The following is a 144,179-nucleotide window of genomic DNA, read 5'->3' on the forward strand; positions in this document are numbered from 1 at the left end:
TCATCACAGACAATTTTAGCTAATTAGCAACTTTGCAACTACTTTTTAGATACTGTGCAACTATTTAACATGTTAGCTAAGCTTACCCCTAAGCCTTTAACCTAACGCCAAACCTTAACCCTAACGTTACCCTCTACCCCTAGCCTAGCTAACTTTAGCATTAGCCACCTAGTTAACGTTATCCACAACAAATTGGAATTCGTATCATATATATATAAACTCACATTCACACGCGCTCACACATACACAAATAGTACCACACATGCACACAAACACACACAATTGGCCTTGCTGTTTTAAGTTGATTGTTTTTCATGTGTTTTGTTGTTACATTGTTGTTTTGTTGTTTTTTCCTTTGTTCTTTTCTTTTTCTCAGTATTTTTTGTATTTTTTATTGGTTGTTGGCACATCAGGAGGGTAGTTGTTAGGTTGGGTTGGGCAGGGATGGTTCCTCAGAGGGGGTGAAGTTGGGGGGATGGAGGATGAGATTTTTGGGGGGGTCTTGGACAGTTGAGCAGCTTCACTGCAGGTGGATTGTATGTTTTTTAAATGACCCTAACCAGTCAGGCTTGAAGATAGGTCACTCAACCGAGGCTGCTCTCCTCTGTGTCACGGAGGCTGCTCTCCTCTGTGTCACGGAGGCTGCTCTCCTCTGTGTCACGGAGGCTGCTCTCCTCTGTGTCACGGAGGCTGCTCTCCTTTGAAAGCTGACTCTTTCTCCTCTGTTCTCATCCTAGATCTATCCGCTGCCTTTGACACTGTGAACCATCAGATCCTCCTCTCCACCTGACTCAGTCATCTCCCCCTCTGTCCTAACTTATACCTCAAGTCTGTAGCTTGCCAGCACTAGTACCTATTTCAGTCCTCCTTCAATAACTCTTTGGGTAAAATACAATTTCTTTGGATCACTATAAATAAAAAAGTTGGATCTATTACCGCCGTTGAAATTGTACATTTACATGTTAGTCATTTTGCAGACCGTCTTATCCAGAGCGACTTACAGTAAGTGCATTCTTCTTAAGATAGCTAGGTGGGACAACCACATATCACAGGCAGAGAAAGTACATTTTCCTCAATAACGTAGCCGTCAGTAGAGTCAGGGGTCAAGTGCTGGTTTATTTAGTTATAAACAAAAAAAAGTGAGGAGGAGGATTGTTTAAGATACTGTTTGAAGAGGTAGGGTTTCAGATGTTTTCAGAAGATGGACAGGGACTCTCCTGTCCTAGCTTCAGTGGGAAGCTGGTTCCACCATTGGGGTGCCAGGACAGAGAAAAGTTTGGAGTGGGCTGAGCGGGAGCTGCCCTCCCGTAGGGGTGGAAGTGCCAAGAGACCTGAGGTGGCAGAACGGAGTGCTCGGTTTGGGGTGTACGGTTTGAGAATAGCCTGAAGGTAGGGAGGGGCAGTTCCTCTTGCTGTTCCGTAGGTAAACACCATGGCCTTGTAGTGGATGCGAGCTGGGTGACATGAGAGAACTTGGGAAGGTTGAAAACCAGGTGGGCTGCAGTGTTCTGGATAAGTTGCAGGGGTTTGATGGCAAAAGCGAGGAGCCCAGCCAATAGCGAGTTGCAGTAGTCCAGACGGGAGAAGACAAGTGCCTGGATTAGGACCTGCGCCCCTTTCTGTGTGAGTTAGGGTTGTACTCTACGGATGTTGTAGAGCATGAGCCTGCAGGAGCAGGTCACAGATTTGATGTTTGCAGAGAACGATCAGGTGTTGTCCAGAGTCACGCCAAGGTTCTTTGGACTTTGGGAGGGCGACAGAGTGTAGTGCTCAACCGTGATGGAGGTCTTGAGCATGCAATCCTTCCCTGGGAGGAAGAGCAGTTCCGTCTTGCCGAGGTTGAGTTTGAGGTGGTGGGTCGACATCCAAGTGGAGATATCTTCCAGGCACACGTAGATGTTTGTCGCCTCCTGGAGAGACCATGTGAGGATATGTCCGGTTTTTCACATGATTCCGTTGGGAGAGCTTTCCAGTTCTCTAATACTGAAATCAATGCCGCTTACTTCATAAGCAAACAACTAATAGAACACATTTCATATGAAATATAAGCTAGGTTTATACATTTTGCAGACTCATTTTTATGAATAAAAATAACACCATAATCTACAAACTAACCATTTTTGTCATGTAATGTTGATTGATTTCAAGATTTGAACCTTAGTTGTCTTCTTTCCTCCACAGTGCTTTAGCTCACTGCACCACAATGTGTTGACTTCTGTATAATGTCCTGATCTCATTATCATACTTTTTTTACTGTATGATGTATTTCTGTTTTTCTGTTTTGTATATAATGTTTCGATGTCTAGATGTTCACCTATGTCTAGATGTTTTTGGGACTACAGATGGAAATGAGCTATTGGCTAAATCTGGTGCTCCGCATGTTTTCAGTGCTCTGAGACTTAGCTTATGTTTTGTTGTGCATTATCCGATGGATAAGGGGGTGCTCCCTCTGCTATTTCCTGAAGTCCACGATCATCTCCTTTGTTTTGTTGATGTTGAGTGTGAGGTTATTTTCCTGACATCACACTCCGAGTGCCCTCACCTCCTCCCTGTAGGCCGTCTCGTTGTTGTTGGTAATCAAGCCTACCACTGTAGTGTCGTCTGCAAACTTGATGATTGAGTCGGAGGCGTGCATGGCCACGCGGTCATGGGTGAACAGGGAGTACAGGAGACAGCTGAGAACGCAACCTTGTGGGGCCCCAGTGTTGAGGATCAGCGGGGTGGAGATGTTGTTTCCTACCCTCACCACCTGGGGGCGGCCCATCAGAAAGTCCAGGACGCAGTTGTGCAGGGCGGGGTTGAGACCCAGGTCTTGAGCTTAATGATGAGCTTGGAGGGTACTATGGTGTTAAATGCTGAGCTGTATTCGATGAACAGCATTCTTACATTCTTACAGGTATTCCTCTTGTCCAGATGGGTTAGGGCAATGTGATTGCGATTGCATCATCTGTGGACCTGTTGGGGCGGTAAGCAAATTGGAGTGGGTCTAGGGTGTCAGGTAGGGTGTAGGTGATATGATCCTTGACTAGTCTCTCAAAGCACTTCATGATGACGGAAGTGAGTGCTTCGGGGCGATAGTCATTTAGCTCAGTTACCTTAGCTTTCTTGGGAACAGGAACAATGGTGGCCCTCTTGAAGCATGTGGGGACAGCAGACTGGGATAAAGATTGATTGAATATGTCCGTAAACACACCAGCCAGCTGGTCTGCGCATGCTCTGAGGACGCGTCTAGGGATGCTGTCTGGACCGGCAGCTTTGCAAGGGTTAACAAGTTTAAATGTTTTACTCACGTTTGCTGCGGTGAAGGAGAGCCCACAGGTTTTGGTAGTGGGCCATGTTAGTGGCACTGTTTTGTCCTCAAAGCGAGCAAAGAAGTTGTTTAGTTTGTCTGGGAGCAAGTGTGACGACCCTCCCACTCTGTCTGCCGTATTCTCTCTTTTTGTTCTTGTTTCCTTGTTGGGATGCCGGTGGGCGGAGCTGGGAGGGTCGTCAGCTACATGGGAAACACCTGGGTCCGGGTGTGTCCCAGGATAAAGGCACCTCTTCCACATTCATTGAGGAGACTTTCTCCACGCAGACACTTTGTTGATTTTGGTTGTGTAGTTTTGTGGCTTTTTGGTTATTTGCTTTGGCACCTTTCAACACCCTGCATTATTACATTCAGGTATGCAAAACACTCACTTACATTACTGATTACACACACCATTGTTAATTACTTTTACTTTATTTAATAAATATATATTTTGATACTCCTTGTCTCCACGTTGTCTCCCTTTTGTTGCGAACTCTGAGCCGGTTCGTAACAAGTGGGGGCTCATCCGGGATCTTGAACGGATTGTGTTTGGGAGAAAACGTGGATGTATGTTAAATTCTGTATGTGCTTTGTTTGTATATTTTGTTAGTTTGAGTTTGGTGCTCAGTACTGGTTGCTTTTGTTTGTTTGGTTTGTGTGTTGTGTTGGAGGGAGTACATTGGTTAGTTTCCAGGCCCCTGCCCAGCCTGGAAACGCTTGTTCTACTTGCTGTTGGGACATTGGTCTGAGGAGGTGAGTGCAATCAGCTGTGTACCTCAGTGGGAGATTTGGATAGGGTAGTGAACCTTACCACCCGGAGCTATAGCCTTTTTCCCCTGATAGGTTTACTGACATGTTTCATTTTGGAATATGTTGGGCATTGTTAATGTTTGTTATTTTTGTGTGGTGTCTGTGGACGGAGCAGTTGTCTCGGGGGCACATCCGTGGCTTGGTGGAATCTACCAGCGTGCTGGGGGGTTACTTCCTTGCCAGCGGGCTACAGTGCATAATTACCCACTGCAAATCTGCATAAAGATTAGGGTTGAGTTATTGTAGGTTTTGGGGAAGCTCCATATCTCATCTCTTTTCTGTGGTGCCCGGTGTGATTGTATTTTCTCTTGTGGACTGGTGTGCTCAGCAGAGGGGTTGAGTGAAAAAAAACTTCCTCCTCCCCAGACCTCAGCAACCTTTACACAGGAAGCAACTTTTAAGAGGAAAGAAGAAAACGAGACCAGGAGGGAACAGACAGGAAAGACAGAACATGACAACACCAAACAACGGTCAGTCCGTAAATATTCAGGAACAGGGCGCACGAGAGAGCGCATCAGCAATCACGTTATCAGTTGAACTATTCGGTCATTGAAAAAGAAGCGCTAGCACTCATTTGGGCGCTACAACACTTTGAAGTGTATGTTGGGTCGGGAGTAGTACCTATTGTGGTCTACACCGACCATAACCCTCTCACCTTTTTCGGGTACATGATGTGTCCTAATCAGAGGATAATGAGATGGTGTTTATTTTCACAATCCTTCCATCTGCGGCACATCCGGGGAACTGATAACGTGATTGCTGATGCGCTCTCTCGTGCGCCCTGTTCCTGAATATTTAAAAGGACTTGAGTTCTTGTTTGTTGTTAGGATCACACCATGACTCGTTAATCATAAAGGCATACACCCCCGCCCTTCTTCTTACCAGAGCGATGCTTGAAGAAACCAGGTGGCTGTACCGTCTCTGATAAAGTATCCTGAGTGAGCCATGTTTCCGTGAAACAGAGAATGTTACAATCTCTTATGTCTCTCTGGAAGGCAACCCTTGCTCGAATTTCGTCTACCTTGTTGTCAAGAGACTGGACATTGGCGAGTAGTATGCTCGGGAGCGGTGGGCGATGTGCCCATCTACGGAGCCTGACCAGAAGACCGCTCTGTTCTACGGCGTCGTTGTTTTGGGTCGGCCTCTGGGATCCGATCCATTGTCCTGGGTGGTGGTCCAAACAGAGGATCCGCTTCGGGAAAGTTTTATTCCTGGTCATAATGTTGGTGAGTTGACGTTGCTCTTATATCCAATAGTTCCTCCTGGCTGTATGTTATAAGACTTAAGATTTCTTGGGGTAACAGTGTAAGAAATAATACATAAAAAAAAAATACTGCATAGTTTCCTAAGAACGCAAAGCGAGGCGACCATGTCTGTCGGCGCCATCACGTTTGTGTGCTTCACACCTTCTGTGTGAAGGTGTGAAGTTTAGGCTTGGTGTTTTTACTTTACAGTAATGTCGTTTTGTAAATTTTGTCAACTGTAATTCCGTGTCTTACAACAATATATCCCTTTATTGTATTCACCATAGAGCGGAGGATGCAGAGGGTTTGGATGATGCCGTTTGGGAGCCAGCCCTCCCCAGCTAGCACCCCCTGCCGGTCAAGGTCTTCATGCTATGTCAATCACCCCGTCTGATGGTTCTACATCCACCACTCGACAATGGCTCCACTCCTCTTCAACCACCCCCACTGCAAGCCCTGGCACCACTCCTCTTCAACCACCCCCACTGCAGGCCCTGCCACCACTCCTCTTCAACCACCCCCGCTGCAGGCCCTGGCACCACTCCCCTTCAACCACACCCGCTGCAGGCCCTGGCACCACTCCTCTTCAACCACACCCACTGCAGGCCCTGGCACCACTCCCCTCTCTGCAAGTTCATCTGGATGTGCGGGGGCAGGGATGAGATCTAGACCTCAACAGAGAAGAGGGAGAGGCAGTGGAAGCAGCACAATAGAGAGAGAAGCAGAGGGAGAGGCAGTGGAAGCAGCACAATAGAGGGAGAAGCAGAGGGAGAGGCAGTGGAAGCAGCACAATAGAGGGAGAAGCAGAGGGAGAGGCAGTGGAAGCAGCACAATGGAGGGAGAAGCAGAGGGAGAGGCAGTGGAAGCAGCACAACAGAGGGAGAGACAGTGGAAGCAGCACAACAGAGGGAGAGGCAGTGGAAGCAGCACAACAGAGGGAGAGGCAGTGGAAACAGCACAACAGAGGGCGAGGCAGAGGGAGAGGCAGTGGAAAAAGCACAACAGAGGGAGAGGCAGTGGAAGCAGCACAACAGAGGGAGAGGCAGTGGAAGCAGCACAACAGAGGGAGAGGCAGTGGAAGCAGCACAACAGAGGGAGAGGCAGTGGAAGCAGCACAACAGAGGGAGAGGCAGTGGAAGCAGCACAACAGAGGGTGAGGCAGCACAACAGAGGGAGAGGCAGTGGAAAAAGCACAACAGAGGGCGAGGCAGAGGGAGAGGCAGTGGAAGCAGCACAACAGAGGGAGAGGCAGTGGAAGCAGCACAACAGAGGGAGAGGCAGTGGAAGCAGCACAACAGAGGGAGAGGCAGTGGAAGCAGCACAACAGAGGGAGAGGCAGTGGAAGCAGCACAACAGAGGGAGAGGCAGTGGAAGCAGCACAACAGAGGGCGAGGCAGTGGAAGCAGCACAACAGAGGGCGAGGCAGCACAACAGAGGGAGAGGCAGTGGAAAAAGCACAACAGAGGGAGAGGCAGTGGAAAAAGCACAACAGAGGGCGAGGCAGAGGGAGAGGCAGTGGAAAAAGCACAACAGAGGGCGAGGCAGAGGGAGAGGCAGTGGAAGCAGCACAGCAGAGGGAGAGGCAGTGGAAGCAGCACAACAGAGGGAGATGAAACTGAGGATGTGCCATATGGTCCTTGAAGATGATGAGGAGACAGAACAATTTAAGTTTAAACCCAAACTACCTGAAGGCCCACAGTTGGTTAGTGATGAAACATACACCCCCTTACAGCTGTTTCAGCTCAACTTTACCACCTCTGTACTGGGAACACTATGCTCAACTACATTTCCTTGGTGGTTTACATGGGACTGGTAAAGGTATCAAGACTAGTTGACAACTGGAGAAAGTCCCCACTCTATCGGTTCGACTTCCCCACCTCCATCGTGAGTGAAAACCGATTCTTTGCCATCAACCATATTCTTTACATCAGTGACCCACAAAAGGATCTGGAGAATGACCAGAAGAAGGGGGCTGCAGGGTATGATCGTCTTGTAAGAGCCCCTTTATCATGACATGGTGGAGGCATGCAAAACCTACTTTCTGTTCAAAATCTATCTATAGTTGAAGCAATATATGAAAAATAAGCCAACCAAACGGGGCTACAAGCTCTTTGTGCTAGCTGATTCAGCCTCTGCCTACACATGGAACTTCTTCGTCTATGAAGGCAAGGCGATCACACCCACTGGGAAGGGCCTTGGTTATGACTGTCATGCAGCTGATGGACTTCCCCTTACATGGCAGTGGGCAATTTTTATACTTGTCCCATGCTTTTCAAAGACCTCTTGAAAACAAATAGGGGCTTGCGGCACCATTCGTCCTAACAGAATCAGTTTCCCTAAGACCAAGGTAAACGACTTGACAAAGACAGCAGAGAGGGGACCATATGTTGGATCAGGACTGACAAACTGCTTTTTGTGAAATGGAAGGACACTAGGGGAGTAACCATGCTCACCACACAGCATAAGGCATTCAATAACTACCAATGTCTCAAGGAGGGTGAAAAGTGCCAATGGGGCATGGGTGAGGAAGAATGTCCCTGTTTCTGTGATGGACTACTAATGCCAGCATGGAAGGTGTCGACCTATCTGATGCTCTGATAGGCTACTACCAGGTCCTCCACAAGACCAGGAAGTGGTATAAGACTTTTTTCTTACCACTTTGTGGACATTGCTACAGTAAATGCTTTCATTCTCCACAAGCAGATGGCCAAAGCAAAAGGTCAAACCCCTCTCTCCCAGTTGGCCTTCCGAGAGCAGCTGGTGTTGGAAATGGCTGAATTAGGGGCCCAAAGCAACCTCACAACCATCACAAGACCCCCCACTCAAGGTGAGCGCCACTATCCAACACATATGCCAAAAGACTTAAGGAAGAACTGAAAGCATTGCACAACACATAAGGGTGAAATCCCAGATCTTCTGTCCAAAATGCCAGTTTGCTTTTTGTTTCCTGGCAGAGAGGGACTGTTTCAAAGACTATCACAACATGCACAAGCTATGGTGAAAGTAATATCTAATAATCTACACCTGGGATGTAAAACCAACACGAATGCCATTTGTAAACAGTTCAGCTTTTTTTCAATTTTTGCACCTTTTATTGAAGGATACGTGTGTAACCAGGTTTGTGTTTGACAAGACATTTTTTATAATTTGTTTTATTTATATCTGTTGCTTTTATGTTGTTTTTGTAAACAGTTAATTTGTATGTGGGACCAATACATTGGATATGCCTAGGCTAAATGTTGAGGCACTTTGGAGACACCTCAATGTTTGAGAGAGATTGGTATTGTAGAAATTTAGGTTTTATAGTGAAAAAGAACTTTTAGGCACACCCAGTGTGCAAAAACAGTGGAATTACCATATTCGGACACATTGGAGAGGTTGAAAGGACACTTGAATGTACCCTGGATATCCCATAACTCCACTACAAAGTGTGAGTGAGGTTGATATGGTAGAAATTGTGTTTTTATACTGAACAAATAGCATTTAGGGATTGCAAATATGTAATAGCACTGGAATTATCTAACTTACAGACATATGCCAGTTTGGCGATGTTTAGGGACACTGGAAACGTCCCGTGACCACACCTGACACCACTTACTAAAACATCTGCCCATTTCTAGTTAGGTCTATCAATCCCATTTCTGAGAACTTGAAGCCCCACCTGAGGGACCACTGCTCAACTTCACTAATCCCTTCTTTAACTCTTCTAGCTGTATGGGTAATATGTCTCTCTCTCTTCCACAGAGCCCCATCATCCGCAAACAATGATCTCCAAATATCAGGTCTCACCTGGGAGAATACATCAATCATAATGGAGAACAAAAAAGGACTAATGACACTTCCCTGGGGGGTACCATTATCTACCTCATAGCTTTCTGACATAGAGCTCCCCACCCTCACTTGTATTGATTGCCCAAAAAGAAAATCCTTTATCCAGTTAAAAACCCTTCCTCCAACCCCCCATGATATCCAGCTTGATAAGTAGGCCTTCCTTCCACATCATATCATAAGCCTTATCTACATCAAAGAAAACTGCTACCACCACCTCCTTATTTGCCTGTGCCTTCCGTATGACTGACTCAAGGCACAGCATAGGATCCATCGTTCCCCTACCTTTCCTGAACCCACTTTGATCTGGTGTTATTAATCCTCTACTCTCCAGAAAGTAAGTCAGCCTTTCTGTCATCATCCTTTCCATAAGTTTACATACATGAGATGTCAACCCTATCGGCCTATAGCTTGAAGGACTAGTAGGGTCTTTCCCTGGTTTCTGTATCGGCACCACTACAGCCTGCTTCCAACTTCCAGGCAGTTTCTCTTCCTGCCTCACCTTAATGTAAAGGCCAAATACTTTCCCCATTGCAGTGTCACTGAGATGAGCCATAATGATGTAACATCTCATCCTTCCCAGGAGATGTTACCCCAGCTTTAGCTAATGCTCTCTTCATCTCAACCAATGTAAAAGGGGCATTCAATGTATCCCCCACCATCTCTCTTTAATCCAGGAGAGAGATGGTTCTCCTCAGACCCTCTCTCTCCCACGTTGCCCCTCTTCTGTCAGATTATTTGAGCTGTGCACCTTCACAAATGCCTGGGCTGACATCTCTGCCTTCTCCATATCTCTCACTGCAATCTCCCCACTTTTCAGCACAGGGAGATCCAAATCTCATCTGACCCCACTCATCCTCATAATCATCTCCCATACCTCTCCCACAGGAGTGGTTCTGCCTACGTTTCCACAGAACCGGCGCAAATACTTCCTCTTAGCTGTCCTAATGATCCTCCTTACTACTGCTTGTGCTTGTTTATACTGAATCAGGCGCTGGTAATTATGGAACCTTTTCAACATTCTGAAAGCCCTGTTCCTACAGTTCAATGCTTTTCTACACTCATCAGTCCACCAAGGAACTGAGTTACTCTTTCTCCCCCTTGTACCCATAGGAATCACCTGCCTTCATCTGAATTGAGATCAACCTGAGATGGCTCCTGTTCACTCAACTCCTGAAACTAACCCCACTCCGCTTCCCCAAATATCCATCTCCTCAATCCATTCCCTACTGAATCTTCCACCCTCATTCCTACAGTACACACAACGGGATAGTGACCACTACCCTCTGTAGATAACTCCAAAACCTCCCAACTACATCTGTCTGCCATCGAACTGGAGATCAAAGTAAGAGCCAGAGCAGATTAAAATTCAGTTACTGGGTCAGTCCTGGTTCCCCGGCCGTCATTAAGACTCACAAGCCCTTTCTCATCCAGTAGTTCCTCAAACACTTGTCCATTTACATCAGTCCGAAACCTTCCGCAGAGCGTACTGAGCATTAAAATCCCCACACCACATTACCTGTCTCCTATCTTGACCTTCTACATTTCCAATGGCCATCAACTCTAGTCTCTTACACAGGTTGTAAAAGTTCACTATTACCATATTCCCCCCCTCCCTATCACACCTCTACCGCTACACACTCCTGTTTCAACTCCCTCTCCCACACACTTATACGGGATCCCCCGCAGGTAGCCTAGTGGTTAGATCAAGTCACTGAGCTGACAAGGTAAAAATCTTTTGTTCTGCCCCTGAACAAGGCAGTTAACCCACTGTTCCCCGGTAGGCCATTGTTGTAAATAAGAATTTGTTCTTAACTGACTTGCCTAGTTAAATAAAGGTAAAATAAAAATAAAGGTAGCACACCACCCTATCTCTACGGACTGCAACATAACCTTGTAATACAACATCTAGAGTAGGTTTAAGCCATGTCTCCTGGAGACATATCACGTCATGTTTGGCTGGTAACTCCTCAATAAATGTTTTGAACTCTTGCCCATTAGCCATCAAACTTCTGGCATTCCATTGAAGGAGAAACACCATTGTGAAAATTAACCAATACATGATTCCTGGCAGGACTGATTCTCAATCTTATTGAGATCATCCTGTACATGATCCCAAAATACCTCACTGCCTGCTCCACTATGATCTGTATCTTCTTACTGTTCCATTGTCATTTTTCTGTGCAATTGATTGCTGCTGTCACAAATGTAACAGCCTTCCTCATGTCTACTAACATTGTTGTGTTCTCCCCCATTCTGCTCCCTACATCATGCCCAACCTGCATCCCAATCTGCCCTGGAATACCTGCTCTTCTAGGTGCCCAGATTGTTTCTCTGTGAACTACCTTCACTACTTCTGCATGCAAGATTTTTCACTCACTCCTCACCTTCTGCACTTCCGCCCGCTTTTCATCACTGAACAACCCCCATACCTACACTATGGGCTCCCCCACAGTTACAGCACTTTCACTGGACCCCATCTCCACATTCCCCATATGCATGTTCTCCCCCACACTTTGCACATATCCTTTTGCATTTACTCACCGCCGCAACTAGCCCAAACCTCGGCCAGTTATTGCAAAGCAATGGTTTTGGAACATATTATCGCACATAGTAACTCATATACCCAATCCTACTTTTTTCTGGCAGTACCAGATCCTCAAAGTTTAGAAGCACTGACAAGCTATCCACCTTCTTCCCATCTTGTGCTATCTGGATGCGCTTTGCTTCAATAAGAGAGCCTCCCTTCAAGTGGTCCTTTATTTCTTTCATGTTAACAATTTCTGGAACTCCTGTAATAACTCCCTTCACCCACTGCCGTCCAGTTTCATCCAGCATGCTACTATCAACCACACGTTTACATACCTGCTTGAGTTTGAGCGGCTTCTTATACTGTTTAGCATTGAAACACAACACCACCAAACTTCAATCACAAATAACTTTAGCATACACAACCTCTTCTACTTTACTGTCCAAATCCCTAGTCAACGCGATCTGACTCACCGCCATGACTCCACCTTGGTCCTTAAATTTCACCAACACCTTGAACTACACTTCTCTCAGTACAACACTGCGAACCGAAACTCCCTCATCAGCACTACTCTCCTCTGACAAGACCTGCGAAGGCTCCACAGGCTTCCTCTTCTTCTTAACCTTTACTCTTTCTACTCTACCTCCACCTTTTTCCACTCCACCATTACACTCCATCCTGTCCTCCTCAACTCCTAACCCCCTACATTTACATTCATTTCTGCTTCAGTCATAGCCCAGTGTTGCTCAAACTCCTCCACCGGATTTCTTCATGTTTAGTCAATACGAAAAGTAAACTCTGACTCAAAATGATATGTTAATAGAAAAACTGAAACTTGACTAAGCTTGTGTCAGCTGTTCGTAGCTACAAATGCACACCTTTGCCCATCCACGAGGATGATACCCAATAGGAAGCACTTTAAGTCAGCAGGTACAACACAGGAGCACTGGTCGCTGCCGGCTTACTATCAACTCGTAGTGCAGCCCAATCAGCCATACAAAACGGTCTTGAGTGGCAACAAATCTGCCCAATTAGCTGATTCGCTGTCCATACACTCACACCCACACCCACTCGCCCATACTCCGGTCGTCATATTGGGTTACAGCTACCCATGCTTTAATTGAATTTATTTTTATTTGAAATTCCATACATACAAAAATACAAATGTGTCACATTTTTTTAGAAGGATGTATAGTTTTTTGTATCACAAAACATCACAAACAGATAAACAGAAACACATACAGGGTTTTTACATTCAAAGAAATGTGAAAATCTTAACAGTATCAATTGATTTCAATACCTTCTTATTCTTACAGAGCATACTAAGTCTACCTTAAAAAATATTGAATAAGATGTTTTTGTTTTCTTAAAAATATCATTTTATGGATGTGATATTTAGCAAGAACTTTAATAAAATGTATCACAATACTTTTCATTTGTGGAGAATCTTGGACTATCAAAAACAAGAAGAACATCACAAGCTTGCAGATGGATGTCCCCACTAAATATTTTACCCCAGTCCAGTCGAGGATCCATCCAGAACATATTCACAAACACATTGGAAAAACAAATGCCCAAGTGATCTTTTCGTTGGATGGGTATTCTCTGTGAGTTATTTAAAGTGTTTCCCTCACTTTGTTTGTGAGCGCATATTTGTGTGATAAAATCCATACCTTTGGCCAATTTACAACATATTGCAAGTTCCACCAACATTTTTGCTATTGGAACATCACTGTCATAAAAAGCTTCTCTTTGAATGAATTATATATATTTTTGTTTATCATTAACTGGGACACTGTTAATTGCTATGGTTGACGGTGATGGATCTGTATTGAACACAGTTTGTTTCAAAAGTGTTAGAACACCACCTGGTATTGCTTAAGACACCATGTCATATTCCTTTGGTGAGACAGGGAGTTCATACATTCTTAAAAACTCACTGTATGTATATAGGTGTCCATCTGAGTTCAGCAGCTGGCCCACAAGTAAAATGTTCTTTCTAAACCAATGTTCTAAAAACAGCGACTTGTTTTTATATTTTATGATAAGATTATTCAATATAACATACTTATGAGGGGGGAAATTATGTTTGTATAGAAGGAACCAACAATGAAGCATTTGTTTGTGGAAATCAGCCAGTTTAACAGGACGTTGTTCACCTGCTGGACATTGCAAAAGGAAACTTAAGCCACCAAATTCATTGAAATTAAGATTTGGTACTGTAAACCAAAAGCTGTTTGGGTCCTTAAAGTATCACTTTATCCATGAAATCTTTAAGACTTAATTAAAACACATTAGGACTGCCCACACCTTTTTTAAGAACATTTTTTTTCTTCTTCACATTGTGAGGTTTATTTTTCCATATAAAGTTAAACAGTGTCTTATCTAATTGGGAATGAATAGATTTGGGACTGTCAAGACAAGAGAACACATAAGAGGTTCTAGACATCTCTTCAGCCTTAGTCAGCAAAACTCTTCCTTGAATGGACAAATCTCTGCCTAACCATGAGTTGAATTATATATATATATATTTTTTATAGCTCAGACAACTGAGGAAAGATTAAGGTTCTTCCCTCTCAGCTACCCATACTTGATTAATTTCCAAATAGGCTTTCTCCAACGACCCATGGCGGAGTTTAAGCACAGATAGAACAATTAGACAGATATTTGGTTGGCGTTTCCACTTACTACCAAATATGGTGGTGAGAGCACAGCGGCCGGCAGTGGGGCAAGATGGATTTTGGCCGACATTCTGCTAATTTTGTAATCGATGAATCATTTAATCTCAATACAGTTTTCTGTTTCCAAAACTAGAATATGTTACGAACAGAGTGGACTACGTTTTGTAGACTTTACCCTTTGCCATTTTCTTTTAAAGATTGCGTTGTTTGGAAGGACTGCAAGGGCAAATTGATTTATTGCACATGCGTACTTCACAGAATAGGCGTTCCCTAATGGAAATATGCAAATATATGCTGAACGCACCAATAGGCTCACGCTAGGTCGTGCTTGGCTCTGCCTACTCTGATAAATTTTCTCCCATTGGAAATGACAGGCTGTGGTCTATCTTGGGTTAGTTATAAAAATCTTTGGTTTAAGTGCCTGCAAAAATATGGCATTATTATTCCTCTCTCTAGATCGTCCACTTCCGGAAACACCAGGATGTTCTTCTGTCCAGGAAAAGCGTGAAAACATCTACAACCTGTGCGAACAACGCAACGTGTAACTATTTATGAATTTATAGGCGTTACAGTTAATCAGCGAGATGATTTGGAGTGTACGGTAGCTGTTTACATTTCCCTTATCCTCGCTCTTTGGTCACGTTTGTGTATGTTGCACTAACTCGCTGTATTATTGAGTAAGTATGAGAATCGGGAACAAAAGTTGATGTCTGCTACTGAGCTAGCTAAATTAGCTAGTTTGCTGGCTAAATTTCAGGCAGGCAGGTTTTTGCCAGGTTTTATTAGCTAGCGTGTCTGTGCATAGCTGGATAATATTGTAGAATGTCAAAGGGCAACACGAAGATAACCATTACATGAGCAGTATTTAACTTCAGTGAAATGCAAGTGCAAATTCTAGCGACCTGAGGGCTAGCTAGAAATTGCTAGTAGCATAGCATGCAAATTCAGAAAATAAATGTGCACCAGTACCACGCGTGACAAGATGCTGCTATTCATGTGCTGCTATTACAAGCTTATAAACAATGTTTTTATTTTTCCTGGCAAAAGCATTATGTTCAAAGTACAGAATAAAATAATAGCTCTTGCATGTTCCTAGTGATGCTACAGTCACCAATGTACACTATATTTACAAAAGTATGTGGACACCCCTTCAAATGAGTGGATTCGGCGATTTCAGCCACACCGGTTGCTGACAGGTGTATAAAATCGAGCATGCAGCCATGGAATCTCCATAGCCAAACATTGGCAATAGAATGGCCTTTCAACATGACACGTCATAGGATGCCACCTTTCCAACAAGTCAGTTTGTCAAATTTCTGCCCTGCTAAAGCTGCCTCGGTCAACTGTAAGTTCTCCTAGGTTGCAACACTCACTACCGAGTTCCAAACTGCCTCTGGAAGCAAAGTCAGCACAATAACTGTTAGTCGGGAGCTTCATGAAATGGGTTTCCATTGCCGAACAGCCGCACACAAGCACAATGCCAAGCATGCGCAATGCCAAGCATGCGCAATGCCAAGCATGCGCAATGCCAAGCATGCGCAATGCCAAGCATGCGCAATGCCAAGCATGCGCAATGCCAAGCATGCGCAATGCCAAGCATGCGCAATGCCAAGCATCTGCTGAAGTGGTGTAAAGCTTGCAGCCATTGGACTCTGTAGCAGTGGAAACGCGCTCTTTTGAGTGCTGAAGCACGCTTCGCCATTTGGCAGTCCGACAGACAAATCTGGGTTTGGCGGATACCAGGAGAACGCTACCTGTCCCAATGCATAATGCCAGTTTTGTGGAGGAGGAATAATGGTCTGTGGCTGTTTTTTATGGTTCGGGCTAGGCCCCTTAGTTCCATTGAAGGGAAATCTTAACGCTACAGCATACAATGACATTCTAGACGATTCTGTGCAACAGTTTGGAGAAGGCCCTTTCCTATTTCAGCAGGACAGTGTCCCCGTGCACAAAGCGAGGTCCATACAGAAATGGTTTGGCGAGAATGGTGTGGAAGAACTTGACTGGCCTGCACAGAGCCTGATCTCAACCCCATTGAACACCTTTGGGATGAATTGGAACACCGACTGCGAGCCAGGCCTAATCGCCCAACATCAGTGCCCGACCTCACCAATGCTCTTATGGCTGAAAGGAAGAAAGTCCCCACAGCGTTGTTCCAACATCTATTTGAAGGTCTTCCCAGAAGAGTGGAGGCTATTATAGCAGCAATGGGGGGGATCAACTCTATATTAATGCTAATGATTTTGGAATAAGATGTTCGGCTTGCAGGTGTCCACATACTTTTGATCATTTAGTGTATGTGGGATTGTGCGCTTGTAAACTGACAGGTATGAAAGTGAATGTATACTGTACATATCATGTGTGTCTGCTGCAGAGCTTGTTTGCTGCGTCACAATCGCTGCCTGGATTGGTGACAGGAGGCCCTGGAGAAGGAGTGGCCTGAGGTCAAGCCCTAAAGCCCCAGAGCCTGGTCATGATGGACCATAAGAGAGCACTAACCATTTCACTGGCCGTTGACAAGGTGGATAACTCTCAAGTATGTCTGGCCTGCCTGGCTATATTAGTCCATTGTGATTCCTAGTCTTTTTCTCAGCCACTATGCAATTACTATAATCAACAACAGTGAGAATTTTAACAGTACCACCTTCTGCTTTTAAGATGGGAAGTCCACTAAAAATTCCCAAGACCCTTCTTTCTTCAGAGTTGAGATGTGGGAATGAAGAGTCACAGGTAAATGTTATTCTCTACAGGTCACCTTTCTCTTTCTCCTCTTGAATGTGCAACCAGTAACTTTTCTTGCCCCCTGTGGCCTCCCTACGAAGTGTACAACACACGCATACACCCAAATATTAAAATGATAGAAAAGTAAAGAAATGACAGATTGCGCCTTTAACCTTGTTCCCTGAGGTTTGTTATTGTGATCTGGGTAGTGGGTCAGTAACTCTACCTCCATTTCTCCCAACAGATTCACTGGACCCAGATTGCTGGAAACAGAATCAAACTCCAAAAGTCTTGTCAGCAGAATGGATCCATCTCTATGGATCACGGCCAAGCGGCATTAGGCCAAGCGGCAATGGACTGGTGAGGAGCAGTATTTATGGAGCCACAGATGGAGTTATGTTAGGAAGCAAACCTAATTAGTCTGGTTAGGTTAGACTTGTTGACGGTTCATAGATGATTTTGCTCCATAACACGGTCAGTTATTAAAGCTGCAATATGTCACTTTTTGGGCGAACTGACCAAATTCACATAGAAATATGTTATAGATCTGTCATTCTCATTGAAATGAACTCTAAAAAGCAGTAGATTTGTTCTTTGTGCACCATTTCTATGCTTCCTGTTCTGAAGTTTGGTTTTGTACACCAGCTTCAAACAGCTGAAAATACAATATTTTTGGTTACGGAAAATATATTTCACATCGGTTTAGATGGTACAATGATTTTCTACACCATACTTGCTTGTTTTGTCACATAAACTGAAATTAGAATTAGAATTTTAGCAACCAGGAAATGGTGGAGCGATTTCTGCGTAGTGCATCTTTATCTGTGAACTTATTCGGTCCCATTGCAAGGTAAGGATGAATTAATCCACTGTCATTGAGTGCAGTTTTCCGAACATTCACCAGATGGAGCTCTTCCCCTAAGCACTTTTCTCAGAGGTACAGTGCATTCGGAAAATATTCAGACCCCTTGACTTTTTCCACATTTTGTTTTGTTACAGCCTTATTATAAAATTGAGTAAGTAGTCCCCCTCACCAATGTATACGCAATACCCCATAATGACAAAGCAAAAACAGGTTTTTAGAAACTTTTGCAAATTTATTACAAATAAAAAATGGAAATATCACATTTACATAAGTATTCAGACCCTTTACTCAGTACTTTGTTGAAGGACCTTTGGCAGCGATTACAGCCTCGAGTCTTCTTGGGTATGATGCTACAAGCTTGGCACACCTGTATTTGAGGAGTTTCTCCCATTCTTTGCAGATCCTCTCAATCTCTGTCTGATTGGATGGCGAGCGTCGCTGCACAGCTTTTTTCAGGTCACTCCAGAGATGTTCGATCGGGTTGAAGTCCGGGTTCTTCCTGAGCCACTCAAGGACATTTAGATACTTGTCCCAAAACCACTCCTGTGTTGTCTTGGCCGTGTGTTTAGGGTCGTTGTCCTGTTGGAAGGTGAACCTTCGCCCCCAGTCTGAGGTCCTGAGTGCTCTGGAGCAGGTTTTCATCAAGGATCTCTTTGTACTTTCCTCTGTTCATCTTTCCCTCGATCCTCACTAGTCTGCCAGTCCCTGCCGCTGAAAAACATCCCCACAGCATGATGCTGCCACCACCATGTTTCACCGTAGGGATGGTGCCAGGTTTCCTTTCTCCTAGGCTGAGAGGAGACTCAGCCTAGGAGAAATAGTTAAATATCAGTGCTTGTGTGAAATGTATTTTGTCTGAGTCCAGCTGTATCGAACCTTTGGGAAGAATTAAACTGGGTTAAGCTTCTCTAGTGTCCGTGAGTTATTTACTCTGAAAATTAGAACCTAACACAGGTGACTACCTAATGAAGCTGGTTGAGAGAATGCTAAGAGTGCAACGCTGTCATCAAAGCAAAGGGTGGCTTCTTTGAAGAATCTCAAATATAACATATATTTAGATTTGTGTAACACTTTTTTGGTTACTACATGATTCCATATGTGTTATATCATAGTGTTTATGTTTTCGCTATTATTCTACAATGTAAAAAATAAAGAACCCCTGGAATGAGTAGGTGTCAACTTTTGACTGGTACTGTATGTAAATAAGTTCTTTTAATTATTATAATTTGTTTAAACATTTGCAATCATTTCTAAAAACCTGTTTTCACTTTGTCGTTATGGGGTATTGTGTGTAGATTGATGATACATATTTTATTTAATCCATTTTAGAATAAGCCTGTAACATAACAAAATGTGGAAAAAGTCAAGGCGTCTGAATACTTTCCGAAGGCAGTGTAGCTGACATGCCCAGTGTACCCCCACTACTGATACTGTTGAGCTATAGCTGCAGCAGCAGTGCTTATCTTTATCACACACACACTGCCTGGTCCTATCAACCCCATTCCTCCCCCTGTAGTCTCACGAGCCGTTTCCCTATTGGTTAACTTTAAAAGAGATGACCCAGAATGGCCATCAAGATATTACATTTAAGTCATTTAACAGATGAGGTCATGATGACACATATGGGTTGTAGGGATCTAAAGGTTCTGACTGGTTCTGTTCCTTCAGCACGCAGCTCCAGTTGGTTCTCACGGACGTCCTGAAGACGGAGCAGGGGCAGGCCTACCTGGACAGGAAGATGCGTGGCAAGATGACAGGAATTGGAGAGAGGAAGAGAGAGTCACGGATGGGGAGCGGGCAAAGGAGGGTGTCTCAGAGCAGCAGAGAGGGGAGGGAGGATTGTAGAGATTTTACAGCACACAGAACGAGACCCCATGACCACCCCACTCCCACCTCGACCCCGATCCGCAAGGAGAGGAGGTAATGCTTGGTTAAATGTTGCTGAATTCCGCTGGGCTGTTGGAGAGTGGACGCTGTATGCAGATTAATTTATGTAGATGATTACTGTGGAGTCTTAAGTGTAGGGAACATGTTTTCCCTTTTAGGATGTCAGTGAGCGATTTTAAGAGTTAAAACACAGCACAAGGTAAGCATGCAGTGGAATAATTGTTACTCTGTGACTTTCTTTCTCTCTTGTTTAGGTCATACCACAGTTGGGGATCAGAGGAAGACGAGGAGGTGAAGGAACTTTTAATAGGAGAGGAAAACATCAAGGACCAGAGATGCAGTGAGTCCTCCATCACACACATACACTCCCCCTGCTACTGCGTTCCCTATCCCTGCCTCTCTGAAGGTTTTCCTTATTGGAAAGGATCTGCGGTATTCCTGGCCTCAATCCTGCTGTACATAAACAAACCCTTTTACTTTTATAGAGCTGTAAAACAAAGACCTGCTGAATGTGCTTTTCACCTCTTACTAACACATACACACATACACACACAGGCAAAGTTGATTTAATTCTATGTTATGGTAATTTGTTTTCCCCTATCTGCTGCACTACTTTCTGGAGAGTAGTAACACGTTTATTGTTTCACCGTCTCTCTCCTCTGCAGACAGTAGTGTGTCAGGGAGGCACAGTTCACGGGAACCCCTGGAGGAGGTGACCTTTACTGAGGGGGACATGCACCAGGAAAAGCCTTACCCACAATCCACCAGGACTAGGAAGGCAGAGTCAGGTTCACGCGAATCCACACATGTTGAGGTAGAGTCTTCGGGTAGAAGTTACTTAAATACTGACATTAAAGTTGACTGACTTTAAGGCTGAAGCCAAGAACCTGCAAGCTGCTAACCAAACCATTAGACAACCTGCCCTGGGGCTAAAGTAACACCCTATCTCTCCTTGTTTCTAGAGGGAGAGTCGGAGGAGGGAGTCTGGGCTCTACAGTAATGGACAGGTGAAGGCTGGAGGGATGAAGGATGGAGTGGCGGAGGGCTTGACCACAGACGCCTCCAGGAGCTCCAGAGGGAGCGTGCTGCGCCTCTCCAGAGATGCCAGAGGCGAGGGAGGACTGCCCCCCAAACAGCTGTGTCTGGAGGGGATGAGGGGCATAGACACTAATGTAGCATCCATAGAAGTAGAGGTGGACCCCTCAAACTTTGACGGGACCCTGATGGTAGTCACTGTGGGGGAAGACAGGGAAGTTGCCAGCCCCTCTAACACCAGCTGTGGAGGGGTTAAGGAGAGGAGAGGAACCCTGAGGCTGGGCATGTCCTCCAGCCAGGATAGGACGCCCAAACTCAGTCCTGTTGAACCCAGTGAGTATAGAGCTACGTATAGGCTATCATATTGTACACTGCATATCTGCACTCCGTGTGTGTGTGTGTGTGTGTGTGTGTGTGTGTGTGTGTGTGTGTGTGTGTGTGTGTGTGTGTGTGTGTGTGTGTGTGTGTGTGTGTGTGTGTGTGTGTGTGTTTCTCCTGACTCTCTCATTGAAACAAACATACACAAATAAACCAACACACAGATCCCCCAGCCTTCCCTCCTCCTGGAATGGCGTCATCATAATATAGTCTATTTCTCTGCCTCGGGCACCGACCCTAACATGCTGACCTTGCCGCTCGCGTTGCAAAATAAATGTACACATACATGTTATTCAATCATTTCACCCACACTGCTAGTGAGCTTCTACGTAGCTTGGCGCTAAAATATAAATTGATTCTATTTGTGACGCTTGACACGCTGCAAGTCCTGCCTCTCCCATCTCCTCATTGGTTTTTATGAGCATATACCCACCTGGGTGATTGAAAGATGAATTGAGGTCCACACTCCAGTCCAGTTGGTGGTGGTAACGCACCTTAAAGTTGGTTGCCAACCTCCATATAAAGTCCACAGAAGAAGAAGACTGAAGGAGGAGGGATTACTAGAAACTAACTAGGTTTACCGTTTTATCTGTGGATTCATTGTTGGAGTAGAGGACCTTGTGCATTTCAGGTAAAATAACAACTTAATGTTTATATTCCAGGACAAATTAACTAGCAACAGCAAGCTAGCTGGATAAATTGCCATAAATGTTTAATGCTTTTCGACCTGTCCCCAAATTAATATAGTTGGTTCAGAGTTACATGCTGACCAGATCACTCGCATGTTCATATTGTCCACCCACACCAGATGCCATCAGGACACGCAGGTTGAAACATCTGAAACAGCTATATTCATTTGGGGACAGGTCGAAAAGCATTAAACATTTATGGCAATTTATCCAGCTAGCTTGCTGTTGCTAGTTAATTTGTCCTGGAATATAAACATTAAGTTGTTATTTTACCTGAAATGCACAAGGTCCTCTACTCCAACAATGAATCCACAGATAAAACGGTAAACCTAGTTAGTTTCTAGTAATCCCTCCTCCTTCAGTCTTCTTCTGTGGACTTTATATGGAGGTTGGCAACCAACTTTAAGGTGCATTACCACCACCAACTGGACTGGAGTGTGGACCTCAATTCATCTTTCAATCACCCACGTGGGTATATGCTCATAAAAACCAATGAGGAGATGGGAGAGGCAGGACTTGCAGCGCGTCACAAATAGAAACAAGTTCTATTTTAGCGCCTGGCTACGCAGACGCTTGCGAGCAGTGTGGGTGCAGTGATTGAATAACATGTATGTGTACGCGACGCTAGCGGTGTGGTCAGCATGTCAGCCCCCTCACACACAAGCACACATACTGTCTGTCTGTAACACTGGCCGCTGGGTCTGTGCTTGTGACTGTCTGTGTCAGTATGCCCAGTGTGTTGAGTGCATTTCTGTGTGTGTATCTGACTCTGCCAGTATTGCCTATTTAACATTTTAATTTGTTTGTGTACAGTACATGTCTGAAATAGCACAAGCTGTGCCTTACAACACTGGCATTGCTATGGTTACTGCCCCCCCAACATAGCAGGATTACTGCTGTCCCCGTCTTTCCTTCACAGTGCATTACACTACGGTCATCGTGTGAGAGAGATTATAATTGGGCTGATATATACAGTATTTCACTGCAACGTGTTTAATGTGTGTATTCTAGTCGTTCTCTCCAGTGATGAGGAGGTAGTCACCCCGTCCCACAGTTCAGTCCTTTGGCCACAGACTAGTGAGTCGGAGTCCCAGAGAAACCATGCTCAGGAAGACAACGTGGTGGAAGAGACGGACTTTCAGGTGGGCAAAAACAACTTCTTACATATGACATCATAAAGGACAGAATAATCTCGCAATGGATGACACCACAAAGGACAGAATAGGGGTCTCACAGTAGATGCAGCAAAGAGATCAATCGAATTTTACCAAATCAATGGAAATTCCATGGCAATGCCACTCAGGTGTCCTCCCGTGGGGGAAAGATTAAGAATGTCCTCATTGCCCCCATCAAAATGAACCTAGGCTACATTTAGGCTATTGGTTATATGTGCATTTCACACTATTTTGGGGTAAAAATCTGTATAAAGCTTGTATGGAGGTCAACCCTAATACATGTTCTGTTATCGTCACCAATCAACTGCATTACACTTAAAAACATCTTAAAGTACCACCACCAATATCTATATGGCTAGCTATGCTACCAGCTTATATGAACAGGAGTTAGGATATAGCAGATATTTTTTTCTAACCCCGAAAAAAAACATTTTTCTAAATATTATGCAGCGAACATAGCGAACATAACATCATTTTAGTAATCACCTGTTAGAACACAGAAATCATGACATATTTGACGAATATCCACTTTGTGCACCAATGACGTTCTTTCCCCCACGCTCTGCGTTCCATTGACCTCGTTACTGCATGTATGGGTGACATCACAAAGGGCAGATCAGGGAGCGCTCACAATAGATGACGTCACAAAGGGTTGGGAACTGGGCAGATTCTGTGACATAAAGGGCTTAACCTGGCCTGGATGATTTCACAAAGAAAAGCACAGATGGATGGGATGTCACAAAGGGCTGACTAGGTTAAAATATGTCATAAAAGAAAGCAAATAGATACGGGTGATGTCACATAGGGCTGCTCACAGAGGAATCTGGGTAGAGGCAGGTGGTGGGAAAAGGGAGGGTGTTTCATGATTAGACTGGCCCTATGGGGCAGAACCACCACCTGATGCCTGTCAGGCTTTATAGGCCAGAGTGGGGATACTGTAGCTCCCACGTACTGCAGTCAGCCAAAACATAGGAGGACAAGCCAAATGCCTTCTGCTGCACTACATACAAGTGAACACACATCATTTAAACCTATCCGCTGATTAACTAAGTCTCTCACACGAACCCCTTCTATGTCTCATTGCTTATCCGGATTCTCTTGTGTCCTCGTTATCAGAAAGCATGTTTGTTGTGTGTTTGCATGCATACACACGTGTTTGTGTGTCATTCATCAATGTGTGTGTTGCTCATCAATGTGTGTGCTACTCATCTGTGTGTGTGTGTGTTCCAGGTGATGCCTGTGGTGGTGACAGGGTTTGGGGTGGCCAATTTCCCCAGCACTGAGGACTCTGAGGGTATGGCCCTAACCTTCTCTGCCCTGCACTGTGGGGGGGTCCGAGGGGAGGCCAGCGGAAACCTCATGGTAAGGTTCTGCACACTGTGCTCCAACTGAGGAGAATGGGTACAGTACATTCTAGAATAGGCATGCAATACACTGGTTATGTGACATGGGAGCCTTTCTTTCATCCTCTGCAGATCACAAACCACAGAATCATCATACCAATTAAAGGTAACCAGCACCCCTGGACTTTGCTTGTGTTCTCGCCACACTGTTGACCATACAGTCCTGGTCCTCTATTTAAACTTGAATCATTAATCATTTTCAATTATTACTTGGTCCAACCTGAACATGACCGTGTGTGGTCGCTAGCCCATCTGTGCCCTGTCTGTGACCCAGGGCTGGCGGTGGTGGTGTGGGGTGATTGTGTGGTGGCCTAGATTGTTAACCCCTCTCTCCCCTCTGTCTCCTGCCCCCTCAGGCCAGGTAGAGGTGATGGTGACTGTGGAGCGCTGTCAGTTGTGGAAGTACAGCGTCTGGGACAGGGAGGAGCTACAGGAGAGAGGGCTGGGGTGGGAGGTCAAGGGAGAGATGGGGCAGCCTCCCCCCGCCCTCCTCCTCCTCTACGTTTCAGACGCCCAGGCAGTCGCCGTCCAAGAAGACCTGAGGGAGCTGTCAATCAAACAGGCCTTAGAACCACCCACTGGTGAGAGCCTGCCTTTTGGAACCAAATTGTGTGTTAGTGTTGCACGGTATACCAAAACTTTTTTGATAGTAGAACGTGAAAAAAATGGTTCAGTACTAGAATCGTCACAATGTGTCTCACGTCGTCTATTGATTGAGAAAGGATCATGCGTGTCATCGTAGCCGATGTCCCCTCTCATACTGACTCTAGTCTGTCCTGAGGAACCACTGGGAGTCTGGACTGTATCATGTTATCTCCTCTCTCATACTGACTCTAGTCTGTCCTGAGGAACCACTGGGAGTCTGGACTGTATCATGTTATCTCCTCTCTCATACTGACTCTAGTCTGTCCTGAGGAACCACTGGGAGTCTGGACTGTATCATGTTATCTCCTCTCTCATACTGACTCTAGTCTGTCCTGAGGAACCACTGGGAGTCTGGACTGTATCATGTTATCTCCTCTCTCATACTGACTCTAGTCTGTCCTGAGGAACCACTGGGAGTCTGGACTGTATCATGTTATCTCCTCTCTCATACTGACTCTAGTCTGTCCTGAGGAACCACTGGGAGTCTGGACTGTATCATGTTATCTCCTCTCTCATACTGACTCTAGTCTGTCCTGAGGAACCACTGGGAGTCTGGACTGTATCATGTTATCTCCTCTCTCATACTGACTCTAGTCTGTCCTGAGGAACCACTGGGAGTCTGGACTGTATCATGTTATCTCCTCTCTCATACTGACTCTAGTCTGTCCTGAGGAACCACTGGGAGTCTGGACTGTATCATGTTATCTCCTCTCTCATACTGACTCTAGTCTGTCCTGAGGAACCACTGGGAGTCTGGACTGTATCATGTTATCTCCTCTCTCATACTGACTCTAGTCTGTCCTGAGGAACCACTGGGAGTCTGGACTGTATCATGTTATCTCCTCTCTCATACTGACTCTAGTCTGTCCTGAGGAACCACTGGGAGTCTGGACTGTATCATGTTATCTCCTCTCTCATACTGACTCTAGTCTGTCCTGAGGAACCACTGGGAGTCTGGACTGTATCATGTTATCTCCTCTCTCATACTGACTCTAGTCTGTCCTGAGGAACCACTGGGAGTCTGGACTGTATCATGTTATCTCCTCTCTCATACTGACTCTAGTCTGTCCTGAGGAACCACTGGGAGTCTGGACTGTATCATGTTATCTCCTCTCTCATACTGACTCTAGTCTGTCCTGAGGAACCACTGGGAGTCTGGACTGTATCATGTTATCTCCTCTCTCATACTGACTCTAGTCTGTCCTGAGGAACCACTGGGAGTCTGGACTGTATCATGTTATCTCCTCTCTCATACTGACTCTAGTCTGTCCTGAGGAACCACTGGGAGTCTGGACTGTATCATGTTATCTCCTCTCTCATACTGACTCTAGTCTGTCCTGAGGAACCACTGGGAGTCTGGACTGTATCATGTTATCTCCTCTCTCATACTGACTCTAGTCTGTCCTGAGGAACCACTGGGAGTCTGGACTGTATCATGTTATCTCCTCTCTCATACTGACTCTAGTCTGTCCTGAGGAACCACTGGGAGTCTGGACTGTATCATGTTAACTTCTGTGCAGCCTGAGAGGGGAGTTAACACACTTGAGTAATGCAACACAGCATGTAGAAATGTTGAAACTGTTCGCCAAACAATGTCCATTACAGGCTAGAACACTTTACAATGCAAGAAGATACTGCTAGCTTCCAACTTTGTAGGCTAGCTTTCCTTGCTGGGCTAACAGCTGAAGCTAACGTCAGTTCACTACCTTAGTACCATCACGCAAAATATGCTGATTGTCGCCAAAAACCATAGTCAATGTTGGAAACGTTGTTCATTCACATCTCTCCTGTCTCTCACTGTGTGTGTGTGTGTGAGTGATGTCATTAGGTCTTAAAGAGACGCGCTCTTTTATAAAAGACATTGCTTTGTCTATGCAAATGTTGTTGATCAGTAGAGTAAAATAAGTCCATTCAATGATGACCATTTATGTTATGTGCTTAGATTGATTGTATAGTTGATTCATTAATGCATACATGGCTGTCTATGAAAAATGGACGTCAACATTTCAAGTGTGGTATTGAAGTCTACAGATCGTCTGGAATAAGTGCCTTTCTAATACGCCAGCTTTTTGTTGTTGCAGTGTTATTGTTTTGGTGTGGTGATACTGAACCTGGTATCAAAGTCAAAGTTCTGGTCTTGTGACAACACTAGTATGTGGGTAGGTGGGTGTTTGCTCAAGCTGGTGTATGTCCATGTGCTATTCAAGTGTGTGTGTGTGTGTGTGTGTGCTGATAGGACCGGCCAGCCCCTTCCTCCTGCTGACTCTGCATGCCCCTCTAGAGGGGGTGGAGGGGGCTTTACTTCGCTCCATCCTCGACATCATCTGTCTCAACAACGCCCAGCGCGTCGACGCTGCGTGTCTCTGGGGGAACGCTCCCATCAACGGGGCGGTGGACCTCCACAGTCCTCTCCTGTCATTGGATGACAGTCTGGCGCTGATCGGTAGAACCGGACTGGACCACCAGCTGCTCTCCCTACTGGGACAGAACAATGCCGAGCCTGTCACAGAACCCGACCAGGACAGAGACACACCCGGGCCAAATCTGGACGCTGTGGAGAGAGAGTCACAGACACCACCAGAGACAGAGGTACAGGCAGAGGTACAGGCAGAGGTACAGGCAGAGGTACAGGCAGAGGTACAGGCAGAGGTACAGGCAGAGGTACAGGCAGAGGTACAGGCAGAGGAGGAGGAGCAGAGGGAAGCAGAGAGCGTACCCCTCGCTGAGGTTGGTAGTACTTTGTGTGTTTGGGTGTGGAGACTGATGTCATCAAGCTCAACCATAACAAACCCTAAGCTCTACATGAATGATCAAATGAACAACATGTAACCTATTACACTTCCTCTGTCGTTTGTCCCCCCTCCAGGAGAGTCCAGTCCAGCCCAGACCCGTGTACACAGTGTGTCACAGCAGAACCAGAGGCTCCTACTCTGTGTCCCTGGGCCCGAAGCCAGGCTCCAACTGGACCCGATACAAGCACCAGGGTCCCACACGCAGGCAAGCTACACAACTCCCATGATTTGTTGATTCTTTGAAACAGGTGTGTAAGTGCAGGGCTTGAACAAAAGCCTGCACACCATATTGGTCTACAGGACCAGAGATGGAGACCCTTGCTGTAGAGTAGTGCTTCCCAAACTGTGAGGTCGGCAGGGCAGGCGCATAAAATAATAATAAGGAACTTAGTCCGGCTTTAAACTTGAAAGTTGTAATGTAGAATGCACAAGGTGAAATTGGTAGTGCATCATCAGTTCCTCTTGTCATGTTAGTCATTGCATAGCTTAGAGAGCTATTTATAACTGGTCAGAATTGTCCAGATCAACTAGCCCATGTCAGCTAACGTTTTTTTATCACATGAATACACATTAGACATGGCAAAATGTGTAGTATTGCAGGAAATGAGCTTTAAACCTGCAACATTCTCTCCACCAACAAGAGGAGTGTGAACAGTTTGTGTCATGAACAGAGCTTCTGCCCATAGAAATAGATGCGGGGGGAGGATGTTCCCCAATGCTGGAGAGGGAGCCGGAGGGAAAACGTTTGGGAACCCCTGATGTAGACCATCGTTAGTGTAGATATGTGGTTTCACTCTCTCTGATCCTTCTCAGGTTGATCCAGTTTCCTCCACCGCCTTCCAAAGGAGGGATCACCGTGACAACAGAAGATCTGGAGTGCCTTGACAACGGCCAGTTTCTGAATGATGTCATCATCGACTTCTACCTCAAGTGAGTGACATCGTCAGTTTGGTGCATGGAGGACAGTTTCAACAACATGGAGGAGTTTCAACCTGTGCATGTCTCTGTCCCAACAGGTATCTGCTTCTGGAGAGGGTTCCGCAGGATGTGGCTGATCGCTCTCACTTCTTCAGCAGCTTCTTCTACAAGCAGCTCACTCGCCGAGACAATGCCAGTGAGGACAGTACCAGCGTCTCGTAAGTGTGTGTGTGTCTATTTTAGTTGATCAATTATGGATTTGTATCTTTGTGTTTTGTGTGTTTTTGTTTGTATGTGTGTGTCTCTTGACGTGTGTTTGTGTTGTCTGTCCCCAGAGCGCAGCGGAGGCGGCATCAGCGGGTGAAGACGTGGACACGACATGTGGACATCTTCAAGAAAGATTTCCTGTTTGTGCCTGTCAATCAAGAGTGAGTGACACAGACACACACACATCAATAAATAAACTGTGTGGCTCATAGTGCTTTCTTCCTTATATGACAGAGCCCACTGGTACCTGGTGGTGATCTGCTTCCCTGGCCTGGAGCAGCCCCAGTGTGAGGAGGGGAGCAGCCCAGCCTCGCTGAGGGGAACAGGGGGAGAGAAGCCAGACGAGGCCCAGGCTGAAGAGGAGGCCTCTGGGTACAAAAAGCTAAATGGCATCAGTGAAGTCACCCCTGAATCAACTAGCACTGACAACCAGGACAAACGGACAGTTACAGGTATGTGTGTCTTAAGTCCTCTCATGCTGTCTCTCAGGATGTTACATGTCTTTATGTAAAACTGACATAATAGTCAGACATTAGTGAACATGTGCGTAGGTTTAGGAGTATAACTGTAATATATGTTTTAGATAGATACGCAGGGTAGGATGGAGTCAGAACCGTGAGGGGAGAGCTGCTCAGAACTCCAGTCACAGACAGAAACACAGAATGAGGCTGGAACTCAAGAGGCTTTCATCTACATGGTTTTTTATGATGCATTCCATTCTTTATATCACTGTGTTGCAATAACATCCACAATGACAATAGCAACAACTACAATAGGAACAGGGCTGCTGTTAGGAAATACTAGTGCTGAAGTCCTGGGATTTAGCAGCAGGAGGAGGATAGTTGCTGATCCTGCTGCTGTTTTCTCTCTAGTTTCAGATGGTGTGGTACAGAGTGACTCAGTACTCCAGCCACCTCCTGGTCCTCTGGTAAGACATCACTCTCTTTAGGAATCTCTGTTACTTCTCTATTTCTCACATTCAGTTGGTTTCCTTCTCTCTCACTCTGTCGTCTTTCTTACATTCTGTCCTTCTCACTAGGACTGCACTGAGAAGACCTGTCACAGAGAGACCATCTGTAAACGGTGAGTGGATGACCACACACACACAAAGAAGGTGTGTTCTAGAGGTCTTAACTATATGTTTATATGCACATCTCTTCTCTCCTTAGACCCTGTATTCTCCTCATGGACTCCGTCAAGTTCTCCCTCCATGAGCGCGTCTTCAAACTCTTACGGGAGTGAGTCTACTATTAAATGGAATGTTGTGTGTGTTGTACACTTAATGTACCAGCTATCTCTGTGTGCCAGGTACCTGCAGTCGGAGTGGGAGCTGCGTCGGGGCTCTGTGCGCGAGTTTAGTTCTGAGCAGATGCAAGGCTCTCACTGTAAGGTCCCCCTACAGGACAACAGCAGCGACTGCGGCCTCTACCTGCTGCAGTACGTCGAGAGCTTCCTGCAGGTAACCGTACACATGGAATAAGAACATGCATGCATAGGAATTCACACGCTCCCACCTGTAACCAGCCTGGTATTGAACTCTTGTCGTATCTGATCAACTCATGACTCCGTTATCCAACGGAGCTTAAGCTTGTGTCTTCAGGTCTCAGACAAGGTTGAGTGTTTCTCTTATGAGACCATACTCACCAAACACATACGCTGACGTACACCTACATAAGACTTTTCTCTCTCTCTCTCCTACCCTTTCTCCCTTTAGGACCCTGTGGTGCACTTTGAACTCCCCCTGTGCCTAGAACGCTGGTTCCCACGGCAACAGGTGAGGAGGAAACGAGACGAGATCAGGGACCTGGTGCTACACCTGTACAGACACCAGAGGGGCACGGTGGGGAGTATAGGAAATATGGGAAATTTAGTCAGTTAGGGCATGGTGGGTAGTATTATGACTGTGACGATACCAGTATCCCAATATTTTTTCCATGGCAAAAATGAAAACACGAAGCAGACCAAACACTTTGGACCTTTAAAAACCTGCTGTATGTAAAATATTGTGTTCTATATCTTGGAAAATGAATAAATGTGACTCTGGGTGACAACATAATGATGTTTGTTTCCAACATTGGGGCTGTTTTCCTAAAGAAGTTAAATCTGCTTCGTGTTTTGTTTCTTTGACACGATACTAACGAGTGTCACGATACTGGTATTATCCTGGCCCTAGGTAGTATAGGAAACATGGGAAATGTAGTCGGGCACGGTAAGCACCTTGGCTGCATTCCAAACACTTAACAGACACACCCTCTCCCCTCAGCCCTCAAATTAAGTGGACACTTCTGATGGCGTGTCATGACGTCTGGCGAGTTTACACTTGCAGGCAAGGGTCGAGGGAGGGAGGAAGGAATGAATTTTAAGTGGACTGCCCTTGCCCGAAAATTCGTCACTCGTTTGTCCCACAACAATTGTGTTTTCAGCCACCGGTGGCTTGTGGGTGCTTTTATATGAGCTACAGTCAATTATGATTTTATGTCTACTTATATTAACTATATAATTATTAATATACGCCTACTGTATGATAGCTAGCAAACTAATTAGCAAACTAAGGTTAGCCTGTCTTGCTGGGACTTCTGAAGAAAGAAAATGTTCTATTTCTACAATTTCCAAAAGATAACCAAACAAAAACAGATGTACTTTTACTAGACGTGTTTGTGCCATCATGTGCATTAGTAGCACCATTTCTAACTTATTTACATTCGTTTTTACTTACACTTGTATGTTGACTTCTCCATATTGACGTTGAGGTTTTAAGTTTTGGCTGACTTTTCTTAGCGGATGTGCAATCATCGCAAATTTAATTATGGGGCGTTACAGGCCCGAAGTGAACATAATTGTACACTTGCAAACTCAATTAAAAACGAGGGCTTACGTTTTGAACTTCCCTTGCTTGGCTAATCGTTTGGGCCGAAGGCCAAGAAGGTGACGGGGATTCCCCCGAGGGCATAAGGCAAGGGTAAGTGGAGGAGGGTGTTTCTTTTATGAGTTTGAAACGCAGCACTTGAGATTCTGCTCATGCTGAGCAACCAGTAAATTTACATTTCAGCCTGATACATTAAAATATTATTTAAGCTTTTATAGTTGTATCACTGGCCAGCTGGGCCATTCAAATTACATGCAGATGTCTCATGTCAACCTGTAATTTGTCACTAACGTCAAAGGCTGTTGCATTAATGATTTAAATCTCTCCTGGGATGAATATGAAGGACTTTCTGCAGTAGCTGTAGAGTGTCTGCTAAATATGAAGGACTTTCTGCAGTAGCTGTAGAGTGTCTGCTAAATATGAAGGACTTTCTGCAGTAGCTGTAGAGTGTCTGCTAAATATGAAGGACTTTCTGCAGTAGCTGTAGAGTGTCTGCTAAATATGAAGGACTTTCTGCAGTAGCTGTAGAGTGTCTGCTAAATATGAAGGACTTTCTGCAGTAGCTGTAGAGTGTCTGCTAAATATGAAGGACTTTCTGCAGTAGCTGTAGAGTGTCTGCTAAATATGAAGGACTTTCTGCAGTAGCTGTAGAGTGTCTGCTAAATATGAAGGACTTTCTGCAGTAGCTGTAGAGTGTCTGCTAAATATGAAGGACTTTCTGCAGTAGCTGTAGAGTGTCTGCTAAATATGAAGGACTTTCTGCAGTAGCTGTAGAGTGTCTGCTAAATATGAAGGACTTTCTGCAGTAGCTGTAGAGTGTCTGCTAAATATGAAGGACTTTCTGCAGTAGCTGTAGAGTGTCTGCTAAATATGAAGGACTTTCTGCAGTAGCTGTAGAGTGTCTGCTAAATATGAAGGACTTTCTGCAGTAGCTGTAGAGTGTCTGCTAAATATGAAGGACTTTCTGCAGTAGCTGTAGTGTCTGCTAAATATGAAGGACTTTCTGCAGTAGCTGTAGAGTGTCTGCTAAATATGAAGGACTTTCTGCAGTAGCTGTAGAGTGTCTGCTAAATATGAAGGACTTTCTGCAGTAGCTGTAGAGTGTCTGCTAAATATGAAGGACTTTCTGCAGTAGCTGTAGAGTGTCTGCTAAATATGAAGGACTTTCTGCAGTAGCTGTAGAGTGTCTGCTAAATATGAAGGACTTTCTGCAGTAGCTGTAGTGTCTGCTAAATATGAAGGACTTTCTGCAGTAGCTGTAGAGTGTCTGCTAAATATGAAGGACTTTCTGCAGTAGCTGTAGAGTGTCTGCTAAATATGAAGGACTTTCTGCAGTAGCTGTAGAGTGTCTGCTAAATATGAAGGACTTTCTGCAGTAGCTGTAGAGTGTCTGCTAAATATGAAGGACTTTCTGCAGTAGCTGTAGAGTGTCTGCTAAATATGAAGGACTTTCTGCAGTAGCTGTAGAGTGTCTGCTTCGGTGCTTCTTTTAAGCAGAGGCATTAAAGGGGCCTTCCACTGAAATTCAACAGTTTAACAGGTTCTTCTTTACTGTTTCAGTGGAACGTCTCTTTAAAAAGTCTGTCCCCTCTGCACCTTATAGATAGGCCCTACATCCCACCACTATAGCCTCGTTTAACATGAGATCAGACTGAGTCTCGCATTTATTATTTTACCCGTGTTTTACTATTTATTTGTCCCCTAGGTGATTTTATTGTAACTTATGTCAGTTAGATTTTTACGTGTGGATTTTGTTTCTAAAATGTACGTTTTGATAACTGTGTTTTGAATATAAAATGTAATAAATACATTTGTAGACTGAATTACAGCAATTCATTTTCTGTTCATTTACCACCGATTCTCTGCAATACTCTGACATGTTGAGTCGCCACTGTTCCTCCACACCCAGCAGAGGGTCTACTGCGCTTGGCTGAAGTACCCTCAGGGTAGAACCTCCACATACACACATGCACATACACACATGGATGCCAAGAGACCTAAGATTTCAGTGTAATGCTGGGGGTAGGGATTTTGTAGGATTTAGGAAAGAGACTGGCTTGTCCAGAAAGAACCCTTAGCCATAAGCAATTGTTGGTCTGATTTATGTGGTGTGTGTGTGCAGGTGTATGGGGTATGATACTTCAACATTTTGCAGGATCCCCTGCTGTCTTGTAAGATGGTTACACAACCTCCTGGTTAGTGTGAGATCGCGCTCACATTTAAACAACACTACAGCCCGAACTGGACGGACTGAGGGCGGGCGGATATAAATATCCAGGAATAGTATTGTTGCTTGCCGGGAGTTGAATGGCGATTCCAGGTCAAAGGTTAGCAATCTTAGTTTGTTTAGTGCTACTGTAAGTGTTTGTGTCAGTAAGGGAACGTAAGAGGAAAACCTGATTGGAAAGATGATTAGACATTGAGTTCTACATGGGTTCCAACTGTCCCAATCACCCCCATTCACTGGGAGGTCCCTCTAGTCCTTATGCAGATAGACTTCCTCAAGATTCTTAGGAATTATGACATCACTGTCTACTTTGTTGGTAACATCCCAGATTGTTGTTGACATGAGGCTGTCCAGACACCAGTCAAGGTCTCATTGTCTCTCTGAGAAGGTGAAAGGCTCTATTTGGTTAAATCTCTGTTAGAGTTTAGACCAGTGCTCCTGTTGATGGTCCCAGGCAGCTCTAGAGTGGGTGAACCAGATAAGAACCACAATGTTCCAAACCTCTGTTAGAAAGATAAAGAACAACAAACATTAAACAGTCAGAAAGAGTTAACATTCAACACTAATTTGATTCAGTGACGCGTTTGTTATTCCTTTTCTAGTTTTAGTCAGTTTAGCGACTGTGGCTACGTCATTGTATGGGGTAACCGGTCTCATACACCACAGATCTGTAGCACTTAACTCAGTGATCCATGGCAGTCATTTTGTGCCAAAACACTGTCCACATGCCAGCTATCAATGCAGGATGCTGTGCTTCTCAATTGCTGCCCAGCTAGATCTCAGGTTACAGGGTAAGGAGCTCAGGGCATTACAGAGTGAGTCACCATGTTGCAGCAGAATGGTCCTGGCTCTCCAGCTATTTGTTTGGCCCACAGCCTGGGACACAATTGGAGACTATTTAGCCACTTGGCACTAAAGAGTTCAAAGACGCGGAACCTGAGGTGACCTGATAAGATCAGAGTCAGCAATATAAAATAGCTCCACTTTGCTCTCTGATTGGCTAGATGGAATTCCTGCCAAGTTGGCAATGGAGGTTCCAAAACAATTGCATTGCAACTAACGAGCTTATCTATGGTGAAACAAATCCTCCCCAAAACCAAAGATTTCTATATACGTCACACACAGGTGATGGCCTAGTAGGTTACTGTTGTACAGCAGAGTGGTTGCGTGCAACAGTAAGTGCTACAGTAAGTTGATTAGCTGAAGTTCATTTGTCTGTCCACCCACTGGGCAGCAAGTAGCCTAGCGGTTAAGAGTATTGGGCCAGTAACCGAAAGGTCGCTAGTTTGAATCACCAAGGTGGAAAAATGAGCAAGGCAGTTAAGCCCCAACCACAACTGCTCCCTGGGTGCTGATGATGTTGATTATTTTCAGGTCTCTCCAGAGATGTTCGATCAGGTTCAAGTCCGGGGTCTGGCTGGGCCACTCAAGGACATTGACTTGTCCCGAAGCCACTCCTGCATTGTCTTGGTTGTGTGCTTAGGGTCGCTGTCCTGTTGGAAGGTGAACATTCACCCCAGTCTGAGGTCCTGAGTGCTCTGGAACAGTTTTTCATTAAGGATCTCTCTGTACTTTGCACCATTAATCTTTCCCTCGATCGTGACTGTCTCCCAGTCCCTGACACTGAAAAACATCCCTAGGGTGGTGCCAGGTTTCCTCCAGAAGTGACGCTTGGCATTCAGGCCAAAGAGTTCAATCTTGGTTTCATCAGACCAGAGAATCTTGTTTCTCATGGTCTTAGAGTCTTTAGGGGCCTTTTGGCAAACTCCAAGCGGGCTGTCAAGTGCCTTTTACTGAGGAGTGGCTTCTGTCTGGCCACTCTACCATAAAGGCCTGATTTAGTGTAGTGCTGCAGAGATGGTTGTCCTTCTGGAAGGTTCTCCCATCGCCACAGAGGAACTCTGGAGCTCTGTCAGAGCGACCATCGGGTTCTTGGTCACCTCCCTGACCAAGGCGCTTCTCCCCCGATTGCTCAGTTTGGCAGGGTGGCCAGCTCTAGGAAGAGTCTTGGTGGTTCCATACTTCTTCCATTTAAGAATAATGGAGGCCACTGTGTTCTTGGGGACCTTCAATGCCTCGTCACAATCCTGTTTCGGAGCTCTACGGATAATTCCTTCGACCTCATGGCCTGGTTTTTTTTCTCTGACATGCACTGTCAACTGTGGGACCTTATATAGACAGGTGTGTGCCTTTCCAAGTCATGTCCAATCAATTGAATTTACCACAGGTGAAACATCAAGGATGATCAATGGAAACAGGATGCACCTGAGCTCAATTGTGAATCTCATAGCAAAGGGTCTGAATACTTATGTAAAAGCTATTTCAGTTTTTTTTTTATACATTTGCAAAAACTTCTACAAACCTGTTTTCACTGTCATTATGGGGTATTCAAATCAAATTGTATTAGTCACATGCGTCGAATACAACAGGTGTAGACCCTAACCGACAATGCAGTTAAAAAAAGGATAAGAATAAGAGATTAAAGTAACAAGTAATTTAAACAGCAGCAGTAAAATAACAGTAGCAAGACTATATACAGGGGAGCACCGATGTAGAGTCAATGTGCGGGGGCACCAGTTAATTGAGGTAGTATGTACATGGAGGTAGAGTTATTAAAGTGACTATGCATAGATGACGACAGAGAGTAGCAGTGGTGTAAAGAGAGGGGGGGGGGGGGCAATGCAAATAGTCTGGGTATCCATTTGACTAGGTGTTCAGAAGTCTTATGGCTTGGGGTAGAAGCTGTTTAGAAGCCTCTTGAACCTAGACTTGGTGCTCCGGTACTGCTTGCCTTGCGGTAGCAGAGAGAACAGTCTATGACTAGGGTGGCTTGAGTCTTTGACAATTTTTAGGGCCTTCCTCTGACACCGACTGGTATAGAGGTCCTGGATGGCAGGAAGCTTGGCCCCAGGGATGTACTGGGCCATTCGCACTACCCTTTATAGTGCTTGCAGTCAGAGGCCGAGCAGTTGCCATACCAGGCAGTGATGCAACCAGTCAGGATGCTCTCGATGGTGCAGCTGTAGAACCTTTTTGAGGACCTGAGGACCCATGCCAAATATTTTCAGTCTCCTGAGGGGGAATAGGTGCTTGGACCATGTTAGTTTGTTGGTGATGTGGACACCAAGGAACTTGAAGCTCTCAACCTGCTCCACTGCAGCCCCGTCGATGAGAATGGGGGTGTGCTCAGTCCTCTTTTTCCTGTAGTCCACAATCATCTCCTTTGTCTTGATCACGTTGAGGGAGAGGTTGTTGTCTTGGCACCACACGGCCAGGTCTCTGACCTCCTCCCTATAGGCTGTGTCATCGTTGACGATGATCAGGCCTTCCACTGATGTGTCATAGGCAAATTTAATGATGGTGTTGGAGTCGTGCCTGGCCGTGCAGTCATGAGTGAACAGGGAGTACAGGAGGGGACTGAGCACGCACCCCTAAGGGGCCCCTGTGTTGAGGATCAGCGTGGCGGATGTGTTGTTACCTATCCTTACCACCTGGGGGTGGCCCGTCAGGAAGTTCAGGATCCAGTTGCAGAGGGAGGTGTTTAGTCCCAGGATCCTTAACTTATTGATAAGCTTTGAGGGCACTATGGTGTTGAACGCTGAGCTGTAGTCAATGAATAGCATTCTCACATACAGTTGAAGTCGGAAGTTTACATACACCTTAGCCAAATACATTTCAACTCAGTTTTTCACAATTCATGACATTTAATCCTAGTAAGAATTCCCTGTCTTAGGTCAGTTAGGATCACAACTTTATTTTAAGATTGTGAAATGTCAGAATAACAGTCGAGAGAGTGATTTATTTCAGCTTTTATTTCTTTCATCACATTCCCAGTGGGTCAGAAGTTTACATACACTCAATTAGTATTTGGTAGCATTGCCTTTAAATTGTTTAACTCTATTTCAGGTAGCCTTCTACAAGCTTCCCACAATAAGTTGGGTGAATTTTGGCCCATTCCTGCTGACAGAGCTGGTGTAACTGAATCAGGTTTGTAGGCCTCCTTGCTTTTTCAGTTCTGCCCACCAAATTTCTATTAGATTGAGGTCAGGGCTTTGTGATGGCCACTCCCAATACCTTGACTTTGAATGTGTTTAAGCCATTTTGCCACAACTTTGGAAGTATGATTGGGGTCTTGTCCATTTGGAAGACCCATTTGCGACCAAGCTTTAACATCCTGACTGAGGTCTTGAGATGTTGCTTCAATATATCAACATAATTTTCCTGCCTCATGATGTCATCTATTTTGTGAAGTGCACCAGTCCATCCAGCAGCAAAGCACCCCCACAACATGATACTGCCACCCCCGTGCTTCACGGTTGGGATGGTGTTCTTCGGCTTGCAGGCCTCCTCCTTTTTCTTCCAAAAATAAAGATGGTCATTTTGGCCAAACAGTTCTATTTTTGTTTCATCAGACCAGAGGACATTTCTCCAAAAAGTACGATCTTTGTCCCCATGTGCAGTTGCAAATCGTAGTCTGGCTTTTTTATGGCGGTTATAGAGCAGTGGCTTCTTCCTTGCTGAGTGGCCTTTTCAGGTTATGTCGATATAGAACTTATTTTACTGTGGATATAGATACTTTTCTACCTGTTTCCTCCAGCATCTTCACAAGGTCCTTTGCTGTTGTTCTGGGATTGATTTGCACTTTTCGCACCAAAGTACGTTCATCTCTAGGAGACAAAACACGTCACCTTCCTGAGCGGTATGATGGCTGCGTGGTCGCATGGTGTTTATACTTGCGTACTATTGTTTGTACAGATGAACGTGGTACCTTCAGGCATTTGGGAATTGCTCCCAAGGATGAACCAGACTTGTGGAGGTCTACAATTCTTTTTCTGAAGTCTTGGCTGATTCCTTTTGATTTTCCCATGATGTCGAGCAGAGGCACTGAGTTTGAAGGTAGGCCTTGAAATACATCCACAGGTACACCTCCAATTGACTCAAATGAGTCTATCAGAAGCTTCCAAAGCCTTTATATCATTTTTTGGAATTTTCCAAGCTATTTAAAGGCACAGTCAACTTAGTGTATGTAAACTTCTGACCCACTGAAATAATCAGTCTGTAAACAATTGTTGGAAAAATGACTTGTGTCATGCACAAAGTAGATGTCCTAACCGACTTTCCAAAACTATAGTTTGTTAACAAGAAATTTGTGGAGTGGTTGAAAAACAAGTTTTAATGAATCCAATCTAAGTGTATGTAAACTTCCAACTTCAACTGTAGGTGTTCCTCTTGTTCAGGTGTGTAAGGGCAGTGGTAAGTACAATAGAGATTGCATCATCTGTGGATCTGTTGGGGCGGTATGCAAATTGGAGTGGGTCTAGCGTTTCTGGGATGATGGTGTTAATGTGAGCCATGACCAGCCTTTCAAAGCACTTCATGGCTACAGACGTGAGTGCTACGGGTCAGTAGTCATTTAGGCAGGTTACCTTAGTGTTCTTGGGCACAGGCATTATGGTGGTCTGCTTAAAACATGTTGGTATTACGGACTCTGACAGGGAGAGGTTGAAAATATCAGTGAAGACACTTGCTAGTTGGTCAGCATATGCTCGTAGTACTCGTCCTGGTAATCCGTCTGGCCCTGCGACCTTGTGAATGTTGACCTGTTTAAAGGTCTTACTCACATCGGCTGAGGAGAGTGTGCTCACACAGTCTTCCGGAACAGCTGGTGCTCTCATGCATGTTTCAGTATTATTTGCCTCGAAGTGAGCATAGAAGTAGTTTTGCTCATCTGGTAGGCTCGTGTCACTTGGCAGCTCTTGGTTGTGCTTCCCTTTGTAGTCTGTAATGGTTTGCAAGCCCTGTCACATCCGATGAGCATCAGAGCCGGTGTAGTACGATTCGATCTAAGTCCTGTATTGACTCTGCATGTTTGATGGTTCATCGGAGGGCATAGCGGGATTTCTTAAAGCTTCCAAGTTAGTGTCCAGCTCCTTGAAAGTGTCAGCTCCTGCCTTTAGCTCAGTGCAGATGCTGCCTGTAATCCATGGCTTCTGGTTGGGGTATGTACGTACAGTCACTGTGGGGATGACGTCATCGATGCACTTATTGATGAAGCCAATGACTGATGTGGTGTACTCCTCAATGCCGTTGGAGGAATCCCGGAACATATTCCAGTCTGTGCTAGCAAAACCGTCCTGTAGCTTAGCATCTGTTTTATCTGACCACTTTTTTATTGATCTAGTCACTGGTGCTTCCTGCTTTCATTTTTGCTTGTAAGCAGGAATCAGGAGGATAGAATTATGGTCAGATTTGAGAAATGAAGGGCGAGGGAGAGCATTGTATGAGTCTCTATGTGTGGAGTATACCAGAGTATTCCTCTGGTTGCACATTTAACATGCTGATAGAAATTTGGTAAAACGGATTTAAATTTCCCTGCATTAAAGTCCCTGGCTACTAGGAGCGCCGCCTCTGGGTGAGCGTTTTCTTGTTTGCTTATGGCGGAATACAGCTCATTCAATGCTGTCTTAGTGCCAGACTCTGACTGTGGTGGTATGTAAACAGCTACGAAGAATACAGATCAAAACTTTCTCGGTAGGTAGTTTGGTCTACAACTTATCATGAGATCCTCTACCTCTGGCGAGCAATAGCTCAAGATTTCCTTGGATATTGTGCACCAGCTGTTATTTACAAAAATACATAGTCCTCCACCCCTTGTCTTACCAGACGCCGCTCTTCTATCCTGCCGGTACACACAGTATTGTGTGTAGATAGATGAGGAAAAATGTTTATTTCATACATTTTAGAAGAAGGCTGTAATGTAACAATGTGGAAAAAGTCAAAGTGTCTGAATACTTTCCAAATGAACTTTATGCATAGCATGAAGCCATGGCATCTATGGGTCAAAGGTTCACAGTGCGATGCTAATCTAATTCTAATTTCTGTGTGTGTGTACCCAGGTTGTGTATTTATAACATATGTGGTAATACTGGGACCTGAATTGCTTGACCTTATCTGCGGTGAGGCTCCGTAAATACAGACAGCACCTATTTCGCCACTGATAATTTGTTTTTATTTTTATTTAACCTTTATTTAACTAGGCAAGTCAGTTAAGAACACATTCTTATTTACAATGACAGCCTACCAGAAGTCAAAAGGCCTCCTTCGGGGGCTGGGATAAAATAATATAGGACAAAACACACATCACAACAAGAGCGACACCGCAACACTACATAAAGAGAGAGCTAAGACAACAACATAGCATGGCAGCAACACATGACAACAGAGCATGGTAGCAACACAACATGACAACATGGTAGCAACACAACATGGCAGCAGTACAACACGGTAGCAGCACAAAATATGGTACAAACATGATTGGGCACTGACAGCACAAAGGCCAAGAAGCTAGAGACAACAATACATCACACAAAGCAGCCACAACTGTCAGTAAGAGTGTCCATGATTTGGTCTTTGAATGAAGAGATGGAGATAAAGCGGTCCAGTTTGAGTGTTTATTGCAGCTCGTTCCAGTCGCTAGCTGTAGCGAACTGAAAAGAGGAGCGACCCAGGGATGTGTGTGCTTTGGAGACCTTTAACAGAATGTGATTGGCAGAACGGATGTTGTATGTAGAAGATGAGGGCTGCAGTAGGTCTCTCAGATAGGGGGGAGTGAGGCCTAAGAGGGTTTTATAAGTAAGCATCAACCAGTGGGTCTTGCGATGGGTATACAGTTTACAGAGGACTATAGAGTGCAGTGATGTGTCCTATAAGGAGCATTGGTGGCAAATCTGATGGCTGAATGGTAAAGAACATCTAGCCGCTCGAGCGCACCCTTACCTGCCGATCTATAAATTGATGTTTCCGTAATCTAGCATGGGTAGGATGGTCATCTGAATCAGGGTTATTTTGGCAGCTGAGGTGAAAGAGGAGCAATTACAATAGAGGCTACTAAATTTTTTTCGTAAATGCTTCTCCAATTTCATTGTGCAGTGAACCAACTTTACTGGACCAGTCTCGTTGACACAACAATGAATGATCAAGGGGTTGGCTAAAGCACAAACAGATCTGGCCATGGCATTATGGGCACGATCTCAATTGCATACCCCTTGTGTCCTCTCTCCTCGTCTCCTCAAAACCCATCGGATGAGAAAACCAGAGGTCCCTTCCCTCTAACCTTCTCCTCCAATGGGTTTTGAGGAGATGGCGAGGAGAGAGGACGCGAGGAGTATGCAATTGAGATTCTCCCATGGTTGAGCTCAGTTTCCTGGTCTAGGTCACATGTTCAAGAAGAACGCCTGACCCTATAGGCTATATGAGGGATAAAAACAGCGCTGAGCGGCTCAGATCATAAAGTAAGAATTAATATTACCCCCAGATTTTGTCCGCAGGATGATTCTTAATTGAACCACTGGTGATGTAGGCTATCCATTAGTTCTAATGACAGTCTGAAAAAAAAGGCCTCAGCCAGCCCCAGCCTTGAGTTGAGGTTAATTTTGACCAGGATTGTCTGCTACCTGTCTTCATTAATGGAGGAGCCTATCTTTGCACTTAAAGCCATATCTCTCTGCGGGTGGCCTCTTCTCTCTTCACTCCTCCCCCCTTTCCCCTCTCTCCTTCCACATTCCCCTCACACTAAGCACCCTTTCCAGTATTACACCAGTATCTTCTTGACAAGCTGCTATAAAGGGCTTAGCAAACAAGATTAGATAACAAAATCTCTCTCAATGGGCCATCTGCCTAGCTGAGCCTGAGCCCTGGCCGGGAGCTGTTCTGTAGCACCACGGGACACACCTTCCTCAGCCGACGTAAGCAAGGAGGAGAGAATCACTTCAGAATGACTGGTTAAAAAAACAGATACATTTTCTGGATTCTGAACTATGCAAACTCATAAGGAGGGCCAAACATTGTTGTTGTACGATTCCAAAGGAAGTACCTGTCCTGTCAACGTGACCCCTTTTCAACCCTTCGGAGTTAAAACTACTAGGGATTTAAGATGTTGGACTCTTCATTGAAATTGCTTTTGTGTACACTTTCTTTCATTTTAGCGTTTGAACTCTTGGGAATAAGAACAGGTATGTATGCAGGCCTAACAAACAGTCAAGCTACACTTTCACAATTAAGATGGAGTTGTTGTCTAATGTGTTTTATCGTTTTATCACAGACGCTGCATCTGGGCAAGGACCTCTTCCTGACGGACAGGATCTATATTACAAAACAGTTAGAATATCACCTATTCTATCGGTTCCTCAAAGCATAGTTCAGTCACCTCTCCTCAAGGTCTCTCACAAGGACCATGGCGCTATCCCTCGGCAGAAGCGCAACGTGCTTTTCCCCAGCGGGGTCAAACTTTGTGCTGAAGAGAGCATGCAACAATCCATCGCAAATCACCTCAGCTACTTTCACCTGCGAGGTAAGACCACCACCACTCACCTGTATGTATAATGATGGAGGAAGAAGTGGCCCTCCCCAAATCCGAGGTGGCAAGTCTGCGCGTGGCCCGTTCCGTCAACCCTTACCCAGACCATAGAGAAGGCCTACAGAGGCTTCAGAAATTATTCACACTCCTTGACTTTTCACACATTTTGTTGTGTAAACAGCCTGAATTTAAAATAGATTAAATTGAGATTTTGTGTCACTGGCCTACACACAATACCCCATAATGTCAAAGTGGAATTCTGTTTTTATACATTTTAACAAATGTATTTAAAATGAAATGTTTAAATGTCTTGAGTCAATAAGTATTCAACCCCTTTGTTATGGCAAGCCTAAATAAGTTCAGGAGTAAAAATGTGCTTAACAAGTCACATAATAAGTTGCATGGGCTCACTCTGTGTGCAATAATAGTGTTTAACATAATTTTTTTATGACTACCTCATCTCTGTACCCCACACATACAATTATCTGTAAGGTCCCTCAGTCGAGCAGTACATTTCAAACACAGATTAACCCACACACCAATGACTGTTTCCAATGCCTCGCAAAGAAAGGCACCTATTTGTGGATGGGTAGAAATAAAAAGCAGACAATTAAATATCCCTTTGATCATGGTGAAGTTATTAATTACACTTTGGATGGTGTAACCATATACCCAGTACAGGTGTCCTTCTTAACTCGGTTGCGGAAGAGGAAAGAAACCGCTCAGGGATTTCACCATGAGCCCAATGGTGACTTTAAAACAGAGTTTCATTGCAGTCATAGGAGAAACTGAGGATGGATCAACAACATTGTTACTCCACAATGCTAACCTAAATGACAGAGTGAAAAGAAGGAAGCCTGTACAGAATATTTCAAAACATGCATCCTGTTTGCAATAAGGCGCTGAAGTAAAACTGTGGTTCAGGAGTGAAATAACTGTATGTCCTGAATACAAAGTGTTGTGTTGGATTTGCCTTAAACATAACACATCACTGAGTACCACTCTTCATATTTTCAAGCATGGTGGTGGCTGCAACATGTTATGGGTATGCTTGTCATTGGCAAGGACTAGGGAGTTTAAATATTTTTTTTAATAAATGAAATAGAGCTAGGCTCAGGCAAAATCCTACAGGAAAACCTGGTTCAGTCTGCATACCAACAGACACTGGGAGAGCTCAGGCAAAATCCTACAGGAAAACCTGGTTCAGTCTGCTTTACAACAAACACTGGGAGAGCTCAGGCAAAATCCTACAGGAAAACCTGGTTCAGTCTGCATACCAACAGACACTGGGAGAGCTCAGGCAAAATCCTACAGGAAAACCTGGTTCAGTCTGCTTTACAACAGACACTGGGAGAGCTCAGGCAAAATCCTACAGGAAAACCTGTTTCAGCCTGCATACCAACAGACACTGGGGGACATATTCACCTTTAGGCAGGACAATAACCTAAAAAACAAGAATAAATATACACAGGAGTTGCTTACCAAAATTACATTGAATGTTCCTGAGTGGTCTAGTTACAGTTTGACTTAAATCGGCTTGAAAATCTATGGCAAGACATTAAAATGGCTGTCTAGCAATGATCAATAACCAACTTGTCAGAGCTTGAATAATTTTTAAAGGAATAATGTGCAATTATTGTTCAGTCCAGGTGTGCAAAACTCTTAGAGACTTACCCAGAAATACTCACAGATGTAATTGTTGCCAAACGTGATTCTAACATGTATTGACTCAAGGGTGTGAATACTTAAAGTACCAGTCAAAAGTTTAGACACACCTACTCATTGCAGGTTCTTTTTTTGACTATTTTCTACATTGTAGAATAATAGCGAAGACATCAAAACTATGAAATAACACATATGGAATTATGTAGTAACCAAAAAAGTATTAAACAAATCAAAATATATTTTATTTTTGAGATTCAGGCTGTAAGACAACAAAATGTGGAATAAGTCAAGGGGTATGAATACTTTATGAAGGCATTGTATATGCTATAGTCACCAGCCCTAAAAACAGGTGTGTGTCATCACCGTATTGATATTTGGGTCTCAACCTAAAGTATTTTGCCTCTCCAACATCCAATTTTCAGGCAACATCTGCTCTACTTTAGATTAATTTCCTGGCAAAAGGTATGTCACACTGAAGGTTGCACTGTATGTCACACTGTATGTGAGGATAAGCCCATTTAGAGACTTGAGCCAGGTAGCAGCACCTACACAGAGGGGGAGGGAGAGACATTCCTGACTCTGAGAAGGATGTTGGGCGTGAGCAGGCAGGTTAAAAGTAATTCTCAGAACATGTGTCCAGCCACTCAAGGTGAGAGAGAGAGAGAGGCTTAGGGTTTTGAGAGGGAGGAGCTATTGAGTTGGTGGAGTGAGTGAGTCTGTAGGGCCTGTAGTTGGACTAATCAGTGGTCAGTGTGCAGGATAGTTCTGTATGGGATTTCAGTCTTGTGGGCTACCTGGCTGGACTAAGTTAGAGGGTTGTTAACATTCCCTCCTTGGCTTTTTGGCTAACTCTGGAGTCTCCAGTCTCCGCACTTTACAACTCTACATAATAAAGCATTTATAAAGGATTAGTAAATCATTTATTCATCATTTATTTATTAATTACTCTCATAATTGTAAATGTTGGTAACCTAGTTATTCATACATTTATAAACAACTTTTAAAGTATTTAATAACGATTCATAAGATCATTCACAAGATGTTTAATATACAAGTAACTTCCAGAATAATGGAAACACGAGAGTAAATGAGGGATACAAAGTATATTGAAAGCAGGCGCGTCCACACGGGTGTGGTTCCTGAGTTAATTAAGCAATTAACATTCCATCATGCTTAGGGTCATGTATAAAAATGCTGGGCAGGCCATTATTTTGGCTACCGTGGCTATACCCCCATAGCAGGATAATGCCCCCATCCACAGGGCACGCGTAGTTACTGAATGGTTTGATGAAAGTGATGTAAACCATATGCCGTGGCCGTCTCAGTTACCAGAGCTTAACCCAATTGAACACTTACAGGAGATTCTGGAGCGACGCCTGAGACTGTCACGTCCTGACCATAGTAAGTTGTCATTGTCTATGGTAGAGTGGTCAGGGCGTGACAGGGGGTGTTGATATGTTTTTGTATGTCTATGTTCAGGTTCTAGTTGTTGTATTTCTATGTGGGTTGTTGTTTGGCATGACCTCCAACTAGAGGCAGCTGGTTGTCATTGTCTCTAATTGGAGGCCATACTTAAGTTGATGTTTGTCCCACCTGTCCTTGTGGGTGATTATATTTTGAGTCGTGTGTTTTTTTTCCTCTCTGCGTCACGGTTTGTTGTTTTCTGGTTAGTTTAAGTATTTATGTATTGCATCACGTTTCACTATTAAATAAAGATGTGGAACTACGAAAACGCTGCGCTTTGGTCCGCTCCTTATAACAGCCGTGACAGAGACAGCGTGTTCCACCACCATTAACAAACTCCAAATGATGGAATTTCTCGTGGAAGAATGGTGTCACATCCCTTCAATAGAGTTCCAGACACTTGTATAATCTATTCCAAGGTGCATTGAAGCTGTTCTGGCTCATGGTGGCCCAATGCCCTATTAAGACACTTTATGTTGGCATTTCCTTTATTTTGGCAGTTATCTGTCGGTCCTTATGAACCATTTAATAATCATTAGTTACGTTTTTTTTTGTAGGGGCTATTTACACTTTAGAAATATTTTATAAATGTTTTGAGTGTCCGGTGTAATTTCTCACAAAAAGATGGACATGCCGTTGGTAGACATTCCAGCAGTATCTGATGCTCAAAATGGCCCTTAGAACATATCAATGGTTCAACAATAAGCACACAAAATATATTGAAACTTTTATTCCAAAACAGTCCCACTGTTGTAATAGTGTCATACGTACCTTCAGACACACTGAGTATGCTGAGTAAAATACAGTTTTTAGTCCAAAAATGCTAACATAAGTGTTTCTTGGCAGCAGCGGATGGGGGCATTGTCTTAGGGCCTAGCCTTTTGTGGGCCCCAAGATGCATTTAGTTGGGGAGCCCCCTGGAAGTCAGGGCCCCTGGGCAGGTGCCCTGCGTGCCCGGTTGGTAATTCAACCATGATCACTACAAGTTAGTTTACTAGACTACTTTACCAATTTATTAAAAAGCTTTAGCTGACATGGCAGTGTTAATCTCGGAAACAATAACTGATGAAAAATACTCGCCAACGACCTACTATAGAGATGAGATGCTCTGGGGAAAAAAAGCATAACTATTACAAATTACTTTTCATTTTAGTTTACGAAAATGGGATGAGACAAGAATTCCATGTGATACTAATGAACATTATATTTGACATGAAGCTCCTATTCATCAGTTTTGTTCAATGCTTAGCATGCATACAGAATAGTTTATGCAATCCTCTCATTTGGAAAAATGTACATTTTTCAGTTGTGTTGTCTAATTGAGCTGATCTGCCCGGCTCTCCCTCAGAGCTCCCAGGCGGTCACTTCTGTCACTCGTCAATCTTTTGAACTGATGCAAACCCAGAACACTTGACTTGTAACTAACCTCAACTAGAAACAATGTTTACTCTCTTACTTTCATATAGGATATTTTTGCTTTGATCACAACAGAAGCTCTATATTCCCATGTGCGCTGTTATTCATTCATCTGTGTTGCTGCTCTTGCAAGTTGCAGTGTCTTTTTGTTGCTATTTGTCTGCGGTTAAAAGACTGAAGCACTGGAAGATTTAAAGGTTGTATACAGTATGTAACATTTCTACCTGCAAACCATACATTAAACATGTATACCTCAATCACATATCAGTAGTAATGAAATAACAAAAACCCACTAGAGTAAAACGATCCGGTCCAGCCAGCTGTTGTGTGTAGGCTACATCTCCCTGTTGTATGATTAGTTCGCGGTCGCGAGGTGGCCAACTTTAGCAAAACATTAACGTTACAACTCTTCCTCAAGTCCTTGCAACAGTTGTTTCACAACAGTTTTTGTGAATAAAATGTTAGATATATTTCCTTCAACGTCCTGTCCTGTGTGCTTATTCTTTTACCATTGACATGTTCTAGAATATTTTGAGACCTTATTAAGGAGCATCTGGTATTGTTGGAATGTCTACCAACGACATGTCCATCTTTCTGTGAGAAATTACACTGGCCACTCAATACAGCACACAAAATACTTAACTAATGATTAGTAGTAAATGGTTTATAAGGACCTATAATAAACATCAATGCCGTTCTGACGTTGCTCGCCCTAATATTTATATATTTCTTAATTCCATTATTTTACTTTTAGATATGTGTGTATTGTTGTGTATTGTTAGATACTACTGCACTGTTGGAGCTAGGAACACAATCATTTCGCTACACCCACAATAACATCAGCTAAAAATGTGTATGTGACCAATAAAACTTGAATTCATTAGATTTTATTTGAATGGAGCACCGATGAATAAATTATTTACAAATCCATTATGAATGCTTTATTATGTGCAGTTATTATAAAGTGCTACCAAGCTATTCCAGGATGTTTTCTTTGTACAGTAAATAAATTAATAAATAAAATAATGACTTTCAAGAGATTGGTCCAATTTGGCAACCAAGACTTTAGTTTCAGCCCAGCACTAACTAACAGACCTGATTCAACTAAACATCTGCTCATCAAGACTTTCCTCCAGCTGGACTGGAACAAATCCCACCCTGTAGCTCTTTAGACCAGGGCTGTGGTTGGTGAATGTGAGAGTATAGATGCAGGTAGGTGAGGTAAGCACAATGATTGATGAAATATAGTGCAATATTATATAGGTGCACGGCCCCTCCCATGTAGATGAGTTGAGTTGGGAAGAGAATAGTTGGGACAGCATTATGGTTTTGGGCAGATACTTTGCTGTATGAACTCATCTTTATCCATATTAACCCAGGGAGAAGGTTGATGATATGGGGATGGGGGAAATACACTGCTAAAAAAAATAAAGGGAACACTTAAACAACACAATGTAACTCCAAGTCAATCAACCTTCTGTGAAATCAAACTGTCCACTTAGGAAGCAACACTGATTGACAATAAATTGCACATGCTGTTGTGCAAATGGAATAGACAACAGGTGGAAATTATAGGCAATTAGCAAGACACACCCAATAAAGGAGTGGTTCGGCAGGTGGTGACCACAGACCACTTCTCAGTTCTTATGCTTCCTGGCTGATGTTTTGGTCACTTTTGAATGCTGGCGGTGCTTTCACTCTAGTGGTAGCATGAGACGGAGTCTACAACCCACACAAGTGGCTCAGGTAGTGCAGCTCATCCAGGATGGCACATCAATGTGAGCTGTGGCAAGAAGGTTTGCTGTGTCTGTCAGCGTAGTGTCCAGAGCATGAAGGCGCTACCAGGAGACAGGCCAGTACATCAGGAGACGTGGAGGAGGCCGTAGGAGGGCAACAACCCAGCAGCAGGAACGCTACCTCCGCCTTTGTGAAAGGAGGAGCACTGCCAGAGCCCTGCAAAATGACCTCCAGCAGGCCACAAATGTGCATGTGTCTGCTCAAACGGTCAGAATTAGAATCCATGAGGGTGGTATGAGGGCCCGACGTCCACAGGTGGAGGTTGTGCTTACAGCCCAACACCGTGCAGGACGTTTGGCATTTGCCAGAGAACACCAAGATTGGCAAATTTGCCACTGGCGCCCTGTGCTCTTCACAGATGAAAGCAGGTTCACACTGAGCACATGTGACAGACGTGACAGAGTCTGGAGACGCCGTGGAGAACGTTCTGCTGCCTGCAACATCCTCCAGCATGACCGGTTTGGCGGTGAGTCAGTCATGGTGTGGGGTGGCATTTCTTTGGGGGGCCGCACAGCCCTCCATGTGCTCGCCAGAGGTAGCCTGACTGCCATTAGGTACCGAGATGAGATCCTCAGACCCCTTGTGAGACCATATGCTGGTGCGGTTGGCCCTGGGTTCCTCCTAATGCAAGACAATGCTAGACCTCATGTGGCTGGAGTGTGTCAGCAGTTCCTGCAAGAGGAAGGCATTGATGCTATGGACTGGCCCGTCCGTTCCCCAGACCTGAATCCAATTGAGCACATCTGGGACATCATGTCTCGCTCCATCCACCAACGCCACGTTGCACCACAGACTGTCCAGGACTTGGCGGATGCTTTAGTCCAGGTCTGGGAGGAGATCCCTCAGGAGACCATCCGCCACCTCATCAGGAGCATGCCCAGGCGTTGTAGGGAGGTCATACAGGCACGTGGAGGCCACACACACTACTGAGCCTCATTTTGACATGTTTTAAGGACATTACATCAAAGTTGGATCAGCCTGTAGTGTGTTTTTCCACTTTAATTTTGAGTGTGACTCCAAATCCAGACCTCCATGGGTTGATAAATTGGATTTCCATTGATTATTTTTGTGTGATTTTGTTGTCAGCACATTCAACTATGTAAAGAAAAAAGTATTTAATAAGATTATTTCATTCATTCAGATCTAGGATGTGTTATTTTAGTGTTTCCTTTATTTTTTGAGCAGTATACTTTGGGTCCAGGGATGAGACAGAACACTCTTAGAAAAAAAGTGCTATCTAGAACCTAAAAGGGTTTGCGGCTGTCCCCATAGTTGAACCAATTATTTGCTTCCAGGTAGAACCCTTTTGGGTTCCATGTAAAACCATTTCCATAGAGGGTTCTACATGGCACCCAAAAGGATTCTACCTGCAACCAAAAAGGGTTATACCTGGAGCCAAAAAGGGTTCTCCTGTAGGGACACACGAAGAACCCTTTTGGAACCCTTTTTCGTAAGAGTGTAGATGTAGGGGCAAAGTAGTGAGGGTTGCGTAGGTAGCTGCAGGTCATTGGGTTGGTGACATGTAAGCTGATTTATGGAGAAGGGTTACATCACTGGTTTGGCAGTGGCATGACAGTGGAAGAGTGATACTGGGGTCAGGCAGATAGGCACACAGCATGCCTGCATAACCACAACCCTGCTATGGCAGGGCTAAACATGGAATCAGTTAACTCTGACCTGGCGGGGGGGATGTACTGTAACACTTATAGTCACACTGTGATCGACACATGAGCTAATATGCCAGCTAAGATTTACCTCAGGGGTCACAGCTCTAGAACTAGATGGCCACAGCCTGCGTACTGTAGTTTTCATCAATGCCCCTTGTAATCCTCAGAGACAGAAAGAATGGGTTCTTTCGCCAATATGTGACCTGTGTGTGGTGTGTGTGTTCAGTGTGTCAGGAGACGGTGTGGGAGGCCTTCAAGATCTTCTGGGACCGCCTCCCGAACCAGGAAGAGTACCAGATCTGGATGAGCCAATGCCTGGACGGCACAGCCACCGCTCTGGCGATGGGCAACAACTTTAGCCAATCAAAGGAGCACCTGGCCCTGGTTGAGAGTGTGAGTCTCCAGTTTCCATGAAATTACCATCATCATGTACAGTACCAGTCAAAAGTTTGGACACACCTACTCATTCAAGGGTTTTTCTTTATTTTTGCTATTTTCTACACCGTAGAATAATAGTGAAGACATCAAAACTAGGAAATAACACACATGGAAACATGTAGTAACCAAAAAAGTGTTCAACATGTCAAAACATATTTTAGATTCTTCAAAGTAGCCACCCTTTGCCTTGATGACAGCTTTGCACACTCTTGGCACTCTCTCAACCAGCCTCATGAGGTGGTCACCTGGAATGCATTTCAATTAACAGGTGTGCCTTGTTAAAAGTTAATTTATGGAATTTCTTTCTTAATGTATTTGAGCCAGTCAGTTGTGTTGTGAAAAGGTAGGGGTAGTATACAGAAGATAGACCTATTTGGTAAAAGACCAAGTCCATATTATTGCAAGAACAGCTCAAATAAACCAAGAGAAACGACAGTCCATCATTACTTTAAGACATGAAGGTCAGTCAATTCGGAAAATGTGAAGTTTCTTCAAATGCTGTCGCAAAAAGCATCAAGCGCTGCGATGAAACTGGCTCTCATGAGGACCGCCACAGGAATGGAAGACCCAGAGTTACCTCTGCTGCAGAGGATAAGTTAATTAGAGTTACCAGCCTTAGAAATTGCAGCCCAAATAAATGCTTCACAGAGTTCAAGTAGCAGAGACATCTCAACATCAACTGTTCAGAGGAGACTGCGTGAATCAGGCCTTCACGGTTGAATTACAGCAAAGAAACCACTACTAAAGGACACAAATAAGAAGAAGAGACTTGCTTGGGCCAAGAAACACGAGCAATGACATTAGACCGGTGGAAATCTGTCCTTTGGTCTGATGAGTCCAAATTTGAGATTTTTGGTCCCAACCGCCGTGTCTTTGTGAGATGCAGAGTAGGTGAACGGGTGATCTCTGCATGTGTGTCATTCCCACCATGAAGCATGGAGAAGGAGGTGTGATGGTGTGGGGATGCTTTGCTGGTGACACTGTCTGTGATCTATTTAGAATTCAAGGGACACTTTACCAGCATGGCTACCACAGCATTCTTGCACACGCCATCCCATCTGGTTAGTGCTTATTGGGACTATAATTTGTTTTTCAACAGGACAATTACCCAACACACCTCCAAGTTGTGTAAGGGCTATTTGACCAAGAAGGAGAGTGATGGAGTGCTGCATCAGATGACCTAGCCTCTACAATCACCGACCTCAACCCAATTGAGATGATTTGGGATGAGTTGGACGGCAGAGTGAAGGAAAAGCAGCCAACAAGTGCTCATCATAAGGGAACTCCTTTAAGACTGTTGGAAAAGCATTTCAGGTGAAGCTGGTTGAGAGAATGCTAAGAGTGTGCAAAGCTGTCATCAAGGCAAAGGGTGGCTACTTTGAAGAGTCTAAAATATATTTTGATTTGTTCAACACTTTTTTAGTCACTACATGATTCCATATGTGTTATTTCGTAGTTTTGATGTGTTCATTATTATTCTACAATGTAGAAAATACTCAAATGTGGAATAAGTCAAGGGGTAGGAATGCTTTATGAAGGCACTGAATATGCTACAGTCACCCGCCCTATAAACATGAGGTGTGTGTCATCACTGCATTGAGTATGTGTGTCCAAACTTTTGACTGTCTGCAACTTCTACATCATTATTCATCCAAATTGTGATGGCTTTCAGCTGTTATTTTGTGTGTGTGTAACTACTATATTCACGCTTCAATCATTACTTACTGTTGTGTCATTTCTGTCTTCCATCTTTGCCATTTCAGAGAATGTTGCTGACAGGGTTAAAAAGGTAAAGTATGTAATCCTGTCATAGTTACTTTCATTGCTATTGTAACATTTCTTGGAGCGTATTCACTGTGCATTACTCTTGTCTTACATGTGTGTCATTCTTTTCCCCATTACTGCTCTCTCTCTCTCTACTCCTGCTCCACCAACCGTAGTGAGCCCAACAACTCACGGCTACATACGTGCAGGTAAAGTTCTGAAGGTTCTTCAAACTTACCTGGCCATATTACTCCTCATCCTCTCCCCCATTGCTGTGGCCGTACATTTCATTCGGGAAAATATTCAGACCCCTTGACTTTTTACACATTTTGTTATGTTACCACCTTATTCTAAAATGGATCCAACAAATAATAATCCTCATCAATCTACACACAATACCCCATAATGACGAAGCAAAAACAGGTTTCTAGAAATGTTTGCAAATGCATTCAAAATTAAAAACTGAAATATCACATTAACATAAGTACTCAGACTCTTTACTCAGTACTTTGTTGAAGCACCTGTGGCAGTGATTACAGCCTCAAGTCTTCTTGGATATGACGCTAAAAGCTTAGCACATTGTATAAACAGATAAACGGTTTGTACTGTATCTCTATGGCTGCAGATACATGGTATCTATCTCTGTGGCTGCAGATACATGGTATCTACCTCTATGGCTGCAGATACATGGTATCTATCTCTATGGCTGCAGATACATGGTATCTATCTCTGTGGCTGCAGATACATGGTATCTATCTCTATGGCTGCAGATACATGGTATCTATCTCTATGGCTGCAGATACATGGTATCTATCTCTATGGCTGCAGATACATGGTATCTATCTCTATGGCTGCAGATACATGGTATCTATCTCTATGGCTGCAGATACACTGTATCTATCTCTATGGCTGCAGATACATGGTATCTATCTCTATGGCTGCAGATACATGGTATCTATCTCTATGGCTGCAGATACATGGTATCTATCTCTATGGCTGCAGATACATGGTATCTATCTCTATGGCTGCAGATACATGGTATCTATCTCTATGGCAGCAGATACACGGTATCTACAGTTGAAGCCGGAAGTTTACATACACTTAGGTTGGAGTCATTAAAACTCATTTTTCAACCACTTCACAAATTTCATGTTATCAAATCAAATGTAATTGGTCACATACACATGGTTAGCAGATGTTAATGCGAGTGTAGCAAAATGCTTAGTTTTGGCAAGTCGGTTAGGACATCTACTTTGTGCATGACACAAGTAATTTTTCCAACAATTGTTTACAGACAGATTATTTCCCTTATAATTCACTGTATCACAATTTCAGTAGGTCAGAAGTTTACATACACTAAGTTGACTGTGCCTTTAAACAGCTTGGAAAATTCCAGAGAATGATGTCATGGCTTTAGAAGCTTCTGATAGGCTAATTGACATCATTTGAGTCAATTGGAGGTGTACCTGTGGATGCATTTCAAGGCCTACCTTCAAACTCAGTGCCTCTTTGCTTGACATCATGGGGAAATCAAAAGAAATCAGCCAAGACCTCAGAAAACAAATTGTAGACCTCCACAAGTCTGGTTTATCCTTAAGAGCAATTTCCAAATGCCTGAAGGTACCACATTCATCTGTACAAACAATAGTACGCAAGTATAAAAACCATGCGACCACGCAGCCGTCATACCACTCAGGAAGGAGACGCGTTGTGTCTCCTAGAGATGATTCTACTTTGTTGCGAAAAGTGCAAATCAATCCCAGAACAACAGCAAAGGACCTTGTGAAGCTGCAGATACAAAGTATCTACCTCTATGGCTGCAGATACATGGTATCTATCTCTATGGCTGCAGATACATGGTATCTATCTTTATGGCTGCAGATACATGGTATCTATCTCTATGGCTGCAGATACATGGTATCTACCTCTATGGCTGCAGATACATGGTATCTACTTCTATGGCTGCAGATACATGGTATCTACCTCTATGGCTGCAGATACATGGTATCTACCTCTATGGCTGCAGATACATGGTATCTACCTCTATGGCTGCAGATACATGGTATCTATCTCTATGGCTGCAGATACATGGTATCTATCTCTATGGCTGCAGATACATGGTATCTACCTCTATGGCTGCAGATACATGGTATCTATCTCTATGGCTGCAGATACATGGTATCTATCTCTATGGCTGCAGATACATGGTATCTATCTCTATGGCTGCAGATACATGGTATCTATCTCTATGGCTGCAGATACATGGTATCTATCTCTATGGCTGCAGATACATGGTATCTATCTCTATGGCTGCAGATACATGGTATCTACCTCTATGGCTGCAGATACATGGTATCTATCTCTATGGCTGCAGATACATGGTATCTATCTCTATGGCTGCAGATACATGGTATCTACCTCTATGGCTGCAGATACATGGTATCTACCCTCTATGGCTGCAGATACATGGTATCTACCCTCTATGGCTGCAGATACATGGTATCTACCTCTATGGCTGCAGATACATGGTATCTACCTCTATGGCTGCAGATACATGGTATCTACCTCTATGGCTGCAGATACATGGTATCTACCTCTATGGCTGCAGATACATGGTATCTACCTCTATGGCTGCAGATACATGGTATCTATCTTTATGGCTGCAGATACATGGTATCTATCTCTATGGCTGCAGATACATGGTATCTACCTCTATGGCTGCAGATACATGGTATCTACTTCTATGGCTGCAGATACATGGTATCTACCTCTATGGCTGCAGATACATGGTATCTACCTCTATGGCTGCAGATACATGGTATCTACCTCTATGGCTGCAGATACATGGTATCTATCTCTATGGCTGCAGATACATGGTATCTATCTCTATGGCTGCAGATACATGGTATCTACCTCTATGGCTGCAGATACATGGTATCTATCTCTATGGCTGCAGATACATGGTATCTATCTCTATGGCTGCAGATACATGGTATCTATCTCTATGGCTGCAGATACATGGTATCTATCTCTATGGCTGCAGATACATGGTATCTATCTCTATGGCTGCAGATACATGGTATCTATCTCTATGGCTGCAGATACATGGTATCTACCTCTATGGCTGCAGATACATGGTATCTATCTCTATGGCTGCAGATACATGGTATCTATCTCTATGGCTGCAGATACATGGTATCTACCTCTATGGCTGCAGATACATGGTATCTACCCTCTATGGCTGCAGATACATGGTATCTACCCTCTATGGCTGCAGATACATGGTATCTACCTCTATGGCTGCAGATACATGGTATCTACCTCTATGGCTGCAGATACATGGTATCTACCTCTATGGCTGCAGATACATGGTATCTACCTCTATGGCTGCAGATACATGGTATCTACCTCTATGGCTGCAGATACATGGTATCTTATCTCTATGGCTGCAGATACATGGTATCTACCTCTATGGCTGCAGATACATGGTATCTACCCTCTATGGCTGCAGATACATGGTATCTACCTCTATGGCTGCAGATACATGGTATCTATCTCTATGGCTGCAGATACATGGTATCTATCTCTATGACTCCACTACAAGTAGAACACCTGATAGTTTTGTGCTTCTTAACTATTATAAGAAAACATTTTTATAATTTGATTTGATTGGATCTCTGAGTGAAAGCTCTTAACTGTGAGTGACTGTTGTTGTTCCACAGCACCCCGACTACAGCCACAGAACAGGAGGCCCAAGGAGGTCAGTGTCACACACACACACACCTTTTATACCTTCTTTATCCCTCCATCCTTTCTCTCTCTGTTACCTCTTTCTCTCTCTCTCTCCATCTCCTTCTCTCTGCTCTGTGACGTGCTCAGACCGGTAATAGCCCACTATAGCTGTCTAATCCACATTAGTAAGCAGCGCCCCACATTACGGGCTCAAGCCAAGCAATGCCTCTGACTATCGATGTCTTGTGGTACACATAGTGCTGTGGCAGTCATTACATTTCATCAGCTGGTTATTGTTGTGCAAAAGACTGTCGGTCTCATGGTCATTTTACTTTTAATTAGCATAAACACACGTTTAGCATCTCCAGTCCTCCATGCATACAAACCGCATACAAAAGTCTAATATATCAATTTAATATACACCATCACAATAAATCCATTATTTATTTTAGTCAGGTCTAAAAAACATTATGATACGAAGAAAATGTATTTCAGAAGAACAGAATATGAGTTGGCCTACTGTATGTTATCTGGCTATGCTCCGTGCCATTTAGCTGACAAGATCATCTTAGAAGTCCCATGCTATTGTATTATGTTATATGATTATATAGTAAGAAGAATATAATTCAACTTAGCTGAATAAAATAGAAAGGATATTTTCCCATTCCAGAGCGAGTGCACATATGAAGTGGTTATGTTGAGGTAAAAGTGATCATTTGAAACAGGTTCTATAAGATAGATTTAGAGTTATTAGGTAACTTTAGTTTTGAATGATACAAACCTTAGAAATAAAAACATATATGGGCTGCATGATGCGACTACAGGCTCTTGATGATTTGAGAAAGTCGCAAAAAAAGCTTGTGCTCTGTTCCTTGCCTCAGGCTGCACAGCTCTTCTCTCATCAAGTGCTCATATTTTCATCCATCAGACTATTCTCAATTGAGTCTTGTCTTTACTAATATGTAAAATTAGTTTAGATTTAGAATGGCCCATTATGAAATGGGCAGGAACAGGAACAAGGGCAGGGGTAAAAAGACATGTCATCCATATGCACTGGAATAGTGAATGGAGGCCACTTTCCTGCTGGTTCGTTCTCAATCATGCTGGGTAGGCTACTCTGGTTATTTCACTCCACGCATCAACCACTGTTTGAGGAGCATACAGCCTCTTGCTGCATAACAGGTGATATTCTGCCCAAACTCTGCATGCCATGGGCTCTCCGAACCTGTTCATCAATAGTAAAAATGTTTCACAAGAAACATATTTAATTCAACTGTTGACAGACCCTCTTTCTGCGCGCTTGAGAATGGAATGAAGAGATAGGGGAGGAGATGGAAAACATGTTGGTGAGATATTCTGTAGCTAAAGGTAATGTGTCAGCCTATTAATTATGAAAATATCAAAAATGCCCTCAAAGGCGATTACTAGAATTTGTTCAATTTTGAAGTATACAGTGCATTCAGAAAGTATTCAGACCCCTTGACTTTTTCCACATTTTGTTACGTTACAGCCGTGTTCTAAATTTGATTACATAATTTTTTCCCTCATAAATCTAAACACAATACCCCATAATGAAAAAGACTTGACTGGAGTCCACCTGTGGTAAATTCAATTTATTGGACATGATTTGGAAAGGCACACACCTGTGTATATAAGGTCCTACAGTTGAAAGTGCATGTTGGAGCAAAGAACCTGATGGTTACTCTGACAGAACTCCAGAGTTCCTCTGTGGAGATGGGAGAACCTTCTAGAAGGACAACCATCTCTGCAGCATCCCACCAATCAGGCTTTTATGGTGGAGTGGCCAGAAGGATGCCACTCCTCAGTAAAAGGCACATGACAGCCTGCTTGGAGTTTGCCAAAAGGCACCAAAGTACTCAGGCCATGAGAAACAAGATTCTCTGGTCTGATGAAACCAAGATTGAACTCTTTGGCATGAATGCCAAGCGTCACATCTGGAGGAAACCTGGCACCATCCTACGGTGAAGCATGGTGGTGGCAGCGTCATGCAGGGACTGGGAGATTAGTCAAGATCGAGGGAAAGATGAACGGCACAAAGTACAGAGAGAAAACATGCTTCAGAGTGCTCAGGACCTCAGACTGGGGTGAAGGTTCACATTCCAACAGGACAACGACCCTAAGCTCACAGCCAAGACAACGCAGGAGTGGCTTCAGGACAAGTCTCTGAATGTCCTTGAGTGGCCCAACTGGAGCACGGACTTGAACCCGATCGAACATCTCTGGAGAGACCTGAAAATAGCTGTGCAGCTCCCCATCTACCCTGACAGAGCTTGAGAGGATCTGCAGAGAAGAATGGGAGAAACTCCCTAAATACAGGTGTGCCAAGCTTGTAGCGTCATACCCAAGAAGACTTGAGGCTGTAATCGCATCCAAAGGTGATTCAACAAAGTACTGAGTAAAAAGTCTGAATACTTATGTAAAGGTTTTTGCTTTGTCATTACAGGGTGTTGTGTGTAGATTGATGAGGTGAATAAAAATCCATTTTAGAATTAGGATGTAACGTATCAAAATGTGGAAAAAGTCAAGGAATCTGAATATTTTTCGAATGAACTGTAGGCTAAACCAATTCTGTACCAAAGACATCTTAAATCAGTTTTAAAATAAATACAAATCTGCTGTGCGTAAACTGCGGTAGGCTATGTATTGTATAATGGCACAATCATTATTTTAATTCAACAGAGCCCTGAGTACCAGGCCATTAGGACATGATGGAGGGACAATAGAGCGCTGAGTATCAGGCCATTAGGACCTGATGGAGGGACAATAGAGCCCTGAGTACCAGGCCATAAGGACCTGATGGAGGGAGAACAGATCCATGAGTACCAGGCCATTAGGACCTGATGGAGGGACAACAGACCCCTGAATACCAGGCCATTAGGACCTGATGGAGGGACAATAAAGTGCTGAGTACCAGGCCATTAGGACCTGATGGAGGGACAGTAGAGGCCTGAGTACCAGGCCAATAGGACCTGATGGAAGGACAATAGAGGCCTGAGTACCAGGCCATTAGGACCTGATGTTTGTGAGTGAGTTGGTTAATACCAACACATGTCCTGAGTGCATAAAATAAGATTACCATGAACAGTCACATGGAATTTCACTGCGGCCATGACTCATGACTCTCTTTGTGGCGGTAATATGGTCACCTCAACAGCCCTAGGTACACTTACCAGGATTTGTCTGAAGAACATACTGATCTGGGTCTATGCTACTGGTCTGAATTCTGAAGTTGACGATAATCCGTATTTTTCAATCCCACAACTTTGTGCAGGCTTTTGTTCCAGACCATTACCAATGTACCTGAGTCGGCTAATTAACTAAATATAAAGAGCTTGATTAAGTTGAATCAGACATCAGTGTTGTAAGAAAAGTGTTGCTTTCTTAAAAACACCAACCTTTCTCTCCCTAACCCCCAGAGGTCATCATAGAAGGGGCAGAGGTGGAGCTTCCCACAGAACCCACCAATGACATAGAGATGGAAGTGTTGGTGCGGCCCACGCGGGCCCAGTTGGAGCAGGTGGTTGAGCTGAGTATCTTGCTGAAGGGAGAGAGGTACAGCGATGCTCTAAGAGACACTGCCAGCTTCCAGTACCAGACACTCAACCAGCAGTTCATTGACAAGGTAAGACTCAGAAATGTCTGTTTCCCTCTTTATCTCTCTCCTTCTCCCTACCTCCTTCACTCATTCCTACTTCACATTCTTTCCTCCCAACATGATATCATAGGAAATCGTTATCCTGGCCCGTTTAAAAAAAAAATAGAAGAGGGGTAATGTTTTGATGATGTTTTTCTCAATACAGTGCAATCAATGGGAAAGATGAGTTTCACAGGGTTGACAATTTTCTTGTTATTCTCCTCTCTCCCTCCTCTCTCTCCCTAACCTTCCTTCACCCTCTCCCTCTTTCTCTCCCCGTCCCTCACTCACTCTCCCTTCTCTCTCTCCCTCCTCCCCCTCCATTCTGTCTCTCTCTTTCCCTCCCTCCCCTTCCTCTCATCTCTCTCTATCCCTCCTCTCTCCTACCTCTGGCTGTATGTTGACTCTCTCTCTCCCCCTTCTGCTTTCTCTCCCCCTCCTACCCCTCTCCCTCTTTCCCCTCTCTCCTCATCCCTCACTCTCCCCCTTCTTTCTCTCTCTCATCGCCCTCCATTTTCTCTCCCTCCTTTCCCTCCCTTCCTCCCTCTCCTCTCATCTCTATCTTTCTCTCTCTCCCTCCTCTCTCTCTCCCACCCTGTCTGTCTGTAGACAGACATAAAGGCAGACAGACACAGACAGTCAGACAGGTAATTAGGCAGACAGGCAGGCAGACAGACAGACAGGCAGACAGACAGACAGTTTCAAGTTTTCAAGTCGATTGAAAAAATGTGACCAAAATCCTCCTCAGAATTAATTCAATAATTCATAATAAGGATCTTTGTTTCTGGATCTGCAAGACCATTGTGTCCAATGGAGGTCAGAAATGATTTTGGGTCGATTGACTTCAAATTACATATGCTGGGTCATGATAGTCCCCTGATCCCAAATATGTACAATTTGGGAAGATTAAACCTTTTTAACCCTTTGAAACCACCCCTATGATCCCCAATTAAATACTTCCCTCTAGTCGCAGGAAGCTGAAATTCAATGTACGGCCTCCGTGGGACACTTTTTAACGATGCCCTGTGTTTCAAGTGTTTACATTAAGAATTTACCATTCTACAGAGGATGGAAGACTGTGTGTTTGTGTAACTGCAGGGAGAGTGAAGGACCATGTTGAGGATTCCTGTTGCCACAGGAAGCTGAACCTCAACACAGGGCATCCCTATAAGGTCACGATTGGATGTGTACAAGGACGGTTAGCTAGCGCAATCGCAGGCAATGGGGGCATTATGGTTATGGGAGGGGTGTAGGTAATGCTTTTCTATGGAAGAAAGCCCTTAATCTCACTGGGACAAAGTTTTCACTGTGAAGAGTAAATTTCGCATGGTAGGCTTGCGTTCATCGGAAGCGTCTGTTGAACGAGACCATACATGAATTTTGCTTCTGGCCTCAACTGTTCTGCCAATGTCACTCAAAAACACATTACCTCTAGGCCAGGCTTCAAGTGAGGCCTACCTTTCTGCCATATAGTGGGGAGAGGGGCAAATTAATTGAAATTTTTATTACGGTTAGGGTTATGTCTAGGATTGAGGCCCTAACCCTCGCTTCATGTCCACTCCCAGCTCAACCCTAACCCTAGCTTCATGTCCACTCCCAGCTCAACCCTAACCCTAGCTTCATGTCCACTCCCAGCTCAATCCTAACACTAGCTTCATGTCCACTACCAGCTCAACCTTAACCCTAGCCTCAACCTAATCCTAGCTTCATGTCCACTCCCAGCTCAACCCTAACCCTAGCCTCAACCTAACCCTAGCTTCATGTCCACTCCCAGCTCAACCCTAACCCTAGCCTCAACCTAACCCTAGCTTCATGTCCACTATCAGCTCAACCCTAATTCTAACCCTGACCCTCACCTTCGCTTCATCTCCACATCTTGGCTCAACCCTAATGCTAGCCATAAGCCAACACTAACTTCATCTCCACATCTTGGCTCAACCCTAATGCTAGCCATAACCCAACACTAACTTCATCTCCATATCTTGGCTCAACCCTAATGCTAGCCATAACTCCACACTAACTTCATCTCCACATCTTGGCTCAACCCTAATGCTAGCCATAACCCAACACTAACTTCATCTCCACATCTTGGCTCAACCCTAATGCTAGCCATAACCCAACACTAACTTCATCTCCACATCTTGGCTCAACCCTAATGCTAGCCATAACCCAACACTAACTTCTTGTCCACATCCCAGCTCAACCCTAACTCCAAAAGCTGAGCCAAGATGTGAAGGCCAATGTGTTATGGGTATGGTTGGGGTTGAGCCAGGATGTGGACAGCTAGGGTAAGGTTTAGGGTTGAGTTTAGAGTTTGTCTGTCTTTCTTCCTGCCTGTCTCTCTGTCTGTCTGAGTGGATATGTGTCTGTATGTCTGTGTATGTCTGTGAGTTTATATGCCTGTCTATCATTTATTTATTTATTTATGTCTGTCTGTCTGTCTGTCTGTCTGTCTGTCTGTCTGTCTGTCTGTCTGTCTGTCTGTCTGTCTGTCTGTCTGTCTGTCTGTCTGTCTGTCTGTCTGTCTGTCTGTCTGTCTGTCTGTCTGTCTGTCTGTCTGTCTGTCTGTCTGTCTGTCTGTCTGTCTGTCTGTCTGTCTGTCTGTCTGTCTGTCTGTCTGTCTGTCTGTCTTTTTTGCCTTGAATGCAATGTATTGACTTACGCTCCAATACCCTTGATGCATATCTATGCGTCAATATCCTGTCTGTGAAGGTGGGAAAGTGGATAAAAAGTTGGAGGTGGGAGTGAGAGGATGGGGGAAAGAAGGAGGGAGATAAAATGGAGAGGGGGAGGAGGGAGAGAGGAGGGAGAGGGTGAAGTTAGGAGGGGGAAAGAGAGAGAGAGTGGAGAAAGAGGGAGGTAGAGAGCAAGAGAGGAGCGTCATGTCTCTGAAGTCTTTCTCTATGTGTCCATTTTGGGATGTTAATCTCCTCATTAAATGCAAGGTATTCACTTACACATCAACCATCTGACACTCATCTTTTCCAATTGACTGCAATTTGTTGATAAACATCAACCCTGTGACAATCTTATTTTCCCAATGACTGTAACGTATTGAGGAAAACATAAACACTGTGACACTCGTCTTTTCCCATTGACAGCAATGTACTGAGAAAAACGTTAGCTGCATTTGACCTTTTTTGCAGAAAATGTGCCAGAATGAGGTTTTAAGGCTGCTAATGGGCTGTTCCTTTCTCTTTCAGCATTCCTTCTCGCATTTCTCCACTTCACTCCTTTACAGTACTCCTCTTATTTCTTCCACTCTTTCCTTCTCCTCACTATCCTTTCATCTTGCTCCATCTGTCATCTGAATCTCCTCTAAATCTTCTCTCTCATCCTCCCTCAACCCTTTTCGACTCTCTCCATCCCCTTCTCTCCTCTTCTGGCATCTTCTAATCCATCACTTTGTTTGTAGGCTCTGAGGCTATAGTTATTCATTGTTAATTTCAACACACAGTCAGGGCACTATAAAGAACCCACACAGTTTCAAATTCCCTTTATTTGACTGTTTTACACTAGGCATACTCTGTGTGAAAAGATGCTGAAAGTTAAAGTTTATGATGTGGCTTGAGGCCGCAAGAGAGACTGGAATAGAGAAAGCAGGACACACACACACTCACACACATATAACTTTCCTCCACCATCAAGGCTTTTTGACTGAGAACAAATGGGTCAGACATTTTACTGCTGCTGGGAAAATAAGATGTTTTTGACTATCCCCTGGAAGCCGTTAATGTGCTCATTATTACTCTGTCCATAGCCACTGGAAGTAGTTCGAAGGTTGGGGTGCTGACAATTTTTTTGTTGCCATGGCAGGGGGCTAATACAGGACTATTAAAAGCCCAGTGCACGGTGCAGCACCTTCAGCACCCCTAATTCCCACGGCTATGACTCTGTCTTGAACTTTTATCACACTCTGTGTATGGAAAGGGGGAGGGAGATAGACGATGAAAGAAGGAGAGAGACAGAAGACGGAGGAGGAGAGAGACGGACATGTTCGGAAAAACACAATCTGACGATTAAAGAAGTTGGCTGTGTTGCCAAGTGTGTCAGAATAATATTGATTGCAAAAGCTGGGTATTTGCCACATTGATTGGGAAAGGTAGAAGAGGGTGTAATGGCAGGGTTGTTGGCACACTATTAAATGTAATTCAACTTTATCACTGAGGAGGTATTCCACAATGCTGGGTCCATGAGTCAGCAAAACCATGGTTCTCTTCACAAAACAGATCTAGCAACAAGGTTTAATCAGAGGTCTGAGTGAGTAGTCACTAGATGGCCATGCTAGAAATCAAATCAAACCAAATTGTATTGGTCACATACACATATTTAGCAGATGTTATAGTGAAATGCTTGAGTTCCTAGCTCCAACAGTTCAGTAGTATCTGACAATTCACAACAATACACACAAATCTAAAAAGTAAAAGAATGGAATTAAAGTAAAATAATGGAATTAAAGAGCTTAAAGGGTTAAATAAATAAAAAGAGGACATAAACTAGCAATATCCTCAGAATGAACTGTTGAACTCACGTTGTCCTCGTTGTGTTTGCAGATAGAAGATGCTCTGGGGGGACTGCCAGGCTTGAAGAGTGTGACTGTGCTGGAGTTCAGGTCAGTCTCTACTGTAGTGGTGTATTAGCCTGGTCCTGGTCACATTTGGATGTGATTTAGTTTAGCCAACTCCCTTAGCTATCATTGGAATGCTATACTGTACATATGTATGGCATGACAGCAATAATGGTGTAGGCCATTGATTTGATACACTGACCTGACCTTCTCACCTGATCTTTGTCAAACATAATTTCTTTAGATAAAGTGTGTTTAGTTGTCCCCCTCCATGAAATCAGGGAGGGGACTGTGGATCGGTCTCAGTCCATCTGTCCGTCCGTTATTCACAAGCGATATGTCATACATGACTGGCCTGATTTTGACAACATTTGGGTGAATGATGTGTCTTGTCATAGAGATCCAGCATTTACAAAGCAAGAAGGAATAACTGGGCCCAAAATCTGTCTTCTACAGCAGGTGGCGTTATTTCTTTGGCACATGACGTGGAGTAGCCTACAGGGAGTGGATTAACTCAGGAGGCTGGCTGGCCTGGCAACATCTGCCGAGCTCACCAGGCCAGTTAATCAAGTTTTTATATGGTCCGCTTGGGTCAGTAGGCTACATGTTAAAACTCCAACACAACAACAAAAAATGTATTGGTATTTAATCCAGCATTTTGTTATCAACCAGCATTCGGTTTCCAAGCGGAGGTAAGAACGTCAAAACCTTCCCTCTCAGTCTCGAGTAAGCCCGCCTTGCGGCGGGAAGCGTATCAAGTCAGAGTTGAACATCGGCACGCGCATTCAAAAGTCCTCCACCTGCTTTAGTCTTTTTTCATATCAGACACAGAAAGATTTACACAGGCCTACACTATGGAGCTGCTTGCTTGTCAAGACAAAAACATTATTTACACAAATCTCTTGTTGGCCTAGTAATACTATTATGTAGTCTAGGCCTATATAATTATTTAGAAACCAGGATGAATTCCGAAGCTGTTCATGAGATATGTTGTTTATTTATCAGCTTAATATAACCTGTCTGGTAGCAAGTGTATGCAACTCCGCACACACCTGATTGGTGCAAGGGAAGACGTGTTCTAATAAGCCCAGTCGCTGCACAATATTCCCAAATGCAATCTTGGGAAAATACAACAGTTTTTGACTGCAATTATTGAAAGGAGCAGGATCCCAGCTTTTCAGTGCTGTATGATTTATTCCTCAACTCAAATTGTTGTGCAATTGCCAGCGTTTTACAATCTTGAGTGTCTGGCATTACAATAAAAATATTGAATGGAGGGAAGCGCATCAGCCATTCGAATGCATAAACGGTAGGGCTATAGAGTACACAGGAGGTTGGTGGCATCTTAATTGTGGAGTACGGGGTCATAGTATTGGCTGGAGTTTAAAGATAGGAATGGTATTAAATACATCAAACACATGGTTTCCTGTGTTTGATCCCATTCCATTTACTCCATTCCAGTCTTTATTATGAGCCCGTCCTGCCTTGATAGAGTACCACAGTATGAGTTATAATACCCATAAAACCTAGAGGTCAAACGGGGAGGTCATATTTAGAGTGTGATCTATTTTTATTTATTTAATTTTGTGTATTTTACCTACTTTTTCTCCACAATTTCTATCTTGTCTCATCGCTGCAACTCCCCAACAGGCTCGGAAGGCGAAGGTCGAGTCATGCGTCCTCCGAAACATAACCCGCCAAACCACACTTCTTAACACCCGCCCGCTTAACCCGGAAGCCAGCCGCACATGACGACCGGCGTCAGCCTGCAGGCGCACAGCCCGCCACAAGGAGTCACTAGAGCGCGCTGAGCCAAGTTAAGCCCCCCCCCCCCCAGCCAAAGCCTCCCCTAAACTGTATGACACTGGGCCAATTGTGCACCGCCCTATGGGACTCCCGATCACTGCCAGTTGTGATACAGCCCGGGATCGAACCCGGGTCTGTAGTGACACCTCTAGCACTGCGATGCAGTGTCTTAGACTGCTGCTCCACTCGGGAGGCCTGTGATCTAGTTTTTATTTGTTTTCAGGTTTCAGAAGGATGCCCAAGGGTGAGTATAGACCCTTACCCATAGTCCTGGATGTGTATTGTCAGTAGGCTAGTAATCTGACCCTAGGTCTGTGGTTAAGGATAACCTAGTCTTGAGTGTTTGTGTGTGTGTGTGTGTGTCCATACTTGCGAACATAAGAAACTATTTCCATTTAAACAGATTCTCTGGCACAAAATGCATATCAGCCATTTCAATTCGTTGACTTACTTGCAGGCAACAGAAAGCTAAATTGAAGCTGTTTCCATCAGATAACATGGCACACGTCAGCCATATGCTAACCTCAACAGGTGGAACTGATCATATCCTGGCACAAATTCTTCATCAGCCTATCAAAGATCTTAGACTTTGTATCCATGGCATTACTTGAAATAAGTCACTAGCCACTACAGGGATATTTTAAACCTAAAAATTCAAGGTTTACTTTTGTTCCGTTGATCTGTGACAAAATGCTATGTGCCAATATTGCATTGATGCATCCTTGACTAGGCTACTAGCTACTACTAACATTAGACAACGTTTTCAAATATGACAAAATCCTACTTGTTTATCTGTTTCACACACATCCATGTGCTTTTATGGAAAAAAACATGTACATTTAACATTCATTTAAAAACAAAAAAAAAACAAAGAGCCTTATGGATTTGTCAAACAACAGTCATCTAGGCCAGGGGGTTCTCACACTTTTACCACATCTATTTCTATGGGCACAGGCACTGTGACACAAACTGTTCACACCCGCCTCGTTGGTGGAGAGAAATGTGCAGGTTTTAAGCTTATTTCCTGCAATTCTACACATTTTGGCATGGGTTGCAAAGAACATTTAGCCATTTTAAAGCTAAATGTATTGCAATTCTATACATTTTGTCATATCTAATGTGTATTCATGTGATAATTCAGTGACCAAATAATTACAACAATATCTATCTACAAAAAAAAAAAAACATTAGCTGACATGGGCTAGCTGATCTGGACATTTCTGACAAGTTATAAATATCTCTCTATGCAATGACTAAATATCTCTCTATGCAATGACTAACATGACAAGAGGAACTGATGATGCACTACCCAATTTAGAAATGTCACCTTGTGCATTCTTGTGCACCTTGTGTATCCAATTGGTAGTTACAGTCTTGTCTCATTGCTGCAACTCCCATACGGACTTGGGAGAGGCGAAGGTCGAGAGCCGTGCGTCCTCCGAAACACAACCCAATCAAGCTGCACTGCTTCTTGACACAATGCCCACTTAACCCGGAAGCCAGCCGCACCAATGTGTCGGAGGAAACACTGTGCACCTGGCAACCGTGTCAGCATGCACTGCGCCCAGCCCGCCACAGGAGTCGCTAGTGAGCAATGGGACAAGGACATCCCTGCCAGCCAAACCCTCCCCTAACCTGGATGACGTTGGGCCAATTGTGCGCCGCCCCATGAGTCTCCCGGTCGCGATCGGCTGCGACAGAGCCTGGACTCAAACCCAGAATCTCTAGTGGCACAGCTAGCACTGCGATGCAGTGTTTTAGACCACTGCGCCACTCAGGAGGCCCTCAAGAGTAAGTTTAAAGCCAGACTGAGTTTCTTTATAAAGGTATAAAAGGTGTACACATCCATGTAATATTGCTTATTAATAATATTATTAGCTTATCGAAAAAAAATGGTGTTTGTCACATGCTTCATAAACGACAGTGAAATGCTTACTTATGGGTCATTTTCCAACAATGCAGAGATAAAGAAGATCAAATAGAAATAGTGACACGAGGAATAAATACATAGTGAATATTGAATAACAATAACAAGTAAAAAATAACATAGCTATACACAGGAAGTACCAGTACCGAGTCGATGTGCAGGGGTACGAGGTAATTGAGGTAGCTATGTACGTATAGCTAAGGGTAAAGTGACTAGGCAACAGGATAGATAAGACTGAGCAGTAGCAGGAGTGCATCTGGAGCAGCAGTAGCAGCAGCGCATGTGCAGTGGCGGTTCTAGACCATTTCAACTGGGAGGGGGCCAAGCTGGGGCCAGTTGTACTGTTAGAGGGGCCAGTTACATTAGACGTTATTGTTGTCATATCGTTCTCTTCACTGCATTGCAGGCATTAGCAGGCAAAAGACCATGTTCATAATCATCATCGTTGCCACTGTCTAATAATGGATGTAAAAAAGAACGATAGCAAAAATTAGTTATGTAAAAATTATTTCATACTCCACATTTAGGGGGGCCACAAGGGGGTCCAAAATTGTTGTCACATGTGGTGAGTGTGAAAGTGTGTGTGTGTGTGGTATCAGTATGCTTGTGTGCGCATGTTATGTATGTGTGGTCGTATGTAGTGTGTGTGTGTGTGGTCGTATGTAGAGTGTGTGTGTGTGTGGGTAGTGTCCAGTGTTTGTGCATAGAGTCAGTGCAAGAGAGTTAGTAAAAAAATAAAAGGTAAATGCAGGCAGTCCGGGTAGCCATTTGATGAGCTATTTAGCAGTGTTGTTGAGCAGTCTTATGGCTTGGGGGTAGCTGTTCAAAGGTCCTGTTGTTTCCAGATTTGGTGCCCTGGAACTGTTTGCTCTGCGGTCGCAGAGAGAACAGTCTATTGCTTGGGTGGCTGGAGTCTTTGACAATTTGATGCCAAGGCAGCAGCTACTCTTCCTGGGGTCCAGCAAAATTAAGGCAATTATACAATTTTAGAAACATTACAATACATTCACAACAGATTTCACAACACATTAATAAATGTGTGCCCTCAGGCCCCTACTCTACTACCACATATCTACAACACAAAATCCATGTGTACATGTGTGTATAGTGTATATGTTATCGTGTGTTTGTATGCATGTGTCTGTGCTTATGTTTGTGTTGCTTCACAGTCCCCGCTGTTCCATAAGGTGTATTTTTTATCTGTTTTTTTAAATCTAATTTTATTTTACTGCATGCATTAGTTACTTGATATGGAATAGAGTTCCATGTAGTCATGGCTCAATGTAGTACTGTGCGCCTCCCATAGTCTGTTCTGGACTTGGGGTCTGTGAAAAGACCTCTGGTGGCATGTCTTGTGGGGTATGCATGGATGTCTGAGCTGTGTGCCAATAGTTCAAACAGACAGCTTGGTGCATTCAACATGTCAATACCTCTCACAAATACAAGTAAGAATGAAGTTAGTCTCTCTTCCACTTTGAGCCAGGAGAGAGTGACATGAATATTATTAATGTTAGCTCTCTGTGTACATCTAAGGAACAGCCGTGCTGCCCTGTTCTGAGCCAATTGAAGTCCCTCTTTGTGGCATGTAACCACACAACTGAACAGTAGTCCAGGAGCGACAAAACTAGAGCCTGTAGGACCTGCTTTGTTGATAATGCTGTTAAGAAGGCAGATCAGCGCTTTATTATGGACAAACTTCTCCCCATCTTAGCTACTGTTGTATTTGGACCATGACAGTTTACAATCCAGACTTACTCCAAGCATTTTAGTCACCTCAACTTGCTCAATTTCCACATTATTCATTACAAGATTTGGTTTAGGGTTTAATGAATGATTTGTCTCAAATGCAATGCTTTAATTTTTTTATATTTAGGACTAACTTATTCCTTGCCACCCATTCTGAAACGAACTGCTTTACTCAAAGACAGTGGCATGTCGTTAGTCAAGATTGAAAAACGTAAGGGGCCTAGACACCTGCCCTGGGGAATTCCTGAATTTACTGGATTATGTTGGATAGGCTTCCATTAAAGAACACCCTCTGTGTTATGTTAGACAAGTACAGTAACTCTTTATCCAGAATATAGTAGAGGGTGTAAAGCCATGACACATATGTTTTTCCATCAGCAGACTATGATCGATAATGTCGAAAGCCACACTGAAGTTTAACAAAACAGCCCCCACAATTTTTTTATCATCAATTTGTCTCAGCCAATCATCAGTCGTTTGTGTAAGTGCAGTGCTTGTTGAATGTCCTTCCCTATAAGTGTGCTGAAAGTCTGTTGTCAAGTTGTTTACTGTAAAATAGCACTGTATCTGGTCAAACTTTTTTTCCAGAAATTTACTAGGCATTGGTAACAGGCTGATTGGTAAGCTATTTGAGCCAGTAAAGGGGGCTTTATTATTCTTAGGTAGGGGAATGACTTTTTGCTTCCCTCCAGGCCTGACGGCACACACTTTCTAGTAGGCTTAAATAGAAGATATGGCAAATAGGAGTGGCAATATCATCCGCTATTATCCTCAGTAATCTTCCATCCAAGTTATCAGACCCCGGTGGCTTGTCATTGTTGATAGACAACAATACTTTTTTCACCTCTTCCACACTCACTTTACGGAATTCAAAATTACAATGCTTGCCTTTCATAATTTGGTCAGATATACTTGGATGTGTAGTGTCAGCATTTGTTGCTGTGATGTCATGCCTAAGTTTGCTAATCTTACCAATGAACAAAATCATTAAAGAGGTTGGCACTATCAGTGGGTTTTGTGATGAATGAGCATTCTGATTCAATAAATAATAAAAATTGCCTTTTTACCCAAAATGTTATTTAAGGTGCTCCTAAGCTTTTTACTATCATTCTTTGTCATTTTCCTTTGTTTCATAGCCTGTTGGGGCTAGGGGGGAGTATTTGCATGGCCGGATAAAAAACGTACCCAATTTAAACTGGTTACTACTCTTGCCCAGAAACGAGAATATGCATATTATTAGTAGATTTGGATAGAAAACACTCTAAAGTTTCTAAAACTGTTTCAATGGTGTCTGTGAGTGTAACAGAACTCATATGGCAGGCCAAAACCTGAGAAGATTCCATACAGGAAGTGCCCTGTCTGACAATTTGTTGTCCTTCAGTTGCATCTCTATCAAAAATACAGCACCTCTGCTGTAACGTGACATTTTCTAAGGTTTCCATTGCCTCTGGGCGAAGAACAGCAGGAGAATTTGTGAGTGGTCAGCCTGGGAACAGTGACACTGGAGATGCGCGTTCATGAGAATTCTCCATTTTCTTCTTTCAGCCTTTGAATGAATACAACGTCGCCCGGTTGGAATATTATCGCTATTTTACGAGAAAAATAGCATAAAAATTGATTTTAAACAGCGTTTGACATGCTTCGAAGTACGGTAATGGAATATTTTGAATTTTTGTCACGAAATGCGCTTGCACATCACCCTTCGGATAGTGACCTGAACGCACGAACAAAACGGAGGTATTTGGATATAACTATGCATTATTTGGAACCAAAACAACATTTGTTGCAGAAGTCCTGGGAGTGCATTCGGACGAAGAACTGCAAAGGTAATCCAATTTTTCTCATAGTAATTCTGAGTTTGGTGAGGGCCAAACTTGGTGGGTGTCAAAATAGCTAGCCGTGATGGCCGGGCTATGTACTCAGAATATTGCAAAATGTGCTTTCGCCGAAAAGCTATTTTAAAATCTGACACTGCGATTGCATAAAGGAGTTCTGTATCTATGATTCTTAAAATAATTGTTATGTATTTTGTGAACGTTAATCATGAGTAATTTAGTAAATTCACCGGAAGTTTGTGGGTATGCTAGTTCTGAACGTCACATGCTAATGTAAAAAGCTGGTTTTTGATATAAATATGAACTTGATTGAACAAAACATGCATGTATTGTATAACATAATGTCCTAGGAGTGTCATCTGATGAAGATCATCAAAGGTTAGTGCTGCATTTAGCTGTGGTTTTGGTTTTTGTGACATATATGCTTGCTTTGAAATGGCTGTGTGATTATTTTTGGCAGGGTACTCTCCTGACATAATCTAATGTTTTGCTTTCGCTGTAAAGCCTTTTTGAAATCGGACAATGTGGTTAGATTAATGAGAGTCTTGTCTTTAAAATGGTGTAAAATAGTCATATGTTTGAGAAATTGAAGTTATAGCATTATTGAGGTATTTGTATTTCGCGCCACGTGATTCCACTGGCTGTTGACTAGGCGTCCCACCTCGCCCAGGGAGGATAGTGTAGTTTCTTCTTCTTTTTATTCAGTTTAATCACATGATTTCTCAATTTGCAGAACATTTGCCAATCAGTTGTGCAGCCAGAATTATTTGCCATTTATTTTGCCTCATCCCTCTCAAACATACCATTTTTCAATTCCTCATCAATCCACAGGGATGTAACCATTTTTACAGTCATTTTCTTAATGGGTGCATGCTTATTAGTAACTGTGATTCGCAATTTCGTAAATGTGTGAAGTGCAGCGTCTGGTTGCTTCTCATTACACACCACAGACCAACAAATATTCTTTACATCAAACACATTGAAATCACTACAAAACTTATTCTATGACCTCTTATACACTATATTAGGCCCAGCCTTTGGAACTTTGGTTTTTCTAGATATGGCTACTCTATTGTGATCACTACATCTAATGGATTTGGATACTGCTTTCAAAGCTATTTTCTGCAGCATTAATAAAGATGTGATCAATACATGTTGATGATTTCATAGCCTGAACCAGGTTAACAGCCTGAACCAGGTTGCAAGCACTAGTTAAAGAAGCTTTCTCTTGAGTGGGCAGCCTGATGAAAGCCAGTCAATATTTAAATCACCCAGAAAATATACCTATCTGTTGCTGTCACATACATTATACAGGGAAGGCTGTCACATAGCCTTCCCTGTAGCTCAGTTGGTAGAGCATGGTGTTTGCAACACCAGGGTTGTGGGTTCGATTCCCACGGGGGGCCAGCACAGATAAAAAATGTATGAAATGTATGAAATTGTATGAAATGTATGCATTCACTACTGTAAGTCGCTCTGGATAAGAGCGTCTGCTAAATGACGTAAATGTAAATGTAAAATCAAGCATTTCACACATGTTATCCAGATACGGACTGTTAGCACTTGGTGGTCTATAGCAGCTTCTCACCAGAATGGGCTTTAGCTGAGGCAGATGAACCTGTAGCCATATTACTTCAACAGTAATTAACATGATATCCTCTCTAAGTTTTAGTTTTTTTTGTAAGCAGGAAGCAGAAAGATAGAGTTATGGTTTTACTTGCCAAAAGGAGGGCAAGGCAGAGCCTTGTGTGTGAAATAAGTGTGGTCTAGAGTTGTCACCTCTAGTTGCACAGGTGACATGCTGGTAAAAACGAGCTGAAAAGGATTTCAATTTCCCTGCTTTAAAATCACTGGCCACAAGAAACGCAATAGCAGTGTGTTGTGTGCAAGGCTGAAGAAAGAGAGAGATTTGAATTTGCTGATACTCATTTTGTGCCGGAGAACCTATTTACATTTGTGTGTTTGTGTGTGTGTTTGAGGGTCATGTGAGATCCATGCTGGCTTTATCTGTAAGTGTGCGTAGGTTTGTGTGAAGTTGTGATGATACCCGTAGACTTCCAGTCATTGGCTCGAGAAACTACCTCTAACTTCCTTCATACTGGACACAGAGACATACAAATAGTATCCACGAGTTCATCTGACTGTGGGGAAGTAGATCAAGGGCCTCATTGCCAAAATCCCAAAGTATCCCTTTAATGGTGTTAGGGCGGTCGCTCACCTAGTAAGAAGGATAAGGGCAGGGCTTGACAATGAACCAGCTGCTTCGAAACCCCAAACCAGCAGAGGAGCTTATCTCTAAGGCTTTATGGCTGCTACCTAACCCCAGCCCAGAAGAGGAGCTCATCTATGGCACTTTATGCCTGCTACCTAACCCCAACCCAGGAGAGGAGCTCATCCCTGAGGCTTTATGCCCACTGCAATCAGCTTCCTGGCCTGTCACTGTCAACAGACAGGTATGGAGAGATGTACACACACACACACCACACACACACACACCACACACACACACACCACACACACACACACCCACACACACACACACACACACACACACACACACACACACACACACACACACACACACACACACACACACACACACACACACACACACACACACACACACACACACACACGAGTCATGCAGCAGTCCTCTGGTCATGCAAATACGTGGGACTTTACTAAGAAAATCCTTACTCTCTTCTGAGTGGCAATCCCAGATTCCCAGGTCAGCAGCGCTACAGTATGGATCTGACCGGAGCTCCGCAGTTGGGCCAACAGCAGAAGAGTATAAAAGAATATCAACTAGTTTCAAGTGTCATTAAACACTTGGATTCTGAAAGTTGTCGTACTGTTTTCCCAGTGTGAGCTGTCAGCAGGAAAACTGGGATCTGGGATGTGGTGGTGCAGTGGGCCGATTACAGGCACGTGCCTCATACTGGGCCAAGCCAAGCCTGCTGAGAGATCTAGGTCACAGGGAGAAGAGAAGGGCTCTCTGAAACCATATGAAGTCTGATAGATGGCTTTTTCCACACAGTCAGGTTCCACATCAAGAGTCTGTTGTGGGGTGTTTGTCGTGTTTATGACCATATTGATCACTCTGGTGGCTGGGCTGATTGGATGGAAGTCATGGAAGTTATAAACGATGCTCCAGGCGGGTGTAAATCTGCCGTAAATCTATCACACAACCATCTATCATTTCAGAATAGTCAAATAAAGTACTGTGTTTGGAACTCTACTCTTCCCAGGGACACTGTTTTCCTATTAGAGACTCTGATTCTAGCTAATCATATTATATACAGTAGATTCATAAACTGATCAATAAAATTATGTATCAATTGATAGTGAAATTTGATGGGTTTTGTATGGGTGGATAGATGTTGATGGTGGAGGAATGCATGGATATACACTACCGTTCAAAAGCTTGGGGTCACTTAGACATTTTCTTGTTTTTGAAAGAAAAGCACATTTTTGGTCCATTAAAATAACATCAAATTGATCAGATCAATTAGCCTTTTAAAATTATAAACTTGGATTAGCTAACACAACGTGCCATTGGAACACAGGAGTGGTGGTTGCTGATAATGGGCCTCTGTACGCCTAAGTAGATATTCCATAAAAAAACAGCTGTTTCTAGCTACAATAGTCATTTACAACATTAACACTGTCTACACTGTATTTCTGATCAATTTGATGTTATTTTAATGGACAGAAAATGTGCTTTTCTTTCAAAAACGAGGAAATGTCTAAGTGACCCCAAGCTTTTGAACGGTAGTGTATATTTACTAGATTGCTAGATTGAGATATTGATAGATTGATTGACAGATCAGCTGACAGATTAACTGACTGATGTATCTGTACATGTATTGCCTGTGCAGGTTGGATGGCGTGGTGGTGGTCTATGCGGTGACGGTGGAGGTGGAAGCGGAGGGGGTGAGCAGTGAGCAGTTGGACTACCTGACCCTGCAGTCCAACCTGGTGGAGAACTCCTACAGAGAGCTGAAGGAGAGGCCCACAGTGGTCTACAACATCACTGACTTCAGGAACAACGTCAGTGAGGCCCTGCAAAATGACAACATCATCAGAGATACAACCCTGGCCCTGGACCCTGACTTACTGCAACTAAAGAGTGGTAAGACACACAGCACTACCCAACACTGCCGTGCAATACACTGCCTATACACTACCATACACAGTAAAACGACTATACACAGTACTCTGGCACTGTAGCCAGACTAACTATGAGTGGTAAAATATACATTATGAACCAGGTGGTTTGAGCCCTGAATCCTGATTCGCTGAACGCCGTGATATATTTAAGTGATAATGCCCAAGATGCTGGTGTTTGGAGGATATATTGGCATGGGTGTTGTTAGACCCGAGACAAAGTCGAGGGCCGGCAAACCATGCCAATATATATCCTCCAAACATCGGCTTCAAGGGCATTATCACTTTTAACGGGTTACCAACCTATTCAAATAATGATTTAAATATTTTAATTGAAAACGTTATTTTGATGAATTTGTTCATACTATTCCATCCTTCAACGAGATATAGTCCCGACACAAATCTAGGGTTTCTAAATCTATGGATGCGACACAGTCATTCGTTCTAAATGTTCCATTGCCATGATGGCTGGCAACATTCTTATCCCTTGCTTGCTAGATAGCCAACTTTGGTTAAAACAGTCACGTAACACGAAGTGGTGTTAAAGGGCCAGTAGGAGGCACCCTTTCCTCTAGTCTAATAAATATCCCAATGCCCCAGGGCAATGATTGCCCTCTGTAGGGTGCCGTCTTTCGGATGGGACGTTAAACGGGTGTCCTAACTCTCTGTGGTCAGTAAAAGATCCCATGGCACTTATTGTAAGAGTAGGGGTGTTAACCCTGGTGTCCTGGCTAAATTCCCAATCTGGCCCTCATACCATCATGGTCACCTAATCACCCGTTTCCAATTGGCTCATTCATCACCCCTCCTCTCCCCTGTAACTATTCCCCAGGTCGTTGCTGTAAATGAGAATGTGTTCTCAGTCAATTTACCTGGTAAAATAAGGGTAAAATATATATTTTTTAAAACAGAGCAGCCAGAGTAACAGCAAAGTAGCTGCATTTGTGTTTGTTTAAGATGTTTTCTAGTGATTTTTTGGGATACATTCATAACAATGAGCTCATGACATGCGATTTCACCTGGCATAGAAAATCTGCTCTCTCGCCAGGCCACTGTTCAGCGAACACATTTTTTGTATTTTGGTATTTTATCAGGAGTGGTAAGACATACAGCACTACCCAACACTACTGTACAATACACTGTATATATACACTACCATACACAGCAAAACCACTATAATTAACTGTTGTGATAGCAGCAGCTACTCTTCCTGGGGTCCACACAAAACATGAAACATGACATAATACAGAACATCAATAGACAAGAACAGCTCAAGGACAGAACTACACAATCACTTCAAACTGAAGCTGTAATGACAGCAAACTATCTGCATTTCATTTATTTCTTTTTTATATACCATAGAAATGATGCTGATTAATGATTTTGACTGGCTGAGAAAAGCTGCCAGCCTGTCTGTCTCATCCTGGCTCCCAACACATTCATTACCACAGGACAGCTGAAGATTGACTTTCAATGTTGAAACAATGTTGCAAATGTCTGAGAGACAGACGGCAAGGTTATTACAAATCTCCGCTGTTGAAAACCAAATGCCAGTCTAAAAGAAGTACAAGATAATGTATAGATGCTTTTTACAGTGTAGATCTAGTTTATAAATTCCCTGGCTGGGCTGACGAGACAGTGGATTGCGCAGTCAGATGGAACAGAGTAAATAGGCATTTCAACGTCATACATTTAGCCTGAGCTAACTTGTGGAATAGACACCGCCTGGAATGCGGTTTTAATCAATCAGCATCCAGGATTAGACCCACCAGTTGTATAACAGACCGTATACCATGGGTATGACAAAAAATGACAATTTACTGGTCTAATTACGTTGGTAACCAGTTTATAATAGCAATAAGGCACCTCTGGGGTTTGTGGTATATGACCAATATACCACAGCTAAGGGCTGTATACAGGCACTCTGTGTTGCGTCTTGCTTAAGAACAGCCCATAGCTGTAGTTTATTGGCCATATACCACGCCTGCTCGGGCCTTATTGCTTAAATATACAATACAATTACATGGGACCAAACACAGTACAATAAAGCCAACAACACCAATTGGGTCACTGTGTCAGATTGTAAGACAACCAGTTCCACCATAGCCAGCTCCAACTTACCTTAGTTGTCCCACCTCCACCTATCCTGTCACTGGCTCTCTGGGGCCTCATTTCCTTCATTCTATTAAACAGCGCTTTGTCTTACACAGTGTTTTGTGGTGATTTCTGTTCAGAAGTGGGTCCTTTTTGATGAACAAATAACAGGCATAATTTATAGGGACTATGTATTTACTCTGCAACAGTTAAATCTTGCTCATTAAACAGTCTTTGATAGAAGTGAGACAACTGGATTTGAAAAAATCAGAGCCCTTACCTCTCTCTCTCTCTCTCTCTCTCTCTCTCTCTCTCTCTCTCTCTCTCTCTCTCTCTCTCTCTCTCTCATCTATTATTTTTGCTGGGTTCCAGTGCTTTAGTTACACACACGCACGTACACACACGCACGTACACACACGTACACACACGTACACGCACGTACACACACACACACACACACACACACACACACACACACACACACACACACACACACACACACACACACACACACACACACACACACACACACACACACACACACACACACACAGAGAGAGAGACTAGATTTAGCTAGCCAGTAAGTAGGTTAGCTCTAACTCCTGGCAGGGGTTCTTCCAGCGAATGGAACACGTTCTATGGTAATGATGGTAATACCATCTCCCTGGTCTATTGGAATTCTTCCTGACAGTGTTGTAAAAGAGTTGCTGTCATTAGTTTACTGTGTTTCCCTGAAGATGGATGCCATCTGACGGCCTGATTCATTATGTGCCGAGACATCTGATATGAGGGGTAAATAATGTCAGATGCCTGCCTGGCACAGTGTGTGGTGACTTACAGGCACTGCTTGGTTCCAAGCTGTCGCCACCAGGCTCCAGTCCCCAGGCTCCAGGCCTGATGGTAATGCAGTAATGGTCTTGGCCCATAGTGGCAGGTATAGGGGCTAGATCTCTAGGGTGATTAGTAGGGCTCCCCTTAGGTAAACACATAGTCGGCACCACCGCTGTCAGGACTGGGGAGAGGAAAAATGGATTGTACAGAAAAGATGGAGAGTGTTTAAACGTCATTCCTCCAGTACATTATTAGAGAAAGTTTGACTTATTATGCAGTTAAGTTTGGTTTCCAACTGCCATCTTTGTTGGGTGCATGGACTCAAGTGTGGGAAGGGAAAGGGGATACCTAGTCAGTTACACAACTGAATGCATTCAACTGAAATGTGTCTTCCGCATTTAACCCAAACCCTCTCAATCAGTGGACATCATGGGCGCCCAGGGAGGAGTTGTTGAACCAACGACCTTTCGGTTACTGGCCCAACTCTCTTAACCACTAGGCTACCTGCCGCCGCTATAGGGAAGAACCTGTTGTTGTTTTAATGATCAGGTTTGATTGAATAGGCCTCCCTATGACTCACAGTATTGACTCTGTCTCCTCTTTGACTCTACAGTGTCCAGTGTTCCTGAGTCCATTGAGTCCACGGCTGGAATTACCAAGGATGACTGGGTGGTAAGTCACAGTCATCAGAGTCATCCCCATGACAACAACCCTTGACCTCCAGTCGGTCCAGAGGTTATTTCTGGGAAACAGTGAGAGGCACAATCCTATATGGCTGTGATGATGTATGCTGAGCGTTCAGCTATATAAATATCAAAACAAATCCACATAGGAGTGCTTGTCAGCATGGAATATATTACAATGCTGTGTTTGAGGTAGTGTCTTACTGAGACTGCTGCTAGGTGGTGTTAACCAGGACTCTCCTGTCTAGTGGTGAGACTGCTGCTAGGTGGTGTTAACCAGGACTCTCCTGTCTAGTGGTGAGACTGCTGCTAGGTGGTGTTAACCAGGACTCTCCTGTCTAGTGGTGAGACTGCTGTTAGGTGGTGTTAACCAGGGCTCTCCTGTCTAGTGGTGAGACTGCTGCTAGGTGGTGTTAACCAGGGCTCTCCTGTCTAGTGGTGAGACTGCTGCTAGGTGGTGTTAACCAGGGCTCTCCTGTCTAGTGGTGAGACTGCTGCTAGGTGGTGTTAACCAGGACTCTCCTGTCTAGTGGTGAGACTGCTGCTAGGTGGTGTTAACCAGGACTCTCCTGTCTAGTGGTGAGACTGCTGCTAGGTGGTGTTAACCAGGACTCTCCTGTCTAGTGGTGAGACTGCTGCTAGGTGGTGTTAACCAGGACTCTCCTGTCTAGTGGTGAGACTGCTGCTAGGTGGTGTTAACCAGGACTCTCCTGTCTAGTGGTGAGACTGCTGCTAGGTGGTGTTAACCAGGACTCTCCTGTCTAGTGGTGAGACTGCTGCTAGGTGGTGTTAACCAGGACTCTCCTGTCTAGTGGTGAGACTGCTGCTAGGTGGTGTTAACCAGGACTCTCCTGTCTAGTGGTGAGACTGCTGCTAGGTGGTGTTATGGGATGAGGTGAAGGCTTTGAAGATTAGCTTGGCTGTTGATATAATAATCCATTACTATTCTGGGGCAAGAGTTACAGCGAGATAGGTAGAGGTAGAGAGAGAGAGGGAGGGAGGTTATCACTCAGTTTGTGAATGCAGTACCCTATGATCTTTGTGGATTCTGCCAGTAGACTAGCAGCTGTATTGTGATAAATAGAGCAGGGAGCTCCAGTCTTAGTCTTGGACAGTAACTGGGTCTGCTGGTTTACTTGCTTGCTAAGGCCCTACATGATTAATTGGAGTAATTACATGGACTGGAAGAGGTTGGAAAACTACCAGTCAGTAACTGGCATTTACAGCTAACTACACATAACAGAAGCACCAGGCATCGAGCTGCCCAGAAACAGACTACAATATCTTAGACTTTAGAGTTCTCTCTATCAGACAGAAGCTAGGTAGTATTATGCCCTGGAGTAGCTGTCACCACCATGTAGGTAGATTCAACTTAATAACAATATGCACAGCATGTGTATGTAAGTAAATCCTTTTTGTCAGTCATTAAGGCATGGAAACCTATATTCCCAATTTTGATTATAATTGTATGGAGTTCAGGGTTGGGGTCAATTCCATGTCCTGAATTGACTGAAATGGAATGGAACTCCAACCTAATTGTGTGACAGTTTAGGTTCTAATGTGTTTCTCTAATGTCCTGGAGGAAATCTTGGCTGCTGAGATGACCCCAGATGCCCCCGAGGTTAAAGCTGAGGATGTGACGATGGGGGAGAATGATGTCATCATTCTGGAGGAGAGCGTGACCCTCCCCCCTAAGCCTGAGGTGACCATCAATGACACAGGCATGGAGGAGGAGGGTCTGCTGTTGGGGAACACTGTGGCTATAGAGAGCCCTCCCCTGGAGCACCTCCCCGCAGACCCTATCTCCCCCGAGCAGCCAGAGGGCACTACGGTCCCCAAGCCTCCTCTGGAGATAGAGGCCTCTGGGTCAGGTGTTGACAGACTTGAGGACCTGCCCTTCCAGTCCAAGGAAGAAGAAGAGTCAGCATCGGCTGCAGAAGAGGAACATACCATAGAAGAAGAGGTAGTTTTGGAAGAGGTGATCATAGAGGAAGAGATCTTAACAGAGGAAGCAGAAGCGGAGGTCCCTGAGGAAGAGGAGGTAGAGGAGGAAGCAGTGGAGGTCCCTGAGGAAGAGGAGGTAGAGGAGGAAGCAGTGGAGGTCCCTGAGGAAGAGGAGGTAGAGGAGGAAGCAGTGGAGGTCCCTGAGGAAGAGGAGGTAGAGGAGGAAGCAGTGGAGGTTCCTGAGGAAGAGGAGGTAGAGGAGGAAGCAGTGGAGGTCCCTGAGGAAGAGGAGGTAGAGGAGGAAGCAGTGGAGGTCCCTGAGGAAGAGAAGGTAGAGGAGGAAGCAGTGGAGGTCCCTGAGGAAGAGGTGGTAGAGGAGGAAGCAGTGGAGGTCCCTGAGAAAGAGGAGGTAGAGGAGGAAGCAGTGGAGGTCCCTGAGGAAGTGGAGGAAGCAGTGGAGGTCTCTGATACTGCAGAGGTTCTAGAAGAAGACGCTGAAACCTCAGAAAACCTTGAGTACTCCATCCTAGAGACAGAGACCATAGAAGAGTTGGAGGAAGAGAACCCTGCCTTTGTCCCTGTGGAAACGATGGAAGCTCCCGAGCCAGCGGAGAACCTTAATGTCCCCGAGAATGCCATGGAGACTGTATCCCCAGATGAGCCTGAAGAAGAGGCTAATAAGGTGTTGGCCCATCCAGAAATATCAGGATATGGAGAGGAAGTTAAGAGCTTAGAGGAGGGACCAATCATCGAGGAGCCAGTAACTGGAGAGGATGCCTTGGAGGTGGAGGAAGAGGTGGCAAAAGAAGAAGTGGTGATGGAACTTCTGGATATGACTGAGATCTCGGTGGACAACCTGGTAGAAGACGAGATGTTATTGGTCGACGAGGCTGTTCCAGAGGCCGCTCACCCCACCACTCTTTCTGCAGAGAAGGAGTCGCCCTTCACCCAAGACTCTGATGCCGTAGTAGAAGAAGAGGCTACAGAGGCCACAGGCCTAGACACAGCCCCAGAACCGGAGGCAGAAGCAGAGGACCAGGGGGTCACCCCAGCTCTCACACCCGCCAAATATTACCCTGGCCCAGACATTTCCATCACTCTGGAGGTAATAAAAGATGACGGAGAGATGATGGTTGTAATGGACATTAGTCAGGGCCCTGAGTTTTTCCTGTCTGAGTGACCATGTGACCTGACTAGGAAAAACTCCCCTTGTTATAGTACTTTACTTAATCTATTCATCTGTTAGCGCAGACATTTCCTTGTTGTATCATAAAAACTACCAAATGTTGTTCCACATTGACCAATTGCACCATGAATTGTTTCATGTCTGTTAAACCAGCTGCAGACGATAGGCCCTATGACAGACTATGACCTGGTCCCCTTCGGTGGCACCAACCAAACAGAGGAGGGAAGCAGCGGGTACCCCTCTGGAGGGGTACATGGTGTGGACCACAGCGTTGCCATGCCAATCAACCCTGGGCGGGCGCTGATGGTGTTCTTCAGTCTGAGGGTAACCAACATGAAGTTCTCAGATGACCTCTTCAATAAGAGCTCCCCGGAATACAAGGCCCTGGAACAAAGGTTCATAGAGCTGGTGAGCTATTCATTTTTAGCCTTTATTCCCCCTTTCCCATTGTAGACAATTAGAAAATACATGTTTTACTTGATGTGTGATACTATATGTAGAGGGTGCTCACTCTCTGTATCTCTCTCTCTCTCTCTCTCTCTCTCTCTCCATCCCTCCGTCTCTGCCTGCCCCCCTCTAGCTGCTCCCCTACCTCCAGTCCAACCTTAGTAACTTCCAGAACCTGGAGATCCTGAACTTCCGGAACGGGAGTATTGTGGTCAACAGCCGGATGAAGTTCGGGAAGCCGGTGCCTCGCGGCGTCAACAATGCAGTCTACCTGATCCTGGAAGACTTCGCTAACACAGCCTACAAGACCATGAACCTGGCCATCGACAAGTACTCACTTGACGTAGAGTCAGGTAAGGTTGACAACTATCACATATTTCACCAGAGACACAACGGAGGGTTCCTAATTATTCCTAAACACTCCTCCTTTAGGTTTTGGGGAGTTCAAATGCATTAAAATGTGCATATCCACATGGATTATCAATTAAAAGCATGGCACATGGATTGTCAGTTAAAAGCATGGCACATGGATTATCAGTTAAAAGCATGGCACATGGATTATCAGTTAAAAGCATGGCACATGGATTGTCAATTAAAAGCTTGGCACATGGATTGTCAGTTAAAAGCATGGCACATAGATTATCAGTTAAAAGCATGGCACATGGATTGTCAGTTAAAAGCTTGGCACATGGATTATCAGTTAAAAGCATGGCACATGGATTATCAGTTAAAAGCATGGCACATGGATTATCAATTAAAAGCATGGCACATGAATTATCAGTTAAAAGCATATCCACATGGATTATCAGTTAAAAGCATGGCACATGGATTATCAGTTAAAAGCATGGCACATGGATTATCAGTTAAAAGCATGGCACATGGATTGTCAGTTAAAAACATGGCACATGGATTATCAGTTAAAAGCATGGCACATGGATTGTCAATTAAAAGCATGGCACATGGATTGTCAGTTAAAAACATGGCACATGGATTATCAGTTAAAAGCTTGGCACATGGATTATCAGTTAAAAGCATGGCACATGGATTGTCAATTAAAAGCTTGGCACATGGATTGTCAGTTAAAAGCATGGCACATGGATTGTCAGTTAAAAGCATGGCACATAGATTGTCAGTTAAAAGCATGGCACATGGATTGTCAGTTAAAAGCATGGCACATAGATTGTCAGTTAAAAGCATGGCACATGGATTGTCAGGTAAAAGCATGGCACATGGATCCATTTAGGCATGAAAGCTCTCTCCAGGGAGGTTCTAATCTAGACTGAAGACAAAGAGAGTCACTTTTCAAAATCAGAGACTGAGGATGTGTGCGTGTGCGTGCATGCGTGTGTGTGCATGTGTGTGTGTGTGTGTGTGTGTGGGCTAGGTGTTAAATGTCTCGGGCGTTCTCAGGCGTTCCTTCCATTACTCGATGTCTTGGTCACACTGATTGTGTAACTACAGCAGTGCTTCTCAATTATTTTCTGTTAAGTCCCCCCTAGGAAGAAGTAAACATTTCGCGCCCCCCAACTCTCCGCCGCGACTGTAAATAGTATAATTTGTCTATAAAATTGTTATAAGTACACCTCTGCATAACATTGTATCCTTATTAACATTAAAGAAAACCAAAAAAGAAAAAAGAAAGAAATATAGATCAACTTACGAAAAAGAATAACTTTTTTAATGCATCAATTTGCCTGAAATGTAAAAAAAATTCAAACCTTATTTAAACTGTAAACATTTTTTGACCATTTGATACTGAAAAATTAAATTAAATATTATCAATAAATAATAATACATTCAAATTGATCAGCAACATTAACTCAGGAGCACAATATATGAAACACTTTGACCTATAAAACAAAAATGAATAAAACAATTTGTGCAGATTTTTTTAAAATCAAAATGAGGAAGTCAGGATTAATGGCTACAATGAGCACGTTTTGCAGAGCACAGCTTTTCGAAGCGGGGTTTGAAGCATGATACTGCAACTCTCAGCTCCAGCTCAATGTTTAGCTGGGACCTGTAGTTGGTCTTCAGTGCAGCAACAGCAGAGAAGCCAGTCTCACAAAGATAAGATGTTGCAAAAGGAAGAAGAATGCCCATGGCCCTCTGCCCTAAGAGTGGATACTGCCTCTCTACACTCAGCCAGAATTCACTCAGTGTCTGTGATGTGAACCTCAGTCTCAATGTGGACTCAGACGTCATATCAATGAACTGGTCCTCCTCTGCAGAGCTGAAACCAGTTGGTGCATTGAAAGGATCTCTCACCCAGTCATATTGGGAACGGTTTTCAGGGAAGTACTTTTTAAAGAATCCCATCAGTGATGAAATATGCTCCTTAATATATGGAATCACTGAGGTGGCATCATAGTCAGTAGTGTCAACAAATTCATGCAGGTTCTCGAATGAATCAGTATTTCCTTCATCAAGTCGCCTGCCCCACATTGCAAGCTTTCGAGTGAAAGAGCTGATCTTGTCTGTGACCTGAGGGAGGTGTTTATCTTTCCCTTGAAGCTGTAGATTTAGTTCATTTAGCTCTCCAAATATGTCACTCAGGTAGGCCAGTTTTGCCAGGAAGTTCTCATCACTAAATTTTTCTGCGAGGTCATACTTGTGCTCCTGCTCCGAAAACATTCTTATCTGCTCTCTGAGCTCAAAAACTCGGGACAAGACTTTTCCTCGTGACAGCCACCTTGCTTCACTGTGAAACAGCACAGCTTGATGTTCAGCTCCCATCTCCTCACAGATAGCAGAGAAGACTCTTGTTTTTAGTGGTATGGTCTTTATAAAATTGACTACACCTACAATGTCAGTCATAACCTCACTTAATTCAGAGGAAAGGTGCCTTGATGCCAGTGCTTCTCTGTGTATAACAGTGTGTCCACTCAGCATTAGGTGAGGCCTTCTTGATGAGTGCCCGAAGTCCTTTTCTCATCCCTGCCATGGTCTGTGCACCATCAATGCCAACACCAATGCAGTTCTCCCACTTTAGCCCATTCTCAGTCAGGAAGCAGTCCAGCATTTTGAATAGCTCTTCAGCTGTGGCTCTGTCTCTGACATATTTACAAAAAAGTAGATCCTCACACCGGGAGTTTGTCATGTCAAAACGTACATAAGCGATAAACAAACAGTCTTTGTTGCTGTCAGTTGCTTCATCGAACTGTAAGGCAAAACGTTTGTCTTTGAGTTTATCTACCAGCTGTTCTTTAAGATCGTTAGCAATGTCATTTATACGTCTGGCGACAGTGTCATTGGACAGAGGGATAGTTTTTATTTTTGCGGCACTTGCGTCATCCAGCATGTCAGAGACCATGTCTAATGCTGCAGGCAGTATCAGCTCCTCTGCTATGGAGTGTTTTTTTTTTGTTGCACTGAGCAATTTGGTACGCCACCTTATATGATGCTAACAGTGCTCGCTGGTTTACTGAAGTAGCATTCACAAAGCGGGACGATTGTTGGCAATATTCGGCACGTTTTCGCTGAAAAAACTCTGTCGGCTTATCAGCGTGATTGGGGTGTAATGTCTTTAAGTGACGCCTTAATTTATTTGGCTTCATGCTGTCCGCTGCCAACATTTTTAGACACAGTAAACATACCGGTCTTTCCTCGTCTCCCACCGTAGTCACAGTGAAGCCAAGCGCTACATACGCTTCATCATATTTCCTCGTCTTAGCTTTCGGGAGACTTACGTTTATCTCATTATCTCCGTCTTTCTTTTCATCCCTGTTAAATATTTTTCCATGGTGTCTCTTAAGGGTTTGTTATCTGCACTTCATATCTCCTGCTCTGTGCTGTGTGCTCTTGTTCGGTGCAAAAAAACCCTACTCCCTGAGGCAAAAAAAACCCTACTCCCTGAGGCAAAAAAACCCTACTCCCTGCGACAAAAAACCCTACTCCCTGAGGCAAAAAAACCCTACTCCCTGAGGCAAAAAAACCCTACTCCCTGAGGCAAAAAAACCCTACTCCCTGAGGCAAAAACCCCTACTCCCTGAGGCAAAAAAACCCTACTGCCTGAGGCAAAAAAACCCTACTCCCTGCGGCAAAAATGTTCCCTGGGGTCACACGCGCCCCCCCTGGCATCGTGGTTTGTGGTTGTGACAGTATGGGATCATATGAGGCCGTAGATAATATAGAACTGATGACTGTTTTTGTCTCATCATGACAGATGAGCTGTCATAATCTGTCTGAGCCAATCACAACAAAAATAGCTAAGCCTTATGATGATTATATCCCAACATGACATTTCTAGGATTATATTATGTTCTTATAATAACCTTTTACCTCTACTAATTGTTATATCCCCCCGTTGTAATGCAATAAGAAACTATGTACTATATACTGTATGCTATGACTCAGGACTAAACTTCAAATAAATATCCAGAGCAATTGAAAATAATGTATTTGAATTGGAACTGGTGATCTGGATTTATCCAATGTGCACTTATCAGGAGTTGACTGTCTCTACCCTAACATTTCCTGTGTGTTGTTGCCAGGTGACCAGGCCAACCAGTGTAAGTTCCAGGCGTGTAATGAGTTTGCACAGTGTTCTGTGAACCGCTGGTCTGGCGAGGCGGAGTGTGTGTGTAACGCTGGATACTTCAGCGTGGACGGACTGCCCTGTCAGAGCATCTGTGACCTACAGACAGACTTCTGTATGAATGACGGGAAGTGTGACATCATACCTGGACAGGGGGCCATCTGCAGGTAGGTGTGTGTGTGTGTGTGTGGGGGGGGGGGGGGGGGGGGGCACTGATCCCACTCTTTATTAAATTCCAATACATTTCCATATTTTAAAGCAGACTCTGACATACTGACATAATGAACATGCTCACATTCATGTACACACACAGTATGTATAAACATATTTGTGTGCCAACATGAGTGTGAACCCTCTGTTTCACACCCACCATCACAAGTTCACACACCCTCTATGGAACGTTTAGTTTCCAGTTCACACACCCTCTATGGAACGTTTAGTTTCCAGTTCACACACCCTCTATGGAACGTTTAGTTTCCAGTTCACACACCCTCTATGGAACGTTTAGTTTCCAGTTCACACACCCTCTATGGAACGTTTAGTTTCCAGTTCACACACCCTCTATGGAACGTTTAGTTTCCAGTTCACACACCCTCTATGGAACGTTTAGTTTCCAGTTCACACACCCTCTATGGAACGTTTAGTTTCCAGTTCACACACCCACTATGGAACGTTTAGTTTCCAGTTCACACACCCACTATGGAACGTTTAGTTTCCAGTTCACACACCCTCTATGGAACGTTTAGTTTCCAGTTCACACACCCTCTATGGAACGTTTAGTTTCCAGTTCACACACCCTCTATGGAACGTTTAGTTTCCAGTTCACACACCCTCTATGGAACGTTTAGTTTCCAGTTCACACACCCTCTATGGAACGTTTAGTTTCCAGTTCACACACCCTCTATGGAACGTTTAGTTTCCAGTTCACACACCCTCTATGGAACGTTTAGTTTCCAGTTCACACACCCTCTATGGAACGTTTAGTTTCCAGTTCACACACCCTCTATGGAACGTTTAGTTTCCAGTTCACACACCCTCTATGGAACGTTTAGTTTCCAGTTCACACACCCTCTATGGAACGTTTAGTTTCCAGTTCACACACCCTCTATGGAACGTTTAGTTTCCAGTTCACACACCCTCTATGGAACGTTTAGTTTCCAGTTCACACACCCTCTATGGAACGTTTAGTTTCCAGTTCACACACCCTCTATGGAACGTTTAGTTTCCAGTTCACACACCCTCTATGGAACGTTTAGTTTCCAGTTCACACACCCTCTATGGAACGTTTAGTTTCCAGTTCACACACCCTCTATGGAACGTTTAGTTTCCAGTTCACACACCCTCTATGGAACGTTTAGTTTCCAGTTCACACACCCTCTATGGAACGTTTAGTTTCCAGTTCACACACCCTCTATGGAACGTTTAGTTTCCAGTTCACACACCCTCTATGGAACGTTTAGTTTCCAGTTCACACACCCTCTATGGAACGTTTAGTTTCCAGTTCACACACCCTCTATGGAACGTTTAGTTTCCAGTTCACACACCCTCTATGGAACGTTTAGTTTCCAGTTCACACACCCTCTATGGAACGTTTAGTTTCCAGTTCACACACCCTCTATGGAACGTTTAGTTTCCAGTTCACACACCCTCTATGGAACGTTTAGTTTCCAGTTCACACACCCTCTATGGAACGTTTAGTTTCCAGTTCACACACCCTCTATGGAACGTTTAGTTTCCAGTTCACACACCCACTATGGAACGTTTAGTTTCCAGTTCACACACCCTCTATGGAACGTTTAGTTTCCAGTTCACACACCCTCTATGGAACGTTTAGTTTCCAGTTCACACACCCTCTATGGAACGTTTAGTTTCCAGTTCACACACCCTCTATGGAACGTTTAGTTTCCAGTTCACACACCCTCTATGGAACGTTTAGTTTCCAGTTCACACACCCACTATGGAACGTTTAGTTTCCAGTTCACACACCCTCTATGGAACGTTTAGTTTCCAGTTCACACACCCTCTATGGAACGTTTAGTTTCCAGTTCACACACCCTCTATGGAACGTTTAGTTTCCAGTTCACACACCCTCTATGGAACGTTTAGTTTCCAGTTCACACACCCACTATGGAACGTTTAGTTTCCAGTTCACACACCCTCTATGGAACGTTTAATTTCCAGTTCCTGTGTGTGTGTGTGTGTGTGTGTGTGTGTGTGTGTGTGTGTGTTTATATATATTTTATTGAGTTGCTCTAACAGATCATTCTTACTATTCTAGCTGTCATTTAGTTGAGTACCGGTAGTGTTCTAGGTGTGTGTGAGTGGCACTGACTGTTGTTCTTTGTGGTTCTAGATGTCGTGTAGGGGAGAACTGGTGGTACCGTGGAGAACACTGTGAAGAGTACGTGTCAGAACCGCTGGTAGTCGGCATAGCGATTGCCTCCGTAGCCGGTTTCCTATTGGTGGCTTCCGGTGTGATCTTCTTCCTGGCAAGGACACTACGGGATCAGTACGATAAGGATGAGACAGAAGACCCCTTACGGTGAGAGTCAACACACACCACTCCTTTGTAATAGCCTCTCAGAGGGATGGTACAGTCAGAGTGTTGTGTGTACAGTACGTGTGTGTGGAGGTCCTGTGTGACTCAGTTGGTAAAGCTTGGTGCTTGCAATGCCAGGGTTGTGGGTTCAATTCCCACGGGGGACCAGTATTAAATTGTATGCGCTCACTATTGTAAGTCGCTCTGGGTAATGACAAATGACAAAAAAATAGTGAAATAAATCATGTTTGTGTGCTAGTAGCTGAACAAAGTGTAGGTGTCTCAAATCCTGTCAGGAACGCCCCTGGCCTCTACGTTACACTACAGTACAATACAGCAGCTTTAGAGGTGTCATGTTAGTTGTAAGTACCACCACAGACTGAACCTGTCTGAATATTTACTGTAAGAAGGACATGGAATATTCAAGCCTGGGTCAGACAGGATTAAATCAGAAGACTTGTCGGTCTCGGTCTCCTGTTAGTAGACTAAGCTGTAGCTCTCTTTGTCTCGCTCTCTCTCTTTCTTTCTCTCTCGCTCTCTCACTCTTTCACTCTCTCTGTCTCTCTCTCGCTCTCTCTGTCTCTGTCTCGCTCTCTCTCTTTCTTTCTCTCTCGCTCTCTCTCTCTGTCTCTCTCTCGCTCTCTCTGTCGCTCTCTGTCACTCTCTGTCTTTCTCTCTGTCTCTCTCTCTCTCTGTCGCTCTCTGTCTCACTGTCGCTCTCTGTCTCTGTCACTCTCTGTCTTTCTCTCTCTCTCTCTTTCTTTCTCTCTTTCTGTCGCTGTCTGTCCCCCCAGGCGAGGGGAGAGTATCCCGTCTCTAGAGAGGGCCACTAAGTACAACCCCATGTATGAGAGTGAGGCTACGACTGGCTATAGCCACTACTACCGCCGCTACCCAGAAGCCCCGGTCTACAGCAGCGCCAGCGCAGAGGCCTCCACAGACTTCAGCAGCGAGGAGATACGCCACATCTACGAGAACAGCGAACTGACCAAGGAGGTGTGTGTGTGTGTGTGTGTGTGTGTGTGTGTGTGTGTGTGTGTGTGTGTGTGTGTGTGTGTGTGTGTGGGTGTGTGGGTGGGTGGGTGGGTGGGTGGGTGGGTGGGTGGGGTGGAGGGACGGTGATAACCAATGTGTGGGATCCCGTCTCATACTTATCTTATACATATCGTTGCCTTCCTTAATCTAATCTGTACTCTCTGGACATAGACCTACCGATTGGACACAACGTCTGTCTGTCATGTAACATTTCTCCCCCTGTTAACCCCACCCACCCTTCTTCCACAGGAAATCCAGGACAGGATACGCATCATCGAGCTCTACGCGAAGGACCGGCAGTTTGCAGACTTTGTGCGGCAGCATCAAACGTGAGTGTGGCTCAATTCATTCTGTCAGCTTTAACTTGAGATCTGAGAGTGTAAATCAGACTTTAATCAGAATGACGTTGGCTGGGAAGACAATTCCAATCCCAGAAACATCTAACAAGCTACAGTATGTCTGTCCCAGAGAGACAGTCACTCTGGTGTCACTTTAACTGGCAGCGTATGTCTGTCCCAGAGAGACAGTCACTCTGGTGTCACTTTGACTGGCAGCGTATGTCTGTCCCAGAGAGACAGGCCACGTTAGTGGAGACAGACAGTCACTCTGGTGTCACTTTGACTGGCAGCGTATGTCTGTCCCAGAGAGACAGGCCACGTTAGTGGAGACAGACAGTTACACTGGTGTCACTTTGACTGGCAGCGTATGTCTGTCCCAGAGAGACAGTCACTCTGGTGTCACTTTGACTGGCAGCGTATGTCTGTCCCAGAGAGACAGGCCACGTTAGTGGAGACAGACAGTTACTCTGGTGTCACTTTGACTGGCAGCGTATGTCTGTCCCAGAGAGACAGTCACTCTGGTGTCACTTTGACTGGCAGCGTATGTCTGTCCCAGAGAGACAGGCCACGTTAGTGGAGACAGACAGTCACTCTGGTGTCACTTTGACTGGCAGCGTATGTCTGTGTCAGAGAAAAGAAGTCTGTGAGGTGTTGGGTTGCATGAGTTGGCATCGCGTGGTGATTTTGCAGTCGTATTAGTGTGATCATGTACGACTGCGTGTATATGTGTGTGTGTGCGCGAATGTGTGTCACTGTGTGTGCGTGTGTGGTCTAGTCTGTGTGTGAGGTACTGTATTTAGTTGCTTGGAAACCATGCACAGTTAGAGTGCCAAGTGTCTGCTGCTCAGTATCCACACTGCTCAGTCTAATCAGTGTGTGTGTGTGTGTGTGTGTGTGTGTGTGTGTGTGTGTGTGTGTGTGTGTGTGTGTGTGTGTGTCTTCCACAGTGCCCTGGATACACGCAGAGAGAGCACTCTTGATACACGCAGAGAGAGCGTGTCCACGTAGACCTGTTCGGGACTCTCAGCTGTATGCTGTGAAGAACAGGGTGCCCTATTCTCTTGTCCCGTCCTGCTTCCTCCTTTCTCAGTGCCTTCTCTCGATTGGGTGAGCTCTGCTGGAATGGCTGTGGTGGCTGTGGGCAGATCTTCTGCTCATTGGATGTCTTCCTTTTGGGGGAAGACCTGCCTCCCTCCATTTAGAATTATATTTGTTACCTGAAATGATGACATACAAAATGCAATGCTGTCTAGGATACCTGTTCTTCAGGTAGCAGATAAGACATGATAAAGTCTTTCCTTTGCATTTAACGTCATATCTCAGCCCGTAGATGTTAAGGGAAGAACGTAGCGCTCTGAAAGTGTAAATATTGATCCATTGGAATGTTGGATATGTACTATAAGGTGTCATTGTCACTGTATCTGCTGTTGTACATATTATGTATGAACTAGAGCCAGTTCTCAAAGGAATGGTTTATACCAGCGGTGCACAGCTCAGGCCTTCAGGTAGCTCAGGCCTTCAGGTAGCTCAGGCCTTCAGGTAGCTCAGGCCTTCAGGGCCTTCAGGTAGCTCAGGCCTTCAGGTAGCTCAGGCCTTCAGGTAGCTCAGGCCTTCAGGTAACTCAGGCCTTCAGGTAACTCAGGCCTTCAGGTAGCTCAGGCCTTCAGGTAGCTCAGGCCTTCAGGTAACTCAGGCCTTCAGGTAGCTCAGGCCTTCAGGTAACTCAGGCCTTCAGGTAGCTCAGGCCTTCAGGTAACTCAGGCCTTCAGGTAGCTCAGGCCTTCAGGTAGCTCAGGCCTTCAGGTAGCTCAGGCCTTCAGGTAGCTCAGGCCTTCAGGTAGCTCAGGCCTTCAGGTAACTCAGGCCTTCAGGTAGCTCAGGCCTTCAGGTAGCTCAGGCCTTCAGGTAGCTCAGGCCTTCAGGTAACTCAGGCCTTCAGGTAACTCAGGCCTTCAGGTAGCTCAGGCCTTCAGGTAACTCAGGCCTTCAGGTAACTCAGGCCTTCAGGTAGCTCAGGCCTTCAGGTAGCTCAGGCCTTCAGGTAACTCAGGCCTTCAGGTAGCTCAGGCCTTCAGGTAGCTCAGGCCTTCAGGTAGCTCAGGCCTTCAGGTAGCTCAGGCCTTCAGGTAACTCAGGCCTTCAGGTAGCTCAGGCCTTCAGGTAGCTCAGGCCTTCAGGTAGCTCAGGCCTTCAGGTAGCTCAGGCCTTCAGGTAACTCAGGCCTTCAGGTAGCTCAGGCCTTCAGGTAGCTCAGGCCTTCAGGTAGCTCAGGCCTTCAGGTAACTCAGGCCTTCAGGTAGCTCAGGCCTTCAGGTAGCTCAGGCCTTCAGGTAGCTCAGGCCTTCAGGTAGCTCAGGTCCTCTGCAGGGACTAAAACCAGCAGGCATTGTTGCCCTCTGGACCAGAGCTGTGTGCCCTTGTACTATACCCAGCTGTAGGTTGTGGGAGATTGAGAGCAGCTGACTGGCCAGTGTCTGTGCTGTCCTTGGTGCTATGGGGCCTGTCTCTGTTGTCTGGGTTTCTGGCCAGTAGTAAGCCTGGGTAGTGTTCTCCTGAAGTTGGGCAGAAGTTTGCTGGATGCACTCTGTTGGCAAATCTCAAGTCTCAGCCCTACATGGTGCTGGTGAGAAGTAGTCACTTTCTTTCAGGAAAAGTGGAAAATGTAGGGTAAATCTTCAATTTTTATTCTGCTGCAATAAATTCCCTTCTCTCTCTCCCTTTCTCTCTCACTCTACATCAGGAATCAGTTTGTTTTCTGTCGAAAAAAAAAGTGTTGAGAGAGCGAGCGCGAGAGAGAGAAGAGAGAGAAAGACAGGGAGCGAGAGACAGGGAGCGAGAGACAGGGAGCGAGAGACAGGGAGCGAGAGACAGGGAGCGAGAGACAGGGAGCGAGAGACAGGGAGCGAGAGACAGGGAGCGAGAGACAGGGAGCGAGAGATCGAGAGAGAGAGAGGGAGAGAGGGGAAAGAGAGGGGAAAGCGAGGGGAGAGAGAGGGGAGAGGGGAGAGGGAAGAGAGAGCACGGAGAGAGAAATATTTTGCCTGAGGACCAAAATATAAAAGAAAACACATTTAGAATGGAAACAATCTTCAAGGGAAAAGAAAGCAAACCAAAGATTTTATCAGGCAGTCTGTTTTCAGATATAATGCGATAGAAAAGAGCATTAAATGTGAATGGGTACACAACATGTGCTCTGTGGATAAGCAAACTCTTAGCTGCAGCTTTTACTTCAATTGAATTCACCAGCAATGTGAAAAAGGTCCATTCTGTAACCACTAGTTTGGCCATTATCCATGATTTTCAACCTGTAAGCATTTCACATTGAGAAGAGTGGTTTCCATGTTGTTCGTTTGGTATTTTCATCTGTTCCTCCACGGGTCACATGCTTGACCCTTCTTATGTTCGGAGTGAATCCTCAGTTGCAACTCTTCAAGCTATAGATTTCCTTTATCACGTTTGTTTTGAATGTGAATAGTCATAGGTCATAAGAATAGACAGGATGAATCTCAAATGGCAGCCTATTCCCTATATAGTGCGCCACTTGCCTAAAGTAGTGCACCATATAAGGTAAAAGGTCCTATTTGGGACGTAGCTACAGAAATTTAGGAGATATTTCATGTTTTAGGTTCATGTTATCCTGTCCTCTTCTCTCAGTTCTCTGTATGGCTCCACGTAAGTGAAAACACAGGTTACTCTGGTAAAGCATACGCTGACCTTCCACTTATGACAACGTCATGCCTTTGCAATCTGTGTGTGCATTTTGAAATAAATCTTCTCGTGTGCATAAAGTGGTTTTCTCGACATTCTCCACCTCCATCGGGACATAAAGCCAACGGTTGGATTCAGAACTCTGTGATGTAAATACTATCTAAGAGTTATGGTATGTAATTTACACTAGAATGTCAATTTGAATGTGCTTGAAATGTTGACATGTTTCATTGTACAAAGTTTGTTTATTTTTTTACATAAGCTCTGGTTTAATATTTTTACAATATTACATTACTACTTGCAGTTTTGTCAATGTTTATTCTTAAAAAATAAAGATTTAAAACAAAGCAATGATTAAAAATACATGTTTTATACTAAATTATGACTCGTGCTATGTTTGTTACAGAAGTCTCCCGTTGACATACTTGTATCAAGAACTGAACTTGTGTCAAGGATTGCTCATATTTTTCTGTAAGGTCTGTGGAAACGTGGTTTGTTTACAGCAGTTTCACTGAGAGCTTCAATTTAGGGCTATATTCATTCAGATTGACATCAGCATAGCGGTTGTTTCGCTAGTGTCGGAGGTGGAACTGCGTTAGAACTGTCAAATCCACAAGTGGCACGTTGCGTTACCTTATCGAGGACACTACCATTAGATGCAACGAAACCACACCCGACTACGATCGGGCACGATCCGTGTTACAAGTTCAAACACTCAAATTAGACTGATAGGCCAAAATCCCTCCATCCAAATGAACATGAAAACATGCATCAGCCTAACATCAATGGTTTTACATTTGACAGTCATTATTTCTATTATCAATAGAGCCTTCACTTTCTAGTGCTGTTTTCAACTTCTAACACGATAGGGACAATAGAGGATTGGTTTGTGACACACGAGGAGCTGCCCACCAACATGTCAGCTCATACCGCAGTTACACTGCCAAAACATCTGATATGCTGGTCAATTCTGGTCAACGCTCAACCTGATTGAATCTATTGGAGCTGTTCAGCTCGTCAATCTGTTCATCGATTGATCCAGTATTGACGGGTTGATGAGCGCTAATCCAAAAAAGTGATCAGCATTAGGAGCTGTGGATTGGGCCAGCCAGCTTAAGGCCGGGACTGGTACATAAAATAATGTGTGCCAGTAATCACACACACTGCCATTACCAGGGCCCGCCTATCTTTAGTATGGTTGTATGGTCTCTCTCTCTCTCTCTCTCTCTCTCTCTCTCTCTCTCTCTCTCTCTCTCTCTCTCTCTCTCTCTCTCTCTCTCTCTCTCTCTCTCTCTCTCTCTCTCTCTCTCTCTCTCTCTCTCTCTCTCTCTCTCACACACACCATAATGCATGCAAGATGTATGATCTGTAATTTGGTGGAACCTCTACTGAACTTTAGGCATCATGTTCAGTCACCTCTAATAGAAAATAAATTTGTTGGGTCAGTCAATGTGAATAAGTCCAGTGTTCGTGTCAGAGAGAAGTCTTGGCATTAAGGCCTAATGTGCTGAAGGTGAGTGGCTGATGCATTGTGACAGCTCACATTAGGGAAAAGAGCTTCACTTCCTGGAACAGCCTTATCCGCCTGATGTCACCAGAGGAGGGAAGACTGAACCACAAAGAGGAACTCTGATTCGTCTTGGTTCACCCCGCATTTGGAAATGGTTGAGCCATGTGAGTGTTATTTGGAGGCTATCTGTCTTTAGCCTCAGTAGTATACAGGGGGAAAAAGTACAATTACAGCACAATATTGTCCTGAAGACCTTCTCAAACCTTGTTCGTGTAGAGAGTGACTCATCTTGGATCAGATGCATGAGACCAAGATGACTTAATACCGTTTGTAGACATTATGCCCCTTCACCATCTTGCCTTAGGCACACATACACACACACACATGCACACACACACACATACATGCACACACACATGCACACGCACACACACAACTAGACCGCTCCACTACACCTGCCATCCGTGTGGGACTTCTCCGTGACCACAGTGTGTATACGTCATTAGACCAACACACTGAGAGCTCCTCCAGATGTCTCAGTCTGGGCTCAGTTCTCTGGCTATAGTCACTCTGGGTGATCACTGGCACTCTGTCACACACACACACACACACACACACACACACACACACACACACACACACACACACACACACACACACACACACACACACACACACACACACACAGAGTGAGATTGGCTCACAATAGGAGGGTCCCCATAAACACTGACCTGGTGTCGGTTAGGATTTTGAGAAGGTAAACTGATCCTAGAAATGTGTCGATCTTCTACCCACCCTGCTACAGCAGGCAGTGATGTCAGGACAGGACATCACAGTTCCTTGGGCTTTGTCATTGTGTCTGGGACATGAGCATACCTGCTGCCTACTGCAGCTGGGTAGTGGATAGTGCAGTGACTGGGTCTGAAGGAGCAGACAGAGGGGTGCGTAGGAAGGACAGGAGCTCACAGGAAACCCCATGGAGCAGCAGTGCATTCTTTGACCTTGAGGAGCTTTGCAGGATCATGAAGGCCCCTCACATGGCAATTATCTATCCTTTCCTATCCCTTTCTCTCTCTCTCTCTCTCTCTCTCTCTCTCTCTCTCTCTCTCTCTCTCTCTCTCTTCTCTCTTTTGTCTCTCTCCCTCTCTCTCTAAATTTCACTCTCAATGTTCTGCTTTCTGCCAGGCTATCGTCTCCTCTAGATCTGTCTTCTTCTTCTACATGTCTACAGCTAAATTCTGAGAAGTTGAGCTGCTCTCATCAGGTTTTAACACTGTGGGGTTCTGCAGCCCTCGTCTGCTCTGCTCTGCTCTGCTCTTATGGGGGACCGAGTGGCGCAGTAGTCTAAGGCACTGCATCGCAGTGCTAGAGGCGTCACTAGAGACCCGGCTTTGATCTCCAGTTGTATCACAACTGGCCGTGATCAGGAATCCCATAGGGCAGTGCGCAATTGGCCCAGTGTCGTCCGGGTCAGGGGAGGGTTTTGTCGGGGTAGGCCATCATTTTAAATAAGAATTTGTTCTTAACTTACTTGCCTAGTTAAATAAAGGTTAAATAAAATAAAAAACTGCTCTACTCTCATTTGTCCCCTATCCTCCTATTTCACATCATCCACATTGTTTTTCTCAGCATTGTCAAAAGCAATGAAAAATCTGTGTTGCTCAACAGATCAACTGATCAATATGAGGAGTGATGAGAGATGTTTACTGCCAGGTGTAAGGCCTGGTCTCAGTGAGCTGTTTACTGCCAGGTGTAAGGCCTGGTCTCAGTGAGATGTTTACTGCCAGGTGTAAGGCCTGGTCTCAGTGAGATGTTTACTGCCAGGTGTAAGGCCTGGTATCAGTGAGAGAGGTTTACTTCCTGGAGCAAGGCCTGGTCTCAGTGAGATGTTTAATGTCAGGTGTAAGGCCTGGTCTCAGTGAGAGAGGTTTACTTCCTGGAGCAAGGCCTGGTCTCAGTGATGGATGTTTACTGCCAGGAGTAAGGCCTGGTCTCAGTGAGAGATGATTTCTGCCTACAGTAAGGCCTGGTCTCAGTTAGAGATGTTTAATGCCAGGTGTAAAGCCTGGTCTCAGTGAGAGATGTTTACTGCCTAGAGTAAAGCCTGGTATTAGTGAGAGATGTTTACTGCCTAGTATAAGGCCTGGTCTCAGTGAGAGATGTTTACTGGCTAGAGTAAGGCCTGGTATTAGTGAGAGATGTTTACTGCCAGGTGTAAGGCCTGGTCTCAGTGAGAGATGTGTAATGCCAGGTGTAAGGCCTGGTCTCAGTGAGAGATGTTTACTGCTAGGTGTTAGGCCTGGTCTCAGTGAGAGATGTTTAATGCCAGGTGTAAAGCCTGGTCTCAGTGAGAGATGTTTACTGCCTAGAGTAAGGCCTGGTCTCAGTGAGAGATGTTTACTTCCCAGAGCAAGGCCTGGTCTCAGTGAGAGATGTTTACTGCCTGGAGTAAGGCCTGGTCTCAGTGAGATATGTTTACTGCCTGGAGCAAGGCCTGGTCTCAGTGAGATATGTTTACTGCCTGGAGCAAGGCCTGGTCTCAGTGAGAGATGTTTACTGCCTGGAGCAAGGCCTGGTCTCAGTGAGAGATGTTTACTGCCTGGAGTAAGGCCTAATCTCAGTGAGAGATGTTTACTTCCCAGAGCAAGGCCTGGTCTCAGTGAGAGATGTTTACTTCCCAGAGCAAGGCCTGGTCTCAGTGAGAGATGTTTACTGCCTGGAGCAAGGCCTGGTCTCAGTGAGATATGTTTACTGCCTGGAGCAAGGCCTGGTCTCAGTGAGAGATGTTTACTGCCTGGAGTAAGGCCTAGTCTCAGTGAGGAATGTTTACCTAGAGTAAGGCTTGGTCTCAGTGAGAGATGTTTACTGCCAGGAGTAAGGCCTGGTCTTGGTGAGAGAAGGCTCTGGACGGGTCCTGTCCACAATCCCAGGGTTTACTCAAGCTGTTAGCTAATGTTAGGGTTGGCACTTACTGTGGTATCAGACAGCTTTTTCCACAGCATGACTTCCCATAACAAATCCTGGCACCCCCAAGTTTGATCTCTTAATGTGGAAACCCCCATAATAATTCAGAATACTGTGGCAATGTTGGACCAGCTCACTATTTGTCAGGAACCACCGAGAATTAATGTGGACTTTGAACCCTGAATGTGACCACACGTTATAATGTGAATATTGACATTCTCTTTGCCACCCCTGGGGGGCCCTGTCTGTGTTTGGAGGTCCGAGATTGACGCCTCCATCTCCGTACAAGTAATGTAGGATGAAGTTTACCCTGGACACAGATCTGAGGTGAGTTTTGTGTTTCCCCTGTTATGGTTAGGTTTGGGGTTTGGAGATGGTAAGCTGATCCTGTATCTGTTTTAATATATGAGTGCAACTTCCGAGCCCTGGAACGCTGGGTAGCTATGTGTTTTCCAACCTAGAATCCTCTCTACACCCTCATTGTTATATTTGGGTATTTTCAGAGCAAATTTCAGAGACATGCTATTACATTGTGGCTTTTTATGACCCCTACAAAAAGGTTATTCGGCTGTCCCTATAGGAGAACACCTTTTTGGTTCCATTTAGAACGCTCTGTGGAAAGAACCAAAAGGGTTCTACCTGGAACTCAGAAGGATTCTTCAAAGGGTTCTCCTATGGGGACAGCCGAAAAACCCTTTTAGGTTCCTTTTTTTCTAAGAGTGTATCTTACCCAGACATAGATACAGAAATGGGTACTGCCTGGAGGGGGAAACATTTGGCTTGGAGGAACTCCAAAACCTGTTAGAGATGAATTAGCCTGTTGATCGATGTTTTCCCTGGTACTGGATATTAAACTGTATGTAGGAACTTCATTGAATGGCTGCGTGCCCGGGGGACTCACTTCCCTGACGGACATTGCAGATAAATCCAACCAATCCAACTCCTTCATCACCCACATGTGCTTAAGGAAAAGGCCTGGTCCGCTGGTGCCTCTGATGAATGGAACACAAAACAGTACAGCAGGAAACGCTGAGTCAGGTAGACATGGAGCCCATGCATCATGTACGCACGCACGCACACACGCACACGCACTCACCCAAGATTTGATGGTACATGGCCCCGTCCATCGTCCCTTTGATGCGGTGAAGTTGTCCTGTCCCCTTAGCAGAAAAACACCCCCAAAGCATAATGTTTCCACCTCCATGTTTGACGGTGGGGATGGTGTTCTTGGTGTCATAGGCAGCATTCCTCCTCCTCCAAACACGGCGAGTTGAGTTGATGCCAAAGAGCTCCATTTTGGTCTCATCTGACCACAACACTTTCACCCAGTTGTCCTCTGAATCATTCAGATGTTCATTGGCAAACTTCAGACGGGCATGTATATGTGCTTTCTTGAGCAGGGGGACCTTGCGGGCGCTGCAGGATTTCAGTCCTTCACGGCGTAGTGTGCTACCAATTGTTTTGATGGTGACTATGGTCCCAGCTGCCTTGAGATCATTGACAAGATCCTCCCGTGTAGTTCTGGGCTGATTCCTCACTGTTCTCATGATCATTGTAACTCCACGAGGTGAGATCTTGCATGGAGCCCCAGGCCGAGGGAGATTGACAGTTCTTTTGTGTTTCTTCCATTTGCGAATAATCACACCAACTATTGTCACCTTCTCACCAAGCTGCTTGGCGATGGTCTTGTAGCCCATTCCAGCCTTGTGTAGGTCTACAATCTTGTCCCTGACATCCTTGGAGAGTTCTTTGGTCTTGGCCATGGTGGAGAGTTTGGAATCTGATTGACTGATTGCTTCTGTGGACAAGTGTATTTTATACAGGCAACAAACTGAGATTAGGAGCACTCCTTTAAGAGTGTGCTCCTAATCTCAGCTCGTTACCTGTATAAAAGACACCTGGGAGCCAGAAATCTTTCTGATTGAGAGTGGGTCAAATACTTATATCCCTGGTGGGACAGGTGGCCGTCCCACCTGTGGGACACACTATTCAACAGCCAGTGAAATAGCATGGCGTGAAATACAAAACAGCAAAGATCTCATAATTTCATTTTCTCAAACAATCAACTATTTTACACCATTTTAAAGATAAACTTCTTGTTAATCTAACCACATTGTCCGATTTCAAAAAGGCTTTAGGGCGAAAGCATAAAATTAGATTATGTTAGGACATAAACTTCACAAGAAAAACCACACAGCCATTTTCCAAGCAAGGACATGCATCACAAAAACCAAAGATACAGCTAAAATATTCACTAACCTTTGATGATCTTCATCAGATGGCACTCATAGGACTTCATGTTACACAATACATGTATGTTTTGCTCGAAAAAAATCATATTTATATCCAAAACCCCCATTTTACATTGGCGCGTGATGTTCAGAAAATGTATTCCCACCAAAACTGCCGGTGAATGTGCACATCAATTTACAAAAATACTCATTATAAACGTTGATAAAATTGACAAGTTATTGAAAGAATTATAGATATACATCTCCTTAACCTCTATGGGCTAGGTGGGACGCTAGCGTCCCACCTACTCAACAGCCAGTGTAATCCCGTGGCGCGTTATTCAAATACCTAAAAAATGCAAAAACGTTTTTCAAACATATGACTATTTTACACCATTTTAAAGACAAGACTCTCGTTAATCTAACCACACTGTCTGATTTCAAAAAGGCTTTACAACGAAAGCAAAACATTAGATTATGTCAGCAGAGTACCCAGCCAGAAATAATCAGACACCCATTTTTCAAGCTAGCATATAATGTCACATAAACCCAAACCACAGCTAAATGCAGCACTGACCTTTGATGATCTTCATCAGATGACAACCCTAGGACATTATGTTATCCTCTCTGGGCTAGGCGGGACGAATTCGTCCCACCTACGTAACAGCCACTTGAAGCCTGTGGCGCGATTTTCAAAACCTTAAAAATCCTATTACTTCAATTTCTCAAACATATGACTATTTTACAGCTATTTAAAGACAAGACTCTCGTTAATCTAACCACACTGTCCGATTTCAAAAAGGCTTTACAACGAAAGCAAAACATTAGATTATGTCAGCAGAGTACCAAGCCAGAAATAATCAGACACCCATTTTTCAAGCTAGCATATAATGTCACAAAAACGCAGAAGACAGCTAAATGCAGCACTAACCTTTGATGATCTTCATCAGATGACAACCCTAGGACATTATGTTATACAATACATGCATGTTTTGTTCAATCAAGTTCATATTTATATCAAAAACCAGCTTTTTACATTAGCATGTGACGTTCAGAGCTAGCATACTTCCGGGGAATTCGCTAACATTTTACTAAATTACTCACGATAAACGTTCACAAAAAGTATAACAATTATTTTAAGAATTATAGATACAGACCTCCTCTATGCACTCGATATGTCCGATTTTAAAATAGCTTTTTGGTGAAAGCACATTTTGCAATATTCTAAGTACATAGCCCAGGCATCACGGGCTAGCTATTCACCTTATCTCAGCTCACTGGTCACCATAGCAGCACCCACCCGTAGCACGTGCTCCAGCAGGTATATCTCACTGGTCACCACCAAAGCCAATTCTTCCTTTGGCCGTCTCTCCTTCCAGTTCTCTGTTGCCAATGACTGGAATGAACTGCAAAAATCTCTGAAACTGGAGACTTACCTCCCTTACTAGCTTTAAGCACCAGCTGTCAGAGCAGCTCACAGATCACTGCACCTGTACATAACTCATCTGTAAATAGCCCATCCCATCTACCTCATCCCCATACGGTATTTATTTATCTTGCTCCTTTGCACCCCAGTATCTCTACTTGCACATTTATCTTCTGCACATCCTACCATTCCAGTGTTTAATTGCTATATTGTAATTACTTTGCCACCATGGCCTATTTATTGCCTTACCTCTCTTATCCTACCTCATTTGCACATGCTGTATATAGATTTTTCTACTGTATTATTGATTGTATGTTTGTTTATTCCATGTGTAACTCTGTGTTGTTTTATGTGTCGAACTGCTTTGCTTTATCTTGGCCAGGTCGCAGTTGCAAATGAGAACTTGTTCTCAACTAGCCTACCTGGTTAAATAAAGGTGAAATTAAAAAAAATGAAATTTAGGAGTACACCACACCACATCAGTCACTGGATTTATCAATAAGTGCATCGATGATGTCGTCCCCACAGTGACTGTACGTACATACCCCAACCAGAAGCCATGGATTACTGGCAACATCTGCACTGAGCTAAAGGGTAGAGCTGCCACTTTCAAGGAGCGGGACTCTAACCCGGAAGCTTGTAAGAAATCACGTTATGCCCTCTGATGAACCATCAAACAGGCAAAGCATCAATACAGGACTAAGATCGAGTCGTACTACACCGGCTCCGACACTCGTCGGATGTGGCAGGGTGTAACGTCCGTCGTCAAAGGTAGACCAAGGCGCAGCGTGAGTTGGGTTCATCTTTCTTATTTATTTAAAGAAAGACACTGTGAACAAAATAAACAAACAAACGACGAAACAGACTCTCAACCAGCAACAACGATCTACACCTGTTCCTGATTGAGAGCCATACACGGCCAAAAAAAAGAAAACCACCAACATAGAAAAAGAAACCTAGAACGCCCACCCATGTCATACCCTGGCCTAACCTAAAATAGAGAACAAAAACCCCTCTCTATGGCCAGGGCGTTACACAGGGCTTGCAAACCATTACAAACTACAAAGGGAAGGACAGTCAAGAGCTGCACAGTGACATGAGTCTACCAGACAAGCTAAATTACTTCAACGCTCGCTTCGAGGCAAGTAACAATGAAACACGCATGAGAGCATCAGCTGTTCCGGACAACTGTGTGATCATGCTCATCGCAGCCGATGTAAGACCTTAAAGCAGGTCAACATTGACAAAGCCGCAGGGCCAGATGGATTACCATGTACTCCGAGCATGTACAGACCAACTGGCAAGTGTCTTCACTGACATTTTCAACCTCTTCCTGTCTGAGTCTGTAATACCAACATGTTTCAAGCAGACCACCATAGTGCCTGTGCCTACCAAATGACTACCAACCCACAGCACTCACATCTGTAGCCATGAAGTGCTTTGAAAGGCTGGTCATGGCTCACAACACCATTATCCCAGAAACCCTAGACCCACTCAATTTGCATACCGCTGAAACAGATCCACAGATGATGCAATCTCTATTGCACTCCACACTTCCTTTTCCCACCTCGACAAAAGGAAGACCTATGTGAGAATGCTACGCATTGACTATAGCTCAGCGTTCAAAACCATAGTGCCCTCAAAGCTCATCACTAAGCTAAGGACCCTGGGATTAAACACCTCCCTCTGCAACTGGATCCTGGACTTCCTGATGGGCCGCAACCAGGTGGTAAGGGTAGGTAACAACACATCCACTCTGATCCTCATCACGGGGGCCCCTCAGGGGTGCATGCTCAGTCCCCTCCTGTACTCCCTGTTCACTCATGACTGCACGGCCAGGCAGTTTTTGTCTCGACAACGTCGAGACAGCCTATAGGGAGGAGGTCAGAGACCTGGCCGGGTGGTGACAAGACAACAACCTCTCCCTCAACGTGATCAAGACAAAGGAGATGATTGTGGACTACAGGAAAAGTAGGACCGAGCACACCCCCATTCTCATTTACGGGGATTTAGTGGAGCAGGTTGAGAGCTTCAAGTTCCTTGGTGTCCACATCACCAACAAACTAACATGGTCCAAGCACGCCAAGACAGTCATGAAGAGGGCGCAACAAAACCTATTCCCCCTCAGGAGACTGAAAAGATTTGGCATAGGTCCTCAGATCCTCAAAATGTTCTACAGCTGCACCTTTGAGAGCATCCTAACTGGTTGCATCACTGCCTGGTATGGCAACTGCTCGGCCTCTGACTGCAAGGCACTACAAAGGGTAGTGCATACGGCCCAATACATCACTGGGGCCAAGCATCCAGCCATCCAGGACTCTGTACCAGGCGGTGTCAGAGGAAGGCCCTAGAAATTGTCAAAGACTCCAGCCACCCTAGTCATAGACTGTTCTCTCTGCTACCACATGGCAAGCGGTACTGGAGCACCAAGTCTAGGTCCAAGAGGCTTCTAAACAGCTTCTACCCCCAAGCCATAAGACTCTTGAACAGCTAATCAAATGGCTACACCCCCCCCCCCCCCCCCCCCTTTTACACTGCTGCTTCTCTCTGTTATTATCTATGCATAGTCACTTTAATAACTCTACCTACATGTACATACTATACCTCGACTAACCGGTGCCCCTGCACATTGACTCTGTATATAGCCTCGCTATTGTTATTTTACTGCTGCTCTTTAATTATTTGTTACTTTTATTTCTTATTCTCTTTTTTGACTGTATTTTTTTGTCAAATTTTTATTTTTAATCTGCTTTGTTGGTTAGGGGTTGTAAGTTAGCATTTCACTGTAAGGTCTACACTTGTTGTACTCGGCTTATGTGACAAATGCAATTTGATTTGATTTGATTTACTGCTCCATTCAGCCCACGTGCCTCGCCAGCAGAGCAGCGGTCTCAGGGTGAGAGTGAGTTCATTGGCTGATAGAGCTCTTGAGGTCATCATCATGGGACAAGGGTCTATTGGTCTTTCTGTCTTATATCATCAGGCCAGGACCACTTTAACCATCTCAAATCCTTATCTTTACCATTGAGTTGAAGAGGTTTAAGTGTGGGTAGACATTCTGAACATACAAAGAATAGGTCTGAACCCCAGCCAGTGGCCATGTTGTGTCTATTCTATTCTGACATGGCACAAATAGTGTCAATATAGCAGTTTGCAACAGGCTGTGTTCTCCTCGTTGACTCCACATTGATACATGAGTTCTTCCGGTACATTTCTATGGAAACCCCCCACAGTGCATGGACAGATAGTGATATACAGACAGTACAGCATATGATCTGACTGCTGATGTGAGCACAGCGACCTTAAAGGCACATTCACATTGACCGTGTAACAACACATGATATCAGCCACAGTATGCAGCAGCAAGTCAACGACTCCCCTGCCTCTCGTGCCAGAGCTCCTCATTCTCCTTAAACTTTATGTTTTGGCCCTTAAAAAGCAATTTATATCTCTTTATGATGATTCAATTCCCCTGTCGTCCTCCGGGATGCTGCCAAGGGGCTTCTCCCTGTCACTCAGAGGCCTAGTGGCTGGTGAGGTAACTGTTCTCTAGTGCTTTAAACCAGACAGATGTTCTCTCTCTCTCTCTCTTTGTGTGTGCATGTGTGTATCTGTGTTTGGGTGCATGTCAGTTGTTCATCTTAAACATAGGGGTTTGGCTCTGATACAAGGCTGCCCAACAGAGTTAGAGTAAAATAAGTTAAAGAGACATTCCCTTTCAAACAACATTCCAGGTAATGTACAACAGATTGTTGAGATGAGAAGAGATGGTTTATACCATGCGTATGACTGACTGTTGAATCAGGGTTGTGTACAAACCACAAAACTCCCCCTGGGCACCCACATGTTGAATCAATGTTGTTTCCATGTCATTTGAATGAAATTATGTTGAGCCAACATGGAATAGGCGTTGACGTCTGTGACCAGTGGGCTTTTTTACGTTGAGGTAAAGACTAGGCATTGGTTTGGGGACCTAACATAACTCGTCAGGTCTTAGACAATGTTACACATCATGAAAACTTCACTACTTCATCCACTGACACTACAAGTCTTTACCTCACCTGTGAGATTGCCATTGATCATCATCGCCATTGATCATCATCGTCAATGACGTAAATATATTTTTAACCTCAGAAATTAGTTTAAAGAGAGACCACCTCTTGCTTTTATGTATTGGTGTATCTGTCCCTACAAATCACATATTGTCTTGTCCTCTCTGCCATTAGCAGAGTGATTGAGACTGAGTATCATCCAGATCCTCTTTCTAACTGACTCTGAGCCGTGCTATGTCAGGAGGGGGAAAAACATGATCTGAACCTGTCAGATATGACCCTGCCAACCCCACTGTCAGCAAGGCTCTCAGCTCAGTGGTTTTGTGTAGGAACCATTTTTCACAGATTTTCAGTGAACCATCCTCTGGTGCGTCAGCAGCCCAGCTGTTGTGTCTCTGACTGGGGGAGACAGGTGTGTCCAGGTCCTTCCTGGATCAGGCCTCTCAAATATCCACCCAGTCTGATCTCACTGAGGGAATGAAAGGACGTTATTTTTCAATGGCTGGGTGAGCTTGGATGTGCTTACAGTACAGTACCACAGGTCTCTCTTTTGGGACAAGCCTATATCCAATGCTCACGCTCTCTCTCTCTCTCTCTCTCTCTCTCTCTCTCTGTGACATGACAATGCACGTGTTTTCTCCCTCTATGAAATCAAATATTTGGGTTTAGGTATAATGCCAAGAAATGCCTTATGATTTGACAGCTCTAATGTAGTCCCACCTCCGACAGCAGCAAAACAACCGCTATGCGGATGGCAGCTATTGAGGGTCTGATTGAATAGAGCCCTTAGAGTTTAAGGCCGCGATTCAATCAGATCGCGCTTTGTCGTCAATGCAGTCATTTCCGATAAAGCCAACATATGCAATGTTTATCGTGAATGCAGTCTCAACAAACACGGGAACAACAAGGCCTTTAATAGGTGCATTACCCCTGTGTTGGTTGACACGGCGCCCTAGTAACAACCTAAGCAGAGAGCTCCTGTAAATATGTACATATTTAGTTATTTTGTTGTTTCTAAGTGTTTTTTTTTCATTGGCTGTTTTGTTTTTTAAAAACATTGAATTTTATTGCATATTTGACCCACAGATTTGCAGATAGACTGGCAGGTCAACTCTTTTGGGTTTGGCTAGCTAGCTAGCTGGCTTATCGTTTTTGTTCGAATGATACAGCTGGACATTGTGCCAGCTTTTTTTATTCACCTGGCTGCTGGTTCATGATCTTTTGAAAACATAAATTGAAGAGTCACCTGAAGCTTGAGAGGAATGGGAGTTGCAGTAGAGGAATGCAGTGCTGAGGCAGAGGGCTCGTAATTAGGACGACTGGCTACTACTCTGAACTGTGTTTGGTGAGCTTTCTGGTGCCCAGAGCTGCTGAAGCATCACCCAAGTGTGCCATAAATTGTCCAGTGGCTACATGACTCAGGCTTGTTCCCAGAGAAGCCTTCTACAAGAACATCACCAGACTACATCTTCATCAAACATCTCCCTGACCACCTTCCTCTGATCAATCAATGAACTGTCCCTCTCCAGCTTTGGAGGATGCATGCACTCAAATACTTGGCTTCTATTGGTTGACCTAGCTAACTATAGCTAAGCTACTCATGATGATGTATTGGTTGACCTAGCTAACTATAGCTAAGCTACTCATGATGATGTATTGGTTGTTTGTTTTTTGCTTTTGGAGCGCTTTGAGATTGTTATGAAAAGCGCTACAGAAATTGTATAAATTATTATTATTAGTTTTATTTTTGTGACATCACAGTTTTAGATTACAAGTACAAGTTAAATTTCTGCCTTGGTGGTTTTAGGGCCCTATAGATGCAGTTGTCACGTCCTGACCATAGAGAGCTCTTATTTTCTATGGTAGAGTAGGTCAGGGAGTGACTGGGGGGGGTTTATCTAGTTTATTTAGTTCTATGTTGTTTGGTACTAGTTTCTTTTTTCTATGTTGGGGTTTTTGTATGGTCCCCAATTAGAGGCAGCTGGTCATCGTTGTCTCTAATTGGGGATCATATTTAGGTAGTTGTTTTTCCCACCTGTGCTTGTGGGAGATTATTTTGAGTTAGTGCATGTTGCACCGCTGTCGTCACAGTTTGTGTTTTGTTTATAGTTTATTGTTTGTCTTGCAAAGTTTCACATTAAAATAAAAGATGTGGAACGATACCCACGCTGCGCTTTGGTCTCCTTCCTACGACGAACGTGACAGCGGTAAAGGAATCAATGGAATACAGACGTTCCCTTGAACAGGTTGGCGCGCATTCATCAAATCTGATCTAACACAGTGGATATTCGTCAAATCTGTCATGATTTATGTATTCTAACAGGCCTACAATTGGATGTAGTCTATCACAGTGCCATCTGTTTTGTCAACAAAGCTCCATATACTACCCACGACCTGTGTGCTCTCATTGGCTGGCCCTCACTATATATTCATCGCCAAACCCACTAGCTCCAGGTCATCTATAAGTCTTTGCTAGGTAAAGCCCCGCCTTATCTCAGCTCACTGGTCACCATAGCAACACCCACCCGTAGCACACGCTCCAGCAGGTATATTTCACTGGTCATCCCCAAAGCCAACACTTCCTTTGGCCGCCTTTCCTTCCATTTCTCTGCTGCCAATGACTGGAACGAATTGCAAAAACTTCTGAAGCTGGAGTCTTATATCTCCCTCTCTAACTTTAAGCATCAGCTGTCTGACCAGCTTACCGATCACTGTTCCTGTACACCGCCAATCTGTAAATGGCACACCCAACTACCTCATCCCCATATTGTTATTTATCCTCTTGCTCTTTTGCACCCCAGTATCTCTACTTGCACATCATCATCTGCACATCTATCACTCCAGTGTTAATGCTAAATTGTAATTATTTCGCCTCTATGGCATATTTATTGCCTACCTCCGTACTCTTCTACATTTGCACACACTGTACATTGACTTTTCTATTGTGTTATTGACTGTACGTTTGTTTATGTGTAACTCTGTGTTGTTTGTTTTTTGTCGCACTGCTTTGCTTCATCTTGGCCAGGTCGCAGTTGTAAAAGAGAACTTGTTGTCAACTGGCCTACCTGGTTAAATATAGTGAAGGTGGAAGAAAAAAAAGAGAATACTAAGTCTATTTAATTTACTAAGGTCTTCAATAAGAGTTCATTGATATCTGTTTAGCTGTCAACGTTCTCTGTGTGAAGCTGGGCTGCCCAGGAGTTGCATAAGTTAGAGCCTCTGGCTGTCTCCTCTCTCTTTTTGGATTCTGTGACCTGCGTTCTGCCAATCTTCAGGTTCAGAGTCCTCCGCTGTATCCTGACTGTCATCCATGTCTCTGCAGCCAGCACCCTTTCCCCTCCTTCTCTAGCTAAGTTTGACTCCTGTTCCTCTTCAGCCATTTGTGGCAATTGACACCTCTCCTGTACTTCAGGTGTGCTCTGAGAATGGAACTCATGCGCTGTGGGGTTCAGTGTGGTGGCTCGGTAGATGACCAGGTAAGTAGTCCTGTCTGGAACTTGTCATCAGACTCGTCCTCGCTGTGTCACATGGGGTCTCTGTTTTGTTCTGTAACTCTGTCTTGTTTTTACTCTGTATTTGCTCTGAGGTTGTTCTGGGGTTTCAGCTAGAGGTAGGAAGTCACATGGCAACAAAAGATTTCGATGGAGTGCTTTTATCCTTATCCTGGATTGTCCTCTCTTTCTATCCCAAACAGGAGATTGATGGGGAGTCGTGGAGGCGTGTCGAACAGTAAGTAGAATGGTGAGTAGCCTGTAGCATCACTTGAAGTACAGTTGCAGACATAAAGGCCCTTGGGTAAGTAGCTTTTCCAGTCTTCTGTTCCTATGTTAGTGTTCTGAGCATGGAGGCAAGAGTACAATTAAATCTCCTGTGGGTGAAACTGAGTGGTGTGACCCTTATATTCCACAGAGCTCTTTCAGTCAATGTAACAGTTGGTTTTCAAGTTATCTTCCCTGGTCATGGTGTATTTTCCCTTGAAATTCACATTTCAGTGCAAAGTCATTGAACAGTTTGTCTGCCGCTGTCTTGGCTGACTTGTTTGTGGTGGCATAGGCTTGGGAAAAGTGTGTGTAGTGGTCCATCACAACAAGAATGTACTCCTAACCTCCAGGTGAAGGAAGTCTACAGAGACTACCTCAAAGGGCTGAGTGGTTTAGATGCTCTTCATGGGTGCTCGTGTTGGTCTGTTTGGTTTCCTCTTCTTCAGGCACTCGCACAATTATTTTCACAAAGTGTTCCACATCATGCTGCATTTTGGGCCAGTAGAACCGGTCTCTGATTAAGCTCAATGTTCTTTCTGTGCCCAGATGTCACTTGAGGATGATAGAGCTTGGGAAGAACGAGTTGACATCTGGAATTACTTCTCCTGTGTAGTGTTCCATCTGGTTTGATCTCTAGTTTTCCCCATTCCCTAGCAAGGCTCTCACTTCACTGTCCTCTGTGTGAATGACATCGCACTTGGCCTCTGGTTTTTCATCTTGTACTCCCACACTTTTCCGATCGCTGGATTTTCCTGTTGAGCCTCCCATATCTCATCTCTGGAGATTGGCTGTGCTGTGCTGAGTAGTCTCTCCTTCTCTGCTTGCTCTGCCTCTGCTTGTTCTTGGGGGGCGTAAAATGTGATGTAGCTGAACAGTGGAGTAGGCTCTACCTTGCTTTGTGGCACTGACAGTGCCTTATTCGCTCTGTACACTGTGTCATGAACGTCTCCGTATCCAATTGGCATCCTTGATAGGCCATCTGTCTCCGTTTGCCTTTCCAGGTCTGTACTTTATGGTGAAGTTGAAATCAGCCAATTCAGCAACCCTCTGTCCTGTTGCATTCAACTTAGCAGTGGTCAGTGTAACCGGTGTGAAATGGTTAGCGGGGTGCGCGCTAATAGCGTTTCAATCGTTGACATCACTTGCTCTGAGACCTTGAAGTAGTTGTTTCCCTTGCTCTGCAAGGGCCACAGCTTTTGTGGAGCGATAGGTAACGATACTTCAAGGGTGTTAGTTATTGATGTGTGCAGAGGGTCCCTGGTTCGAGCCCAGGTAGGGGCGAGGAGAGAGACAGAAGCAAAACAAATTACATCAGCACATATGTGAGGGAGTTGTTGTTCGTATACACCACAAAGGAAGGAGCGTGGAATAGGTAGTCTCTGAAATGATCACAGATAGCACACTTCAGACCCAGGAACTCTAGCTTGCCAGAGTGCAGATTGTAGTTCTTCTCTGGAGGAGTGAGTGTTCTGGACCCATAGGCTATTCATCTCCACTTGCTCTGTCCACACTGGTAGAGCACTGCTCCAAGTCCTACTTGTGATGCGTCAGTGTGTAGTTGAAGTCTGGGTAGGCTAACACTAGAGGGTTGGACAGCCTGTCAGCGAGGTTGTTTAACACTTCCTGGTGCTCCTCTGTCCTTTGGATGGGGGTTGCACTCTGTAGCTTGAGTACTTTTCCTGCTGTTCCTGCTTTCCGTGCTTTTGCCTTAGCTTTGACTTTCCATGCTGAAGCTGGGTGTCACTCCTTCAAGGCCTAGACAGGAGCCACCTCTGCAGGGCCCATGGTGTAACCGTCTTTTTACACCATCCTGTTTAGGAACCTCACTTTTGCCCTAAACTGTTCACATTTCTTAGAAGTGAGTTTGATAGAATGTTGTTGGTATCGACGTAGGACAGTTTGGATGTGTCTGATATGTTCATCAAAGGACTGACTGTGAACTAGCTTGTCGTCTAGATTCTTTCTCTCTCTCTTTCTCTCTCTCTCTTTCTCTCTTTCTCTGTCTGACTCTTAGTCTCTCTGAGTCTCTTTGTCTCCTGCTCTGTGTGATACAGTAGCTTTTGTTTAGCACACAGGCTGATGTCCTCTAGTATGCGAGTTGAGGCCAAGGTCCAGTCAATTCCATTCAGTCAGAACAGCTTCCAGAAGCTCCTGCTCTTCCCACCTGAACTATTTTCTGTCTCTGTGGAAATCAGCGAGACCGCTGGGATCCTGCTCCTCATCCCGTGTGCGTGAGGACTGTGTTTACACACTGTTGTGACAGCCGCCCAACCTGTGAACAGACAGACAACATGTGCCGTGGAAGAGGGAAGACATTCTGTGTAAGAGCTGACACCTACCCTGGGAGACAGTGTGCAACTGGAGAGGGAAGGGGCTCCAAGGGCCTGGGCTCGTGTGAGCGAGAGAGACAGAGAGAGACAGACAGAGAGAGACAGCAGGACAATGAGTGAACCTGTGCCAGTGGATACACATGTGCCAGGGCTTTGCTGTGAGAAAGTGCACTTCGATACCATTGTTAGTAGGTCTGTAATGTATTGTTGTTGTTGTAATCGTCATCTTGTCGATTTAAATTGTCATCTTCATCATCATCGTGACAAGGAAGGCCGTCGCCTTGTTCACTTAAAATATTAAAAAGTAGACTGAGAATAAAACTGCATAAAACAATTATTGATTTATTGTCCAATACAGCAAAATAAAACAACAAAACAGATTGGCTGTTCAAAGATGCTAAAACCAACCTTTGACCTTTCAGACATGGCTCTAGAACATACTGAACACACCTGTTTTATACTCAGGTTTGACCAATAACTAATTAGGTACACCTGACGTGTGGCCATGCAAAATTGAACCAAACACAGTAAAGACAATTAAGACATTTAGGGCAATTCAATCTAAATGCTGAAGCGTTACAGATTCCGTAATAGAAATGTGAAGGTAATTTCTGATTGCACCAGAATATACAGCGTTTACCATGAATGCAGTCTCCACTAAAGCGGGAACATTGCCTTTAAATTTTACACGTAGGTTGTAATATGGCTTTTTTTTCTGGCTTGGCCCTCCACAGTGAGTTTAACCCACGCACCGCTAGTGTAAATCAATGAATAAAACACAACAAACACATCTTGCACTTGAATAAATACTTGCATACACATTTAAAATAGTCCAATGTCATCATCATCCTCATCACCATCATTTTTACCATCATCCCACCATAAACATCATCACTATCACCATCATCCCCATCATCATCACCATTACCACCATTACCATCATCACTATTACCATCATCATCACCATTACCATCATCACCATTACCATCATCACCATTACCATCATCACTATCATCACCATCGTCATCGTGAACCATGCCAACCATGTGCCCATCTTCTGATTCCAATCCATGGTTTCCACATAATGCACAAAATAGTGAGAACCCTTTTCATTGGATCATCTATTCCCATTGAATGGTCATGTAAGAGTGGATGCTGATCTACAGTGCCTTGCAAAAGTATTCATCCCCCTTGGCGTTTTTCCTATTTTGTTGTGTTACAACCTTTAATTTAAATAGTTTTTATTTGGATTTCATGTGAAGTGAAATGAAAAAAATAACTTGTTTCAAAATATTAAAAAAACAAACAAACTGAAAAGTGGTGCATGCATATGTATTCACCCCCTTTGCTATGAAGACCCTAAATAAGATCTGGTGCCACCAATTACGTTCAGAAGTCACATAATTTGTTAAATAAAGTCCACATGTGTGCAATCTAATTGTCACATGATCTGTCACATGATCTCAGTATATAAACACCTGTTCTGAAAGGCCCCAGCGTCTGCAACACCACTAAGCAAGGGGCACCAGCAAGCAATCGGCACTATGAAGACCAAGGAGCTCTCCAAACAGGTCAGGGACAAAGTTGTGGAGAAGTACAGATCAGGGTTGGGTTATAAAAAAAATCAGAAACTTTTAACATCCCACAGAGCACCATTAAATCCATTTAAAAAAATTGAAAGAATATGGCACCACAACAAACCTGCCAAGAGAGGGCCGCCCATCAAAACTCACAGACCAGGCAAGGAGGGCATTAGAGAGGCAACAAAGAGACCAAAGATAACACTGAAGGAGCTACAAAGCTCCATAGTGGAGATTGGAGTATCTGTCCATAGGACCACCTTAAGCCGTACACTCCACAGAGCTGGGCTTTACGGAAGAGTGGCCAGAAAAAAGGTAATTCCATGAAGAAAAAAATAAGCAAACATGTTTGGTGTTCGCCAAAAGGAATGTGGGAGACTCCCCAAACATATGGAAGAAGGTACTCTGGTCAGATGAGACCAAAATTCAGCTTTTTCACCATCAAGGAAAACTATGTCTGGCGCAAACCCAACACATCTCATCACCCCGAGGAGAACATCCCCACAGTGAAACATGTTGGTGCCAGCATCATGCTGTGGGGATGTTTTCATTGGCAGGGACTGGGAAACTGGTCAGAATTGAAGAAATGATGGATGGCACTAAATACAGGAAAATTCTTGATGGAAACCTGTTTGTCTTCCAGAGATTTGAGACTGGGACGGAGGGTCACCTTCCAGCAGGACAATGACACTAAGTATACTGCTAAAGCAACATTCAAGTGGTTTATGGGGAAACATTTAAATCTCTTGGAATGGCCTAGTCAAAGCCCAGACCACAATCCAATTGAAAATCTGTGGTATGACATAAAGATTGCTGTACACCAGCAGAATCCATCCAACTTGGAGGAGCTGGAGCAGTTTTGCCTTGAAGAATGGGCAAAAATCCCAGTGGCTAGATGTGCCAAGCTTATAGAGACATACCCCAAGAGACTTGCAGCTGTAATTGCTGCAAAAGGTGGCTCTACAAAGTATTGACTTTGGGGGGTGAATAGTTATGCACACAAGTTTTCCGTTTTTTTTGTCTTATTTCTTGTTTGTTTCACAATTAAAAATATTTAGCATCTTCAAAGTGGTAGGCATGTTGTGTAAATGAAATGATAGAAACCCCCAAAAATCCATTTTAATTCCAGGTTGTAAGGCAACAAAATAGGAAAAATGCCAAAGGGGTAAATACTTTTGCAAGCCACTGTACTTCACTTCAATATGAACTGTATGGGGAGGCTGCACTGGGGCTGGGGCTTGGTCTGTGTTGTCTCCGTGCCCTACCAACATTTTTGTTATTCCACCCCTGTGGGGAAAGGAGGGAGGGGGATAGAACATGTTTTATATTTCTTACTTTTACCATACATCCTCCTCCTCATACCCCCTTCAATACTTCACACATTACCTCATCATTTAGGAGTGCAGCACCGGGCCATCCCTCCTGTCTGATTGGTTGGACGGTATAACAGATCTCCCCTTGATTGGTTGGTTTGCCAACTCTCTTCTGGCTTGGGAATGGAAGACACAAATGAGCGACAACAACCAGATTTTATGGCTGTCCGGGTGGCTGTCGAAGAACGGGAATGCTATAGTAGACGTTGCTGATATAAAATAGCATTTTATTTATGATGGTAAAAATAGAGACTCCCTGCTATGTTGCATATTGAAACAGACTATTGTGTAACTGTGGAAGAGCAGAAGGTTTGGACCTGTCAGCCTCAGCCTGTTCCCGTCTCTTCTTCTGGTGATTTTTTTATAATCGTTTTATTTCACCTTTATTTAACCAGGTAGGCCAGTTGAGAACAAGTTCTCATTTACAACTGCGACCTGGCCAAGATGAAGCAAAGCAGTGCGACAAAAACAAACAACAGAGTTACACATGGAATAAACAAACATACAGTCAATAACACAATTGAAAAGAATATATGCAGTGTGTGCAAATGAGGTAAGATAAGTGAGGTAAGGCAATAAATCGGCCGTAGTGGCTAAATAATCACAGTTTAGCAATTAAACACTGGAGTGATAGATGTGCAGAAGATGAATGTGCAAGTAGAGATACTGGGGTGCAAAGGAGCAGTCCTCTGGGGCTCCAATGCCCACTGAACACACAAAGACATGGAAAATGTGTAGAATTGCAGGACATTAGCTTTAAAACTGCAAAACCTTAACTTTGATCCATGGCATAATGTGTAGAATTGCAGGAAATTAGCTTTAAAAATGCATTTTTTTCCTCTCTGCCAACAAGAGGGGTGTGAACAGTTTGGGACCACATGGGTGGCAGTTTGGGATCACACTGAAGCCAATCGTAACTTGGAGCAAGAAGCTTACGCGTCCTTTTGGGCTCATAGGGAAGTTGATGTTGTTGTGCGATGACATGTTAGCCATCTGGTACACATGCTGTACACTCACTATAAACTTATGTGCACTTGTCAGTAATCAGCTGTACAATACAGTCCTGCACCAAAAACAAACAATTTCCATTTACATACAGTGCCTTTGGAAAGTACTCAGAACCCTTGACTTTATCCACATTTTGTCACGTTACAGACTTACTTTAAAATGGATTAAAAAAAATATCCTCAGCAATCTACACACAATACCCCATAAAGACAAAGCGAAAACAGAAATACCTTATTTACATAAGTATTCAGATCCTTTGCTATGAGTCTCGAAATTGAGCTCAGGGCATCCTGTTTCCATTGATCATCTTTGAAATGTTTCTACAACTTGATTGGAATCCACTTGTGGTAAATTCAATTGATTGGACATGATTTGGAAAGGCACACACCTGTCTTTCCTCTTACATCTAGACGTTCCGCTAGCGGAACACCTGCTCCAATATCCAATGATAGGCGTGGCGCGAATTACAAATTCCTCAAAAATACAAAAACGTCAATTTTTCAAACATATTACTATTTTACACCATTTTAAAGACAAGACTCTCCTTTATCTAACCACACTGTCCAATTTCAAAAAGGCTTTACAGCGAAAGCAAAACATTAGATTATGTCAGCAGAGTACCCTGCCAGAAATAATCAGACACCCATTTTTCAAGCTAGCATATAATGTCACAAAAAACAAAACCACAGCTAAATGCAGCACTAACCTTTGATGATCTTCATCAGATGACAACCCTAGGACATTATGTTATACAATACATGCATGTTTTGTTCAATCAAGTTCATATTTATATCAAAAACCAGCTTTTTACATTAGCATGTGACGTTCAGAACTAGCATACCCCCTGCAAACCTCGGGTGAATTTACTAAATTACTCACGATAAACGTTCACAAAAAACATAACAATTATTTAAAGAATTATAGATACAGAACTCCTTTGTGCAATCGAGGTGTCCGATTTTAAAATAGCTTTTCGGTGAAAGCACATTTTGCAATATTCTGAGTACATAGCCCGCCATCACAGGGCTAGCTATTTAGACACCCAGCAAGTTTAGCCTTCACCAAACTCCGATTTACTATTAGAAAAGTTTGATTACCTTTGGTGTTCTTCGTCAGAATGCACTCCCAGGACTGCTACTTCAATAACAAATGTTGGTTTGGTTCAAAATAATCCATTGTTATATCCAAATAGCGGCGTTTTGTTCGTGCGTTCAAGACACTATCCAAGGGGGACGAAGGGTCACGCGCACGACGCATTTCGTGGCAATTTTTTAAATAAATATTCCATTACCGTACTTCGAAGCATGTCAACCGCTGTTTAAAATCAAATTTTATGCCATTTTTCTCGTAAAAAAGCGATAATATTCCGACCGGGAGTGGTGGTTTTCATTCAAAGATAAAACATGGAGTCAACTCATGCACGAGCCTGAGTCTCACAGTACTGTGACCAGCCACTATCCAAACGCGCTAATGTTTTTCAGCCAGAGCCTGCAAAGCCACGATTCAGCTTTTTGCCGCCTTCTGAGAGCCCATGGGAGCCGTAGGAAGTGTCACGTAACAGCAGAGATCCCCTGTATTGGATAGAGATAATCAAGAAGGGAAAAAAATTGTCAGACAGGGCACTTCCTGCATGGAATCTTCTCAGGTTTTGGCCTGCCAAATGAGTTCTGTTATACTCACAGACACCATTCAAACAGTTTTAGAAACTTTGGAGTGTTTTCTATCCAAAGCTAATAATTATATGCATATTCTAGTTTCTGGGCAGGAGTAATAATCAGATTAAATCGGGTACGTTTTTTATCCGGACGTGAAACTACTGGGGGGTATGCTTTTGGCAAGTGGCCGATCAGAGTACTATGGGCTTAGGCGCGTGCCCGAGTCGACCCCATTCTTTATTTTCTTTCGTCTGTTTACCTAAACGCAGATTCCCGGTCGGAATATTATCGCTTTTTTATGAGAAAAATGGCATAAAAATTGATTTTAAACAGCGGTTGACATGCTTCGAAGTACGGTAATGGAATATTTAGAATTTTTTTGTCACGAATTGCGCCATGCTCGTCACCCTTATTTCCCCTTTCGGATAGTGTCTTGAACGCACGAACAAAACACCGCTGTTTGGATATAACTATGGATTATTTTGAACCAAACCAACATTTGTTATTGAAGTAGAAGTCCTGGGAGTGCATTCTGACGAAGACAGCAAAGGTAATAACATTTTTCTTATAGTAAATCTGACTTTGGTGAGTGCTAAACTTGCTGGGTGTCTAAATAGCTAGCCCTGTGATGCCGGGCTATCTACTGAGAATATTGCAAAATGTGCTTTCACCGAAAAGCTATTTTAAAATCAGACATATCGAGTGCATAGAGGAGTTCTGTATCTATAATTCTTAAAATAATTGTTATGCTTTTTGTGAACGTTTATCGTGAATAATTTAGTAAATTCACCGGCAGTGTTCGGTGGGAATGCTAGTCACATGCTAGTCAAATGCTAATGTAAAAAGCTGGTTTTTGATATAAATATGAACTTGATTGAACAAAACATGCATGTATTGTATAACATAATGTCCTTGGGTTGTCATCTGATGAAGATCATCAAAGGTTAGTGCTGCATTTAGCTGTGGTTTGGGTTTATGTGACATTATATGCTAGCTTGAAAAATGGGTGTCTGATTATTTCTGGCTGGGTACACTGCTGACATAATCTAATGTTTTGCTTTCGCTGTAAAGCCTTTTTGAAATCGGACAGTGTGGTTAGATTAACGTTTTTGCATTTTTGCATTTTTGAGGTTTTTGAATAACGCCAGTCTCTGTTCTCTGATCGACCACTATCTAAATACGCTGGTGTTTTTCAGCCAGGGCCTGCAAAGACATCATTCAGCTTTTTGCCGCCTTCTGATAGCCTATGGGAGCCGTAGGAAGTGTCACGTTACAGCAGAGATCCCCTGTTTTGGATAGAGATGATCAAGAAGGCCAAGAAATGGTCAGAGAGGGCGCTTCCGGTTTGGAATCTTCTCAGGTTTTGGCCTGCCAAATGAGTTCGGTTATACTCACAGACACCATTCAAACAGTTTTAGAAACTTTGGAGTGTTTTCTATCCAAAGCTAATAGTTCTATGCATATTCTAGTTTCTGGGCAGGAGTAATAATCAGATTAAATCGGGTACGTTTTTTATCCGGCCGTGAAAATACTGCCCCCTATCCATAACAGGTTAATGAAGACCACCATAGTCCTTGTGCCCAAGATTACTAAGGTAACCTGCCTAAATGACTACAGACCCTTAGCAATCACGTCTGAAGCCATGAAGTGCTTTGAAAGGCTGGTCATGGCTCAAATCAACACCATTATTCCAGAAACTCTAAAACCCACTCCAATTTGCATACCTATGTGAGAATGCTATTCATTGACTACAGCTCAGCGTTCAACACCTTAGTGTCCTCAAAGCTAATCAATAAGCTAAGGACCCTGGGACTAAACACCTCCCTCTGTAACTGGATCCTGGACTTCCTGACATGCCGCCCCCAGGTGGTAAGGGTAGGTAACAACAAATCAGCCAAACTGATTCTCACACAGGGGCCTCTCAGGGGTGTGCGCTCAGTCCCCTCCTCTACTCCCTGTTCACTCATTTTTATGAATTATTTTATTTCACCTTTATTTAACCAGGTAGGCCAGTTGAAAACAAGTTCTCATTTACAACTGCGACCTATCCAAAATAAAGCAAAGCAATGCGACAAAAACAACAACACAGAGTTACACATGGGATAAGCAAACGTACAGTCAATAACACAATAGAGAAATCTTTGTACATTGTGTGCAAATGTGGAAGATTATGGAAGATAAGCTAATACATAGGTCATAGAGGCAAAATAATTACAACTTAGCATTAACACTGGAGTGATAGATGTGCAGATGATGATGTACAAGTAGAGATACTGGGGTGCAAAAGAGCAAAAAGATAAATAACAATATGTGAATGAGGCAGTTGGGTGTGCTATTTACTGGTTGGCTGTGTACAGGTACAGTGATCGGTAAGCTGCTCTGACAGCTGATGCTTAAAGTTAGAGGGATATAAGACTCCAGATTCAGTGATTTTTGCAATTCGTTCCAGTCATTGGCAGCAGAGAAATGGAAGGAAAGGCGGTTAAAGGAAGAGTTGGCTTTGGGGATGACCAATGAAATATACCTGCTGGAGCGCATGCTATGGGTGGGTGTTGCTATGGTGACCAGTGAGCTGAGATAAGGCAGAGCTTTACCTAGCAAAGACTTATAGATACCTGGAGCCAGTGAGTTTGGCGACGAATATGTAGCGAGAGCCAGCCAACGAGAGCATACAAGTCGCGGTGGTGGGTAGTGTATGGGGCTTTGGTGACAAAACGAATGGTACTGTGATAGACTGCATCCAATTTGCTGAGTAGAGTGTTGGAGGCTATTTTGTAAATTACATCGCCGAAGTCAAGGATCGGTAGGATAGTCAGTTTTACGAGGGTATGTTTGGCAGCATGAGTGAAGGATGCTTTGTTGCGAAATAAGAAGTTGATTCTAGATGTAATTTTGGATTGGAGATGCTTAATGTGAGTCTGTAAGGAGAGTTTACTGTCTAACCAGACACCTAGATATTTGTATTTGTCCACATATTCTAAGTCAGAACCGTCCAGAGTAGTGATGCTAGTCGGGCGGGCGGGCGGGTGTGGGTTGAAGAGCATGCATTTAGTTTTACTAGCATTTAAAAGCAGTTGGAGGCCACAGAAGGAGTGTTGTATGGCATTGAAGCTCATTTGGAGGTTTGTTAGCACAGTGTCCAAAGACAGGCCAGATGTATACAGAATGGTGTTGTCTGTGTAGAGGTGGATCAGAGAAACACCAGCAGCAAGAGTGACATCATTTATACATACAGAGAAAAGAGTCGGCCCGAGAATTGAACCCTGTGCACCCCCATAGAGACTGCTAGAGGTCCGGACAACCGGCCCTCTGATTTGAAACACTGAACTCTATCTGAGAAGTAGTTGATGAACCAGGCGAGGCAGTCATTTGAGAAACCAAGGCTATTGAGTCTGCCGATAAGAATGCGGTGATTGACATACTCGAAAGCCTTGGCCAGGTTGATGAAGACGGCTGCACAGTATTGTCTTTTATCGATGAGGGTTATGATGTCATTTAGGACCTTGAGCAAGGCTGAGGTGCACCCATGACCAGCTCGGAAACCAGGTTGCATAGGTACAGTGGGATTTGAAATGGTTTGGCTTTCGAAGATTTTAGAAAGACAGGGCAGGATGGATATAGTTCTATAACAGTTTGGGTCTAGAGTGTCTCCCCCTTTGTAGAAGGGGATGATCACGGCAGCTTTCCAATCTTTGGGGGATCTCAGACAATATGAATGAGAGGTTGAATAGGCTAGTAATAGGGGTTGCAACAATTTTGGCGGATCATTTTAGAAAGAGAGGATCCAGATTGTCTAGCCCAGCTGATTTGTAGGGATCCAGATTTTGCAGCTCTTTCAGAACATCAGCTGTCTGGATTTGGGTGAAGGAGCAGGGGGGGCTTGGGCAAGTTGCTGTAGGGGGTGCAGAGCTGTTGGCCGGGGTAGGGGTAGTCAGGTGGAAGCATGGCCAGCCGTAGAAAAATGCTTATTGAAATGTTCGATTATCATAGATTTATCAGTGTTTCCTAGCTTCAGTGCAGTGGGCAGCTGGGAGGAGGTGCCCTTATTCTCCTTGGACTTTACAGTTCAAATTTCTGTTAGGAAAGCTAAGGCTAGCTTTTCCAACTGCCTGTGTATATTGGTTCCTGACTTCCCTGAAAATTGCATATTGCGGGGGCTATTCGATGTTAATGCAGAACGCCACAGGATGTTTTTGTGCTAGTCAAGGGTAGTCAAATCTGGGGCGAACCAAGGGCTATATCTCTTCTTTGTTCTACATTTTTTGAATGGGGCATACTTATTTAAGATGGTGAGGAAAACACTTTTAAAGAGCAACCAAGCATCCTCTATTGACAGGATGAGGTCAATATCCTTCCAGGGCCAGGTCGATTAGAAAGGCCTCATGACTGCACAGCCAGGCATGACTCCAATTTCCTCGACCAACTGGTGCCCCTGCAGATTGACTCTGTACCGGTACCCCCCTGTATATAGTCTCGCTATTGTTATTTTACTGCTGCTCTTTAATAACTTGTTACTTTTATTTCTTATTCATATTTTTTTCCTTTTTTTCTTTAAACTGCATTGTTGTGTCTTGTCTGTGACTATCATTAAATGTGAAGACGTGTGTTATTTGTGTGTTATGTGTGTTATTTTGTCAAATCAATTCTCTAGGTTTAATGTTACGTGATTAAACTAATCATTTAAACATTAATTAACTAGGAAGTCGATTAGTCTTCTATTAATTAATTATTATTATTACCTCAATTCTCATTACTGAACATCGCAAACCCTTGGATATCTGCACGAACCCTAGCCAAAATTATGAATCAGCGATATACAAATTGGCTTCATTATTTATTTACAATCTAACTAAATAATCACACAGAATTACATAACAAACAGTAGATATTGGTTACAAACAATGATTGAAAAGTCCCTAGTGGTCTAAGCCGATATGAGGGCGTGGTAGACAAAGGAAAGGGGTGGGGACTGAGAAAGAGCAGGAAAGACAAAATGGATTCACTACACACAGTCAATAGTTTTATTCATTGAAATGCAAATCCTTTGCACATTAATGGCCGCTGTCGTGTCTTTGGGGTACCATTCAACTGAAGATATGTTTATCAATTAGCTCCCTGTAATTATTATCACGCGATTAAACTGATTAATCGTTTAATTGTAATTAACTAGGAGATCGGGGCACCAAGGAGAATATTCAGATTACAAAGCTATAATTTTCCTAATATAAATTTCCTGTACTATAATATTATATTCTATTATAGTATAGGCCGATTATCTTCTGGTTTAAAATGGTGTATTTTACCTCTAGTCCAGTCTCATTCCAAACGTCGTAAATTGTTGTATCTGCACGAACCCAGTCTTTACTAAAATCATCCATACATCAATTGTCTTAAAATCATTTATTTACTACACTAAGTAATTAACAGAAAAACATACAAACAGTAATTATCGTCACAAAGGATTGGTAGAGGAATGTGCCCTTGTGGGCTAAACAGGCAGGTCGGCCTGTTGAACAATGGGTCATAAACGGTCAACTGAGAAGTTACACAGAGTTCATTAATATTAATTAACAATTGACAATTGAAGGCTCACTCATTCGGGAACAATTGCAATCAATATATATTTACGCTCATGTGTCGTCGTGATCCTTGTTCGAGAGTTCTGTTCTGTTGGGGAGTTTTGTCCGCGTTCTCTCTCTCTCTCTCTCTCTCTCTCGGTTAGAATGGATCTTTCAGAGCGACATTCATTAACCTCTCTAGGCTAGGCGGGACGAATTCGTCCCACCTACGTAACAGCCACTGCTATCCTGTGGCGCGATTTTCAAAACCTTAAAAATCCTATTACTTCAATTTCTCAAACATATGACTATTTTACAGCCATTTAAAGACAAGACTCTCGTTAATCTAACCACACTGTCCGATTTCAAAAAGGCTTTACAACGAAAGCAAAACATTAGATTATGTCAGCAGAGTACCAAGCCAGAAATAATCAGACACCCATTTTTCAAGCCAGCATATAATGTCACCAAAACCTAGAAGACAGCTAAATGCAGCACTCACCTTTGATGATCTTCATCAGATGACAACCCTAGGACATTATGTTATACAATACATGCATGTTTTGTTCAATCAAGTTCATATTTATATCAAAAACCAGCTTTTTACATTAGCATGTGACGTTCAGAACTAGCATACCCCCCGCAAAATTCCGGGGAATTCGCTAACATTTTACTAAATTACTCACGATAAACGTTCACAAAAAGCATAACAATTATTTTAAGAATTATAGATACAGACCTCCTCTATGCACTCGATATGTCCGATTTTAAAATAGCTTTTTGGTGAAAGCACATTTTGCAATATTCTAAGTACATAGCCCAGGCATCACGGGCTCGCTATTTAGACACCCGGCAAGTTTAGCACTCACCATAATCATATTTACTATTATAAAAGTTTCATTACCTTTTGTTGTCTTCGTCAGAATACACACCCAGGACTGCTACTTCAATAACAAATGTTGGTTTGGTCCAAAATAATCCATCGTTATATCCGAATAGCGGCGTTTTGTTCGTGCGTTCCAGACACTATCCGAAATAGTAAAGAAGTGTCACGCGCATGGCGCAATTCGTGACAATAAAATTATAAGTATTCCATTACCGTACTTCGAAGCATGTCAACCGCTGTTTAAAATCAATTTTTACGACATTTTTCTCGTAGAAAAGCGATAATATTCCGACAGGGAATCTCCTTTTCGGCAAACAGAGGAAAAAATCCCAAAGGCGGGGGCGGTCGGGGTCATGCGCATAAGCCAGTGTCCCTTGATCGGCCACTTGAGAAAGGCGATAATGTGTTTCAGCCTGGGGCTGGAATGACGACATTCTGTTTTTTCCCGGGCTCTGAGCGCCTATGGACGACGTGGGAAGTGTCACGTTAGAGCAGAGATCCTTAGTAAATGATAGAGATGGAAAAGAAGTTCAACAAATGGTCAGACAGGCCACTTCCTGTAAAGGAATCTCTCAGGTTTTGACCTGCCATTTGAGTTCTGTTATACTCACAGACACCATTCAAACAGTTTTAGAAAATGTAGGGTGTTTTCTATCCATATGTAATAAGTATATGCATATTCTAGTTACTGGGTAGGAGTGGTTACCAGATTAAATCGGGTATGTATTTTATCCAGCCGTGTCAATACTGCCCCCTAGCCCTAACAGGTTAATGTCGTCATCGAATGGTTGTTTCGTTGGTCTTCGCGTTCAATGATATAATTTACTTAGCTGCAGACTAATAATTAATATCAAAGACTTGTTCTTATTCTGTCAGTATCGATAGTCTAAAAGTTAACCACGTGGTATGGTTCACTTTCAGTAGAGGAATTGGAAGGTAAAACCTATTAGCCAACGGAGTGTAGGCCTGGTCTGAAGAAATGTAAATCAGGGGGTGTTTTATAGTGCCCATAGAACAGGCTTGTCAAATGACGCCTGGTCCTGTATGGGTCCCTGGGGGCGTGCCTATGACTGAGTTAGATTTGGTTACAGAAATACGATTCTATCACATTACATCAGTACAATAGCATCTCAATGTCTTACAAAAGCTTTATCCTTATTAATACATTCCATATACCCATATGATGCAAGTCTTAACCTGTTGGGTCTAGGGGGCAGCATTTGCACGTCTGGATAAAAAAAATGTACCCGATTTAATCTGGTTACTAATCCTACCCAGTAACTAGAATATGCATATACTTATTATATATGGATAGAAAACACTCTAAAGTTTCCAAAACTGTTTGAATGGTGTCTGTGAGTATAACAGAACTCATTTGGCAGGCAAAACCCTGAGACATTTTCTGACAGGAAGTGGATACCTGATGTGTTGTATTGACTTTAAACCTATCCCATTGAAAAACACAGGGGTTTAGGAATATTTTGGCACTTCCTATTGCTTCCACTAGATGTCACCAGCCTTTACAAAGTGTTTTGAGTCTTCTGGAGGGAGATCTGACCGAACAAGAGCCATGGAACGATGATGGCCCATTAGACACCTTGCGCGCGAGTTGATGTTGGGTACCCTCGTTCCAATACGTTATAAAAGAGTATGCATTCGTCCACCTTGAATATTATTCATGTTCTGGTTAAAAAAGGCCCTAATGATTTATGCTATACAACGTTTGACATGTTTGAACGAACGGAAATATATTTTTTCCCCTCGTTCATGACGAGAAGTCCGGCTGGCTTACATCATGTGCTAACGAGACGGAGATTTTTGGACATAAATGATGAGCTTTTTTGAACAAAACTACATTCGTTATGGACCTGTGATACCTGGAAGTGACATCTGATGAAGAGAATCAAAGGTAATGGATTATTTACATAGTATTTTCGATTTTAGATCTCCCCAACATGACGTCTAGTCTGTATCGCAACGCGTATTTTTCTGGGCGCAGTGCTCAGATTATTGCAAAGTGTGATTTCCCAGTAAGGTTATTTTTAAATCTGGCAAGTTGATTGCGTTCAAAAGATGTAAATCTATAATTCTTTAAATGACAATATAATATTTTACCAATGTTTTCTAATTTTAATTATTTAATTTGTGACGCTGACTTGACTGCCGGTTATTGGAGGGAAACGATTTCCTCAACATCAATGCCATAGTAAAACGCTGTTTTTGGATATAAATATCAACTTGATAGAACTAAAAATGCATGCATTGTCTAACATAATGTCCTAGGAGTGTCATCTGATGGAGATTGTAAAAGGTTAGTGTATCATTTTAGCTGGTTTTATGGTTTTGGTGACCCTGTCTTTGACTTGACAAAACATTACACACAACTCTTGTAAATGTACTGTCCTAACATACTCTAAATTTATGCTTTCGCCGTAAAACCTTTTTGAAATCGTAAAACGTGGTTAGATTAAGGAGATGTTTATCTTTCAAATGGTGTAACATAGTTGTATTTTTGAAAAATTTGAATTTTGACATTTATTTGGATTCAAATTTGCCGCTCTTGAAATGCACCTGCTGTTGATGGAGTGCACCACGGGTGGCACGCTAGCGTCCCACCTAGCCCCAAGAGGTTAAGCTGAGTCTATTATATAAACAGTTTTATCGTAATATGGCTATATTGTCTCTTCTGAGTATCACAAAATTGTACCAAGCGGATCAGTTCGTAGCTGGATTCTTCACCAATCTTCCATACCTTCTCCAGAACACAAAATGTCGCTTGGCTCTCCAATTCTATGAGTTGGAAGAATTTCCTGTGTCTCTCTATGGGCCATGTGGCCAGAGACTCTCCTGGAATTTTAGAGTTTTTACGACCCTTTACACACAGGGTGGATTGGGGGGGGAGGTAGGTTGGGTGGTGGTGCAACAGGGAGGGGGTCAACTGTCCTCCCTGTACCAAAAGAGGCCAATGTCATGACACCGCTCATTCGAGAATAATTGCAATTTATATATTTACGCCCGTATGTCATTGTGGTCTTCTCTGTTGGAGTCCTCGATCATCCTGTAATGTTCATCAGAGTCTCTGGTTAACTTTCCCTGAAGTCACAATATCTTTCGTGGTTGTAGGTGGTTAGTATGGATACCTCCGAGTACCATTCGGAAATGTTTCTCATAGATAGATGCTTCGGCGGTTGTCGGTATTCTCGTCCTAGATTTGCGTAATTTCTAGCTGCAGACTAGTAATAATGCGTCTAAGATTTGCTCTTACTCTGTAGTGATCGATAGTCTCAGAGTTTAACCTCTTGGGGCTAGGTGGGACGCTAGCGTGCCACCCGTGGTGCACTCCATCAACAGCAGGGGCATTTCAAGAGCGGCAAATTTGAATCCAAATAAATGTAAAAATTCAAATTTTTCAAAAATACAACTATGTTACACCATTTGAAAGATAAACATCTCCTTAATCTAACCACGTTTTACGATTTCAAAAAGGTTTTACGGCGAAAGCATAAATTTAGAGTATGTTAGGACAGTACATTTACAAGAGTTGTGTGTAATGTTTTGTCAAGTCAAAGACAGGGTCACCAAAACCATAAAACCAGCTAAAATGATGCACTAACCTTTTACAATCTCCATCAGATGACACTCCTAGGACATTATGTTAGACAATGCATGCATTTTTAGTTCTATCAAGTTCATATTTATATCCAAAAACAGCGTTTTACTATGGCATTGATGTTGAGGAAATCGTTTCCCTCCAATAACCGGCAGTCAAGTCAGCGTAACAAATTAAATAATTAAAATTAGAAAACATTGGTAAAATATTATATTGTCATTTAAAGAATTATAGATTTACATCTCTTGAACGCAATCAACTTGCCAGATTTAAAAATAACCTTACTGGGAAATCACACTTTGCAATAATCTGAGCACTGCGCCCAGAAAAATACGCGTTGCGATACAGACTAGACGTCATGTTGGGGAGATCTAAAATCGAAAATACTATGTAAATAATCCATTACCTTTGATTCTCTTCATCAGATGTCACTTCCAGGTATCACAGGTCCATAACGAATGTAGTTTTGTTCAAAAAAGCTCATCATTTATGTCCAAAAATCTCCGTCTCGTTAGCACATGATGTAAGCCAGCCGGACTTCTCGTCATGAACGAGGGGAAAAAATATATTTCCGTTCGTTCAAACATGTCAAACGTTGTATAGCATAAATCATTAGGGCCTTTTTTAACCAGAACATGAATAATATTCAAGGTGGACGAATGCATACTCTTTTATAACGTATTGGAACGAGGGTACCCAACATCAACTCGCGCGCAAGGTGTCTAATGGGCCATCATCGTTCCATGGCTCTTGTTCGGTCAGATCTCCCTCCAGAAGACTCAAAACACTTTGTAAAGGCTGGTGACATCTAGTGGAAGCAATAGGAAGTGCCAAAATATTCCTAAACCCCTGTGTTTTTCAATGGGATAGGTTTAAAGTCAATACAACACATCAGGTATCCACTTCCTGTCAGAAAATGTCTCAGGGTTTTGCCTGCCAAATGAGTTCTGTTATACTCACAGACACCATTCAAACAGTTTTGGAAACTTTAGAGTGTTTTCTATCCATATATAATAAGTATATGCATATTCTAGTTACTGGGTAGGATTAGTAACCAGATTAAATCGGGTACATTTTTTTTATCCAGACGTGCAAATGCTGCCCCCTAGACCCAACAGGTTAACCATTTCCAGCCGTGTTGCCAAAACTATAGCTGTATGGTCTCCGATGGCCAATAGAATTGAAACACTCCAACATGGGGACTCTGTCCCAGTGTTCTCTGACTTCTTAACCATTTGACAGGTCCGGCTTACCGTGGGTCTCTTTGGCATGAAATGCAAATTTCATCACTGGTGGTTTTATACTCTGGAGTAGAAAAGGGCGGTTCCATGACGCTGACCTAATGTCTATGCTCATGTGGGCGTGGCCATTGATTTGGATAACGTTATATGAAAACCCATACTCTCATTTAAAAGGTTAACATCAAATTACATCTTTTCACAAATAGTTTCATGTTTAATCACATATGTTTCACAATATTTAGATGTAAACCTGACAGCTGGGAAATGTACACTTTAACCTGTTGGGGCTAGGGGGCAGTATTTGCACGGCTGGATAAAAAAATGTACCCGATTTAATCTGGTTACTAATCCTACCCAGTAACTAGAATATGCATATACTTATTATATATGGATAGAAAACACCCTAAAGTTTCTAAAACTGTTTGAATGGTGTCTGTGAGTATAACAGAACTCATTTGGCAGGCAAAACCCTGAGACATTTTCTGACAGGAAGTGGATACCTGATGTGTTGTATTACCTTTAAACCTATGCCATTGAAAAACACAGGGGCTGAGGAATATTTTGGCACTTCCTATTGCTTCCACTAGATGTCACCAGCCTTTACAAAGTGTTTTGAGTCTTCTGGAGGGAGATCTGACCGAACAAGAGCCATGGAACGATGATGGCCCATTAGACACCTGGCGCGCGAGTTCATGTTGGGTACCCTCGTTCCAATACGTTATAAAAGAGAATGCATTCGTCCACCTTGAATATTATTCATGTTCTGGTTAAAAAAGGCCCTAATGATTTATGCTATACAACGTTTGACATGTTTGAACGAACGTAAATATAATTTTTCCCCTCGTTCATGAAGTGAAGTCCGGCGGGCTTAGATCATGTGCTAACAAGACGGAGATTTTTGGACATAAATGATGAGCTTTTTTGAACAAAACTACATTCGTTATGGACCTGTGATACCTGGAAGTGACATCTGATGAAGAGAATCAAAGGTAATGGATTATTTACATAGTATTTTCGATTTTAGATCTCCCCAACATGGCGGCTAGTCTGTATCGCAACGCGTATTTTTCTGGGCGCAGTGCTCAGATTATTGCAAAGTGTGATTTCCCAGTAAGGTTATTTTTAAATCTGGCAAGTTGATTGCGTTCAAGAGATGTAAATCTATAATTCTTTAAATGACAATATAATATTTTACCAATGTTTTCTAATTTTAATTATTTAATTTGTGGTGCTGACTTGAATGCCGGTTATTGGAGGGAAACGATTTCCTGAACATCAACGCCACAGTAAAACGCTGTTTTTGGATATAAATATGAACTTGATAGAACTAAAAATGCATGCATTGTCTAACACAATGTCCTAGGAGTGTCATCTGTTGGAGATTGTAAAAGGTTAGTGCATAATTTTAGCTGATTTTATGGTTTTGGTGACGCCTGTCTTTGAATTGGCACAACATTACACACAACTCTTGTAAATGTACTGTCCTAACATACTCTAAATTTATGCTTTCGCCGTAAAACCTTTTTGAAATCGTAAAACGTGGTTAGATTAAGGAGATGTTTATCTTTCAAAGGGTGTAAAATAGTTGTATGTTTGAAAAATTTGAATTTTGATATTTATTTGGATTCAAATTTGCCGCTCTTGAAATGCACCTGCTGTTGATGGAGTGCACCACGGGTGGGACGCTTGCGTCCCACCTAGCCCATAGAGGTTAAGCGTCCACGGACCATTCCCACATTCTCAAAAATAGAAATATTGTTTAGTTCTCGTATTTTGGGGATTAGGAGTTTTGAACAAAAGGTCTTTGTTCTCTCTCCCTCAACGCTGCATGGCAGTTTCTACCAGGTATTTATGACCTGTCTTCAAGTAAAAAAAACTGTGGGAAGAGAGAGAGAGAGGGAGGGGGGCTATGATCCTCCCCCCAGGGCACGTCATGACAGTTGGTTAGAGGCTCGTAAGTAAGCATTTCACTGTAAGGTCTGTTGTATTCAGCGCATGTGACTAATACAATTTGATTTGATTTGAAATAGCTGTGCAGCTTAGTCCCCATCCAACCTGACAGAGCTTGAGAGGATCTGCAGAGAAGAATGGGAGAAACTCCCCAAATACAGGTGTGCCAAGCTTGTAGTGTCATACCCAAGAAGACTCAATGCTCTAATCACTGCCAAAGGTGCTTCAACAAAGTACTGAGTAAAGGGTCTGAATACTTATGTAAATGTGATATTTTATTTTCTATTCTTTAATAAATTTGCTAACATTTCTAAAAACCTGTTTTTGTTTTGTCATTATGGGATATTGTTTTAGAATGATGAGGGGAAAATACAATTTAATACATTTTAGAATAAGTGTAACGGCTTGTCTGTTGTGTGGCGGAAAGAAGCGCAGGAAGCAGCGAACAGTGTGTGGTAATTTTAATAAACCACAAGCACAAAATAAAAGGTCTCCCAACAACAGGGAAAATACACTCGACAAGCACAGTCGAACAAAACGCAGTCGACACACAGAAAGACAATACTGCACAATAGGGAGCGGGCCAGCTGAACTAAATAGCCCTCTTAATGACTAACTCAGGGCAGGTGAGAAAACATAAAAAAAGGGAAAAACAAAAAGGGAATCGGTGGTAGCTAATAGGCCGGTGACGACGACCGCCGAGCGCCACCCGAGCAGGAGGGGGCGCCACCGTCGGTAGGAATCGTGACAGTACCCCCCTCCTGACGCGCGGCTCCTGCAGCGCGCCGACACCGGCCTCGAGGCCGACCCGGAGGACGAGGCGCAGGGCGATCCGGACGGAGGCGGTGGAACTCCTTCAACATGGATGGGTCCAAGACGTCCTCCACCGGCACCCAGCACCTCTCCTCCGGACCGTACCCCTCCCAGTCCACGAGGTACTGCAGGCCCCCCGCCCGGCGTCTCGAATCCAGAATGGCCCTTACGCTGTACGCCGGGGACTCCCCGATGTCCAGGGGGGGTGGAGGGACCTCCGGCACCTCATCTTCTTGTAGGGGACCAGCCACCACCGGCCTGAGGAGAGACACATGAAACGAGGGGTTAATACGGTAATAGGAAGGGAGTTGCAACCGATAACACACCTCGTTTATCCTCCTCAGGACTTTGAAGGGCCCCACACACTGCGGCCCCAGCTTCCGGCAGGGCACGCGGAGGGACAGGTTCCGGGTCGAGAGCCAGACCCTGTCACCCGGTGCGAACACCGGCGCCTCACTGCGGTGGCGGTCAGCACTCCTTTTCTGCCTAGCACTGGCCTCCTTCAGTGAGTCCTGTACTGCTTTCCAGGTCTCCTTGGAGTGCTGAACCCAGTCCTCCACCGCAGGAGCCTCGGTCTGGCTCTGGTGCCATGGGGCCAGGACCGGCTGGTACCCTAACACACACTGGAAGGGTGACATGTTAGTAGAGGAGTGGCAAAGTGAGTTCTGGGCTAACTCTGCCCAGGGAATATACCTCGCCCACTCCCCTGGCCGGTCCCGGCAATACGACCTCAGGAACCTGCCCACCTCCTGGTTCACCCTCTCCGCCTGCCCATTGCTCTCGGGGTGATAACCGGAGGTTAAACTGACCGAGACCCCCAGCCGCTCCATAAACGCCTTCCAGACCCTGGATGTGAACTGGGAACCCCGATCAGAGACAATATCCTCCGGCACCCCGTAGTGCCGGAAGACGTGGGTAAATAGGCCCTCCGCAGTCTGCAGGGCCGTAGGGAGACCGGGCAAGGGGAGGAGACGGCAGGACTTAGAAAACCGATCCACAACCACCAGAATCGCAGTGTTCCCCTGAGAAGGGGGAAGATCTGTCAGGAAGTCGATAGACAGGTGCGACCATGGCCATTGTGGAACGGGGAGGGGCTGTAACTTCCCTCTCGGTAAATGCCTAGGAGCCTTACTCTGGGCACACACCGAACAGGAAGAGACATATGACCTCACGTCTTTAGCCAAGGTGGGCCACCAATACTTCCCCCTTAGACTCCGCACTGTCCTCTCTACACCAGGATGACCCGCCGCAGGTAGCGTGTGCGCCCACCGAATCAACCGATCGCGAACATCGAGCGGCACATACATGCGCCCCACGGGCACCTGCGCAGGAGCAGATTCCAACACCAGTGCCCGCTCGATGTCCGCGTCCTCCTCCCACACCACTGGTCCCACCAGCCTAGACGCTGGAATGATGGGAGTTGGATCGATGGGTCGGTCATCCATGTCATACAGACGGGACAGCGCATCAGCTTTAGTATTAAGGGAACCCGGTCTACATGAGATGGTAAACCTAAACCGGGCGAAGAACATGGCCCACCTTGCCTGACGTGGATTCAGTCTCCTCGCTGCCCGGATGTACTCCAGGTTTCGGTGGTCGGTCCAGATGAGAAAGGGGTGCTTAGCCCCCTCAAGCCAGTGTCGCCACACCCTCAAGGCTTTGACTACCGCTAGCAACTCCCTGTCCCCCACATCGTAGTTACGCTCCGCCGAACTGAGCTTCCTTGAGAAGAAAGCGCAGGGGCGGAGTTTCAGTGGCGCACCCGAGCGCTGTGATAGCACGGCACCCACCCCAGCCTCGGATGCGTCCACCTCTACTATGAACGCTAAAGACGGGTCCGGGTGCGCCAACACGGGCACGTCGGTGAACAGTGTCTTCAACTTCTTGAAGGCTCCGTCCGCCTCCGTCGACCATCTCAAACACGCCGGCCCCCCCTTCAGCAGTGAGGTAATGGGAGCCGCTACCTGGACAAACCCCCGGATAAACCTCCGGTAGTAGTTGGCAAAGCCCAAGAACCGCTGCACTTCCTTCACCGTGGTTGGAGTCGGCCAATTACGCACGGCCTTAACGCGGTCACACTCCATCTCCACCCCCGTGGTGGAAATGCGATAACCCAGAAAGGAGACCGCTCGTTTGAAAAACTCACACTTCTCAGCCTTAACGTATAGGTCATGCTCCAGCAGTCTACTAAGCACCTTGCGCACCAGGGACACATGCGCGGAGCGGGTGGCGGAATATATATCAGAATGTCATCGATATAGACAATCACACCCTGCACGTGCAGGTCCCTCAGAATCTCGTCAACAAAGGATTGAAAGACGGCTGGAGCATTTTTCAACCCATACGGCATGACGAGGTACTCATAATGGCCTGATGTGGTACTAAAGGCGGTTTTCCACTCATCTCCCTTCTTGATACGCACCAGGTTATACGCGCTCCTGAGATCCAATTTTGTGAAGAACTGTGCTCCGTGAAATGATTCCACCGCCGTAGCGATAAGAGGTAGTGGGTAACTAAACCCCACCGTGATCGCGTTTAGACCTCTATAATCAATGCACGGACGCAGACCTCCCTCCTTTTTCTTCACAAAAAAGAAACTCGAGGAAGCGGGTGAGATGGAGGGCCGAATGTACCCCTGTCCCAAGGATTCCGTGACGTATGTCTCCATAGCCGCCGTCTCCTCTTGTGACAAGGGGTACACATGACTCCTGGGAAGCGCAGCATTAACCTGGAGATCTATCGCACAATCCCCTTGTCGATGAGGTGGTAATTTAGTCGCTCTCTTTTTACAAAAAGCGATCGCCAAATCGGCGTATTCAGGGGGAATGCGCACGGTGGACACCTGGTCTGGACTCTCCACCGACGTGGCACCTATGGAAACTCCTAGACACCTCCCTGAACACTCCTCCGACCACCCCTGGAGAACCCCCTGTTTCCACGAAATGAGGGGATTGTGACCAGCCAGCCAGGGGACCCCCAGCACCACCGGAAACGCAGGTGAATCAATAAGAAAAAAGTTAATGCTTTCCTTATGATTCCCCAGCGTTACCATGTCCAGCGGCACCGTAGACTCCCTGACTAGCCCTGACCCTAATGGTCGGCTATCTAAGGAGTGCACGAGGAAGGGGGAATCTATCGGCACCCGTGGAATGCCCAGCTTAATGGCAAGTCCACGGTCCATAAAGTTCCCAGCTGCGCCTGAATCGACTAGCGCCCTATGCTGGGAAGAGGGAAAAAATGTAGAAAATGAAACAGGCAAAAACACATGACCAACAGGGGGTTCTGGGCGAATCTGGTGCTGACTCACCTGAGGTGACCGAGAAGTGTTCTGCCTGCCTTCTCGACTCCCAGACTGGCTCCTCCAGCACCGGTCGGCCGTGTGTCCTCTCCGACCACAGCTGGTGCAGGAGGAGCCACCTCCTCCGGTGCCCCTTGGCACGGCCCCCCCTACCTCCATAGGGGTAGGGGCGGGGGTGCACGGGGGTGGAACGGGCAGGACCCTCTCCGAACGCCCGCGGGCAGCCAGCAAATTGTCCAACCGTATGGACATATCAATGAGTTCGTCCAGGGATAGATTGGTGTCCCTACAGGCCAGCTCCCTGCGGACGTCCGCCCGGAGACTACACCGGTAGTGGTCTATGAGGGCCCTGTCATTCCACCCCGCTCCAGCAGCCAAGGTCCTAAACTCCAGCGCGAAGTCTTGAGCGCTCCTCCTCTCCTGTAGGAGCAGGTCTGACGGTGGCTAGGTACAACTCTAACTGGAGAAGAAACCCCTTGCACCCAGCCGCCGTCCCATCGTACTCCCTCGGGAGTGCCAGGCGAAGCGCGCCAGAGCCAGACGTCGTAGGAGGAGGAGATGGTTGTATCGGGGGGGGGTGAAGGTGGAGAGAGGATACCACTCCTCTCCCATCGGTCCATCCTCTCCATCATCTGGTCCATGGCGGATCCGATGCGATGCAGGACCGATGTATTATGAAGGACACGTTCCTCCATCGAGGGTAGTGGAGTGCCCGCTGCTCCCGCTGATTCCATGCTCTTTGTGGTGCGGGATTCTGTAACGGCTTGTCTGTTGTGTGGCGGAAAGAAGCGCAGGAAGCAGCGAACACTGTGTGGTAATTTTAATAAACCACAAGCACAAAATAAAAGGTCTCCCAACAACAGGGAAAATACACTCGACAAGCACAGTCGAACAAAACGCAGTCGACACACAGAAAGACAATCCCGCACAATAGGGAGCGGGCCAGCTGAACTAAATAGCCCTCTTAATGACTAACTCAGGGCAGGTGAGAAAACATAAAAAAAGGGAAAAACAAAAAGGGAATCGGTGGTAGCTAATAGGCCGGTGACGACGACCGCCGAGCGCCACCCGAGCAGGAGGGGGCGCCACCGTCGGTAGGAATCGTGACAATAAGGCAGCAACGTAACAAAATGTGGAAAAAGTCAAGGGGTCTGATAACTTTCCGAAGGCACTGTTCGCAGTGATCTACTCATTCAAGGCTTTTTCTTAATTTTACTATTTTCTACATTGTAGAATATTGTAGAGCAACCATTTATTTTAAACAAATCAAAATGTATTTTATATTTCAGATTCTTCAAAGTAGTCACCCTTTTTCTCAATGACAACTTTAAACACTTGGCATTCTCTCAACCAGCTTCATGAGATAGTCACCTGAAATTAAATTCAATTAACAGGTGTGCATTGTTAAAAGTTAATTTGTGGAATTTCTTTCCTTCTTAATGTGTTTGAGCCAATCAGTTGTGTTGTGACAAGGTAGGGGTGGTATACTGTTTGGTTAAAGACCAAGTCCATACTATGTCAAGAACTGTCATGCCCTGACCTTAAGAGATCCTTTTATGTCTCTATTTTGGTTGGGCATTCTATGTCCTTTTTTCTATGCTTTGTGTTTCTTTGTTTTGGGCTGGTGTGGCTGGGACAGCTGTACTTCGTTGTCGCTGATTGGGAGTCATACTTAGGCAGCCTGTTTTCCTTTGGGGTTTGTGGGTAGATCATTTCTGTTTAGTGTTTTACACCTGACGGGACTGTTCGCTTCTTCTTTTGTTTTGCTTGTCGGATTTAGTGTTCAGTTTTATCATTAAAAATGACGAACACTTACCACGCTGCATTTTGGTCTGATTTCTCTTCCCCTTCATCTGAGGACGACGAAGACCATTACAGATCTACCCACCATAAGAGGACCAAGAAGCGTGGGAACAAGGAGCAAAGGGTTCAGGATTCGTGGACTTGGGAGGAAATTCTGGACGGAAAGGGACCATGGAGACAAGCTGGGGAATATCGCCGCCCGAAAGAGGAACTGGAGGCAGCAAAAGCTGAGAGGCGGTGGTATGAGGCAAGGGAGCGCAGTAGGCACGGGAGGCAGCCCCAAAAAATGTTTTGGGGGGGCACACGAGAAGTTGGACTGAGTCAGAAAGGAATTCTGAGCCAACTTCCCGTGCTTACAGGAGGCAGCGTGGTACTGGTCAGGCACCGTGTTATACGGCAGAGCGCACGGTGTCCCCAGTACGCGTTGAGCACCCGGTGCGCTACATCCCAGCTCCTAACATCTGCCGGGCGAGAGTGGGCATCGAGCCAGGACGGGTTGTGCAGGCCGTGCGCTCCAGACCTCTAGTGCGTTTCCAGGACCCGGTCTATCCTGTGCCTGCGCCCAGAACCAGGCCTCCTGCATGTCTCCCCAGCCTGGTGAGTCCTGTGCCTGCGCCCAGAGCCAGGCTTCCTGCATGTCTCCCCAGCCTGGTGAAGCCTGTGCCTGCTCCCAGAGCCAGGCCTCCTGCACGTCTCCCCAGCCTGGTGAGTCCTGTGCCTGCGCCCAGAACCAGGCCTCCTGCATGTCTCCCCAGCCTGGTGAGTCCTGTGCCTGCGCCCAGAGCCAGGCTTCCTGCATGTCTCCCCAGCCTGGTGAGTCCTGTGCCTGCGCCCAGAGCCAGGCCTCCTGCATGTCTCCCCAGCCTGGTGAATCCTGTGCCTGCGCCCAGTGCCAGTCCGGAGCCGCCAGAGCCGCCCGCCAGTCCGGAGCCGCCAGAGCCGCCCGCCAGTCCGGAGCCGCCAGAGCCGCCCAGTGCCAGTCCGGAGCCGCCAGAGCCGCCCGCCAGTCCGGAGCCGCCAGAGCCGCCCGCCAGTCCGGAGCCGCCAGAGCCGCCCGCCTGTCCGGAGCCGCCAGAGTCGCCCGCCTGTCCGGAGCCGCCAGAGTCGCCCGCCAGCTGGGCGCAGCAAGAGTCGCCCGCCAGCCGGGCGCAGCCAGAGTCGCCCGCCAGCCGGGCGCAGCCAGAGTCGCCCGCCAGCCGGGCGCAGCCAGAGTCGCCCGCCAGTCCTCCGGCGCAGCCAGGGTCGCCCTCCAGTCCAGGGCCTGCTGCGAGGGTCACCAGTCCGTGGTCGGCGGCAGGAGATCACGCTCTAGGGGAGCCATTGAAGTGGGGTGAGCCAGTGGTGGAGCGGGGTCTGCGTCCCGCTCCAGAGCCTCCACCGCGGAGAAATGCCCACCCAGACCCTCCCCTATAGGTTCAGGTTTTGCGGCCGGAGTCCGCACCTTTGGGGGGGGTACTGTCACGCCCTGACCTGAGAGAGCCTTTTTATGTCTCTATTTAGGTTTGGTCAGGGTGTGATTTGGGTGGGCATTCTATGTCCTTTTTTCTTTGTTTTTGTATTTCTTTGTTTTGGCCTGGTATGACTCTCAATCAGGGACAGCTGTACATCATTGTCGCTGATTGGGAGTCATACTTAGGCAGCCTGTTTTTCCTTTTGGTTTTGTGGGTAGATATTTACTGTTTAGTGTTTTGCACCTGACGGAACTGTTCGGTTGTTCTTTTGTTTTGCTTGTTGCTTTAGTGTTCAGTTGTACATTAAAATGATGAACACTTACCACGCTGCATTTTGGTCTGATTTCTCTTCCCCTTCATCCGAGGACGACAAAGACAGTTACAGGAACAGCTAAAATAAGCAAAGAGAAATGACAGTCCATCAATACTTTAAGACATGAAGGTCAGTCAATGCGGAAAAAGTCAAGGACGTTTCTTCATGTGCAGTCGCAAAAACCATCAAGCGCTCTGATGAAACTGGGACAAGAAAGTTTCTTCAAGTGCAGTCGCAAAAACCATCAAGTGCTCTGATGAAACTGGGACAAGGAAGTTTCTTCAAGTGCAGTCGCAAAAACCATCAAGTGCTCTGATGAAACTGGCTATCATGAGGACTGCCACTGTGGTGCTCAGCCCAATTAAGATGGTTTTGGATGAGTTAGACCGCAGAGTGAAGGAAAAGCAGCCAACAAGTGATCAGCATATTTGGGAACTCAAGACTGTTGGAAAAGCATTCCCGGTGAAGCTGGTTGAGAATACCAAGAGTGTGCAAAGCTGTCATCAAGGCAAAGGGTGGCTACTTTGAAGAATCAAAAATATTAAATATATTTTGATTTGTTTAACACTTTTTTGTTTACTACAGGATTCCATATGTGTTATTTCATAGTTTTGATGTTTTCACTATTATTCTACAATGTAGAAAATAGTACAAATAAAGAAAAACCCTTGAATGAGTAGGTGTGTCCACACTTTTGACTGGTACTGTACATCAAGCATCCATCTTAGTCAGGGCTGATATTACAGATGCATAACTTTCTATTTTCTTTTCATGTGGGAGTCCTCTGGCCAATCAGTGGTATTGGTTGGTGTCCAGCCAATCGCATGACTTGTCTTGGACAACAATATGGTTACCAGATGGTTTTCAGCACCAACAAATCCGCTAAGCTCCAAAACGGTATGTGTGTGTAAAAAAACAATTTTGAGGCTTACACACCAACCTGTGACCTCAAAATTAATGTGACACACTTCAACTCACTGCACACACTTTTTTAAGTGTGTGTGTTCATGTGCATATCTGCCAGAATATGTGTGTGTACTGCATGTGTGTGTATATGCCTGGCCCTGTGTGTATGCATACCTTTCATCCTCCTTGCAGCCCTTACCATACCACCTCAATGATGACCAATGGCTTTCTTGGATGAAGTGCTGTTTTTGGTTATGTGTGTATCATGCATTTTGGCGGTGCCCTCCTGTTGGTCATGCGAGGTGTGTGTTTCTGTGTGTCTGTGTGTGTGTGCGTGCATGCATGTGTATGTGGATTAATAAGGAATTAAATTAGCTTCGTAGGGAATGTGGTCGTAAGGACCGCCATTGCAGTTGGAATGGCGGGCGGGTTTTTCCGATCTGCCCGTAGCGCTGTGCATGCTGCTGGTCACCTGTTCACAATTAAGACTGGATCTGGATATCTCCCCTGCTCTCCCCTCACTGGCCCCTGCAATCACTGCCTGGACTGGACCGAACCTCTCCATCACTGGTCTGGGAACAGTTACATTGACACAGTGAGTTCTGAGGAGGTGTCAAAGAGGCAGATCAAATTACCAGAAATAAGTCACGTTACTCAGTGATATCTAGTTTTTAAAAACCTCACAGTACATAGATGCTGTTGACCGTCAGGCTTTTAACCATTTTACAATGGGTGCAAATTTGACCAACTAGAATAGCTTGAATTTCCCAGTGTTGCGTAAGTCCTACACCTGCCACAACGTGATATACTTCTGGGTTTTTTTTGTATAATTTTGACGACAATTATCCCCAATTCCCCTAAATGCACGGCTATTACACGCCGAGTGATTTCATCTCTTGTGTGTTTTGGAACAAAAAAGACGTACAAAACAGCAGTATAGCAGGCCCGGCTCTTGGCTGTGGAGTGGAAAAGGGAGAATTCAAGGAATCTGCTTGGTGAGAGGCCAGCTCTGGAGTCAGGGGCCACTGCGGTGAAACCAAACTGCAATCTGGCAGTGGCTACAGCAGGTACTACCTAAGGCCGGCTGTTTCAAACCCCTATTTCCACTGGCTGAAACTATTTTAATGAGAAATGCAGAGATGGATAATAAAGAGAGAGAGAGAGAAAGAGCAAGCGAGACAAAGAAAGAGAGAGAGAGAGCAAAAGAGCAAGCGAGACAAAGAAAGAGAGAGAGAGAGAGAGAGAGAGAGAGAGAGAGAGCGAGAAAGCAAAATTAGCCGATGAGGTGTTTTTGTCAAGAACCTTTCAGCGGGCGTTCAGGGAGCCATACTTAATTACACAACTACATTGTCTAACCCTTGAAACTTTGACACCCTGCCTGTGGAAACTAAGGTCTTTAGGGAGGTGGAGAGAGAAGGGGTAGGGAGGGAGGGATAGAGAGAGAAAGAGAGAGACGGCTGGGGTATGGAGGGTTAGAGAGAGTTAGAGAGAGGGAGAAAGAGAAAAATTGATTGGGTGAGAAAGTGTAGGAAGAGAGAACAAAACTGAGTGAACAAAGGAGAAAGAGGTCTATTTAATAATATATGACGTATTTTGAGAGATTGACAGTTGTGTGTGATGAAATACCAGGTGTATATTTCCTCCTCCATCTCTTAGTATTAACAACAGATGTTAGGTAATAATAATTGCACCCGGTAAATTACCGGATATATCACAAATGAAGTGCAATCAGGCGTGTACGAACGCTCATCACAAATCTGGCCACGACTGCTGGCACTGACTATATCCTAAATACCTTCTCTCCCTGTGGCACCTCAACTTGTTGTTGTTGTCTACACATTTTATTTAATCATCTGTCAACTAA

The 144,179-nt window shown here is 44.4% G+C and overlaps 2 protein-coding genes across 5 annotated transcripts; both read left to right on the plus strand.

Annotated features, from left to right (window-relative positions):
- Positions 1 to 14,787: 14,787 nt before the first annotated feature.
- LOC106586707 (SUMO specific peptidase 7) lies at positions 14,788 to 33,849 on the plus strand. Of its 4 annotated transcripts, XM_082969137.1 has the most exons (24): positions 14,789 to 15,062; positions 16,760 to 16,921; positions 17,044 to 17,115; positions 17,351 to 17,466; positions 19,640 to 19,891; positions 20,113 to 20,198; positions 20,524 to 20,672; positions 20,821 to 21,226; positions 22,972 to 23,102; positions 24,366 to 24,497; positions 24,611 to 24,644; positions 24,895 to 25,119; positions 27,420 to 27,772; positions 27,809 to 27,910; positions 28,050 to 28,180; positions 28,789 to 28,905; positions 28,992 to 29,111; positions 29,229 to 29,321; positions 29,395 to 29,612; positions 30,033 to 30,088; positions 30,200 to 30,243; positions 30,330 to 30,398; positions 30,469 to 30,619; positions 30,875 to 33,849. In XM_082969137.1, exons 2-24 carry the CDS (start codon positions 16,859 to 16,861, stop codon positions 31,037 to 31,039), a joined length of 3,285 nt encoding a protein of 1,094 aa, XP_082825263.1. In that variant the 5' UTR covers positions 14,789 to 15,062; positions 16,760 to 16,858; the 3' UTR covers positions 31,040 to 33,849. The 4 variants fall into 4 exon arrangements, with proteins under 4 accessions (XP_014029736.3, XP_082825263.1, XP_014029734.3 ...); XM_014174261.3 differs by having other exon boundaries at positions 14,788 to 15,062; positions 16,760 to 16,906; positions 27,420 to 27,910; XM_014174259.3 differs by having other exon boundaries at positions 27,420 to 27,910.
- A 6,641-nt stretch (positions 33,850 to 40,490) lies between these two features.
- Positions 40,491 to 96,975, plus strand: impg2a (interphotoreceptor matrix proteoglycan 2a). The gene is made up of 18 exons (XM_082969139.1): positions 40,491 to 43,264; positions 43,354 to 43,602; positions 51,844 to 52,010; positions 53,819 to 53,844; positions 53,996 to 54,028; positions 57,542 to 57,579; positions 60,989 to 61,194; positions 65,760 to 65,818; positions 76,966 to 77,219; positions 80,793 to 80,851; positions 82,445 to 83,911; positions 84,146 to 84,400; positions 84,573 to 84,792; positions 88,933 to 89,143; positions 91,330 to 91,518; positions 92,310 to 92,511; positions 92,800 to 92,879; positions 93,836 to 96,975. The coding sequence occupies exons 1-18, from the start codon at positions 43,186 to 43,188 to the stop codon at positions 93,894 to 93,896; spliced, it is 3,855 nt and encodes a 1,284-aa protein (XP_082825265.1). The 5' UTR covers positions 40,491 to 43,185; the 3' UTR covers positions 93,897 to 96,975.
- The last annotated feature ends 47,204 nt before the right edge of the window (positions 96,976 to 144,179 follow it).

Source organism: Salmo salar, chromosome 25 (assembly GCF_965601325.2).
Source record: "Salmo salar chromosome 25, fSalSal1, whole genome shotgun sequence".
Classification (NCBI taxonomy): domain Eukaryota; kingdom Metazoa; phylum Chordata; class Actinopteri; order Salmoniformes; family Salmonidae; genus Salmo; species Salmo salar.

What these genes read in the sequence shown, in the direction of transcription:
- LOC106586707 (XM_014174259.3), top strand. Translation starts at nt 16,859, where the DNA reads ATGATGGACCATAAGAGAGCACTAACCATTTCACTGGCCGTTGACAAG. An exon ending in GCGAATCCACACATGTTGAG is followed by an intron (nt 20,673 to 20,820) that starts GTAGAGTCTTCG and finishes CCTTGTTTCTAG; the next exon opens with AGGGAGAGTCGGAGGAGGGA. An exon ending in ATCATCGACTTCTACCTCAA is followed by an intron (nt 28,906 to 28,991) that starts GTGAGTGACATC and finishes CTGTCCCAACAG; the next exon opens with GTATCTGCTTCTGGAGAGGG.
- impg2a (XM_082969139.1), top strand. Translation starts at nt 43,186, where the DNA reads ATGTTGGACTCTTCATTGAAATTGCTTTTGTGTACACTTTCTTTCATT. An exon ending in TTACCAAGGATGACTGGGTG is followed by an intron (nt 80,852 to 82,444) that starts GTAAGTCACAGT and finishes AATGTCCTGGAG; the next exon opens with GAAATCTTGGCTGCTGAGAT. An exon ending in CTCACTTGACGTAGAGTCAG is followed by an intron (nt 84,793 to 88,932) that starts GTAAGGTTGACA and finishes TGTTGTTGCCAG; the next exon opens with GTGACCAGGCCAACCAGTGT.